This window comes from Onychostoma macrolepis, chromosome 22, assembly GCF_012432095.1.
Source record: "Onychostoma macrolepis isolate SWU-2019 chromosome 22, ASM1243209v1, whole genome shotgun sequence".
NCBI classification, from domain to species: Eukaryota; Metazoa; Chordata; class Actinopteri; order Cypriniformes; family Cyprinidae; genus Onychostoma; species Onychostoma macrolepis.
In genome coordinates this window covers 9,023,168-9,144,089 of record NC_081176.1, presented here as the reverse complement: position 1 = coordinate 9,144,089, position 120,922 = coordinate 9,023,168, and the positions used below count along the sequence as shown (strand labels likewise).

At 37.1% G+C, this 120,922-nt stretch overlaps 11 protein-coding genes, 1 long non-coding RNA gene and 1 pseudogene across 22 annotated transcripts in view; 12 read left to right on the top strand and 1 right to left on the bottom strand.

The window, feature by feature from the left end:
* The first annotated feature begins 1,132 nt into the window (after nucleotides 1-1,132).
* On the top strand, nucleotides 1,133-9,156 carry LOC131530172 (uncharacterized). 3 transcript variants are annotated; one of them, XM_058760334.1, is made up of 5 exons: nucleotides 1,133-1,218; nucleotides 1,571-1,900; nucleotides 5,973-6,305; nucleotides 7,429-7,487; nucleotides 8,804-9,156. In XM_058760334.1, exons 1-5 carry the CDS (start codon nucleotides 1,173-1,175, stop codon nucleotides 8,825-8,827), a joined length of 792 nt encoding a protein of 263 aa, XP_058616317.1. In that variant the 5' UTR covers nucleotides 1,133-1,172; the 3' UTR covers nucleotides 8,828-9,156. The 3 variants fall into 3 exon arrangements, with proteins under 3 accessions (XP_058616317.1, XP_058616318.1, XP_058616316.1); XM_058760335.1 differs by lacking the exon at nucleotides 7,429-7,487; XM_058760333.1 differs by having other exon boundaries at nucleotides 7,429-9,156.
* A 2,855-nt stretch (nucleotides 9,157-12,011) lies between these two features.
* On the top strand, nucleotides 12,012-18,007 carry LOC131530974 (uncharacterized). The gene is made up of 4 exons (XM_058761527.1): nucleotides 12,012-12,095; nucleotides 12,246-12,578; nucleotides 15,730-16,059; nucleotides 17,406-18,007. The coding sequence occupies exons 1-4, from the start codon at nucleotides 12,050-12,052 to the stop codon at nucleotides 18,005-18,007; spliced, it is 1,311 nt and encodes a 436-aa protein (XP_058617510.1). The 5' UTR covers nucleotides 12,012-12,049.
* Nucleotides 18,008-25,497: 7,490 nt separating this feature from the next.
* LOC131530973 (uncharacterized) lies at nucleotides 25,498-30,838 on the top strand. Its single transcript, XM_058761526.1, has 7 exons — nucleotides 25,498-25,785; nucleotides 25,917-26,033; nucleotides 26,816-26,995; nucleotides 28,903-29,813; nucleotides 29,999-30,095; nucleotides 30,250-30,351; nucleotides 30,468-30,838. The coding sequence occupies exons 1-7, from the start codon at nucleotides 25,498-25,500 to the stop codon at nucleotides 30,645-30,647; spliced, it is 1,875 nt and encodes a 624-aa protein (XP_058617509.1). The 3' UTR covers nucleotides 30,648-30,838.
* A 2,914-nt stretch (nucleotides 30,839-33,752) lies between these two features.
* Nucleotides 33,753-41,191, top strand: LOC131530171 (uncharacterized). The gene is made up of 4 exons (XM_058760332.1): nucleotides 33,753-34,034; nucleotides 34,388-34,720; nucleotides 39,289-39,621; nucleotides 40,458-41,191. Exons 1-4 carry the CDS (start codon nucleotides 33,989-33,991, stop codon nucleotides 40,592-40,594), a joined length of 849 nt encoding a protein of 282 aa, XP_058616315.1. The 5' UTR covers nucleotides 33,753-33,988; the 3' UTR covers nucleotides 40,595-41,191.
* Nucleotides 41,192-42,942: 1,751 nt separating this feature from the next.
* LOC131530165 (SLAM family member 5-like) lies at nucleotides 42,943-45,481 on the top strand. Its single transcript, XM_058760316.1, has 6 exons — nucleotides 42,943-43,580; nucleotides 43,674-44,003; nucleotides 44,146-44,439; nucleotides 44,566-44,865; nucleotides 44,945-45,088; nucleotides 45,189-45,481. Exons 1-6 carry the CDS (start codon nucleotides 43,523-43,525, stop codon nucleotides 45,206-45,208), a joined length of 1,146 nt encoding a protein of 381 aa, XP_058616299.1. The 5' UTR covers nucleotides 42,943-43,522; the 3' UTR covers nucleotides 45,209-45,481.
* A 3,850-nt stretch (nucleotides 45,482-49,331) lies between these two features.
* LOC131530199 (uncharacterized) lies at nucleotides 49,332-50,825 on the top strand. The gene is made up of 3 exons (XR_009268337.1): nucleotides 49,332-50,036; nucleotides 50,135-50,190; nucleotides 50,383-50,825. It is a non-coding gene; the product is annotated as an uncharacterized LOC131530199 (long non-coding RNA).
* Nucleotides 50,826-60,067: 9,242 nt separating this feature from the next.
* LOC131530972 (uncharacterized) lies at nucleotides 60,068-62,637 on the bottom strand (annotated as a pseudogene).
* An 8,178-nt stretch (nucleotides 62,638-70,815) lies between these two features.
* On the top strand, nucleotides 70,816-73,899 carry LOC131530168 (gastrula zinc finger protein XlCGF8.2DB-like). 4 transcript variants are annotated; one of them, XM_058760325.1, is made up of 3 exons: nucleotides 71,247-71,351; nucleotides 71,987-72,158; nucleotides 72,808-73,899. In XM_058760325.1, exon 3 carries the CDS (start codon nucleotides 72,813-72,815, stop codon nucleotides 73,797-73,799), a length of 987 nt encoding a protein of 328 aa, XP_058616308.1. In that variant the 5' UTR covers nucleotides 71,247-71,351; nucleotides 71,987-72,158; nucleotides 72,808-72,812; the 3' UTR covers nucleotides 73,800-73,899. The 4 variants fall into 4 exon arrangements, with proteins under 4 accessions (XP_058616310.1, XP_058616309.1, XP_058616308.1 ...); XM_058760327.1 differs by lacking the exons at nucleotides 71,247-71,351; nucleotides 71,987-72,158 and adding an exon at nucleotides 70,816-70,913; XM_058760326.1 differs by lacking the exon at nucleotides 71,987-72,158 and having other exon boundaries at nucleotides 71,219-71,351.
* LOC131530166 (gastrula zinc finger protein XlCGF8.2DB-like) lies at nucleotides 70,817-78,630 on the top strand. 6 transcript variants are annotated; one of them, XM_058760320.1, is made up of 4 exons: nucleotides 70,817-70,913; nucleotides 71,219-71,351; nucleotides 75,182-75,379; nucleotides 75,625-78,630. In XM_058760320.1, the coding sequence occupies exons 3-4, from the start codon at nucleotides 75,331-75,333 to the stop codon at nucleotides 76,689-76,691; spliced, it is 1,116 nt and encodes a 371-aa protein (XP_058616303.1). In that variant the 5' UTR covers nucleotides 70,817-70,913; nucleotides 71,219-71,351; nucleotides 75,182-75,330; the 3' UTR covers nucleotides 76,692-78,630. The 6 variants fall into 6 exon arrangements, with proteins under 6 accessions (XP_058616303.1, XP_058616302.1, XP_058616300.1 ...); XM_058760319.1 differs by lacking the exon at nucleotides 71,219-71,351 and having other exon boundaries at nucleotides 70,864-70,913; XM_058760317.1 differs by lacking the exons at nucleotides 70,817-70,913; nucleotides 71,219-71,351 and adding an exon at nucleotides 74,032-74,427.
* A 137-nt stretch (nucleotides 78,631-78,767) lies between these two features.
* On the top strand, nucleotides 78,768-83,739 carry si:dkeyp-53d3.6 (uncharacterized protein LOC100006266 homolog). The gene is made up of 2 exons (XM_058760331.1): nucleotides 78,768-78,891; nucleotides 80,908-83,739. The coding sequence occupies exon 2, from the start codon at nucleotides 80,913-80,915 to the stop codon at nucleotides 81,786-81,788; it is 876 nt and encodes a 291-aa protein (XP_058616314.1). The 5' UTR covers nucleotides 78,768-78,891; nucleotides 80,908-80,912; the 3' UTR covers nucleotides 81,789-83,739.
* A 3,947-nt stretch (nucleotides 83,740-87,686) lies between these two features.
* LOC131530184 (gastrula zinc finger protein XlCGF49.1-like) lies at nucleotides 87,687-88,962 on the top strand. Its single transcript, XM_058760349.1, has 2 exons — nucleotides 87,687-87,925; nucleotides 88,097-88,962. The coding sequence occupies exons 1-2, from the start codon at nucleotides 87,877-87,879 to the stop codon at nucleotides 88,714-88,716; spliced, it is 669 nt and encodes a 222-aa protein (XP_058616332.1). The 5' UTR covers nucleotides 87,687-87,876; the 3' UTR covers nucleotides 88,717-88,962.
* An 18,130-nt stretch (nucleotides 88,963-107,092) lies between these two features.
* LOC131530179 (zinc finger protein 239-like) lies at nucleotides 107,093-109,743 on the top strand. The gene is made up of 3 exons (XM_058760345.1): nucleotides 107,093-107,273; nucleotides 107,866-108,546; nucleotides 109,047-109,743. The coding sequence occupies exons 1-3, from the start codon at nucleotides 107,225-107,227 to the stop codon at nucleotides 109,052-109,054; spliced, it is 738 nt and encodes a 245-aa protein (XP_058616328.1). The 5' UTR covers nucleotides 107,093-107,224; the 3' UTR covers nucleotides 109,055-109,743.
* A 9,602-nt stretch (nucleotides 109,744-119,345) lies between these two features.
* LOC131530178 (gastrula zinc finger protein XlCGF8.2DB-like) overlaps nucleotides 119,346-120,922 on the top strand; it is a 3,222-nt gene continuing 1,645 nt past the window's right edge. The window contains exons 1-2 of the mRNA XM_058760344.1: nucleotides 119,346-119,927; nucleotides 120,635-120,922. The exon at nucleotides 120,635-120,922 is cut by the window's right edge and continues 39 nt beyond it. Of these exons, the coding sequence (XP_058616327.1) occupies nucleotides 120,913-120,922 (10 nt within the window). The 5' untranslated portion in view covers nucleotides 119,346-119,927; nucleotides 120,635-120,912. The remainder of the gene's footprint in view (nucleotides 119,928-120,634) is intronic.

The following is a 120,922-nucleotide window of genomic DNA, read 5'->3' as shown; positions in this document are numbered from 1 at the left end:
ATCATAAATTATGTTGGAAATCATACATTAACCATGTAAAAACAAAGATGTCCAAATCCATTGCAATATTAAATAGAATAAAATATATTTTGAATGAAAAAACTTTATTGTATTGTGCGCTCATAGTTCCATACATTACTTATTGTGTGGAGGTGTGGGGTCACACATATAAATTCAATATATATGTTGCAAAAGAAAGCTATTAGGATTGATTATTACGAATCAACAAATAAATTGTTTATTAATTTACATGCATTAAAATTTGTAGATTTAGTTGAATTATATACTTTACAGTTAATGTACAAAGTTTATAATAATTTACTTCCAAATTGTATTCAGAGGCTGTTCAAAATAAGAGAAAGTCAGTGTAATTTAAGAGAATTGTATATGTTTAAAAAAGTAAGGGCAAGAACTAATGCAAAAAGTAGGTGCTTATCTGTTATAGGGGTAAATCTATGGAATAAATATGATAAGGAACTAAACGTATGTAATTCACTTTGCCAATTAAGAACATGTATAAAAATAAGGTGATAAATAATTCTATGACTCAGTATTAACAAATTGTGGTTGTATTGTTAAAGAATTGAAGTAATAGTTGGAGTGTGTATTTTTGTTATGTTTGTTTTGAATTATGTTTGTACATTTTGGAAAATGTTTTTGTAATATTGTTTATTTTGTATTATTTAACTTAGTAAAAATTGTTGCCCATTCAGTTAACTATGTATAAAGGGTAGGCATAATAAGGCTTCTGCCTACACCTTTTTCGGTAACTATGTATTTTTATTTACTTTGTGAAAAGCTGTCTGTGAGGACTGGAATAAAATTATTATTGATATATTGTTGATATGTGCTTCAAAGAGTTATTTTGCTCAGTCTGAAAGTTACAGGAGAAACCAAACACTTTCAGCATTTCATCCAAATAGCTGCTTTAAGACACTTTTAACATGTTATGGTCTGTTTATTTCTGTTGAAAATGATGCCATTGATCTACAGGAAGCTATGGCCTACACTAGCTCAAAAGAGACAGTCATACTGAATAAATAGATGGGGTTTTTTAGCTGACGGTAGAGTTTCACATCACTTTACTACAGATCGGCCTCACATTACTTCATCTGTCATTTCATCACTCAACCAGTTTGTCTTTTCATATTTGTGGACTGAAACCGCTGAAGATGTTTGAGAGATTTTGGTTCTGTTTGTGTTTGTGGCGTCTGATTGGTGAGTTTGAAATGTGTATTTTTTTCAAATATGTTTGTTTGTTTTTCTAAAAGTCTTTTATAAAAGCACTGAAGCTCAAACAGCAGCAGCTTTAGTTTCAGTCGTGACGTGATTCTCGTCTGAAGTAAAAGTGTTTTCTGTGTATGATGTTGTTGGAGGTCAAATCATGATCAGTTCCTGCATCAGCAAATGAGTTTTATTCAAAATCACCACACAGATGAAGTTATTAATCCGTTTTGTTTTTTGGATATTATTGGTCTCAGATTTAAATTTCAAACTGTTTACTTCAGTAAACCATCATGAAATTTAAAGTCTTAATCTGTGACAAACCCTGTTTGTGTTTGTTGTTCAGGTGTGTTTGCTGATTCAGATGCAGTGAAGTCAGTGTCAGTGATGGAGGGAGATTCAGTCTCTCTACAGACTCACACTGAACTACAGACAGAGGATGAGATAATGTGGACATTTGGAGATCCAGGGACTCTTATAGCTGAACTCAGTAAATGTTTTGAAAGATTCTCCACATATGATGCTCTTGATGGGAGATTCAGAGACAGACTGAAGCTGGATCATCAGACTGGATCTCTGACCATCACAAACACCAGAACCACAGACTCTGGACTTTATGAAGTGGTGATCATCAGGAACAGGACAGAGACATACAGATTCAATGTTACTGTCTCTGGTGAGTCACAATTACAGTGTCATTTGTGTTGCCAGTTTTCATAAAAATAATATTTAAAATCTTTTCATGAACCAACATATTTTAAGTCATTTATAAAAACATTTATTCAGAGACCATAACAATGTCAAGAGTGCTCAATGAAGGGACAAAATGATTTTGATATTGAATCCGAATGCTGGGTTAATTGTGTAAATGTAAGTTTTCTGATAACAGTAACAAATTACATTAATAAACATATTCAGGGCTGTCCTTAGGGGGGTGCAACTGGTGCGGTCGCACCGGGCCCCAAGGGGGTGTATTAATAACCATAGACTGTAAAAAAAAAACATGGACATAGTGTTCGTGACGTCACTCGTAGGTTTCTGAAGATCTTTTTTGAAGCCTAAAGTAAGCGTAGCCGACCGCCGCCATCTTGGCAGTGCGTCACTCCCGGATAATCGAAAATGGGCAAAAAGGCAGGACGTGGGTGAAGCTGAGGTGCCAGCAGTGCTGCCGTGCAAAGACAAAACGCCATAACTTCGTTTTTGGTTGATGAGTTAAATGAGTTATTGATAATTTTGGGACATTAATGACCTCCTGTATCATGGAGAAAAGCCCCGGAGAAAGCAAGGCAGAATAAAGTATAACATCAGTTACCGCTCTTTGACTTTGTTGTAGAAAGCTCAAATTCATTTACGGTACTCTGCATTTGTTTAGCCGTTCGTCAGTATTACTGTGCCAGCCTGGAGTTATACGGTAATCTGCCTTTATTTTACTGTCCATTAAAGTCTTCCACGTTTGTGTACTTTCATACATCTCTCGGCACTTCATTAGACACATAAATTATAGATCGTGATCTAACAAACTGCTCCATATAACAAAGCACTGTAAACAAGCAACGACTAGATAACTTGGCAACAATAATAAATCATAAATAATCTTTAAAGTTTTATTTTTTTTTTTTTTATAATGCAGATTATTCACTCAGTGCCAGCTGTCAGTCTGGGGCTGCCCACTTCTGCACGTGCGTGGACTCAAATGCCGAGACAGCGTATCACACACAAAATCAGTAACTGTTCTCAATTAAATCCTTTTCCTTCCTTTTCTTGTAACTCGATAAAATCCATTGCAATGAATGCCATCGGAGATGTTTACTTCACAATCATTCGGAGCATTATTCCTGCTGGCGTTCACATCAATCCACAAGTCGTTCTTATAGGTGTAAGGATCCACCCGCTAGTCCAAACAACGGGATCCAGCGGCCTGGTCGAAGGTTTAATGCGCATTCAGTCTTTTACTTGCGCTTCTGAATTTATCAGGATTTAGTTTCAATTTTGGTCTAGCTCTGTGCTCAGTCTGACTCCAATTCCAAGTGATCATTAAATTTAGACTGTACTTCTAATTAAAAACTGATCACAAATATCGATTATATATTAATTTAGATATTTGATTATCCTAGACATCCCATACTTTCAATTACCCGTTCACTGGGGACCTAATGTCGCATTGAGTCTCTCGCCCCGGGCTTTGTGTAGATCTCACGGACACAAACTCAGTCTGATGTTAGTCAGAGGATGCAGGTAGACTAATACCTAATTGTCTGCCGCCAACTGCTTGCTTATGACAAAAAGTGTAGTTTATTTAGTCGTTTCCCGTACAACTTGCTAGCACCAGTGATAGACAGAAATCTGAGGTCTCCGATAACGTGCCTACTGCTCCGTTCATTCATGAGCCTTCAGTTTGATCTATCCTGGACGCAGATTTGCGGTAACAAAAGCCTTCTCACAGTCAAATAGTCATAATGATTTCAGGACAGTTCAGAATAAATCAAATATAACAATTTATTATTAGTCAGGTAAAGTTGTATAATGGTCGTCGACCATTCGCCGCCTCGGGACTCCACTCCTCTGGCTTTGCCTCGTCACTCCATCCCTCCGGCTCTGTCAGGCCCCTCCTTCCCTCCATGCTCCACCTTCATCCTCAGTCGCACCGGCTCCACCGCGGTCTTCCAGATCCCCGCCTCCGCCTCAGTCACCTGAGCCTTCAGCTCTGCCTTGGCCCTCCGGATCCTCAGTTTCACCCCGGCTCTCTGTCTGCTCAGTTCCACCTGGGTCTCCATCTCCAGCAGCTCAGTCTCCGTCAGTCGGTCCCCTGGTGTCGTCAGTCCCTTCTCCACCATGGCTCCTCCCGCCGTCAACTCCACCGTGGGCCGCCATCCTGGCTGGATGAATTTGTTTTTAGCGCCTGTCCCAATAGCCACATTTGCATTGACCTCTTGTCTACTTTGTTACGCTCCACTGTTATTTACATGGTTAAATGCCCCATGTTTGTTTTTGCTCTCTCTTTCTCTCTCTCTGCTCCTTCTCAGGGCAAATCTGTAGCTCGTTTGTGAGAGCGTGCCTGAGGAGACACACTCCAGACTGAACTTTGTGCTTGTTTCTCATGTAGAGACAATGGCTGTGTGTTAGCAGTGGCTAACTGACTTTCAGCAGGAACTGTAAATGAATAGTTTTCCAGGTTGAGACTGAGCGAAAAACTGGTGTCATCTTCACTCTGGCACAGAGGATTGAAGTGTGTTCTTGCCTTTCATTTACTTGTTACTTTTTTTTTCTCATTGTTACTACAGTGTTACTATATTAGGGGAATATAACAACTTGCATTACATATTTCCTGTATTTGGCCCAAGTGTTCAAGCAGGCGTGAAGACCGTAAGAGTGTGAAGAACCTTTTTTTTTTTTTTATTAATCAATGGGACACACTTGCAACATAGTGCTGTAAAATGCAAATAACTGTTTTACAGAGCATTATTTTCAGGTTTTGGTGCATTTAATACTTTTGCATTTTAAAATAAGCCTGTACATTTCTGTATCTATGTTTCTAATTAAGTGATAAAAGCAGATGCAAATGTTTTAAAAACGCACATGCTGGTCTCTGTACCATTAAAATGTGCAACACAAATTATATGTGATATAATTAAAGTAACTTGCAGCAGTTTTCAGTGCACACGAGGGGATACGCTTATGCTTTGTCCAAATCCCCACACTTGCGGTCTTTGACCACTTGACCACTTATATGATGTATTTCCTGTATTTGGCCCAAGTGTTCAACTGAGGATGAAGACCACAAGTGTGTCAACTTTTCACACACATAGTGTTGTAAAAATGCAAGTGTTTATATAGCTTATGTTACGAATCCTGGGTCTGCTCTTCTGTCCGACTGCCATCATATTGACTTTCACACCATACACACACTGGACTGCATTTCCCATCAGCCATCTCACTAATCACACGCTCACCTGATCACACGCACACAGCTGTATCCAATCAGACACGCTTTATAAGCCTTGGACTTTCTCTCCCTCTCGGCCGAGTATTGTATGCATTATCGCTGCCCTACAGAGCCCTGTTAGTTTCCCTAGTCTTGCCTGTTTCGGATTGTGTTTTCCCCTGCCTGGAGTCTTGCTTACGTTTTGGATTACCTCTCTTGTAAAGCCCCTTTTGATACTGTTCGCTGTCGTATGACCCACGCCCGTTTTAGATAACTCTGTGCATCGCCTATGATATACCTGTCTGGCATTGTTGACCCTGCCTGTTATGACCACGTCTCTTGTCAAATAAAGCTTGCATATGGATCCGCACGTCTCACGTCTCGTCAGCCCCGTAACAGCTTTATTTTTATTTTTAAATACTTTGCATTTTAAAATCAACTTCTAAATGTCTGTTCAGTAGTCTCTATAACATGACACAATTTAATATTTGGAGCAACTGAAAAGCAGTTGCAAATATTGTACAAAATAAATATCACCACTGCTCATCTTTGCACCAATAAAATGTGCTATTATTTTTTTTTTTTACCAAATCATATATCTAATTAGCCTATTATATTAACATTTAACGTACATTGGAAAGGTTGCAAAACATGATGCATGATGGGATAAGTCAGAAGTTAAAGTGTTTTCTGCGCATGATTTCAGTTCTGTTTTGAAAACATCTGAATTTTCATTTGATCCTGTTTGTGAATGATATTTCAGCATATAACTATTTACTTCAAAAAAAAAAAGTCTGTGACAAACCTGTTTGTGTTTGTTGTTCAGGTGTGTTTGCTGATTCAGATGCAGTGAAGTCAGTGTCAGTGATGGAGGGAGATTCAGTCTCTCTACAGACTCACACTGAACTACAGACAGAGGATGAGATAATGTGGACATTTGGAGATCCACAGACTCGTATAGCTGACATCGATACAAAGCATAGAATTTTCTCCACATTTGATGTTCTTGATGGGAGATTCAGAGACAGACTGAAGCTGGATCATCAGACTGGATCTCTGACCATCACAAACACCAGAACCACAGACTCTGGACTTTATCGTGTAACCATCATCAGGAACAGGACAGAGATCTCATACAGATTCAATGTTTCTGTCTCTGGTGAGTCACAATTACTGTCATTTGTGCTGCTGGTCTTCATAATTTTTAAAAAATGTATTTTAGTGCTGTCAAACGATTAATCGTGATTAATCGCATCCAAAATAAAAGTTGTTGTTTACATATTATAATAGTATATGTGTTTGTACTGTGTATATTTATTATGTATATGTAAATACACACAGGTACAGTATATATTTTGAAAATATTTACGTGTGTGTGTGTATATATGTTGATATAATTTATACTATATATAAATTATATTTAATATATAAACTATTTAATATATAAACATATATTTTCTTAAACACATACATGCATGTGTGTTTATTTATTATATGTGTGTGTATATATATATATATATATATATATATATATTAGTACATAATGAATATACACAGTACACACACATATTATGTAAACAAAAACTTTTATTTTGGATGCGATTAATCACATTTAATCGTTTGACAGCACTAATTTATTTTTGATATGTTTGCCTTTATTATGATGGTACAGTGTAGAGCTGTCAGGAACTGAAGTGGGAGAGAGAGGGGGTGTAATCAGGAACGGTCCTCAAGCCGGGATTCAAACTCGGGCCCACAAGGCTAACGGCGCCGACTTTTCATACCAATTTTACACAAATAATTAATATCCATAAAACAAACCACTTAGTCATTCAAGATCACTTACACATTCTTTGATGCACTTTATTTCTTGCCTTTTTACTTAATTCGATCTACTGGGGTCGTGGGGTCGAATCCCGCCGCTGCCAGCAGTGTAATATATGTTTATGGGTGCTTTAATACTGAGAAAGTTAAAAGATTATTAAAATAAAACCTTTGGACACAGATGAGCTCTTCTTAACGTACTCCTCTACTTTATTCTGTCTTCTCTCACTCCTTTCCCCCGTCATAATAAAAGTCCTCACAACAATATCCAACACAGAATGGACACTGCTGAATTAACATTGAATCTTCAACTATAACTCCAGCATTAATTTATTCAACATAAATTCTGTAATTAAACAACTCTGTTAAACTCCTACACTACTTTAAACCTATTAGGAATAAAACAGCTGTAACGTAACTGACTGAGCTGATCTCAGTTTGATGTGTTTATTCCTCAGACTCTGTCTGCGGTTGTGATTCTGCTGAAGCTGTGATCCGATTGGTCGTCACTGCTCTGGTGGGCGTGGCCGCTGCCGCTGCTGTTGTTGTTCTGGTTTATGACATCAGATCCAGACGAGCTGAACAGGATGTTTGATTGCTGATTTTTAAATCTTCCTGTATTCCTCTTCCCTTAAATACTGAAATCTGAACTTTGTTTGTTATAGTTTATCTTAGTTTGAATCTCAGCATTAAAGGGATAGTTCACCCAAAATATGAAAATTCTGTCATTAATTATTCACCCTCATGTCATTCCAAAGCCGTAAGACCTTTGTTCATCTTCGGGACACAAATGAAGATATTTTTGATGAAATCTGAGATTTCTCTGTCCCTCCATAGACACCATAATCAAGGCACTTTTTGTGTGCAAAAAAACCCAAAAAGAACGACTTTATTCAAAAATGTGTCTCCTCCGCGGCACCCTATCGTGCCATTATGGAGAGTATCACGACGCATTCGTGTGCTTTGATCTGAACATAAACAACGCATGCTGCTGATGTAGAACACGCGTGTGCTGTGCCTTGTTTACATTCAGAGCAAAGCACGTGTATGTGTCGTGATAAGATGGATTTTGTTGCTGCTGAATCTATTTGATTAATAACAGTCCTGTAGAGTTGTGTTATTCTAATATAATTTATTGATTGAATGTGGGAAATTGACACTAAAGATGATGAATATATCATGGATATCTAATCCAACACTCATGCAACATTTCAGGTTTCTTCTATTAGTTTTTGTACAGTACCGGAATTCATTTGAAACTGTAAGGTCAGCAAAATCTTGTTTATTTGCATGACTTCCTCTGATAAATCAAACTGTGATGCAGGTCGAATCCTGTTGAGAGAGGATTCAACAAGACAAATATCTCAGTTCAGTCGTGTTTCAGAGTGTTTTCAGACATTTTAAGCATCACTATCATGAACCGATGAAGAAAATGCTTCTCAAATTACCCGTAGTTTTTTTTTTTGTTTTTTTTTTCTGTTTGGGTTTGTGGCGTCTGGATGGTAGTTTTACTTCACATTTAAATGATTAAAAGTATTTTAGTGAAGCTTCATCAAACCAACATCAAGTGACTTTGTGATCTGTGTTCTTCAGGAGTGTTTGGTAGTACAGGACTGGTGTCGATACCAGTGACGGAGGGAGTGTCACGGTTCATGAATTCACTGTTTCCTTCGGGTCTCGTGGCTCTGTTGTTTACATGTCTGTGAGTGTGTGTGTAGGGCGTGACCGAGGTATCATCACTAATTAGCGCTCAGCTGATCACACTCACTGACACCAGCTGCAGCTCATTCTCACTCCCATAAATACTCACTGGTTTGTCCTTTCCTTTGTCAGAGCGTTGTTTGGTGTTTGTTGTGAGTATCTCCGGTTCCCTGTGATGTCCCATACAAGTTTGTTCCTGTCTTCGAGTTCCTGATCGTCTTGTCTTCACTTTGTATGGATTACGTCACCTCACTGGATCTCACCGAGCACTTCACCGAGCCCTTCACGACCATCGAAGTCCCTGTGTCACCCGTGTCGTGTCATCATCTTCATCATCATCAGCATCATCTTCGTCTACCGGCTTTATGACTGTTTCTGACTACATATATATATTAAATTCTGAGTTTCACTTGCATCTCTGCTTCCTCCTAATTATTGCCATGACAGGGAGAGTTTGTCTCTCTAAACACTGGTCTAACTGAAATAAAGCAGGCTGATTGGATTCAGTGGCGGTTTGGGAAATATTTGATAGCTGAAATAAATGTAACGGCCAGCAGCATGACTGTATAGGATCATGTTCTTGATGGGAGATTCAGAAAGAGACTGAAGCTGGACAAACAAACTGGATCTCTGACCATTAAAAACACCAGAATAAAACATGGTGGAGATTATGAATTACAGAACAACAGACCAATGAGAATGTTTCATTCTAACTGTCTATAGTGAGTTAAATATTTGTTTCACCGGTTTACATTTTAAAATGACTTTTAAACATCAAGCTAATTATTTTAATTAACCATCTTAAAGTTATTTAAAAGTCAAACCCTGTTTCTGTGTGTGTTTGTGATGCAGAAAATATAGCAGTGACGGAGGGAGACTCTATTACTCTAAACATTAATCTTACTGAAATAAGTGAAAATTACATTCTGTGGGAGTGTGAAACAGAAAAGTCTTTAATAGCTCACCTCAACAGAGCTGCTGTAATCTTCTCCACAAGAAAGGGGTAAAGAATTTAGTAGATAAAAAAAAAAAAAAACACTGGGTGGATTTTTATCATTATAGAGTGATTATACACACTGCCAACACACATTTCAGTTCAAACAACTTGTTTATATACTTGAATGTTTCTCCTCTCGTTCTTTCAGCAGGGAGCGCTCAGCGTTATATAGCATACCGTTACATATAGTGAACCGTTAAAACATAATAATCAGAATTTCCATTAAATCTCACCATGCCACTCTTCTCTGCTGCTGCTCTGCTGCTCATCGACGCGCTACTCTGATTGGACGCGTTTATAGCAGAGCTCCGCTCTCATTATAACTTATCAGAAAACACTGATCTAGGCTTCTACACTTCTCAGTTTCTTCAGAAGAAAAGACCAAGGTACTTCAAACAGTTGTTTTGCTCATGAATCACCAAAATACCAAAGTCTGCAATCAAAAGCCAGAGATCTCATTATGAACTCAAACATTTCTCATCATAACCAAATCTCACAGGCAGCCGAATGCAAATTCCAATTCTTATTACGTTCAAATTAATAAATGAGATTTACGGCTACTCATTGACATTCACTGTTTAACTTAGTAGCCTAGCAACACAGATAAATACAATAGCCTACATGTCATTCACTGAATGTAGTGCGATCAAAGGTAAACGTGTTGTGGTCTGATATATTTATATCTAATGTGGTTTGATCTGTTGGCTTGACAAGCAGCTTCGACATCAGCATGTTTATTTTTAGATGAATATGGCGTATCTTTCAGTAGTTTGTCGGCTTATTTTTCTCTCCTGTTTATATGAACTAAACATTCTGACTTCCACTCCATACAAAGCATCATATGAAAAGATGAGAGAACACTTTTATACACACAGTTATAACAGGTGATCTGTTCCTACTGATCCATAAAGCCATTAGAGAAACTCTGAAATCTGCCTGAGAGGAGAAACAATTGAGACATTTGAAAATGAACAAATGAGCTGAAGACAGTTACAGGAGAGAGCAGAGCCAAACATTCTCAGGATCTCATGATCAAACGGCTGCTTTAAAGGAACACTCCACTTTTTTTGGAAATAGGCTCATTCTCCAACTCCCCCAGAGTTAATAAGTTGAATTTTACCGTTTTTGAATCCATTCAGCCGATCTCCGGGTCTGGCGATAGCACTTTTAGCATAGCTTAGCATAGATCATTGAATCCGATTAGACCAGTAGCATCGCGTTCAAAAATGACCAAAGAGCCTCGATATTTTTCCTATTTAAAACTTGACACTTCTGTAGTTATATTGTGTACTAAGACCGGCGGAAAATGAAAAGTTGCGGTTTTCTAGACCGATATGATTAGGAACTACTCTCATTCCGGCGTAATAATTAAGGAAGTTTGCTGCCGTAACATGGCCGCAGCAGGCGCAGTGATATTACCCAGCGCCTGAAAGTAGTCCCAGCGCTGCGTAATATCACTGCGCCTGCTGCGGCCATGTTACGGCGGCAAACTTTCTTGATTATTACGCCGGAATGGGCGTATAGTTCCTAATCATATCGACCTAGAAAACTGCAACTTTTCATTTTCCGCCGGTCTTAGTACACGATATAACTACAGAAGAGTCAAGTTTTAAATAGGAAAAATATCGAAACTCTTTGGTCATTTTTGAACGCGATGCTACTGGTCCCTCGCCACAATTTTTACCTCCCTTGCCCGTAAGGACCTTCCCCTCCTGGAGTATGCGGTTGAGTTCAGCCAGCTTGCCGTTCTAATGGCATTCGACGACACTGCGCTGAACTCACTGTTCTGGATCTGGAACTATAATAAACCTTTGATATGATTGCAACATTGTTTCCTGTTCCTGGCACAAGATTATTTTTTATATGAATATGAATCATATTTTCATATCTAAAGATGACTTTTCTATGCACAGTTATAGCAGGTGATCTGTTCCTGCTCCATACAGCCATTAGAGAAACTCTGAAATCAGTCTGAGAGGAGAAACAATTGAGAAATGATCAGTAAACGAGCTGAAGACAATTACAGGAGAAACCAGAGCCAAACACTCTCAGGATCTCATGATCAAACAGCTGCTTTAAGACACTTTTAACATGTTATGGGTCAGTTTATTTCTGTTGAAAATGACAACACTGAACAGATCTGCAGAAGTTGGAGAGCAAAGCAGGTAAAGTTTGCATGTTGTGAAATATCAAATAAAATAGGTAGACGGTCACACTCATCAACACAGAATAAATAGACTGTCAGAAATCAGTTTAGCTGAGAGCAGAGTTTCACATCACTTTACTACAGAGCAGCCTCACATCAGCTCATCTGTCCTTTCATTACTGAACCACTTCTGAAGAGTTTGTCTTTTCATATTTGTGGACTGAAACCATTGAACATGTTTGACAGATTTTGGTTTTGGTTGTGTTTGTGGCGTCTGGTTGGTGAGTATGAAATGTGATTTTATGATTTCAGTTGTTTCAGATGCAGTTATTAATGAGTTGTGTTGCTTGGAAAATATTTTTCATTTCGTTTACTTAAGTAAATCATCATAAAGTTATTTAAAAGTCTTTATCTTCCTGTTTGTTCTGGAGGTGTGTTTGCTGATTCAGATGCAGTGAAGTCAGTGTCAGTGATGGAGGGAGATTCAGTCTCTCTACAGACTCACACTGAACTACAGACAAATGATCGGATAATATGGACATTTGGACTTTCAGAGGCTCGTATAGCTCAAATCAATAAACAGGCTGGAAGATTCTCCACTTATGATGGTCCTGATAGGAGATTCAGAGACAGACTGAAGCTGGATCATCAGACTGGATCTCTGACCATCACAAACACCAGAACCACAGACTCTGGACTTTATCAAGTAACCATCTTTGGGGGCAGGACAGACACCTCATACAGATTCAATGTTACTGTCTCTGGTGAGTCACAATTACTGTGTCAATTCTGCTGCCAGTTCATAACATAATGATATTTAAAATATTTTCCTTCAGAGGCCATAAAACTGTCAAAAGTGCTCAGCGCAGAGACAAAATGATTTTGATATTGCATTATCTTCAGTGTCATTTGAAATATTTTCACACGTTGTTTCATGGAGTCGTGGTAAGTGGCATGCAAACAGCGTGAGCATGTGACACTAGTGGGTAAAAAAAAAAAGATCCTGGGTTAATTGCATTAAAGTGTGTAGCTTTTTCTGATAGCAATAACAAAATGATAACAATAAACATATTAATAACACATGAATTTGTTCTTAGTGTCTGTCCCAGTACCCACTTATGCAGTCTACTTACATGACATATTTGAAAATAAAGTCTTCAAGTGTTCGTGAAGACCACAAGAGTGTAAAACTTTTTTATTAACCAATGTGACACACTTACAACATAGTGTTGTAAAATGTAAGTAAAGGTTTTACAGAGCTTTATTTACACGTTTATGTTCATGTAATAATTTGCACTTTAAAGGGATAGTTCACCCAAAAATGCAAATTACCCCATGATTAACTACCCCTCAAGCCATCCTAGGTGTTTATGACTTTCTTCTTTCAGACGAATACAATCAGAGTTATATTAATAAAATATGTCCTGCTCTTCCAAGCTTTATAATGGCAGTGAATGGGGGTCCAGATTTTGAAGCCCGAAAAGTGCATTCATCCATCATAAAAAGTGATCCGCACAGCTCTGGGGCGTTAATAAAGGTCTTCTGAGGTGAATCAATGCGTTTGTGTAAGGAAACTATCTATATTTACAACTTTATAAACCGTAATCTCTAGCTTCCACTAACTGAGTAAAGCCAACTACTATCAATTCAAATCAGATAGTAGTAATAAATGTGCCTACAACTGCCATTATGTAGAGAACTGAGGAAAAATTCCTTTAAGGATTGACCAAAATTACGTCACTATGACCTTCTACATTATGTTTTGATCATATCTTACAGCTTGATGATTAAAAACCACCCATTAATTGGCCTTTTTTAAATTCCATATGACAATTATATGACTTAAAAAAATGCTTATATGTTAAAAACCAAAGCAAAAATTTTAAACAGTTTGTTTCTTTCCAGTCATGGATATAAAATGCATTAACAATATAGCTTGTCTTATGACAACAATATAAAATGTCTGATATCTCTTTCGTAGCTCAGAATGTCTCTGTTCTTGAAATGTCTCAATAGTCTGTTCTTGAAATGTCTCAGTAGTCTGTTCTTGAAATGTCTCAGTAGCCTGTTCTTCCAGATTAACCTCCTTAAGGTTGCGGTTCCTTGTCTCTGTCTGAAGTTCCTGTTATTGTTTTTGCCAGTGTTTGTCGACACAGAGTGTTCTCTCTATGACCAGTGTTGGGGAAAGTTACTTAAAAAATAATGCATTACAATATTGTTTTACTCCATAAAAAGAAACTAATTACATTATGTAAAGTAATGCTTTAAACCATATAACTTTTGTGTTACTTTTTCTCACCTGGGCTGGCCTTGCCTGTATGTTTTTAACATAAAAGTTATATTTTTGGCAAATGTACAAGCCCTTTCACATCAAAAGTGAAATGAATAAGCCTCAAGCCGAAGGAAATATAAATTCACATCTGTACAGTAGAGGGCGCAGCTCAAACAAACTTTTCAGCTGTGCTGCCATTCTGGATTGCATGAAGAATAAGTTAGTTAGATAATGTTAGTGATGTCCCCATCACACATAAACATCCTCAAGCCTTTGTTCAAACTTTTCCCAATAAAGTGAAAAATCAATTCAGAACGTCCAACTGTCACTGGTTCATGGACCTGTTGTGTGTGTGTTTGTTTTTGTTCCACATGTTCCCCCTGACGTAGTTTCCAATATGTCATGCCCATATTTGGCCTTCCAGTTCCCATTATGTTCATTTGATTCCAGGTGTGTCTTTGATTATTCCCTCGTTAAATTGAGTATTTATAGTGTGTTCTGCCCCTTGATTCCTGTCCGGTATTATACGTCTTCAAGTTGTGCGACGTGTATTCCTGCCTGTCCTGTTTTCCCAGAAGTTTGGATAAATAAAGACTGTGATTATTGTGTTCTCCTACGATCTCCTTGTTTCTCTGCAGTAGGCAACTGTGACACCAAGAAAAGTGAATTCAGGTAAATTGGGATACTTTTTGCCATTGGGATGACTGGAGAAAAAAGGTCTTAATTAACCTGAAATCACCCTTTTCCTATTATCATCCCATACGTACTTTGACCATCATAAACCAAATGTTTCAAACTTAGAGGTCTTTCCATCAATTCTTAAATCAACAAACTTGTCTTTCTTTGCCCACATTCTCTTTATGTTCACAGGACTTATTAACTAGAGCCCGACCGATATGGGTTTTGGGGGCCAACGCCGATACAGATATCAGGAAGTAAAAAAAAGTCCGCTATCGGCCGATATTCTTTGTGTACATTATAGTACAGTACCAGTCAAAAGTTTGAACACACTTCCCATTCGTGTGTCCAAACTTTTGAATGTATATATTGATATATATATATTCAATTCAAGTTTATTTGTATAGCGCTTTTTACGATACAATCGTTGCAAAGCAGCTTTACAGGAAATTAAGTTTCTACTATACACATACATACATATATATATATATATATATATATATATATATATATACATGCATACACATATGCACACATGCACACATATAGTTTCTACTATACACATACACACATATATATATGAAAATACACATAAATATGTATTTGCATACCTCTGTGCACCCTGTTTGTGCAGACATGATACGTCATCAGTGCATTCCAGAGAGAATGAAAGGCGCTATTATTGTACTATTTTGCGCTTTGTACTGTAATATTTTATCACCGGAGAATGAGAGGTAGTCTGACAGCGTTGCATTCAATACTCCACCAACGCTGTCTCTCATTGTGTCGCAGGTTAGTCTCTCCGCCTGAGCACGTTCATGTGTTTTGAAAGAGGTGTGGCTTTGCAAAGTGATTATCCAAGGAGGGTGGGTATCTTGCTTAAGATCCCTACCTTTAAGGAAAAAGTCATGAACATATTAAAAAGCCTTAATCTGTGACAAACCCTGTTTGTGTTTGTTGTTCAGGTGTGTTTGCTGATTCAGATGCAGTGAAGTCAGTGTCAGTGATGGAGGGAGATTCAGTCACTCTACAGACTCACACTGAACTACAGACAGAGGATCTGATAACGTGGACATTTGGACTTTCAGAGACTCGTATAGCTCAAATCAATAAAGACACTGGAAGATTCTCCACATATGATGCTCTTGATGGGAGATTCAGAGACAGACTGAAGCTGGATCATCAGACTGGATCTCTGACCATCACAAACACCAGAACCACAGACTCTGGACTTTATCATGTAACCATCAGCAGCAGGACAGACACCACATACAGATTCAGTGTTACTGTCTCTGGTGAGTCACAATTACAGTGTCATTTCTGCTGCCAGTCTTCATAATCATTTTACACAAATAATTATTTACATTTACATTTATGCATTTAGCAGACGCTTTTATCCAAAGCGACTTACATTGCATTCAAGTTACAGTTTTTACATTTTATCAGCTCTTGCTTTCCCTGGGAATCAAACCCATGATCTTGGCGTTGCTAGCGCCATGCTCTACTATTTGAGCTACAGGAAACATTTATAAACATTTATAAAACAAACCACTTAATTAATTAAAGAACATATACACATTCATTGATGCACGTTATTTGTCTTTTTTATATAGTCTCTCTGCATTTTATTTTTCAACAACATCAGTTTTCCACAGTATTTCTAGAAAAGTATTTTGTGAAAAGCACCTCTGAAAACATTAATTTAATTAGCAGAATGTGTTATCTTTGGAAATGACAGGAAGAAAAACTTTGAAGGATGTTTTATATTGCAATTTCAATTAATGAGATTCAGAGCTGTTAGGCTTCAAAACAAATTTAAAAAAAAAAATGTACCTTTAAAGCAGCCCAAACAACTTGCACAGTTTTCCAAGTAATACTACAGGTAAGGAATAATTGATGACGGGCCGTTGAATTATTTGAAAAATAATGCTCACTCGATGTGGTGATGTGTAGAAAAAAACAAAAAAGAACAGCAAAACAACAAGAATAAGAATGTTTGTAAAGTAATCAATCTGAACTGCAAATAATATTTTTATTTTAAAATATGCACCCATTCAATTTTAGTTGTATTCCTAATATGTTGAAAATGCGAAACAGAAAAATGCTATTGTCGTCACCATCAATTATGAATTACATGAATCACGTAAATGACAGGCCTGCTTTCAGGGGTAAGCTTTCAACTGAACTTTATAGCCTACATGCATTTTAAATGCTTATATTATGTCCATGCAATAAATGCACATTACTGAATGAGTGGGTTTTTTTAGAAAATTAATACAACTGCTCAGGTAATTTCAGTGGTAGGTTATGATTGTCATGACTGAATGAGGGAAGAACGCGGAAAGCGTAGATCAGAGTAACAGTCTTTAAAATAATCCAAACACAGTGTAAATCCACACAAGGAATGGCTGGTGACACACGAACATGACGTAATGAGACCTGACAAACACAGACTGCACAGACTGGGTCTTAAATACATGGAATAACGAGGACAATAGACATGACACACCTGAACCAAATTACATGATTAACGAGAGACAGAAACTAGGTCACGCAGAGCACATGGGGAGAAAACACATACAAACGGTCCAGGAGTGTGACAGTTTGACCCCCTCCCAGAAGGCATGTCCTTGTACCACAGGAACAACAAAGGGAGGGACGGAGGGGAACTCAGGTGGAGGACGGACACCCGGTAGGAGGACGGCCAACAGAGTTCAGGGTGGAGTCGATGGAGAGAGGAGCCAGGGAGGAGACAGGAGGAGCCAGGGTGGACCAGACGGAGGGAGGAGACAGGAGGGACTTGGAGCAGGAAGAGCCAGGTGGGACCCAGGCCACAGCCATGAAGGCGACCCACGGTGGAGCCGATGGAGGGAGGAGCCATGGTGGAGGAAGGGGGGGCCGACCGATGGCGGCGGAGCAAGTGGAGGAGGAGCCCGAGGCGGAGACGGAGAGCCGATGAACCAGGGTGACGGGGAGGATCTGGAGGACCAAGGCGGAGCAGATGGCTCAGGCGACCGAGGTGGAGACGGGGATCCGGAAGGCCGCGGTGGAGCAGGAGCAACAGAGGACCGAGTTGGAGCCGAAGGGAAGGAGGAGCCTGACAGAGCCGGAGGCACGGAGGGACGAGGTGCAGCTGGAAGAGTGGAATCCCGAGGCGATGGATGGTTGACGATTGACCAAGGCGGAGCCGAAGGGATGAGGGAGCCCGGCGGAGCTGGTGGACTGACGGGCCACAGCGGATAGGAGGGAGCTAGGAGCCATGGTGGAGCTGCTGGGTCTATGGGCCGAGGCGGAGTCCGGGACTCAGAGGCTGGAAGCAGAGACGAGGCATCCTCCAGCCACGATGCCGATGGAGACTGACAGACCCGTGGCGAACCCACTGCACAGATGGTGGGCTGAGGGTGAGCAGAGGGGCTGCCAGGTGACAGTAGTGGAGGAGGCAGGAGCTGGAGGGTGGGCATTTGTGAGCCTCCGGGCTCTCAGGGCTGGTCTGCGCTGCCCACACACACACCAAATTGCGACTCCCAGCACCGGGAGCGCGTCAGACAAGAAGGTGGGAGGAGAATGGGCATGTCCACATATATATCTGCCTCCCATTCTATTAGGTCCCATAGGCTCTCTGTCTGCGGTGGGCTCAGGCTTAGGCATCGCGCAGCGGGGTGATGGTGGGCTGGGCTCTGGGTCCCGAGTGAAACTGGCGAGATCATCCTCGGGAAAGACGGTGAACGGAGATCCATTTCTCGCCAGTATCCACTCTACAAAGGCGGCGAAATTCTCCCGAGGGCCATCTTCGGGCGACGGCTCTCTGCACGCAGTGTTCAGACTTGCATTGTAGAATGCGTAGGGTAGCTGGTGTGATAAGCGATGTCCAGGAACAGTCTGGTATGGCCCTCAGGAGATCTTTCCCCCTGCTCCAGCAGGAGGAGGTATTCTGGGCGAGTTATGGTGGCCAAGGGATCCATGGGGAAAACAAAACACTGTACAAAACACGGAAAACAAACGGAGGGTAACGCAGTAAAACTTTTTTGTCGGTCGGGTCTGCTGTCAGGACTGTGCCAGAGGGAAGAACGTGGAAACATAGATCAGAATAATAGTCTTTAATATAATCCAAACACAGGGTAAATCCACACAAGGAATGGCTGGTGACACTTGAACATGACGTAATGAGACCCAACTGCGCAGACTGGGGTTTAGATACATGGGATAACGAGGACAATAGACACGACACATCTGAACCAAATTACATAATTAACAAGAGACAGAAACTAGGTCACGCAGAGAATATGGGGAGAAAACACACACAAACGGTCCAAGGGTGTGACAATGATATATATTCATGTATTAAACTCCCGGTGATAGCGTGCAAATATTTCTTCCCGTTTTGGCTCGTTGCCTCTGCTTTTCTGCAACAGACTGAAGCCTGTGCGTGAATGTAGCGGACTTTGCTTTCAGCTAATAAAAGAAAAATGCTGCAATTTTTTTTTTTTTTATTGTGTTATTTTATGATTGTTGGGGCGGTCTCCAGCTATTATTAAACTTCTCAGAATACAGTCCACTTTAGATTGGCTTTAATCACTGCACAAAATAATTAACACAATCTTTACCTAATTCTGATTGGGTAGGCTCAGCCCACCCCTGCCCATGCCTGGAGCCGCCCCTCCTAGAATGTTAGTTTTTGGTTACAAGAATGTTATTTTTAAGGGTTGTTTTTGGTTAGCCAGGAAAGTGTTTTTAACGGAAATAAAACATTTTTGGTTTGTAGAACGTGATTCCAACTAACATTCCCCAAACATTATTCTAATGTTCCCCTACCCTAGGTCATGTTTATTCTTATATATTCATACATTCGTACACATCTTTAGTCATAAATAAATCAGTATTCATATCCACATATTGGTCAATAGCCCGGTAAAAACGGAATATATCAACCGGTCATTAATGCAAAAAAAAAAAAAAAAAAAAAAAAAAAATTGCGCTCCGCAATTCTGGTCTGATCAGAGCATTAGAGTATTGTAAAATATGATATAGAAAGAAGTAGAAAGATATAGCTAGAAAGTTAGAGAATAACATAATATAGAATAAAATGACATCTAATTGATACAATGCTTAATTTGAGCTACATTATATGACAAATAAAACAGCTGTAACAGATATTTAACATTATCGATTGAGCTGATTGATGTTTTTATTCCTCAGACTCTGTCTGCGTGTGTGATTCTGCTGAAGCTGTGATCCGATTGGTCGTCTCTGCTCTGATGGGCGTGGCTGCTGCCGCTGCTGTTGTTGTTCTGGTTTATGACATCAGATCCAGGAGAGCGGAACAGGGGCCGGTTGCATAAAAGGTTAAGACTAGTCAGCTAATTTTTTCTTTAAGACGTACTAGTCATATACAGTGCCCTCCACTAATATTGGCACCCTTGATAAATATGAGCAAAGGCAGATGTGAAAATAAATCTGCATTGTTTATCCTTTTGGTTCCAATCAACTAAAGATGTTAAAAAATCTGCCTGGAAGAGGACGTGTCTATATCGTCCTAAAGCACGGTGAGGAGGAGAGTTTGAGTGGCCAAAGACTCTCCAAGGATCACAGCTGGAGAATTGTAGAGATTAGTTGAGTCGTGGGGTCAGAAACCAAATATATATATATATATATATATATATATATATATATATATATATATATATCAAACATCCCCTACATCACCACATGTTGTTCGGGAGCGTTTTAAGGAAAATTGTCCTAGCTCATCCAAAAACAAACTCCAGCATATTCAGTTATCAGACACGACTGGAACTTCAAATGGGACTGGCTTCTATGGTCAGATGAAACTGCCTTTTTGGCAGCAAACCCACCAGATGAGTTTAGTACAAACAGTTATAAAAAAGTACCCCATGTCCAGGGTTAAATATACTGCTGAATCTTTAATGTTGTGGGCCTGTTTTTCTGCCAGAGGTCCTGAACATCTTGTTCAGATGCATGGCATCATGGATTCTATCAAATACCAACAGATAAAAAATCAAAACCTGACTGCCTCTGTTAGAAATATAATGGGCCAGGTTTGGATCTTCCACCAGGACAACAATCCAAAACAAAAATAAAAATAAACACAAAAATGGGTCTCTGAGCACAAAATGAATCTTTTACCATGGTTGTCCCTGTCCTCTGGCTTGAACCCAACAGAAAAGGAGCGGGGTGAACTGAAGAGAAGAAGTACTAACATGGAGCTGGGAATCTGAAGGATCTGGAGAGATTCTGGATGAAGGAATGGTCTCTGATCTCTTATCAGGTGTTCTCCAAACTCTTCCGGCATTATAGGAGAAACTCTGTTATCTAGGGAAAAGGACGTTGCAATAATTGGGTGCCAATAATTGTGGCCAACAAATCTGAACTTACTTTGTTAGTTTGAATCTTGAATCTTAGTTTGAATCTCTACATTAAGGTGTTTAATGTTCAACGAGGGAGAGAATGTCCACTCTAGATGTTCCAATCTATCTTATTTTATTCTATTCTATAATAAACATTTGGTATGATTACAGCAGTATTTCTTGTGTCTGGCACAGATATTCAATATCGATCAATATGTTTGTATTTATTGATTGTCTTTAGGCTATATGAATATTAATCATATGAAAATATCAGAGAACACTTTTATGAACACAGTCAGATGATCTGTTCCTGCAACAAAGGTTTTAGAGAAACTCTGAAATCATTCTGAGATGAGAAACAATTTAGACATTCGATAAATGAACAACAAGCGAGCAGAAGACAGTTACATGCGAAACCAGACCCAGTCAGCAAATTTCCTTCGGCGCAGATCTGGCCCATATCAACAGCTAAAGTGTGGCCCAGATTAGTTCATGTTCGCCGGCCCAAAACTGGTCCACATCTTTTTAGCCAGAACTGAACCAAAGCAGTGCCATAACCCAACCAAGAGTGAGCCAAATAATAAAAACAGACGTGGCTGATATATGGACCTCATATAGTATTCTTATATGACTGATTTCTGTAAAGGGCTGACGGCCCTTATATGGCCCACATGTGGCTGATACACCAAAAGCCATTATTTAACAATATTAACACCACACCTAATTTATTTATTTATTTATTTTTTATTTAAAATACCCATTGGATTCACACTCATTTTTATAGTTATAATGTTTATAGTAGAATTTTAATAACAGAATTACAATACAGAGCTAACATAATAGAAGTGTGCTATTTTGTAAATGTCAGATGAGTGAATAAATGTGCAAAAATGGATACTTTTAGTAAGTCTCACCAGTCTTTCTCACTCACAGTCTGTCAGGAAAAAGAAGAGAAAAAAGAACATTAGTATATCATAATTAGTATCATACATTTGATATTATTTGAAGACAAGCACATAAATGACTGTAAATCAGCACTGCACCCATTCTTTTCTACCACCCAAGACATGAGAGCTACTGTAGCCCTTTTTAAATTAGGAAAATTTTAGCTACTTTAATAACAAGCTATTTGTAGACATAATACTTAATAATATACATGATAATTAATGAAAACATTAGGAGTGTAATTGTACCTCAGTTTTGATGTCATGGTTAAATAAAAAATTTTTTCTTTTTGTACAGCAGGGGGAGAAAACATACAATTGCTTTTTTTATCCTTCCTTTTTTTTTTTAATAAACAGTGGTTTACTGAACAATTTGTGGCTCTTCCTTTAAATAAACTTAATTATAATTAAAATTTTCTTAAGCATAATAAAATCTATTTCAGCGAATGCTATACAATAGAGAGCCCTATTAGAGCATATTAGCTGTAGGGTTTGATACATAAATATAATTTAATTTAGCTCAAAGGGAATCATTTATGATTTTACAGGGAATTTGAACAGAATCACTGTTTTGCGGCTGATCACTGAGTCGGCAGCGATTCACTGAACGAGCCGTATAACATTAATTCTGCACTGGATATTAAAATCCAAAATATAGTGAAAACACTATTAATAAGCACAGTAACCAGATCGGCAGATTAAGACATTAACTTGTAAGCACAAAACACAAGATACTTCTCTTTTCAATATAAATAAGACTTTATTTATATAAACCTAAGACATAAACTAATCTAACATGAACACACGCATTCACACATTCACACGTTGCAGAAAGAGAGAAAGGATGAGTTTAAGATAATGAGAATGTGAAATCCCAAGTTTATAGCAATATGTGCTATTGCATATACCTGAACAACCATCAATCACTTAATTAACCCTCGCATTGAGTACGTTGAGTACTTGCGTTGCCTTTGGTTACAGGAATTCCCTTCTGTCGTCGTCGTTGCAGGAAAGGGGCTTTCCCGAGTTGGTGATTGGCTGGAAGTTCAGTAGTCTTTGAAGTGATGTCTTGGGAAGCCAATGGTTGGGCATTAGCTGAGGATGGTCCTGGAGTCAGTTGCTGGTTGAAGTTTGAAGCGGGTGCAGTCGGAGCTGGACTTTGCGGCAAACTTAACTTTTGAACACGAGAATCAACAGAAAGAAAAGAAACTAAAGTAAAAGAATAAAATGAGTAACGAGACTAGGTGGTTTTTCTTCTCATCGTGGTGTTAGGTAGCAACTAGCCTGTAGGCCAGAGCACGCTCAAAGAGCGCTAAAACAGCGTCAAAACGCGGTGGCGAGAAGAAGAAGGGGACGAAAGAGAAAGATTTGATGGTGTCCTGAGGTTTTAAACTCGGCTTCTGGACACATCCCATCTGGTGTCTTGACCAATTAAGATAGGCTATTATCTTAGCTAGGGTTGTTCCTTCCATCATAAATCAGTTTGTTATCTGGTCACATGGTCTGAATTTTACACACTCTTGCAAAGTATACTTTGGATGTGATTTCTATAACCAGAGTATGATAAATTTGACAAAGAATCAATTGGAAGAAACGTTTCAAGCTAGAATTGTCAAGCTCATACATACCAAACACGAATAAACCTTAAAGTCATTCAATAGTTATTAAAAAGACATACATAATATGTGCTTAAAACATGATAATCTAATGTGTGGGTTACATACATAATATAGTGTTATGCCTAGAAATGTCCTTCTAGGATGATTTTATATGCATGTGAAAAAGAAAGTCTCTGTATAGTTCTGTGGAGACCAAAAGACATGTTCTTTGGACAGAGGAATTTCAGTCTGGTTCTTTGTCTTGTATGTGTGGGGGAAAAGTCAATCTAAAGAGATTTCTCTTGTGGAACACATGTGATGGCCATCTCTTTGACCATTAATCTTGACTATTTACCCCAAATTTGACGATCTCCTTCCTGCGTTGGACTTATCAAAGTGTTCTTTTGTCTTAATGTTGCAAGCTGTTCTGTGAAAGAGGCTTGTTGGTAAGGCTTGCTCCAGACTCATGGCGCTTAGGAATGTGATTTATAATGTCCTGTTTTCTTGGGCCTCTTCTGGAATTTCGGCTCCTCATGTTTCGATGTTCTGATTGAATCTTAGTTTTGTCTGACTCGTTCTGATGCTACATAGCCTACTAAAATATTAAAGGCTACATTTAACGGAGCCCAATCTATTAAATTAAATTTCTATTTATTTTTAGATACAATAAACAACACCCAAGTAAAGAAAAAAACTGCACATTTGCACTTTTCTAGCAACAAGCTGTGGACACTGAATGACTTGCCTGAGGTAAAGGTATTGCTGTTTTATTGGTTGCAAAACTGATTGAGATTACGTGACATGAGCGTGTTTATTTTGTGTTATAATCGGTTGTAATGAGTAGAAAAAAGACTAACAACAACAACAATAATCTTTACAAATAAATCTCTTGGTTAGTGAGGCACATCAATGCGTTCCTATTGGTCAGTGTTAGAGGAGCTCAGTTAGCCTGCCCCGGACCAGGTTAGTTTCCCAGCATAAGTCGCCACAGTGACTGAGCTTGATGGTAAACTTGCTTTCGGAAACCAAATCAAGTGACAATAAGTCAGACTAACTGAAATAAGCCTAGCTTATTTGGTAAACTTGTTTTATGGAACAGCCCCCAGGTTTATACTATGTGTGTTTGTCTTCAAGAAAAATCAGATGACCAGATGACAACTCATTTTTTTTCTCTAACCCTGCTGTTTTTAACTGTGGAATAACAGTGTTATGCCATTTTCTGTTAAAGCATTTCTTGATTTTGAATAATGTCTTATGAAAATTTGATGAATTACTTTTTTTTGTTATTACTACTGAATTATGGATACACATCTGCATCTCTTATAATCTTGCCACTGAATTTCTTGCAAAAAGTTGGTGAGAATGGAGGAGAATCTTAGCTATTCCCAAATGTAAACCAAAGCCTTTAAACTGGCTTCACGTGCATTTTATTTCAAATCAAAACACAATACATTTCAGATACACTTTTCTGGCACCGGAGAATGCATTCTTTGTCAAGTTCCCCGCATCTCCTGTATTTTGGAAGCCAGTAGGTGGCGGAAACTTACCATGGACTGTTTTGTGTCCCACCATGAAGCGTAGAAGATGATGCTGGAGAAGCTGTGAGGAACAAGTAGGTTTTTTGGACACGATGAAACTGCAATACATCTGACGTACTATTGAAATACAACTGCAGTAGAGCTGTAGTATTACTAGAATACAACTTCAATAGAACCGCAGTATTACTGCAATACAGCTGAAGTAGTACTACAGTTACTGGTTACCGTAGGGGCGATGAGTGGAAGACCGCCTTTGTCACCCCGTCTGGGCACTATGAGTACCGGGTGATGCCGTATGGCCTGTCTAACTCACCTTCTGTATTCCAAAACTTTATGAATGAAATCTTCAGAGACATGCTCCATCGGTTCGTAGTGGTCTACATAGACGATATTCTAATCTACTCACCCAATCTCGAAACACATCGTCACCACGTCACTCAGGTACTCCAACGCCTCCGACAACATAACTTGTTTCTGAAACTAGAAAAGTGCGAATTCCACCAATCCACGATCCAGTTCCTCGGCTATGTCATTACCCCAGAGGGAGTACAAATGGACCAGAAGAAGGTGGAAGCGGTACGAAGTTGGCCACAACCCTCCACCATAAAGGAACTGCAGAGGTTCCTCGGATTTGCCAATTTCTATCGTAGATTTATATTCATTTCAGTCATTATTCTGCCCCTCTCACCTCTCTCCTCCGTAATAAGCTAAAATCTTTAGCCTTGACGTCGGAAGCCACTAGTGCCTTTCAGCGACTGAAATCCGCCTTCTGCAACGCACCTATCCTCCGTCACCCTGATCCCAACCACCGCTTCGTGGTCGAGGTAGACGCATCCACCCTGGGAGTGGGAGCGGTGTTATCACAATGGAAGGGCGAACCGCCTGTACTCCATCCGTGTGCGTACTTTTCCAGAAAGATGTCCCCGGCAGAGCAAAATTATGACATTGGTAGAAAACGTTGGTAGATGTATGATGTTAATGTCTGTGGAAGTGGATGTTTCTGCTCTCGGTTCTTCCAGCAGGAGGCGCTCTGCGTTATATATGTAGTGAACAAAAACATGAGAATTATAGTGTAATAGTGTAAGCTCATTATAACGTAACTGAAATATCAGAAGAAAAAAAACTGATTTAGGCCTTTACACTTCACCAAAGTACCAAAGTCTGGTTAGAGTATAGCAACACTGATGAATGCATTTATTCACTCAATGCAGTGTGATCAAAGCTGAACATGTTGTGTTCTGCTATTTATATCTAATGTGGTTTGATCTGTTTGATCTGAAACAGCTCTGGCTGGCATCAGCATGTTTATTATCAGATGAATGCGGTCAGTGTATCTTTCAGTAGTTTGTAGGCTTATTTTTCTCTCCTGTTTATATGAACTAAACATTCTGACTTCCACTCCATACAAAGCATCATCTGAAAATATAAGAGAACACTTTTATACACACAGTTATAACAGGTGATCTGTTCCTGCTTTATAAAGCCATTAAAGAAACTCTGAAATCAGTCTGAAAGTTACAGGAGAAACCAGAGCCAAACACTTTCAGGATCGCATCCAAACAGCTGCTTTAAGACACTTTTAACATATGGTCTGTTTATTTCGCAGATTAGACTTTTAGTTATTGAAATATGTTCTCAGGGCAGCATTGCATCTTATTGGTTCTCTCAGTCGTCCAATCAGCGACAGCAGGAGGCGGGACATGGATTATTTGAATTGTTTTTCTCAGGACGTGGGAGACATCCTGGAGAGTGGAGACATCACGCTAAGGATATCGTTGCAGTTAAGGTAATGTTATGTTTTATGTTGAACTATATTAGATTATTACATTAAAATGTCAAGATAATGAAGTATATATAACAAGTAAAGCTTGTTTTTCTATCAAGCTGTTATTTAACTAGCTAGCTAACTGATGTAAGTAAGCTAACTCGCAACATTAGCTAGCTAGCTCTAAGAAAGGATAATATGCTTATATTCTATTATAACTTTTACTGGCTATAATAGCAAGTTACGCTGCTGTCATTGCACACTTTTGCTGTGGTAGTGTTGCTGCTCCCAGGGCATTTTGTCATAGCTACATACAACAAAATGCTTAGCTGCTCTTTAGTGCATTTTTGATGCATATATTCTAATACTGGTCTTAGAGCACTGTGTCGTATTTTAGCGCAACATTCATTTGCTGCTCTAAGGACAATTTTGCAGCATAAATTCTAACACTGCCCTCAGGGCACCTTACCGTATCTCCATGCAACATTCTAATACTGCCCTCAGGGCACCTTACTGTATCTCCATGCAACATTCATTTGCTGCTCTTAGAGCATTTTGTTGCAGATATTCTAATGCTGCTCTGAGGGTACCTTATGACATTAGATCTACAATTGGCTGCTCTAAGGGTATTTTTGCACCATAAAATCTAATACTGCCTTCAGGGCACCTTGCCGTATCTCCATGCAACATTCTAATACTGCCCTCAGGGCACCTTGCCGTATCTCCATGCAACATTCTAATACTGCTCTCAGGGAACCTTACCGTATCTCCATGCAACATTCTAATACTGCTCTTAGGGCACCTTACCATATCTCCATGCAACATTCTAATACTGCTCTTAGGGCACCTTACCATATCTCCATGCAACATTCTAATACTGCCCTCAGGGCACCTTACCGTATCTCCATGCAACATTCTAATACTGCTCTCAGGGCACCTTTCCGTATCTTCATGCAACATTCTAATACTGCCCTCAGGGCACCTTACCGTATCTCCATGCAACATTCTAATACTGCCCTCAGGGCACCTTACCGTATCTCCATGCAACATTCTAATACTGCCCTCAGGGCACCTTACCGTATCTCCATGCAACATTCATTTGCTGCTCTTAGCGCATTTTGTTGCAGATATTCTAATGCTGCTCTGAGGGTACCTTATGACATTAGATCTACAATTGGCTGCTCTAAGGGTATTTTTGCACCATAAATTCTAATACTGCCCTCAGGGCACCTTACTGTATCGCCATGCAACATTCATTTGCTGCTCTTAGCGCATTTTTGTTGCAGATATTCTAATGCTGCTATGACATTAGATCTACAATTGGCTGCTCTAAGGACATTTTTCTGCGTCCTTACTCACTCACATTCTAATACTGTTCTCAGGACACCTTGTAGTATCTGCATGTAGTATCTGCATGAAACATGAATTAGCTGCTCTAAGGACATTTTCGCTGCAAGTATTCTAGTACTGCTCTCAGGGCACCTTATATTATCTACATACAACATTAATTGGCTGCTCTATGGGCATTAGTGGCACACTTTCTTATACTACTGCATCCCTACTCATACACATGCTAATACTGCTCTTAGAGCACCTTATAGTATGTAAATGGAACAACACAAATCTCAGGGCACTTCAATTCAATTCAATTCAAATTTATTTGTATAGCGCTTTTCACAATACACATTGTTTCAAAGCAGCTTTACAGAAAGTGCATTTCAGAAATGTACATGGAAAAATAAAATTAGTTTTATTTTTTAGTAAAATTTGTTTTACTTCATATGCTACTTTCTGTGTAGTACTGAAATTTGCAAACATACAACTAGTTTTCTTCTAATCCGGTAACATTCAGGTATGCTGTGTCTATTTCTGAAATGTTTCATAAAATTATTGTTTTCTTAAAGCTGTATTGTTTATATCAACTGCAGATTATGGAGCAGCTATGGATCGAGAGCATCCGAAGGAAACTGAGAATAGAAAAAGATTCCCGTGTTTCCACGGATATCAAAATTGTTCATGGGGACAAGAAAACAGAGTTTATGGAGAACTATGTAGAAGAACTACAGAAGAAAACAAAGACCTTTTTCTTGGCGGCAAAACAGAACAGCAAAAATTATTATTTCCATGCCTGTGAAAGAGGCAACAAACCAACAGGAAAAAGCATGGGCAAGGCATGTGAAACGAGGGCCAATTCCTGTGAAGCCTATGTGTCGTTTAAATTTATAGAGGAGACAGGTTTCACAGCAGTAGTAGTTCGGCAGCAATTAACACACACGGGACATGATTTGTCAAACCCTGAAGAGAGGAAGAAAAATGCAATTAATCCAGAATTGTTAGGATTTGTCGAGATATGGCTCACGCAAGGTCTATCCATATCACAGATTGTCATAAAAAGTTGTGATTGGGCATGTAGTCGGGGTTATACCGATAAGCATGACAGGCGTTTTTTCCTAACTCCAGAAGATGCAAGGTTGGTAAAACGCCACCTCCGTATCTTCACTTTGCCGGACATCGATGATGCTGTGAGTGTGGAAAAGCTGGTGACAGGTGAACTGAAAGAAAATATTTGCTTTTTACAACCTTTGACAAAAGACCAGCCACTGGTTATTGTTGTCCAGACACCACAACAGAAGGCTCTACTCCAAGAGAACCCCCACCCCATGGTTTTTATGGGCGCCTCCTACAAAGGTTTGACATCATATGGGTATGCCCTTGTACTTGTCAATCAAACTGGAAGAGAAGTCCCATTTGCATACCTAATAATGAGCCAGGAATCCTCAGCAATAGTTGAGCTTTGCTTGAACATGCTTTGTTCAAGCAATCCAAACTTTTACCCAAGGTGAGAACAGTTCTTTTCAAAAGCCCAATACCCATACAAGCACAAAGGAGTTGTAATACTGAGAGATAATTGAATACCTTTTGTAACTTAAACAATAGTAAATTTACTACATTTGCCAAGATGAAATTGTGATACTCCAGTATTCTACAATATTATTAGCTGGAATCTGGTCATATTTTTCCTAGGTCAGTTATGATCGACAGAGACTTGAAAGAGCTCAATGCCATAAGAGAAGTTTTCCCCAAAACCAAAGTTCTCCTCTGTTGGTTTCATGTTCTCCAGGTACTGATTGCATTTAAGAAATGCACAAGTAGGTACTTTGAACATTCTGTTTGGTTGTAAATAAATTGATTTACAATTTTGATATCATATGCCTGCTGTAGCTTCTAAAAAACAATGTAACCTCATTTACAGTGCCATATATTGTGTATTAAAGGCTGTACATCGCTGGGTTACATCAAGAGATGGTGGGAACCTGTCACCTGACAAAAGACACGTCGTCATTCATGCCATGACCAGAATGAAAGCTTGCATAACGGTAACTACGATAGATATATAAAATTGTATGTGTCTCGATATCTGCTATTACCCTTGTTTCGTCTGTGTTGGGTACTCTAAACTGGCAACCATAATATATGTATGGTATGATTTCAGGAGGAAGATTTTGTGACAGTGTCCACTAGCGTGTGCAATGACCTTGATGCCCAGCTTGGCAGCAATCGAGTGACAACATACCTGAGGGTGCACTGGCTTCCACATGCAGCACTATGGGCCAGTTTTGGACGACTGTTTGAGCACAACAGCAGTGACACCAACAATAAGGCAGAGAGGTAGTCAAAGATTAATAATCATGTTTTTTCAAACATTACAATGCATGATATAAAACAAAAAAGTAACTCATGATCGGGAACATTTGGTTCCCTAGACGGCACATTTCTCTTCTAATCTGCCACTGAACACAATTTTTCTGGTCACATTTGGAACCGCTTTTTTGTATTTTCAAATTAAGTTATCATTTCCAAAGTTTACAATATCACAATCCTATCTCCCCAACACTGAGTGAGTATTGTTTTCTCAATCTATGATTTACTCATAACAGTATATTACTGTTTTCCCCTTTTAGGTTTTTTTCTGGCGCTTAAATACCAGTTCCTAAGAGGAGAGGCAAACAGAAGAGTTGATCAACTTCTTCACTTGCTATGTGGTGATATTCAAAAATATTATTGGTAAGGCCAGTATAACGTAGTGGTGTTTATTACATTAATTTTGGTCACAACGCCTATTAGGATATTAATTCTGTAATGCCATTTGAGTAAGTGTTAAGTAAGTTTGGTAATGTTATCTTTCAGATACTTGAAACGACTAATTCTATGCTCACAATACTGTCCTCTGTTACATGTCCTGCATGAAGGGAATTAAATGAGAATTGAATTAATTAAAAATGATCAATTTCTGTGATTAAAAAGGTCAATACTATATTTCATTTTATACACAATAATGCCCGTTATCCTCAGACTAAATGCTCTTTTGTTAATGTAGCTACCTGGACGACTTGGCAGATGCAGGAAGACTGAGGGTCTCCTCGTCAGCATCAACATCTACAGCAGCCAAGAGCACAGTGGGACAGCAGATCCTGATACATGAGCAAGGAAAGTGCTCTGTGCAAACAGGGGCAGGCCCCAACTCAGATTCAACTTTGAACACTGTGGATCTAGTCAAGATGCAGTGTGACTGTGGATTGTATGATAAGGGAAATGTATGCACACATATTGTATCAGCATACACTGAAGCACAGAAATGTATTGATATTGCACAGCTACGTGCTGACATGGCTAGAGATATTGTTGCCAAAAAACAGTACCACGTTGATGGTGATTTCATCAATGTTCACCCCACTGATGTAAGTGCCACATTTGTATTTACTGGTGACCCTGCCTTTTGTACCTGTGCTGTCAACAGTTACGGTCAAAAGTGTGTGTGCTTACATGTTGCTGACTGCCTGCAAACCACCAACAATTCACATTCGACATGTCCCACTACATGTCCCACTGCTGGAAGCGAAAATCTGTTTGTGCCAACAAATGTCAATGCACAAGTTCAACTTCAGTCTATGTTGACAGATTTACTGGAGTGGAGCAAATCAGAAATTTACATGTATAGTAGTGACCTGTACACTACAGTGAAGAGGGCACACACAGTGGCCTTCAATTGTTTTGGCATTGTGTCAAGAAAACGAAAAATACATGCACTTCATGCCCTAAGAGCAGTATTAGAATGCTGCATGGAGATACGGCAAGGTGCCCTGAGAGCAGTATTAGAATGTTGCATGGAGATACGGTAAGGTTCCCTGAGGGCAGTATTAGAATGTTGCATGGAGATACGGCAAGGTGCCCTGAGAGCAGTATTAGAATGTTGCATGGAGATACGGTAAGGTTCCCTGAGAGCAGTATTAGAATGTTGCATGGAGATACGGCAAGGTGCCCTGAGAGCAGTATTAGAATGTTGCATGGAGATACGGTAAGGTTCCCTGAGGGCAGTATTAGAATGTTGCATGGAGATACGGCAAGGTGCCCTGAGAGCAGTATTAGAATGTTGCATGGAGATACGGCAAGGTGCCCTGAGAGCAGTATTAGAATGTTGCATGGAGATACGGCAAGGTGCCCTGAGAGCAGTATTAGAATGCTGCATGGAGATACGGCAAGGTGCCCTGAGAGCAGTATTAGAATGTTGCATGGAGATACGGTAAGGTTCCCTGAGAGCAGTATTAGAATGTTGCATGGAGATACGGTAAGGTGCCCTGAGGGCAGTGTTAGAATTTATGCTGCAAAAATGTCTTTAGAGCAGCAAATGAATGTTGCGCTTAAATACGACACGGTGCTCTAAGACCAGTATTAGAATATATGCATAAAAAATGCACTAAAGAGCAGCTAAGCTTTTTGTTGTATGTAGCTATGACAAAATGCCCTGGGAGCAGCAACACTACCACAGCAAAAGTGTGCAATGACAGCAGTGTAACTTGCTATTATAGCCAGTAAATTTATAATAGAATATAAGCTAACATTAGCTATTATCCTTTCTTAGAGCTAGCTAGCCAATGTTGCGAGTTAGCTTACTTACATTAGTTAGCTAAAGTTAGCTAATTAAATAACAGCTCAATAGAAAAACAAGCTTTACTTAAAATCCAAATACTTCATTATCTTGACATTTTAATGTAATAATCTAATATAGTTCAACATAAAACACAACATTACCTTAACTTAAAATCCAAATACTTCATTATCTTGACATTTTTATGTAATAATCAACCTGATCTCACAGAATTCCGTGTAATGTTCACGGACTTAATTAACCCCGAATCTGTGGTGGCATCACGGAATCGCCGAAAATTCCATGATGGGCTCACAGAAGGCATCAGCCGTGGTCCATGCACGGATTCACTGGTTCAACACCAGCGCTGCATCGGACCACGTAAGAGTGACTCCGATGCAGTTATACTTTCACTGGAGTACCTGACCCACCCCTACTCTAAACCTACCCAGTTCTGAACAATAATGATGACGATAAATTTCCCAGTATCGCGTCGGCATATTGATGCTAAGGGTTTCCGTGCGTGGAGCACGGCTGATGCCTGTCACTGACTTACATTGCTATCACTTCTGTGAGCCCATCACGGAATTTTTCGTGATGCCACCAAAGATTCGGAGGTTAATTAAGTCCGTGAACATTACACGGAATTCTGTGAGATCATGTTGGTAATAATGTAATATAGTTCAACATAAAACACAACATTAGCTTAACTGCAACGATCTCCTTAGCGTGATGTCTCCTGCGTCCTGAGAAAAAAAAAATCAAATAATCCATGTCCCGCCTCCTGCTGTCGCTGATTGGATGACTGAGAGAACCAATAAGATGCAATGCTGCCCTAAGAACATATTTCAATAACTAAAAGTCTAATCTGCGTTTATTTCTGTAGAAAATTACGCCATTGATCTACAGGAAGCTATGGCCTACACTAGCTCAAAAGAGACAGTCATACTGAATAAATAGATGGGGTTTTTTAGCTGACGGTAGAGTTTCACATCACTTTACTACAGATCGGCCTCACATTACTTCATCTGTCATTTCATCACTCAACCAGTTTGTCTTTTCATATTTGTGGACTGAAACCGCTGAAGATGTTTGAGAGATTTTGGTTCTGTTTGTGTTTGTGGCGTCTGGTTGGTGAGTTTGAAATGTGTATTTTTTTCAAATATGTTTGTTTGTTTTTCTAAAAGTCTTTTATAAAAAGCACTGAAGCTCAAACAGCAGCAGCTTTAGTTTCAGTCGTGACGTGATTCTCGTCTGAAGTAAAAGTGTTTTCTGTGTATGATGTTGTTGGAGGTCAAATCATGATCAGTTCCTGCATCAGCAAATGAGTTTTATTCAAAATCACCACACAGATGAAGTTATTAATCCGTTTTGTTTTTTGGATATTATTGGTCTCAGATTTAAATTTCAAACTGTTTACTTCAGTAAACCATCATGAAATTTAAAGTCTTAATCTGTGACAAACCCTGTTTGTGTTTGTTGTTCAGGTGTGTTTGCTGATTCAGATGCAGTGAAGTCAGTGTCAGTGATGGAGGGAGATTCAGTCTCTCTACAGACTCACACTGAACTACAGACAGAGGATGAGATAATGTGGACATTTGGACTTTCAGAGACTCGTATAGCTGAAATCAATAAAGACACTGGAAGATTCTCCACATATGATGCTCTTGATGGGAGATTCAGAGACAGACTGAAGCTGGATCATCAGACTGGATCTCTGACCATCACAAACACCAGAACCACAGACTCTGGACTTTATGAAGTGGTGATCATCAGGAACAGGACAGTGATCACATACAGATTCAATGTTACTGTCTCTGGTGAGTCACAATTACAGTGTCACGTGTGTTGCGTTTTCATAAAAAAAAATATATATATATTTAAAATCTTTTCATGAACCAATATATTTTATATCATGAAGTCAAATAAGCAGAAAAGCCTGCGCACAATGTACTTTGTTTAAAATATCTTTAAAAACATTTATTCAGAGACCATACAAATGTCAAGAGCGCTCAATGAAGAGACAAAATGATTCTGATATTGCATCCGAGTCAGTATTTTTGAGAGGCGTGTGAGCATGTGACACTAGATGTCAAATAAATTTAAATAAAAACAGATGCTGGGTTAACCTTTTAGGCGAGGTTTTAGGTTTTTTTTTTTTGGCAAAATGCTGGATTTTGACATCAAGATTTCAAAAGCTTATAGCTTGAAAGGGCTTAAAGATAGAGATCTACTGTAAACCAGAAAAATGTTGGGCATGACCTAAAGTTTATGTGGGGTGTAGATGTACTCATCTAATTTGCATATTATGATGTCATCAGGGGGGCGGCTCTCTTGAATTTCATAATATTCAGGAAATAGTAGATATTGAATTGATATTTGAACTTATTTGCATGTTTTTTTTTGTTGTTGTTTTTTTGTCTTTTTATCCTCATTCTAAATTATCAGAAAAGAGGAAACCAACAATAAAACAGGAGAAAGTACTAAATTATTACTGTACTATATAGTAGTAAAACGCATGTGAGCAGTAGCCTACTTTCAGCCTACTACTAATCAGTTCATCAGTAATATTCAGGAAATAATAGATATTGAATGGATGTTTGAACTTATTTGCATGTTGTTGTTGTTGTTTTTTTTGTTTTGTTTTGTTGGGGGTTTTTTTCTTCTTTTTTTTTGTCTTTTTAACCTCAATCCAAATGATCAGGAAAAGAGGAAATCAACAGTAAAACAGGAGAAAGTAATAAATTATTACTATATTACTGTGCCATAGTAAAACACATGTGCCTATTTTTTTATCAGGTATCTAGGTGACAGTTTATAGTTCTTGAGAGTATGTACCTCTCATTGCATGGCACAGCACACAGACCTACCCCACACCGACTGCACCTGTACTGTCTGCCGGCGGCCCTTTGAGCGCACGCGATCAGAACCAACGACACAATCTGGCCGATCATCAGCAACGCGATGCCTCTCCTATGGACACTAAGATCACGTCCACCCCTGCCACCCCCATCCCTGTTGGGCAAAGGCTCGAAATGATCACTTGATGGTGCTTCGTGAACACCCTTGCCTTTTACGGTGGTGCCATTGCGCATGCAAATATGTACCGGGAGATGTGCGGCCGATAGTCATTTCCAAAAGGCAAATATTCCCCTTCAGAGTCAGAATCGGCGAATAACATTTGCAACTCATCCTCACGGTACAACTTTTTATTAGCCTTTTGGCGATTTTCTCTCACAAATCTCATAATTTACTCAGATGCTATGAACTGAACTGCTTCCGCATCAATGACACGATAGCTCACTTTCTCTGCTATTTCCTCGAACAGTTTTGGTCTAGAATTGAAGTACTACATGTCTGCCATCTAGTGGTAGGGAATACAAATGAGATATTACACCATATTAGGAACTACAGTTTATTTAATGAAGTATGACGTCTTGTCACAATTTTGCGACTTTGGCACTTAGAGGGTTAATTGTGTAAATTTAAGTTTTCTGATAACAGTAACAAATTACATTAATAAACATATTCAGGGCCGTCCTTAGGGGTGTGCAACTGGTGCGGTCGCACCGGGCCCCACGGGGGTCTATTAATAACCATAGACTGTAAAAAATAAATGGACATAGTGTCCGTGACGTCACCCGTAGGTTTCTGAAGAGTATTTCTGAAGCCTAAAGTAAGCGTAGCCAACTGCCGCCATCTTGGCGTCACCACGTGTCACTCCCAGACAGTGTTGGGCTTGTTACTCAAAGAACGTAATATATTACTCATTACTAGTTACTCCTTTCAAAACTAATATTGTTTTTTTACTTATTACTTTCTGACAACGGTAATTAGTTATACTACTAGTTACATTACTTTTTCTTCACGCCCCACAGAAGTTGTAACTGTGTATCTTCCACATAAAATTTTTCTAGAATGTTACTAACAACATATTTCTGCCTCATCATTTGACCAAAATCCACATTGGATCGCAGTCAGAAGTTATTACAAACACTCAATAGTGATTGATAGTGGCATTCAAGTACAAGTGTTGTATTCATCTCATTAATTGTCATGTGTAGCTTGAAGCTAATTGTAATTTTTCCATTACCCATATACAATATGTATTTTATCAAATCACATAAGACTGTAAGAAACTGTTTAATTTTCCAAAAATATTTTTTTATTATAGAAATATAATGTACCACATGCTGATTAGATGGATGTGGGTGGGATGTAATGCCAGAGTAAAGTGATGAGAGAGATGATGCGTTGAGCAGCTGCAACAACTTGTTGAATTGTTAATTGTGTTTCTAGCTTTAGTAATAGCATTCATTCTCGCTACATAAGATACCTGTCTGTGATGCAATGCCTTGTTATGCTGCATTTGTGTGTAATAGCCTATTTATGGTTTCTATAGCTGTGGCATCATTATGATGGTATTAAGAGGTGGATTCATTCATTGACTCCCTTTTGGAGCCAGTCTCTAGTGGCCAGTCGATGAATTGTAGTTATATATCAAATCTCAGCAAAAAATATATTTTTTGTGTATGTTAATTTAGATTTGTTCATAAAATAATATAAATTTAAATGCATTGAACTTAAACAATTACAAAAATTTTTGAACAATTACAATTTAAGCTTTTTTTTTTGTTAGCTAGTAAACAAGTAAAACTACACATTCTGAACAATTATAGTTTCCATCTGTGTATTAGTAGTTAGTATGCTACATTCAAAGAAAAGTCTGTAAAATAGGGCACAGTATACTATATTTATAGGAAGGAATTTTCCATATTTAGTTTTTACCTGCATTTTTAATTACGCATTATATTTTGTGTTTTCGGGTTACATCAGATAATGGATAATGTCCTGGAAAATTACTAGTATTCTAGATATTTAGATATATGGATATATTCTAGATGTTTTTCTTACAGTGTACTAACAATTGCAGGTACAAGCTACTAACAAAGGGTATAATAAATGAACAATTATTAAATTATTATTAAATTAAACAATTGCAAATAGCAGCTAACTTAATTCACGTGATGTGTGTACTACTAGGCATCTTTGGTTTTCTCTGTGTGCCTTTTTATTGTTTGAGGGATTTCAAAAGTTGCCAAATAAGCTTTAAACGTAGCTAAATTTGTTGCTAGGTGCTTTCTGAAAAGTTGCTAAATTTAGTAACAAAATTTCTAAGTTGGCAACATTGCTTTCATTTCCTCGTAAATTCTTTTTTTTTCCTCATTGTTACTTCCCCTCCCGACCCCTGGGGAAAATAGCAACTTGCATGACGTATTTTCTGTATTTGGCCCAAGTGTTCAAGTGGGCATGAAGACCATAAGAGAAGTGAAGAACGTGAAGAGAAAGTGAAGAACTTTTTTTATTTATCAATGGGACACACCTACAAGTTGTAAAAAAAAAAAAAATGACTTGCATTTTACAACACTATGTTGTAAGTTACAACATAGTGTTGTAAAATGTAAGTCAATTTTTTTTTACAGAACATTACTTTCACGTTTTGGTGCATTTAACACTTTGACACAATTTAATTGTGGTGTTTCTAATTAAGTGATAAAAAGCAGATGCAAATGTTTTAAAAATGCACATGCTCATCTCTGTACCATTAAAATGTGCAACACAAATTATATGTGATATATTTAAAGTAACTTACACTGCAGCGGTTTTCGGTGCACACGAATTCCTGAACATGATGCATGATGGGATACACTAGGCCTCAAATAGCACTCTGTGTGGTATTCTAGATAGTGTGGATTTAGTGTGTATTAAGAGCACTGTTTTAAGACCTGGGACAGTCTTGTGCACTTGCTTCCTGTCGTGTGCACGCGATCTCTCTTATGTGGGACAGACCCTGACCTCGTTCTAATGTTAGTGAATTCAGAATATTCTGAACTAGCGTCTGTGTGCTCAAGGCATAAAACACACCCAAACCATCTCCATATAAGAGCTTTATGAACAAACCATTTGTTAACATTCGTACACAGATTTAATGCACAGATTTGTGTGTGTTCATGCTTAGTGAACGAGATCCCAATCTTTTTCTGCAAGATACTGTACATGTATGTTTACTTATAGTTGATAGAGGACCAAAAGTTACATTATGTAGCTTCAATCACTTTTAACTCATTAAACAACAATATTAAATCGCAGAAATTAACACATTATTTTCCCCAGTCTTTATAAAAACACTGAAGCGCAAACAACAGCAGCTTTAGTTTCAGTTGTGTCGTGATTCTCTTCTGAAGTTAAAGTGTTTTCTGTGTATGATTTCAGTTCTGTTTTGAAAACATCTCAATTTTCAGTTGTTTGTGAAAGACATTTGCGCATATAACTATTTACTTCAATAAAAAAAAGTCTGTGACAAGCCCTGTTTGTGTTTGTTGTTCAGGTGTGTTTGCTGATTCAGATGCAGTGAAGTCAGTGTCAGTGATGGAGGGAGATTCAGTCTCTCTACAGACTCACACTGAACTACAGACAGAGGATGAGATAATGTGGACATTTGGAGATCCAGAGACTCTTATAGCTGACATCGATACAAAGCATAGAATTTTCTCCACATTTGATGCTCTTGATGGGAGATTCAGAGACAGACTGAAGCTGGATCATCAGACTGGATCTCTGACCATCACAAACACCAGAACCACAGACTCTGGACTTTATGAAGTGGTGATCATCAGGAACAGGACAGAGATCTCATACAGATTCAATGTTTCTGTCTCTGGTGAGTCACAATTACTGTCATTTGTGCTGCTGGTCTTCATCATTTTTTTTAAAAGATTTATTTTAGTGCTGTCAAACGATTAATCGTGATTCCAAGGACCAATCGGAAAAATAAAAGTTGTTGTTTACATAATATAATAATATTATGTAAACAACAATGGGGTCGAATCCCGCCGCTGCCAGCAGTGTAATATATGTTTATGGGTGCTTTCGGGGCTTTAATATTGAGAAAGTTATTATTAAAATAAATATTATTTTATTGATTATTAAAATAAAACCCTCGGACACAGATGAGCTCTTCTTAACATACTCCTCCCCTTTATTCTGTCTTCTCTCACTCCTCTCCAATGGAATGCCAAAGCTGCCGTAATTAGAAATAAATAAATGTACAAAGAAATGTAAAAAAGCAAATATAATTAAATAAATATGAAAATAAATAAAAGTGGAAATAAATGTATAAATGCATAAAAGAAAAAAAAAACGTTGGGAAAAAAACATAAGGAAATAAAATTAGAAATAATTATTTGTTTTTTTACTTTTCTTTGTACATTTATTTATTTCTAATTATGGCAGCTTTGGCATTCCATACTCTCCCCCGTCATAATAAAGGTCCTCACAACAATATCCAACAACACAGAATGGACACTGCTGAATTAACATTGAATCTTCAACTATAACTCCAGCATTAATTTATTCGACATCAATTCTGTAATTACACAACTCTGTTAAACTCTAGTTAAACTCTTACACTACTTTAAACCTATTACAAATAAAACAGCTGTAACCGATATTTAATTTTGACTGAGCTGATCTCAGTTTGATGTTTTTATTCCTCAGACTTTGTCCATGGTTGTGATTCTGCTGAAGCTGTGATCCGATTGGTCGTCACTGCTCTGGTGGGCGTGGCTGCTGCCGCTGCTGTTGTTGTTCTGGTTTATGACATCAGATCCAGACGAGCTGAACAGGATGTTTGATTGCTGATTTTTAAATCTTCCTGTATTCCTCTTCCCTTAAATACTGAAATCTGAACTTTGTTTGTTAGTTTGAATCTCAATTTGAATCTTAGTTTGAATTTCAGCATTAAAGGGATAGTTCACCCAAAAAATTCAAATGGATTTTGTTTTTGCTGAATTTGTTTTATTAATAACAGTCCTGTAGAGTTGTGTTATTCTAATATAATTTATTGATTAAATGTGGGAAATTGACACTAAAGATGACGAATATATTAGATTAGATTAGATTCAACTTTATTGTCATTACACAAGTACAGGTACAGGGCAACGAAATGCAGTTTAGGTCTAACCAGAAGTGCAATAGCAGCAAGTGCATGATATACAGTGGTTGAATAAGTGCAGGACAAGGATATGTACTGAATATATGTATAAATATATATAGAAGATGGTTATTACTATAAACAGAATTTACAGGTGAGTATGTATAGTGAATAAATATACAGATGGCTATTACTATAAACAGAATATACAGGTGATATGTACTATCAATATAATATATATACAGATGGTTATTACTATAGACAAGGTGTAAAGTGCAGTGGAAATGATTGCATATTACAATTAGGCGTGACGGTGCAAAATGCTAATGTAAACATTGATAATGTAAACAACAGTCGGCAGTGCAAATGAGTATAGTCCAATTTAGGTATGGTAGTGCAAGATACAAAAGTAAACAGTTGTTACTGTAATAAAATTTACATTCAGTCAGTAGTGCAAATAAGGCCGATGTGAGGTAGGGGAGAAGAGTTAACAATATATGAGGAAGTGGATCAACGGGGGTTAGAGTTCAGTAAAGAGACAGCTCTGGGGAAGAAACTGTTCTTTAATCTGCTGGTCCTGGTCCGGAGGCACCTGAAACGCCTGCCGGAGGGCAGGAGAGAAAACAGTCTGTGGGCTGGGTGAGAGGAGTCCTTAAGGATGCTGCGAGCTCGATGCAGACAGCGTTTCTTCTGGATGTGTTCGATGGCAGGTAGTGGAGTCCCTGTGATGCGCTGGGCAGTTTTCACCACCGCTGCAGTGCCTTGCGCTCCGCAACAGAGCAGCTCCCATACCATACTGTGACACAGTTGGTCAGGATGCTTTCTATTGCGCAGCGATAGAAGTTCACCAGGATAGCCGAGGAGAGCTGATTCTTCCTCAGTGTCCTCAGAAAGAAGAGGCGCTGGTGAGCCTTCTTGACCAGGCTGGAGGTGTTGGTTTTCCACAACATGTCCGCCGAGATGTGGATCCCCAGGAACTTGAAACTGGAGACACGCTCAACAGCCATTCCATTGATGTGGATGGTGTCGTGTGTGCCTCTTGACTCCTTCCTGAAGTCCACGATGAGCTCCTTCGTTTTGGTGGTGTTGAGGAGCAGGTTATTTTCAGTGCACCATGTGGCCAGGTGCTGGATCTCCTCCTGTAGGCAGTCTCATCGTTGTTACTGATGAGGCCAATCACCGTGGTGTCGTCTGCAAACTTGACGATGGAATTAGATCCATACACAGGCTTGCAGTCGGAGGTGAAGAGGGAGTAGAGAAACGGGCTTAGCACACAGCCCTGTGGTACACCAGTGTTAAGTGTGATGGATGTGGAGCAGGTGAATCCAGATCGAACATTCTGAGGTCTGTTGGTCAGGAAGTCCAAAATCCAGTTGCACATTGAGGTATTGATGCCCAGGTCTCCAAGTTTGGCTATTAACTTGGTTGGGATGACAGTGTTGAATGCTGAGCTGAAGTCAACAAACAGCATACGTGCATAAGTGTTCTTATTGTCCAGGTGAGTGAGCACAGAGTGCAGTGCCATGGAAACTGCATCCTCTGTGCTCCTATTGCTACGGTAGGCAAACTGGTGTGAGTCCAATGTGGATGGTATAGAGTCTTTTAGGTGTTCCAGGACCAGCCGCTCAAAGCACTTCATGACGATGGGTGTGAGTGCTACAGGGCGGTAGTCATTAGGGCACTTCGGACTAGAGTGTTTTGGCACTGGCACAATGGAAGTGCATTTAAAGCATGTTGGTACGGCTGCTTGGGCAAGAGACAGATTGAAGATGTCTGTAAAACCCCAGCAAGCTGCTCCGCACATGCCCTGAGAACACGACCAGGGATGTTGTCTGGTCCAGCAGCCTTGTGCACGCTGATCCGGCTCAGTGTCTTGCAGACATCTGTGGAGGAGAGTGTGATTGGTGGGTGATCAGCTGAGGATTGAGCTTGGTGGCAGTTTCTCTGTTGTCTCTTTCAAAGCGAGCATAAAAGTGATTTAGCTCGTTCAGGAAGTTGACATCAGTGGCTGCGGGGGTGGAGTGGGTGGGTTTGTAGTCACTGATGGCCTGAATGCCCTGCCACATGTGTCGAGGGTCAGAGTTGGAAAAGTGTCCCTCTATCTTTAGCTTGTAGCAGTGCTTGGCCTTTTTGATGCCCCTCTTCAGGTTTGCTCTGGATGTGCTGTAGGCTTGTGCATCTCCTGATCTGAAGGCAGTGTTGCGTGACTTCAACAGGAGTCGCACTTCCTTGTTCATCCAAGGCTTCTGATTTGGATATGTGGTGATCTGTTTCTGGGTTGTAACACTGTCAATGGTGGTATTGATATGATCCAATACAGAGGAGGTGTAAGAGTCAATGTCTGTGTGAGCACCACTGGTGGCTTGAGAAGCAAACATACTCCAGTCTGTGTGTAGAAACATTGGTATCATGGATATCTAATCCAACACACATGCAGCATTTCACTGTTTTGCTATTAGTTTTTGTACATTACCGGAATTTGTTATGAAATATAAGATGACTTCCTCTGATAAACCAAACTGTGATGTAAGTTGAATCCTGTTGAGGGAGGATTCAACCAGATAAATATCTCAGTTCAGTCGAGTGTCAGAGTGTTTTCAGACATTTTAAGCATCACTATCATGAACCGATGAAGAAAATGCTTCTCAAATTAGTTTTCTTCTGTTTGTTTTTGTGGCGTCTGGATGGTGAGTTTTACTTCACATTTAAATGATTCAAAGTATTTTAGTGAAGCTTCATCAAACTGACCTCAAGTGATTTTGACAAACTCTGTTCTTCAGGAGTGTTTGGTTTTACAGCATGGGGAACAGAGTCAGTGATGGAAGGAGAGTCTGTCACTCTGAGTGCAAGCACTGGTTTTGGTCTAATACAGCAGGATGATTTGATTCGGTGGTCGTTTGGGAAATATGTGATAGTTGATACCAATGTAACGACCGGCAGCATGACTGTATATGATGATATTCTTGATGGGAGATTCAGAAACAGACTGAAGCTGGACAATCAAACTGGATCTCTGACCATCACAAACACCACAACTGAACATACTGGAGATTATGAATTCCGGACCATCAACAGACCGATGGTTATTGATTACATTCTCACTGTCTACAGTGAGTTAAATATTTGTTTCACTGGCTTGTATTTTAAAGTCAAATTTAAACATGAAGCTAATTACTTTAGTAAGCCATCATAAAGTTATTCAAAAGTCTCAATCTGTGACAAACCCTGTTTCTGTGTGTGTTTGTGATGCAGAAAATATAGCAGTGACGGAGGGAGACTCTGTTACTCTAAACATTAATCTTACTGAAATAAGTCAAAATGACATTCTGTGGGAGAGTGAAACAGAAAAGTCTTTAATAGCTCACCTCAACAGAACTGCTGGAAGATTCTTCACATATGATGTTCTTGATGGGAGATTCAGAGACAGACTGAAGCTGGACAATCAAACCGGATCTCTGACCATCACAAACATCACAACTAAACACGCTGGAGATTATAAACTAATAAATGCAGGAAATCTAAAAGCATTCAGAGTTTCTGTCTATGGTGAGTAGAGATTTGTCCCGTCCTTTAAATATAGTAATTTTACAGTTTGAAATTACAGACTGTTGAACACATTGAACTGTAAATAAGATTGTTAATTACATTCACACATATTTCTTACGTTTTCAGCTCGTCTGCCGGTTCTCGTCATCAGCAGAAACTCTTCAAACTGTTCTTCATCATCATCTTCATCATCATCAAACTGTTCATTGTTGTGTTCAGTGGTGAATGTGAGTCATGTGACTCTCTCCTGGTACAAAGGAAACAGTTTATTGTCCAGCATCAGTGTGTCTGATCTCAGCATCAGTCTCTCTCTACCTCTGGAGGTGGAATATCAGGATAAAAACACCTACAGCTGTGTGCTCAACAATCCCATCAGCAACCAGACTCAACATCTGGACATCAGTCGACTCTGTCACACATGTTCAGGTACAGCAGCGCTGATATTAGAGCTGATATTAGTGTTTATTGACTGAGCTGATCTCAGTTTGGTGTTTTTATTCCTCAGACTCTGTCCACTGTTGTGGTTCTACTGAAGCTGTGATCCGATTGGTCCTCTCTGCTCTGGTGGGCGTGGCTACTGTCGTCATTCTGGTTTATGACATCAGATCCAGAAGAGCTGAACAGGATCGAGCACATATTCACACATCAGGTACTTGATGGTCATTTTTCATACAACTTTCTTTTTAATTATTTAATCTTCATTTATTTCTAATGGCTATATATATGCTGGTGTTTATGTTTATTTATAGGTGGCTCATTTCCTCCCTAGAAGATGATTTGAGGACAAACTGTAACATTCTCACATTAATGCTTAAAATGCGAGTGTTTGTAATAATACATATTGAAGATTTATAAACATTGCTTTTGCTCATGCTAGATTATTTGAAATAGCATGCTTTAATTTCTAATGATATTTTATGATCTAATCTTCTCCTCCAGTTTGAAAGGTTTTATTGTTTATATTTTCTTCAGATAAGACACACAGATCTCACTTGACTGCTGTGTATTTGCCATCTGCATTTAATTGCATTTATCAATAAAGTTTTCTCACTCTGAGCTTCAAGAGTCTCTCCATATTATATTTATGTCGAGCGCCCCCTGGAGGAAAACAACCGAAGTATAATTTAATTAGTTTTGCAGAGCGCCACATATAAATAATGTTTAAAATAATGTAAAACTTTATAAGTTTACATTATTATTAATGTACCGTTATACGCATTGAACCGTTAAAACATGAGAATTATATTGTAAGCTGATTTTAAACATAACTTAAATATCAGAAAACATTGATCTAGGCATCTACACTTCTTCAGAAGAAAGGACCAAGGTAAACTCACAAGTGCTTCAAAGAGTCATTGTGCTCAGATTCGCCAAAATACCAAAGTCTGCATTCAAAAGCCAGAGATCTCATAAACTCAAACATTTCTCACCAAGACAAAAGCTCACAGGTAGCCGAATGCAAATTTCAAGTCTTATTATGTTTCAAATTAATAAATGAGATTCACAGGCTACTCTTCTCATTAATATTCACCGTTTGACTTTTTAGTAGCAACACTGATAAATGCAATTCATTCACTGAATGTAGTGTGATCAAAGTTAAACCTGTTGTGATCTGATATATTTATATCTAATGTGGTTTGATATGTTGGCTTTTTTTTTCAGCAACACGTTAAAAATATTTAACGCAATTACTGCAGGGGTGGAGCTGGCCACCCCACTCACAACTGCTGCTCTGTCTCTTTTTGCTTTATGTTTATTTAGACGCAGAACGTCTTTACGAGCACATCAAACGGGAAACTTTTCAGACCCACAGTTCAACCTCCAACCTAGGCTCATTGGAAATACGTGCCTCTACCTACATTTCTGTGAAACTCCAAAAACTTACTTATGCATACGAATCGCTGCAGTTTCCAGTTGAAATGAACACTAGAGGCAGTAAAACACCCACAACTTTTATTCCTTTTCACACTAAGTATGAATTGCAGGTCCACAGTTTTGATTAATAAAGCCTAATGTGTAAGGCTGGGCAAGGCTTAGCCTTCCCCTGGTCATGGGTCTGAAATTAACAGGGGCTTGGGGCAAAAATATCACCAAATTGGACAAATATGCCCATTTACAGTTAAACTAAATCTATTAAGGATGTCACAAATAAAGTGAAAATGAAATGAAAAGTGTCAATTGTGGCATTAAATCTAGATCTGCTAATGGTGCATCAAATGATACGTTTTTACAGCGTTCCACATATCCAATCACACACGATTCCTTTGAGCTTGTTAATGCAATGGCCAATCAGAGGCGTTCAGATGAGTCAGTTGTGATGAACGTGCGCATGCTGACTGAATTCTAAACTGAATTCTCTCATCGTAAACAACAGTGGAAACGCACATACGATATAAAAAATTCATTTGACATCGAGGCAGCTTTATTGATCATAACGGGTACTGAACTCACGCTAGACTGAAGTCAGTCATGTTCTCTGATAATGTAAATGTTCTTTGCTTGCTTTTTGTATATAATGTATGTGCTGTTTGAATAGCCATGGACATGAAAGTGTTATAATTAGTAACTTAAAATGTTTTTATTAAATTATGATCACGTTATATACAAGTTCAGTCTTTTAAAAAATATTTTGTGACATGACACACATTTCTGCAAGCCTTTTTTTACCGCCATTGAATAAAAATAAAAAAATTGGACTTTACTCTGACTTTTTTTTTTTTGCAATTGCAAGTTTACATCTCGCAGTTCTGACTTTCTCAGAATTTTGTGATGTAAACTCTAAATTCTGACTTTTTCTTGTAATTGTGAGTTATAAACTTGCTTACTATGCACACAGTGATTGGCTGATCTCTCTGTCAGAGATTTATTCATAGAAATATTGTAGAGCACAGTATTGTTGCCATATTTAAATAAAGGTTTATATTATATAACACATGCATGTGAAACATTTCACATGCATGTGTTATATATATATATATATATATATATATATATATATATATATATATATATACATAATAAATATACACAGTAAACACACATATATTATGTAAACTAAAACTTTTATTTTGGATGCAATTAATCGCATTTAATCGTTTGACAGCACTATTTTATTTTTGATGTGTTTGCCTTTATTATGATAGTACTGTCACGCCTAAGGACTATTCTGTGTGTTTTGTTTTGTTTCCCTCATGTCCTATGTACATTTTGATCTAATTTTCCTTCATGTCTGTCCATATTTGATTATGTTCCTGTTCCTGTCCTCATTGTATCTTTATTAGTTCATTAGTCTCCACCTGTGTTTGATTAATTACCTCGTTTAGTTTCTGTTACTTAAGCCCTGTGTTTTCCACTGTTCAGCGTCTGGTCCCAGGTGAAAAAGACGCAGTATTAAATGTATTAAAAATATACTTGAAATTCAAGTAGTATGTTTACAATACATTTGTATTCCCAACATGCTTATTTGAAGTGCATTAAAAATATACTGAATTGCATTTTAATATATTTCTAAAAAGTATACTAGAAGTACTTTTGTATTAAATACATGCTTAGTTATACTTCTAAAAATATGCTAAACAGAAGCATACTTTTAATGTGTTTATAAAAGTATACTAGAAATACTTTGGTAATAAATATATGCTTAATTACACTTTTAAGGAATATGCTAAACACAAGCACACTATTACTATATTTCTAAAAAGTATAGTAGAAATACTATGTTAATAAATATATTATTAGTTACACTTTTAAGGAATATACTAAACACAAGCATACTTTTAGTGACGTTTTAGTGTATTTACAAAAACACACTTATGTTACTCTTACTTAAAATATATTTTATGTGTACTTTGTGTAAGAACATAACAAAATGATTACTCGTTTAGTAGGTTTTTAATGTACTTTATATTGCAGTAGGCCTGCACATGGTTATATTTTAAATATTTATTTATTTATAATTTTAATATTTGGAAAAGTATGATATTTTGAAAAACGATATTTACAATGTACAAACCTTTGTCAAATATTAACCATTGCAGTATTTAAAATATGTTGTTTAATATGGGTTATGCTACTTTGGTTGATTAGGCTGTTGTTCATTACATGATACATTAATTGTAATAAGCTAGTTGTTTATAAACTTGTTCAAGCTTGACACCTTTATTTTCTAATATACATTTCTGAAATTCCCACAAAGATTTCAACATCATATCTGAAATGAGAAAAAAAAAAAAAAAAACACGTTTAATTGTGTTTAAATTCAAACAACACAGACTAAACCTGATTGGTTCCAGAGCCATTGAACGGCTCTGATTGGTTCGTATGATAATGAGCTCGCAGCAGAGAGCTTTGTAAATCAAATATGATATGCGAGCAAATGTCCCTTGAATGTGAATATAAGTCTAAATTTAAACAGTGTTATATTATATCCAGTGATCGTGTCTCTTTAGGGTGCTTGGAGGAAACCACGCAATTCATATGGATTACTTTGGCGATGTTTTTTTGCGATTAACTTTTTGAAACGTGAACATCTTTGATGAATCTTTTCATCGGAGGGACATCTCAGATTTCATTAAAATATCTCCGCTTTTCTTTCGAAGATGAACGGAAGTCTTAGATGGCTTGGAGCATCTTAAGGGTGAGTGATGGCAGAATTCAAATTGTTTTGGGGAATTATGAAATTAATTAGAAAATATGTAAGGGATAATCAACGGCTAGCTGTGCATTTGAATGCACGACGTGGAGGCGAAGAACGACCCGACGCGCAGCGGAGTGCATTCAAATCGTTTAATGCACAGCTAGCCGTTGATTATCCCGTTTATGCCATGGTCATTTGCCAGCATTCACATATTAAAGATGTTTTAATATTATTTGTGCTGCAATATTTGACCGGAACGATAAAAATGACGGTTATTTTCGTCTGTATTACTATTCAACTGTAACTGTATGTTACTATGGTTACCGATGTTTATAGGAAGCACATTAATATAGAACGTGATTAAACTGACCTGGAACTACCTGCAGTTCAACGAATTTAATCAACACCTGCCAGCCAATCAGAATCCAGTATTCAGACAGACCATGGCATAAAGCGGTATGTTCTTATTTTTACCAGCTTCTGCGAGCGTGTATGGCGTCTGGCTTCAGAATCTCACTGTGACTTCAGGTAAGATTTGTATTTAATTAACGTTATTTGTCTGTACCAGTCATGTTTTTGACGCATGCATTGGCAGAAAAAAATAAAATAAAATTAGTTAACATTAACATTCTTTTATTTGCAACATGAAGTGTATTTATTTCTGATTTCCTGAACAATTTGGCTTCATTGTAATGAGGTTAATGATCTTTGAAAAACCATGATTATGAACATACAATTACCGTACTTTGTCTTGAGCTGATCAGCAAACTGTGGTAGTGTTGGTTGATTGGTGTCTATATTTGTTCAAGCTTGACAACCTTATGACTTTATTTTCTAATATATATATTTCTCATTACAGATAAGAACAAAGATTAAATTGTAAGAAGGGTTGCTTATAAAAGCATACAGTACATCTGAAACTGCTGAGGCTGGGAAGGTTTTTGACTATATTTCCAACCAGGTACATTGTTCTGTCATTCTTAAATAGAAAACAAATCACCAATCATCATTTGCCTTTTTTTGTGCGTGTAAGAAATATTAACATTTGTTGTTTTTCAGATCAGCTGCTATAGAAGAAAAAATGAAATCTGAGTGCAGAGACAAGCAAAGGAATAGTAAGTATATTTTAATGTCGTATCACCTCTGTTATAGAGATTTTTGAATCAGGCCTAATAGACGGGGATTCGAATCTTGGAAGAAAAACGTTAGCAATGTGTCCATTCCAGGTAGCTAATTTGTGCTTCTTTTCAGTCATTCATGTAAAAATCTGTTATCTAATTTTGTTTGTGTTTTTTTTTTTTCTAAAGCTGCAAGACACTACTGACTAGGCTGTGCCCAGGTCTCTGGAACCTGCGACAACGCTCAGCTCCATTGGCCCTTAGTCTGCGGCTTCGGATCCACCAGCTCTGTCTCCATCGGTCGGCAGCCACACCATCTACATCTTGGCTCCCCGCTCCCTCGACTCCGCCGTGTGTTGTCAGCATTGGGATGCTCTGGGTCTGTGCCATGTGCCAAACACCATCTAAGCCGCCAGGGCATCATCGTCATCCTCTCATCACCATCCCTACACCACATCCTGCCATCATCCTGCACCTTTGCCTCTCACCATCCCTTCACCATCTCCTTGTCCACCTCCAAAACCCCTCCATCCCTCACTATTCTGTTGCTTGAACTTTATCATCTTCAGTCTTTGCACACACATCTATTCACTTTACATGTTTTTTTTTCTTCAGAAAATTGCATTGTAATTTATTTATTCATTGATGTAAAATTCTTTACTTTTCAGTAATACAGCTATAACTGAAATGTTCTACAAATGGATAAGATGGCTCTTCCATAGCATTTCAGTCTTTTTTTCATTTATGTTTTTTGTATAATGTTTTAAAATGTACTTGAGTATGTTTGTAGTAATACAAAATGCTATAAACATACTTGTATTTCAAATGCATTTTAATACATTTAATAGTATGGTTTTTTTTTTCACCAAAGTATATATGCTGCTGTACTTTTTTAATGTACTTCATGAATATTTGTAATGTACACAATATATAATACATTAAAGTTTTCTAAATATCAAAGTGTACGTGTGTGTATATTGAAAAATATAATACTAATAAATATAATATACTAGTAGTGTAATGCTAATGCATTTCCAATAAGCTGAAATACAATTGAAATGTACTTAAAGCACATTAAAACGATGCTTCAAATATACCTTACCTGTAGTTCATGAAGTATTAAAAGTACATTTTAAATGTATTTTTAAAAATACACTTAAATTGCACTAAATATACTTAAAGTGGTTCCAATTTAACACAATTTCAATATATTAAATATATTACAAATAGATTAAAATTGAACTTAAGCATAACTTGAAATACACTTAATATACTTAAAGTTGTTCCAAAATAATACATTTAATGTGCAATTAGTACAGTATAATATAAATATATTAAGTGTGTCTGAAAAAGCACAACTTAAATATATTTCTTTTTCACCTGGGGTATTACACGTCGATGTTGTGTTTCCTGTGTGTCTCTGCCTGCCTTGTGTTACCCCGTTTTGGATCATTAAAGACTGTTTACTTTGAGTTCAGCCCATGTCTCCTTGTTCTTCGTTTCGCTACAGTTGGCAACCGTGACAGGTACAGTGTAGAGCTGTCAGGATCTGAAGTGGGAGAGAGACGGGGTGTAATTAGGAAAAGTCCTCAAGCCGGGATTCAGTTAAAATAGCATGGATGCATAGGCGGAGCATGTGTAATGCTGGGCAAGGCTTAGCCTTCCCCTGGCCATGGGTCTGAAATTAACGGGGGCTTGGGGCAAAAATATCACCAAATTGGACAAATATGCACAATCTATTAAGGATGTCACAAATAAATTGAAAATGAAATGAAAAGTGTCAATTGTGGCATTAAATCTAGATCTGCTAATGGTGCATCAAATTATGCGGTTTTACAGCATTCCGCATTGTATCCAATCACACACGATTCTGTTGAGCTTATCAATGCAATGGCCAATCAGAGGCGTTCAGATGAGTCATCGCTGAAACGCCGGAGTTGTGATGAGCGTGCGTATGTAACTCACATTTGTAAGAAAATAGACTCCCCCTCCTCAGAATTGGACTTTATAACTCGCAATTTGAGTTCATAATATCTCACAATCCTGAAGAAAAAAAATCTGAATTGTGAGAAGTCAGAATTAGCTATGAGATATCCAGTAAACTCGTAAATGTGAGAAAGAGTAAGAATTGTGAGATAAGTCACAATTACCTTGTTTTATTGTTATTCAGTGGGTACCATATGGGCTTTAAAACATTAGGCATATTTTAGCCTTACCATGGAGTTGGTTCACCCTCCGCCTATGCATGGATGCATCAACCAATGTGTTTTTATATCACTTTTGCATTTATTAACACTAGCGGGTAGGTTTAGGGCTAGGTTTGGTTTAGGGGATATTTCCAACACGATAGAGCATTCAATTTTAGAGAAACACACATCATTAGTGAAGCACATCATGGTCACACACATCATCAGTGAAAAATTATTAAAGCAATAAGCCCCAAGAAGATGTGGTTTACAGTGAATTCGTAACAGCTAAGGGGTGTTGTTAGGCATGACATGGACGTCTTAGCTGTTATTAATTCACTGTAAACCATGGTTTCACGGGGCTTATTGCTTTCATAAAACTGTTATTCCATGTACCGGGGTTTACCTTGTTGCTATGGGTGATGTCAGCACGCTTACTAACTATGCACAATTGGCTGATCTCTCTGTCAGAGATTTATTCATAGAAATATTGTAGAGCACAGTATTGTTGCCATATTTAAATAAAGGTTTAAAAATAAAAATAAAAAAGTTAATTGCCACATTCAAATAAAGATTTTAAAATACAGGATAACTGTCACTAATTTAACATGTAGCCTATGTTCAGCTTATTGTCAGCCTCTTACATGTATGCTTCTCAAAAACAATTGGCGCATATGCATATAAACAGCCTTTTAATTAACAGAGTAGAATAATCATCGCTGATAATAATACATGCAAATGTTAAAAAAAAAAAAAAACTGGACGCAAGAACAACTGTTACGTCTTGCCCAACTGGTTAATGAAAACAAGGATATAATCAAAGGAACATTTGGAGTTGGGGGTAACCACCAAAGTCAAAGGTGATACCTTTTTAAAAGGTCATCATCATCAAATGTTTCTAAAATGATTACGTTCAGAGGCAGATTGCTGGCAACAGCCATTTTAGGATAGTTTGTGGCTTGGTCTTAGTGACTTAGGACTCCTCTTCACTACTCCTAACCTTTCACAGATTAAGGAGCTAGTTTTAGTGCTGAAACGCCCATTATTTTTAAGATTTTCTCCTAAAACGGCGAGTTATGAGTGACTTTTAGCCTTAAGATGTTTTGTGAATACGGGCCCAGGAATGTAACGATTATTTAATCGCTTTTAACAATATATTGCCATGATTGAAACTGTAGAACAATTTAAAGTGAAATGATACTATAACCTACTTAATTCGATCTACTTTAATCATATGACAAATAAAACAGCTGTAACTGATTTTTAACTTTATTGACTGAGCTGATCTCAGTTTGATGTGTTTATTCCTCAGACTCTGTCCGCGGTTGTGATTCTACTGAAGCTGTGATCCGATTGGTCGTCACTGCTCTGGTGGGCGTGGCTGCTGCCGCTGCTGTTGTTGTTCTGGTTTATGACATCAGATCCAGGAGATCTGAACAGGGCGTTTGATTACTGGTTTTTAAAGTATTTCTAAATTCCTCTTCCTCAAATAATTAACTCTTAACTTTGTTTGTTAGTTTGAATCTTAATTTGAATCTTTAGTTTTTTAGTTGCAACATGTTTGATTTTCATCTGCCATATTCATTCTAGATGATTCTATTTTATGTTATTCTATTCTATAACAAACATTTGATATGATTACAGCAGTGTTTCCTGTTCTTGCACAGATATTGGTATGTTTGTATTCACTGACTGTGTTTATCAGACAATGCTTTTCTACACACGGTTATAGCAGGTGATCTGTTCCTGCAACATAAAGCCATTAGAGAAACTTTTAAATCAGTCTGAGAGGAGAAACAAAAAGTGACGGAACGTGTAGCCAAGTATATCCATACTTGGAATTTGTGCTCTGCATCTCACTCATCCAAGTGCACACACACAGCAGTGAGTAGTGAACAAACACACACACACACACACACACACCGTGAACACACGGGGGCAGCCATTTTTGCTGCGGCTGCCCGGGGAGCAGTTGGGGGTTCGGTGCCTTGCTCAAGGGTCTCATGGTATTGAAGGTGGAGAGAGTGCTTCATTCCCCCCACCGATATGTCCTGCCGGTACCGAGACTCGAACCCGCGGCCTCTGGGCATAGTAACTGTCATCAAAAGACATCAGGCTGACCCCAATGAAAAAAAGATTTATATACATTTTCAGGTATTGTCAAATTAACAAATTCAAATTTGTTAAAAATGTGTTATCTGTTTGGCAGTATGCACTTTATATGGCACTTAACTGGGAGTTTGACTTCACTCAGGTAAGCATATTTAAGGATATTTAAACATCCATTTCCAAATTTATATTTTGCTTTTCAGCATGCTATGGCCCATGAGGAGTGAATCTGCTCTTATCCAAAATGACACATGGAAGGTAATCCATTTTCCAAATCCAAAATCCATTTTACACAAGTAATGTTTGGTAGGCTATTAAAGTTACATTAGAGTGTTTTTGTTTTTTGTTTGTTTTTTTAGACAGAAGCAGATCACACATCAGATCCTTGTCGGAAGCATTCAAGGAGGAGACAATGGCAGGAAGTTTTACCGGACGCTTTTGATACTATATGCGAATTTAGAAGCTACTTTATTAAACAAAAACACAGCAATGTTGTTTCTTGAAATACTGCAATTGTAAAACTGAACTTTAATAACACTGCAAAATATGATTTTAAATAAAGGTCATTAATGAGCTGAAGTTCTTTTGTAATTTAGGCAGGTCTTTCATTATAAAAGTTTACTGAATGTTTGAGTATTTATATATATATATATAATACAAATAAAACACTATGAATAGGCCTATATAAGCATATATATCAATTCATTTGTTTTGGCTTGTTTAGCAACTTGTATTTTTCATTCTTGTTTTGTTCTGAATACCATTAAATTTAAAGGATTTGTTGTGGAGTGAGGAGAACTAAAATAGCCTATAGGCTAGCTATTGTGTTTATTGTTTGTACATCAGGGCCTATAACATTCTGCTGTATTTACCGATATTATTTCTGAAGGGAACTGCAGTTTGTGCTTGAAAGTGAAAGTAACTCAAAAGTAACTCAAACGTAGTGTAACACATTACAATTCAGAGACGGTAATATTGTAATGTAACTAATTCTTTTCAAAAGACTAGTAATATATAATGTATTTCATTTTGGATGTAACTTACCAACACTGTCAGTGCACACTGCCTACTATTTTTTTTAAAGAATAATGTGTGAAACAGTATACAATACGCAACAGATGTTTCAGAGTATTATGCTAAAGTGTTGTCACATTACAAACACTGAACATTAATTCAGCACAGCTGTTGAGGCTGTTACCTTACCTGGATTTAGCTTGCACGTCGGGATTCTAGAACATTAGAGATAATTATTTAAATTGTAATACGTTCAACCTCCACAAAATGCCACATCTGTCCGTTTTTTTTTTTTTTATTAATATTACCAGTTATTATTAACAATGAATTATTCCCAGTTGTTAGCTGCTTTTTATTTGTTGCATATCATTACAGTTTCATTTTCTTTCATTTTTTTGTGCTTGTGCTGTCCTACTACAGTTGTTGTTAATTTGACATGCCTTGTGTAAACAATAATACTGTGGCAAGAACACCATTTTTACTAAAGCAAAATAGCCCTGCTAAAAAAAAAAAACACAGAACACACAATTCCACACAGAACCCAAAAAATGCACTGGACAAAATTATTGGCACTCTTAACTTAATATTTGGTAGCATCCCCTTTGGAAAACATAACTGAACTCAATCGCTTCCTGTAACCATGAATGAGTTTCTTACACCTCTCTACTGGAATTTTGGACCACTCTTCTTTTGCAAACTGCTCCAGGCAGGAGCGTAAATTTCATCTAACAGTAGGGGGGGGGGACAATAAACATAAAATTTCTCAAGATAAATTTTTGAAGGGGACACAAATAATACAGCCAAAATTGTACTTGTAAGGATCAGGGGCAAGGCCAGAAATGTTTAAGTGGGTGGGCCGACATAAAACTGGGTGGGTAAGGTGCGTGTAAGAAAACTGCATAATTGCCAACAGAAAATACAGCGCAAATGTTAATTAACACTTCTAAAGCATTAATTAACATTAATTTCAAGATTTTCTAATAATTAAAATTAAAATTTATCTGTTAACATTCGTACCTGAGCTAACAAAAAGTTGTAGCCTATTTTTATTAACTAACCTTAAAAATTTATTTATACTGTAACAAATGTATTTCTCATTGTTAATGTTAGTTAATGCATTACCTAACCTAAGTTTATTGTAAAGCATTACCTTAGTCTGAGACGACGGAGCTTCGCAGATGAGCTTACAATCAGTCTCTGTCAGTGTAACGGGGCTGACGAGACGCGAGACGTGCGGATCCAAGTGCAAGCTTTTATTTACAGGCATGGTCATAAATACAGGCAGGGTCGAGCAATGGCAAACAGGTATGGCAGGGACAAGACAAAGAGTAATCCTAGCGCAAGCAAAGGTCGGTCGACAGCGAACAGTATCCGAAGGGGCTTGACGAGAGAGGTATCTGAAAATGAAGCAATAGTCCAGGCAGGGGAAAACACGATCCAAAACAAGCAGGGGAAAACACGATCCAAAACAGGCAGGGAAAACACGATCCAAAACAGGCAGGGGAAAACACGATCCAAAACAGGCAGGGGAAAACACGATCCAAAACAGGCAGGGAAAACACGATCCAAAACAAGCAGGGAAAACACGATCCAAAACAGGCAGGGGAAAACACGATCCAAAACAGGCAGGGGAAAACACGATCCAAAACAGGCAGGGGAAAACACGATCCAAAACAGGCAGGGGAAAACACGATCCAAAACAGGCAGGGGAAAACACGATCCAAAACAGGCAGGGGAAAACTATCAGGGGCTCTGTAGAGTTGCTACAGCTAGGGGAGCGGTAAACACATACAATACTCGGCAGTGAGGGAAACAAAGTCCAGGGTTTAAATAGAGTGTGTGATTAGTGAGAGCGGTGTGATCAGTGCCTTCAGCTGTGTGTGCAATCAGTGCAATGGATGATGGGAAATTGAGTCCAGTGTGATGTGTGCTGTGAGAGACAATGTGGTGAGCGAGTGACCTCTGGTGGTGAATGAACGGAAGTGCAGGGACAGGATTCGTGACAGTCAGTTCATGTTCAAAGGAGAGTAAACGAATACCGCAGAAATGTGCACAGCTGCAAATATGCAGTTTGTTGTGGAGAAGAGTATGTAGCACAACGTTTATGTGTTTCTTTCTACAAAGGACGCATCTATTTAGCGGTTTAAACACGTTGCTAATATGATGCTTTAAACACACTCATAAGTTTCCAATCTAAATCCATCACCCGGTGATCTGGTTTCATTTGTAGGCGGTCTGGATTCAGTGCTAAGACTTAATTTTCATTTGGGATATCCAATATATTTAAAGACTGATTGAGGTTTGTTTCACTATTTTCAAGTTCAACGTGCGCATTTTACTATGTTCTTATGTCGTAAACATAAATGTGGGTGCGCATTTTACTATGTTCTTATGTCGTAAACATAAATGTGGGTGAGACTAACTGAATCGTCACTGACAAATCATCATTTTTGACAAGGGTATGCTATGCACCTATAGGAAGAAAACTCACGTTAAATATATTTTAAAGTAAATATATGAAGTTATAGGGAAACTATACGTTTATTATTATTATAGTTTAATAAATATCATTCATTTGGAAAAGTACCAATTTCTCATTGGGTGGACCACGGCTGAAAGTGGGTAGGCCTTGGCCCACCCGGGTCCACCCATAGCTTCACCACTGGTAAGGATAGATATGTGTACTCAGCATGTGTACATAGCATGGGCCGTGTTTAAATATGAGTTCGGTTCATATGGCTCACCATGCCGCGGTCATATTATTATTATTTTGCGTCCTCCATAGTATTTTAGGTTTCGTCTGGAACCGAGTACGTCTCTTTAGATATTCAACCGCATTAAGCCCACTGATCTGCCACTTAACACCATATTGAGCAAAACCCAACACGTAGGTAGGTCTACAATATTAGCCTAATATCAGTTCACAACACAGGCTTCGCCGTGTTAGTTGTAGTGGGTGACAAGCTACGGTATTAAGCTTGTTAACCTTATAATCGCTCATAGAAAATACACCGGATATCATAATTTTTTTATCATGACAAATTTATTAATGATCCAGCATCATCTGTATTAAAGAGAAATAATCATTTCACCCGATGTTTAAAGAGAATAAAATAGCGCTTACACATAATTAACTGTTACTGAGGAACTTTGCTGTCTCCCACCGGACTCATGTGTATGTGTGTGTGTGTGTGTGTGTGTGTGTGTGTGTGTGTATCTGTACCAAACCACTGTGAGGCAAGGGAGGGGGGAATCAAAACATTTCTGAACTTAAGACGCTTTTTTGTGTTTATTTTGTTTTACTACTCACACAATTATTTTAAGTACACTGTAAAAAATTTCCTGTAGAATTTACAGGAATTTACTGGCAAAAAAGTTGCCAATAAAGTCCTGTAAAAATGTTGGTAATTGCTGTAAAATTAATTACAGTATAATACTGTAAAGCAATTTACAGTTAATTGTTGTTTATGAAATACAGTAATTAGTAGGGTTTTTTACAGTAACATTGAATTAAACTTGTATTTTATTTTACAGCAATATTTTGTAATTTCACCTAAGTACAGTATTTACCTGGCAATAAAGTTGCCAATAAAATCCTGTAAATATATTTTACAGCAATTTTTTGTAATTTCACTAAAGTACAGTATTTACCTGGCTATAAAATTGCCAATAAAATCCTGTAAATACACCCAAAATTCAAGATGCTGCTGTAAATATTTTAACATTTAAAAAGCTGAAAAGAATAATTTTAACAGTACACTACTCTATTATTTACCATTATATTGATGTAAATGCAATAAAATAAACATTTAAAAAAACAAACACAAAGTCAAAGCTGTTGTAGAAAAATATTTATTAAAATAAGCAAATTACTGCAAGACTGGTAATTTTAACAGCAATAACAGCAATTTTACTTTTTCAAGTACAGAAAATCTTTTCAAAATCAGTCACAAAATAACTACAAATATCTTGTAAGACTTAAAAGCAAGATTCTGGGTTCAATAAAAGTTAAAGGACAGTTCATCCAAAATGAAAATTCTGTCATCATTCTGTTTACTCACCCTCAATTTGTTCCAAACCTGTATGAGTTTCTTTCTTCTGTTGAACACAAAAAATTATATTTTAAAGAATTTTGGTAACCAGACAATTGAAAGTAAATGGCTACCATCAACTGTTTGATTACGTTATCTTCTTTTGTGTTCTACAGAAGAACGAATCTCATACAGGTTTGGAACAAAATGGGGTGAGTAAATGATGACGGAATTTCCATTTTGGGTGAACTTTCCTTTAAGCACAATCAACCGAATGACATTATGGTTATCTCACATCTCCTGTTAAAACTCACATTTCTGCTTTGTTATTATTATTTTTTTTGTACAACAAAACATTAAACTTTCCCTCTAAAAACATTTTAACTGTTTTAATGTAAAATACTTTTTACATTTTGTGTAAGTTGAACACTTTGGCAGGAGAACAAGACCTTACTGAACAAGATTATAGAATTATGTGTCATTTTATAGACATCTCCTCCTGTAGTTTTTTTTTATATATATACATTTGACAACTTACATGCTTAACCACTCAAAGTCCATTAGCCTTCTGAGAAGAGTAGACACATGAGGATTGACTGTGTTGTTCCTCTTCTCTGACTGTTTTGGTACCAGTGGATGGGTTGATTCCAACAAAACATCTACACAAAAATCAGTCAGAAAAACACAAGCAGAAGCTTTAGGATCATGTGTAGACTAATGAAAATATACCACTTTACAATACGCATTTGCTGCACTACTAATGTATTATAAAGGGTTAGTTCAACCCAAAATGACATTTCTGTAATTAATTACTCATTAATCTGTCATTAATTAACTACTGACCTTCATTAATTTTCAGGAACACACATTAAGATGTTTTGATGAAATCAGAGAGGTTTCTGAGCCACACATAGACCACAACGTCATTACAACTTTCAAGGCCCAGAAAGGTAGTAAAGACATAATTAAAATAGTCCATGTAACTCCAGTGGATCAACCTTAATGTTATGAAGTGATGAGAATACTTGTTAACGAGAGCCTGGAAGCACTGCACTGTGCTTGCTTAATTAACAGCGTGAGAGACTGACACAGAAGAGAAGAGATTGTTGAATAAAGTCGTTATTTTGGGGGTTTTGCGCACAAAAGTATTATCGTGGCTTCATAACATTAAGGTTGACCCACTGTAGTCACATGGTCTATTTTAACAATGTCTTAACTGCCTTTCTGGACCTTGAAAGTTGCAATGATTTTGCTGCCTATGTGTGATTCAGAAACCTCTAGGATTTCATCAAAAATATCTTAATTTGTGTTCCGAAAGTGAACGAAGGTCAGTAGTTAATTAATGACAGAAATTAAATTTTTGGGTGAACTAATCCTTTAACATATACACATTTATATTTAAGTAAACTGTTACCTTTGAACAAATTCAAGTGTGCAGGATGCCTCGTGCTGGTACACCAGATTAAAGTTGTAGTAAGTCGCAAACAAAGCAGCAAATCCAGCCATAAAATTGGGGTGTGGATTCATAACCACTTGGCCCTCAACACTCAGCATCCACTGGGTTGCAGTGAGAATTTCACCTAAAAATAATAAATATAAGAAACACTTTATAAAAATGTATGCTAAAATACAACAGGCAAAATGTATTAAGTAATTTAAAAATTTTGGAATGTACATTACCTAAGACAATCAGTCTCGGAGAGTCTGGAAGTGTAGAACTTTTTTCCACATCAGCTGCTGTTGCTGACATCTACAAGAAAAAAAGGAAATAAAAGGAAAACATTGTAAATGTAATTAAATGCAGTATATGAGAGCAAAATATAACCCCACAACAAAATGTTATAATAGAAAAGCACTGTATATGACTTACATCGGTCTGAAGAAAGAGTGCTTCATGTTTTTCTTTGAAGTGTGACAGAAGCAGAAGGACCACACATGGGATTAAACAGGATGCTCCACTGTCATCATACTTCATAAGTATGCGTTGCATCTCATCTGTATTAGTCCCTGCTGGCAATTGTCTGAAGAACTGAAGTATCATCTTTCCCTTTTCTTCCATAGACTTCTCAAGTTTCTCTAGAATGGTTATGTTTGTAAGAGATTTAAAGTGGTTGTACAATTCTTTGGGTGTGAAAAGATAAGGCCAGTCATTTTTCAAGTCAGCAATCGATGGTGATGGGCAGGCATTGATGGATTTCCGTTGTAGGTAGTATGTTGCCTTCATTAACTGACTGAGATGTCCTCTCTCTACCCCAGCTGGCCCCTCAGTACTGTAGAGGTCTTTCATTTCTTTTTGTTTTTCTTGGAGACTCTCCTCAGATTCTTCTTGCGGACACTCAGGCTGCCATCTCACACAACCATACTGGTCTGCAGGTCCTGGGGCAATGTCTTCTCCTGATGAATTTGAGGTCTTTTTCTGTGTCATGCGTCTTGACAACAAGCAGCCACGATTAACATGCTCCACTCTTGTTTTTAGTTGAGTCAAAAGAGATCCATAGCCAGTCCCTATTCTTGTGCCATCTACCAGGACATCAGCAAAGCTTTGCGAATACTGTTTAACAATCTTTTTCGCGACAATCAAGCACTGGGATTTTGATGGATTTAACTCTGTCAGTCTCATCTCATCCACGACGATTCTTATCATTTCTCTGCGATCTTTAGCTGTGGGCCGTTTTCCCAGCGCAATGGCTGTTTTAATACCAGAAGGCATCCTATTCCAGGGAACTTCAAAGTTTTCAGGCCATACACTTAAGTCCACAGTTGCACTTGAACTGTCTGTGCTGGAGACACTTGGTGTGCATGAGGAACTAGAATTTGATGATGGAAAGTCCCTCATTGTGGTATCAAAGACTATTTCTGTGGAGTCTAGAGGTGTTACTTTGACACATCTTGTTTGGTCTAAAAAAAAAAAAAAAATACCTTGATACAGCTCAGCATCCACACATAATTAACAGTGAAGTAGTTACCAAAAATAAAAATTACTCAAAAATGATTATCTCATTCTTTACCCTTATGTTGTCTCAAATGCCACTTAATGTCTTCCGCAGAATTTTTTTTTTTTTGTAATTGTGATGTTTACATTCATACAATGCAAGTCAGTAGGGTCATTGCTTAAAGGGACAGTTCACAAAACAAAGAAAATTCTGACATCATTAACTCACCCTCATGTTGTTCCAAACCTGTATGAGTTTCTCTCTTCTGTTGAACACAAAAGATGATATTTTGAATAATGTTGGTAACCAGACAGTTGACAGTAGCCATTGACTTCCATAATAGGAAAAAAATAATACTATGCAAGTAAATGGCTACCACCAACTGTCTGGTTACCAACATTATTCAAAATATCTTCTTTTGTGTTCAGCAGAAGAAAGAAACTCATACAGGAGGTTTGGAACAACATGAGTGTGAGTAAATGATGTCAGAATTTTCATTATTGGGTAAACGATCCCTTTAAGGTCCTAAACTCTCAGGCTCCAAGAAGGACGTAATGGCAGCATAAAGATAATTCATAATCCAACATAATCAAGGAAGTGTAATCAAACTTCAAATCATAATCATGCCAATGAGACCAGTTAAGTCAAGATTTATACTGAATAAAGTAGCATTTTACTCAAATTATAATATTACATTAGAAAACAATAATTATACCCCCCTCATATCTTTATGATGCCTTTACGTCCTTTATGGAACTTGGAAGTGTTGGACGACATTGACATACATTGTATGAACAAACCACACATCTCCATCAATTTATTTGTTAATGCTTCACAAAAAAGCAAAAGTTGAGTTTGAGTCAGCATACAGGTGAGAAAATTATAAATTTTCAGTGAGGTCTTCTTTTTAATCTTTCATGTCAAGTACTTTTGCAGTAATGATGAGGAAGATGACCATGACATACCTTCTACATTCCAAGCATTGAGGAGGCGGCGACACTGTATTGGCGTGATGTGATCAGGCAAATCCTCCTCTTTAACTAACTGCAGGTCAGATTTGGACTCAACTCCTATGCTTGCCAACTTGTCCAGGAGAGACAGTAGTTTCTCCTCTTGCAGCCCAGGTAGGACTGCCAACACAGCATCTCGTACATCCTCCCCTAATGCGGACATGTTTCTAAAAATCTGGGAAAGAGTGATGAAAAATAATCACTGGTATGTCATTCATCTTGTACTGCGCTAAAGGATAATAATCAAGGAGATTCTCTTGCTTTACACACATGTAGTTTGAATCTTGAACGGTCTCTGTTAGAAAATGGATGAAATTAATTGCATCTGACATGCCTATGTTATGAATTCTGTCAAAATATGAATCGCTTAAACAGCATTAAGTAGCCTACATTAGATTGTAGTATGGACGTAACCAAAAATTGCTTTGCGTTAAATTTAATTATGACGCAGGCCTTTGTTAAACACTGGTTTTACATGCTCTAGATAAGAAATCAAAACTGGTGAAATAAATGAGAAAATAACAGCATCCAACGACGTTAATATCATATAGGCTATAGGCTATATTCTAATGTTTTTCGTCAAGAAAGCTAACTGCACGTGCGTATAGTTTTGTCTCACCAACACTTCAGTGGATTTGTCTTGTCTGCCAAACTGCAAATGCTCTAAAAATACTCTCTTGAGAGCAAATGCGAATAAAACTGTAACAAACTGCAGAATTCGTCCATAACATTTACGATGGTTTTACCTTGTAACAGTTCAGCTTCGTCTCACCACTGTTATGGCGCCCGTCGCAATTCTATGGCTCTGTCAAGAAACGCCTGAAACAAGAAATTTAAAATTAAAGACACGTTCCTTTACTAAATAAGCGTAACGTTTATTTCTAAATATTTCTAAATAAATATTGGAATCAAACACTTTTACAACCAAATGTCCTGAAAACACAGCTGTTAAGTTGATAAAATTAATTGCATCTAACATGCCTATGTTATGAATTCTGTCCAAAATATGAATCGCTTAAACAACATTAAGTAATATATTAGATTGTAATATTTATGGACGTAAATTTAAGTTAACTTACCAAAAATGTTGTAAATAGTGCCTTTTATCTTCAACTCTTCTTGCCCTGCTCCAGTCCACCAGTTTTCAAACTTGTATTCAGCCCGCAATCCCATAATGCCACATCACAGTAAATTGTTGTAAAATGTATGAACTACAGTGAAAACACCTCTTACCTGTAAATCAATTTACAGTTGACAGGGAAATATACTGTTAACAACTGTAATATTGTTTTTGACCCATAATGCATTGCGAATTACAGCAATAACTTGTAAAATGCTAAAACAATAAATTTCTGTAGAATTTTGCTGTAGAATCTACAGCAATTTGTTACAGTGATATGTCCATTATATTATTTTCAGTACACAGAGTCACTTGTAATGATATTTTTAGGGGGGACAACCCTCAGATGGGGGAGGTCCTGTCCCCCCCGTCCCCCCCGGGATTTACGCCTATGGCTCCAGGTCATTCAGATATGAAGGATGCCTTCTCCCAGCTGCTGTTTTGAGATCTCTCCACAGGTGTTCTCTGCGATTCAGATCTGGATTCATTGCTGGCTATTTCAGAACTCTCTGTTTGTAACCATTTCTGAGTGCTTTTTGAAATGTTTTTCGGGTCGTTGTCCTGCTGGAAGACCCATGACCTCTGGTGGAGACGCAGCTTTCTGACACTGGCCACTACGTTGCGCCCCAAAATTCTTTGGTAATCATTAGATTTCATGATCTCAGATTTCATCCAGTGCCAGAAGCAGCAAAGCAACCCCAAAACATCTTTGAACCTCCACCATGTTTGACTGTAGGGACCAATCACGTAGCTACGGGTGGGACTGGGTGGGCTTTCATCTGTGGCCCACCCAATGAGAAGTTTGTAATTTTCCAAATGGATGTAATTTATTAAACGATACTAATAAACATCTTATTTCACTGTAACTTTATTTATTATCAGTATTAAACGCTTGTTTTCATGGCCAATTACAGGTCGTTTCTTAGTTTCCACTCTTCCTATAGGTGCATATCATCATATGCTTGTCAAAATGATGATTCGTCCGTTTCTGTTAGTCCCACCCATGTTATGTTTACGACGTACAGTAAGGATATAATTGTAAAATGTGCGCGTTTGTGAAGTTAAATTTGAAAATAGCCTAGTGAAGCAAACATAAATCAGATCAATTCTTTAAAAAGTAAAAGTCTTGGCAATAAATCTGGACTGTCTATAAATGAAACCTGACAGACCACCTGAGGGTGCTGGATTTATAGATCGGAAACTTCTGAACCAAGCGTGTTTGAAACATCATATTAGCATAGGTACAGTGTTTGATTCACTAAACAGATGCATCCTTTGTGGAAAGAAAAACATAAACATTGTGCTAGATCCTGGTCGCCACAACAAACTGCATAATTTGCAGCTGCACATTTCTGCGGTCCTCGATGTGCGTGAACTGACAGAGACGTTTGATTATGAAATCATCAGCGAAGCCCCGTTGTTTCACACTGAGGTAATTCTTTTTAATAAACTTCCTTTAGTTAACGTTAGTTAATGCATTAACTAACATTAGCAATATATTTGTTACCGTGTTTATTCATCTTTGTTAACCAGGAAATGTTAACAGATACAACTTTTAAATTTTAATAATGTCCTATTAGTAAATTTTGAAATGAACATTAGCATAACAAATTACTAATGTTAATGCATGCTTTAGAAGTGCTGTATAATGAACCTTGGTGCTGTATTTTTTTGTAGGCAATTTAACATGCAGTTTTCATATACACACCTGGCCCACCCAGTTTTATGTAGGCCCACCCACTTAAACATTTCTGGCTACGCTAGTGGTAGGGACTGTGTTCTTTTCTTTGAAGGCCTCATGTCTTTTTCTGTAAGCAGTGCCATGATGTCCTTTACTAAAAAGCTCTACTTTTGTCTCATCTATCCACATTATGTTCTCCCAGAAGGATTGTGGTTTTGTCTCATAAGTTTTGGCAAACTCCAGTCTTGCTTTTTTATGCCTTTGTGTCAGCAGTGGTGTCCTCCTGGGTCTTCTACCATAGCGTCCCTTTTCATTCAGATGGCGACGGATAGTGCGAGCTGACACTGTTGTACCCTATGTCTGCAGATCAGCTTAAATTTGTTTGGAAGTTAATCAGGGTTCTTTATCCACCGTTCGAACAATCTTGGTTGTAATTTTTCATTCATTTTGCTCTTCCGTCCACGTCCAGGGAGGTTAGCTACAGTGCCATGGGCTGTAAACCTCTTGATGATATTGCGCACAGTGGACACAGGAACATTAAGATCTCTGGAGATAGACTTGTAGCCTTGAGATCGTCCATGTTTTTCCACAATTTTTTTCTCTCTCAAATCAAAAGACAACTCTTTACACTTCTTTCTTTTCTCCATGCTCAGTGTGGCACACAACACAAAGGTTGAGTCAACTTTTCTTCATTTTAACTGGTTGCAAGTGTGATTACTATATTGCCCGCACCTGTTACTTGCCACAAGTGTGTCTAAATACAAATTACAGGAGCATCACATGCTTGAAAAGCAAATATTTCTTACAATTTTGACAAGGTGCCAATAATTTTGTCCAGTCCATTTTTGAGTTCTGTGTGAAATTTTTATCAAGTTTGACTTTTTTTCTGTGTTTTTTTTTGTGTGTTGTTGCAGTGCAAACAAAAACAATAACGTAAATACCAAAACATTTGCAATTGGAACAATTTTCTGAGAGAAGTGATGCATTTTCTGACAGAATTCCAAGGGTGCCGATTTTTTGGCCATGACTGTATCTGTTGATTTCTTGAATGCAACGACCAGAAGTGTTTGTTAGAATCCACTTGCCACTCAAAATGCTGAGTTTTTGTCCACTGCTGAGGTCTGCAAGCTTGTAAATCCTCTCATTATAACAAAGTGTAGATAGGACGTAAATAAGAGATTCATTGTGCAGCGCAGACAGCTTCATTGATTAACAGAATGCTGTGAGATCGCAATGAACTGAAGTGAGTGACAGCATTTACTGATTATAGAGGGTGCTCTCTTTGCGCACTTTCTAGTTTGCATAACCCTGTCTCACTATCTCAGAACCGAGATATTCACCTCAGAGAACTATTGTGTTTCATGTCATGATTTTATTTGTCTTGATGTTTCATAATCGCATGAATGCGATGACTGGAGATTTTCGTTTAATAATAATTAAATTTTCAATTTGTTTCTCGGCAAACCCTACCATGCCTTCAGAACACTCAGAATATGCAACGAGTTGCATGCAATTAATTTTTATGACATTTAAATCATTTTTACTAAAAGATTGAAGAATTACTCAGCTATTACTTCAGTATTAATATTCTTCTTATTGCTAAGCCATTTGTTTTGACATTGCAATGTTTGCAGAATACAGGTATAAAATAATTTAAAGTCAAATTTCCTGTCCACGTATTTACTTATTTGGTCAAGAGTCCTGTAAAAAGTGAAAACAAATTAGCTGCTTAGTATTGCAAAATAATATCCGCATTCGAGTTTCGATCGGCTGAAGGGCTTTATGCATTCCTCTTTTTCAAAACTATTGAAATGTAAAAGAAATCTCAACAGGAAGCATAACTGGTCAAATTTACAGCATTTTATAAACAATCTGAACAATTTTACAAAGTTAAAAATAAATCTGGAATGTGATGGTGATTTCATCGTTTTAAAAATAAATTGCCATATTGAAATGATAAATTGAAATTGAAATGTTACTACAGCATATTTAATTCGATCTACTTTAAACCTATGATAAATAAAACAGCTGTAACTGATATTTAATATTACTGATTGAGCTGAACTCACGTTTCATGTTTTTATTCCTCAGACTCTGTCTACTGTTGTGATTCTACTGAAGCCGATTGGTCGTCACTGCTCTGGTGGGCGTGGCTGCCGCTGCTGTTGTTGTGCTTGTCAGTGGTGCAAAAACGGGTTATGCAGTATAAGCAGTACATAAGGGTGCCGCACATAGGGGGGCACCACTTTATTGAAATCATTCTGTGAAAATTTCTTCTTTAATAAAGTGTTAGAAATAATCAAAAACTTAGTTGTTAAAAATAATGTAATTAAATATTTTTATTTAAAGGTTTTTAATGAGTTCAAAAAAGTATTTATTATAAACTAAGTACAACCTTCGACACATTACCGTCACAGACACGTGACCAAAATGAATAGAGGAGAGAAACGTTTGGGGGCGCATAACATTAAAGACAAGGGGGAAAAGAAAAACAATGCATTAAAATGAGGACAGCAATGTCTAAGTGAACAAACAGAAATAGGTAAGTTTACCCTATTATTATTTTTTTCATTGTAAGAGGTCAAAATGATGAACGTTAGCCTATATCCCTTCATTTATGTGTACTCAAAAAATAAAAAAGTCACAATATGTTTGTGAACGGGTTAGGGTTTGATTTACATTTGAGAGGAACTGAGAAGATTGTTAACAAATAACCTTTCGCCAAAAATTGCCTTTTTCAAAACTCTTGCTACTTCAGTACAAAACAATGCTGAACTTTAACAAAAATAAATTAATTAAAAAATAATAAATATATATATATATATATATATATATATATATATGTGTGTGTAAATGTTATAATAATAGTGATTTTATAATGTCTTAAAATACATGCAAAACAGGCAAAATAAACTTGAAAATAAAGTCCAACAGTTCACTTTTTCCTTTCAAGCATGGTCAATGACTGTTTCCGCTGGCTCCCCACAATCTGATTGGTCTGCACTCCTTCATTAATCTTATAGTGCACCTGCTGTGAATCGGTACCATTTACCTACAGAGGGAGTACAAACTCAAACACAAATAAATGTTAAATAAAAACATATTTAAATAAAGAAATATATTTTAAGGTAAATTAAATACAATACTTAAATTCAATAAAATAAGCACAATAAACAAATATAAGGCTCCTACAATAAATCTAAAAGCAAAAAGTGCTATATTACGGAATGGAAATGGTAAATGAGACAATGAATGATCCTCTGCTGCCATCTACTTGTCATAGTGGGAATATCATGACATTTATTTTAATAGTATTTGTTTTTCTACCAGGTGTCAGACATTTTCCACTTAAGCATGGCAAATTTTCCATGAATTGTCTCTATAAGTAAAAATGAATGCAAATGTTCTTTAAAGCGAATTTTACATAAAGTGTTCTTATTTAATAATAAAAAATAATAAATAAATACAAATATATGGATAACTTTGAGGTAAATGAATAATTAATTGCTTGCAGAGAGTTTTCTGCAGGGATTAGGGGCTAGAATACAGGGGGCGCCAGCACTGATCTTGCATACCCCTCAGCAAATGTGCAGTTGTGACCCTGGTTCTGGTTCATGACATCAGATCCAGGAGAGCTGAAAAATATGTTTGATTGCTGATTTTTAAAGTCTTTCTATATTCCTCATCCTCAAATACTTAATCTGAACTTTGTTTGTTAGTTTGAATCTTAATTCAAGAATTAGCTAAAAACACATCTCTTCCATCTTTATTTGACCTTCTAGCCTAACTCTAGCACTCTCTATTCTAATTCTATTTTAACTATTTTTCTTTTTTTGGTTTTAATAAAATAAAATAAAAACACTTAAGCCTCTAACGCTTGCACTCTCTATTTGTTTTCTAACTGCTTGTTCTCTTAAAAAAGGCCTTTAACACTAGCTTTCTCTTTTCTTTTTCTGTTCTATCTACTTATTTTCTTTTTATTAAATGTATATGTGTGTGTGTGTGTGTGTGTGTGTGTATATATATATATGCATATATGTGTACACCTTGTTACGTGTAGCTTACTGCATTAGGCTAACCGAGACTTGTCATAGCACTTGCATATTGGTGCTCTTTTGTTGGTTTTGATTGCTTCTATTGTCTTCATTTGTAAATGGCTTTGGATAAAAGCCTCTGCTAAATGACTAAATGTAAATGTAATTCTGTACAAATTTGATTCTGTACATTAAGGTGTTTGATGTTCAAATCCACTCTAGATATCCACTCTATTCTATTGTACAATAAACTTTTGATATGATTATAGCAGTGTTTCCTGTTCCTGGCACAGATGTTCAATATCGATCAATATGTTTGTATTTATTGATTGTGTATGAATATTAATTAGGCTATATGAAAACATCAGAGAACACTTTTATGCACACACTCATATATGAGCAGATCTGTTCCTTAAACATAAAGCTTTTAGAGAAACTCTGAAATAATTCTGAGACGAGAAACAATTTAGATATTTGATAAATGAGCTGAAGACCAGATGAGCGAATGGAACGTAGCCATTGTACGTAAGAATGGGCGTGGCCATCTGGAACGCTTGTTCTTCCGGACCGGTCAGCCGCTGCTGTTAGTCGTACAGAAATAGGTAACTATGTTTGTTTGATGCTAGTGTTTGTTATAGTCACGATACGCATTCGGAACGCGTAATATTTTACGTTCTATTTTGGCGTGAACCGGAACGGATATATCGCTGAAACTGACAGTTCGCAAAACGTAAACACCTCGATATTCGCAAACGAGCTATTCGTTAAATCACTCCGTTCGGGAAAACGGTTTAGATGTAACGGTGAGAACAATATTGTTAACTATATTAGCGGTCATTAATTTGATACTTGACAAGAACATATTGTCCGCGACAACTTATAGCGATGTTGTTATCAATGTTCTAAGAACAAAAAGCAGCAGCGATCTATACGGCCTGTCCATGGGCTTGGGACTGAAATATGCAACAATAAGAGTTTATTGAAGAGAACATGATCCAGAGTCCTGCAGTATGAAACCTAAGATACTGAACGACAAAGAGGTTGGTGTTTATTCTTGATTCTTTATTGAAAAAGGTCGCAAAATAGTTACTCCATCAAATAATATATGGACAGATAAATGACCTTGTAGAGCAGTTATTTAGAAGATTTGAAGATACTGACATGATGCATGTATTAACCCCTGATAGCACACGTACATCACGGAGACGTCTGTTTGATGTCTGCATTTACATCTGCAAGACACATTTTTTTGAGTGTTTGCTCATCTGCAAGACGTCTATAGGCCGTTTCCTATCAGATGTCAAATAGATGTTTATTAGATGTCTGTAAGATGTTTATGATTTAGAATGTAGATAAAACTGACGTCTTAAAGATGTATGTCAGATGGTTGTGCACAGCAGATGCTTTCCAGATCGAGCGATCTTTAACAGACATGTTGCAGAAGTACGTGTGCTATCTGGGAAGATGCTTATTCTTCAACTTATAATTAAGTAGGTGAGACTAAATTGCATTTGGCATTCATTTGGCAATTAGTGAAAGCAGTTAGTAAAAGAACATAAACTGATCTTCACTGGTGTTCCATAGAATGATGGGTTCGGTTTCATAAGTAACAGTATTTTTAACTACATTAGCTGGCATTAATTTGATACTTAACATGAATATTGTCTGCGACAAGCGATGTTAAAGGTGTTTTAAGAACAAAAAGCAGCAGCGATCAATATGGCCTGTCATATATATCCATGGGCTTGGGACTGAAATATGCAAAAATAAGAGTTTATTGAAGAGAACAGTGAGAACATGATCCAGAATCCTGCAGTATGAAACCTAAGATACTGAAAGACAAAGAGGTTGGTGTTTATTCTTGATTCTTCATTGAAAAAAACTAAGGTTATAACATACATTATCAAATAATATATAAACAGATACATGACAAAATGACCTTGTACAGCAGTTATGCTACATGAATTGTTTGGAACAGTAGAGGTGATGTAAAATATGATATTTGTGACCCTGGACCACAAAACCAGTCATTAGTAGCATTGGTATTTTTATAGCCATCACCAACAATACATACATTCAAAATTTTTCTTTTATGCCAAAAATCATTAGGATATTAAGTAAAGATCATGTTCCATGAAGATATTTTGTAAATCTCCTAGCATAAATGTATCAAAACTTACATTTTTGATTAGTAATATGCATTGCTAAGAACTTCATTTGGACAACTTTAAAGATGATTTTCTTTATTTTTTTTTGCACCCTCAGATTCCAGATTTTTAAATGGTTGTATCTCAGCCAGTTGTATCGCTTGTCATATCCTGACAAATCATACATCAATGGAAAGCTTATTTATTCAGTTTTCGGATGATGTATAAATCTCAATTTAAAAAACTGACCCTTATGACTGGTTTTGTGGTCCAAGGTCACATTTGAGTGTGTAGCTTTTTGGTTTTCACATATTTTCCCCTCCCAGTTTAACAACTTCTGTTCATTTAGGTCTGATGGACGTGAAAGAGGAATGTAAAAACCTGAATGAGGTGGAGGAGCAACATCATCACTCCATCACTGACGAAAAACCTTTGACTCTCTCACAAAAAACAGCCAAAATCAAGAAGTCTTACATCTGCCCTCAGTGTGGAAAGTGTTTTGCAGGTAAATCACGACTCGAGCGGCATATTAGAATTCACACCGGAGAAAAACCGTTCGCGTGTTTTGTGTGCGCAAAGAGTTTCGCATGTAAAGAAAGACTCGACAGGCATGTAAAAATCCACACCGGAGAGAAGCCTTTCACTTGTGAATGGTGCGGAAAGCGTTTGGCGTGTAAAACGAGACTCAAGAGGCACATGATAACCCACACTGGAAAAAAGCCTTACGTGTGCTTGCATTGTGAAAGGAGCTTCACAACTAACACAAACCTACAGCGGCACGTTAAACTCCACACTGGAGAAAGGCCTCACACGTGCCAAGAGTGTGGAAAGAGCTTCATACGCAAGGAAAAGCTCAGGTTTCACATGACAATCCACACTGGCGAGCGACCTTACAGTTGCGAACAATGCGGGAAGAGTTTCCGACACATCAACGGCCTCAAAGATCACCAGCTCTCTCACGCCGCAGAGAGGTCTTTTAACTGTGATCAATGCGGTAAGGATTTTATTACTGCGTCTGCACTGAAGAGACACTTGAGAGTTCATTCAGGTGAGAAGCCTTTCTTGTGCTCTCTGTGTGGAAAGAGTTTTGCACGGGTGGACTGCTTTAAAAGGCATCAGGAGGTCCATAGTGGTGTGAAGGATCATGTGTGTTATGAATGCGGGAAGGCTTTTATTACATCCGATCAGCTCAAGCAGCACCAGAGGATTCACACTGGAGAGAAACCGTACAAGTGCTCCCTTTGTGGGAAAAGTTTCGCTCAGTCGCCGCACCTAAAAGCACACGAGAAAAGCCACACCACTGAGAGCCATCTGGTAATAAGTGATCAAATCATCTACTGATTCACATGGAAAATGCATGAGGGAATCTGAATCCCAAAAGGAATGAAAGTGACCAACATTGCATATGAATACTGTAAATAAACCGTTCTATGACCAGGTCTATACTGTGTTTGTCTTCATTATAAATCACATGACCAGATGTCAACTCACTTTAATTCACTAACCCTGCTGTTCAACATTTTCTATCAAAGCATTTATTGATTTTGAAGAATGTCTTCTGAAATTTTGATGAATTTTTCTGTGATGGTTTCTATTATTTGTTTTTTTTTTTTCAGCAGGGTTATGACTGTTTGGGCTATTACTAAATTATGGTATAATACACGTGCATCTCTTATAATCTTGCAACTGATCTTGCAACAATCTTCTTGTGTTAGCTGCAGTTTCTTTCCTCTTTATTCTGCTTTCTGACAAAAAAATAAAAAGTCACCCAGTATTTTTGTTTATGTTGTGCTGACACCTAGCGGCTAACATGAAGCATTATTCAAAAGCAAAAAGTTGGTGAGAGTGGAGGAGAATCTTAGCTGTTCCCAAAAGTAATCCAGTAGGTGGCGGAAACGTACCTTCGACTGTTTTGTGTCCCGCAATGAAACGTAGAAGAAGATGATGCTGGAGGAGCTGTGAAGAAGATGTAGGTTTCATTTTGATATTCTTATTTTAAGTGGTGTCAGATTGCAGTGTAAACAAAGATGCTGTCAGCGACATGTTTATATTATTTATATCATTATAAAAAGTCTAGGATACCAAGATTTTATTTTTCTATATGGAAATCATGGAGCATATTTATTTTAATGTTTCATACTCACAATCAATTTCATATGTCGGCGGCAATATACTGAATAAAACGGTACATGTTTGAATTGAAAAGTGATGAATGGAAATAAATAATATTTACAATGATTCCAAGAGTCTTATAGTGAGAGCTAGCAAATGATTATCAAAAGAGATTTTGTTGAGGTAATTTTCAGCGTTTCCCGCTCTTTGTTTGAAAACGGCAGTAACGGTCGATCGGTTAACGCAACGGTCAGTATTACGCTATCAATTTCCCGAAGTACGTATATGAAACTTGTTTTGTTTTGAGTAGGACATAGCTGAAAGTAAAGATAACACACAGTTCATTTAATGATTTCACTGATTTCATCACTTTTATAGATGAGTTAATTCAGTAAAGGGATTGATTCCAAACAATAATTCACGAGTTTGTAATGTTGTTTGAACAATACATTCGTTCTATATTCCCTAATACATTTATTAATTAAGGTGCAGATAAATCTAAGAATGTGTAAGAATTTATGATAGATATTTAGATCATATACAAATTAAATAAATAATGTGAGAATTAGGGGAAAAATTAATGTATTGTAATTGGTTTATTTTTTTGGCAGATTTACTGTGCAGTGGTAACAATCACATCTTCAGTGACGTTTCTCTAACAATTCACCAATAAATGCTGGAACATTGAAGATGAGCATCCAGTCCACCAGGAAAAAAATGAAATCTGCAAAGACAGAGTTTATTGAAGGACCATGAGAACATGAGAGATCCAGAACCCTGCAGAATGAAACACGCTGAAGAACAAACAGGTTGGTGATTATTCTTGATCCTTCATCAGTGAGGCTGAAGAACATTCAAGCTGCATGCAGTTCATTGGACTTCAGTAGGTGTAGTTTGAACAATCAAAAGAGCTTTGCAATAACATAATTAAACCAGCAAATAATACCAGATTTGGAAGTTAGAAAACCATAGTGGCTGTGCGAATTTACTAAATCTAGAGCAAAGCGTTTGTTTTGTGACTCTTTTAATGATTTAATATCCTATGTTCATGTAGACCTGATGGAAGTGAAAGAGGAAAGTCAAGAACTGCTTGAGGAGAAACATAATTTCATACCCGGAGAAAAATCATTGAGTTGTTCACTGACTGATAATAATAATAAATCCCAAAAACGAGAAAGAGCCAAAAAAGTTTTCATCTGCCCTCAATGTGCAAAGAGTTTCACGCAAAAAATCGGCCTTGAGCGCCACATGCTAATTCACACCGGCGAGAAACCCTTCACTTGCTCTCAGTGTGGGAAGTGTTTCAGGTGTAAAAGGAACCTCGTGGATCACATAAGAGTTCATACCGGAGAGAAACCGTTCACGTGCGACCAATGCGGCAAGAGTTTCGCATACAAAACAGGCCTGAACAGGCACATAAGGATTCATACCGGAGAGAAGCCGTTCATGTGTCCTCAATGCGGAAGAGGTTTTGCACTCTCAGGAGCCATTAGGAGGCACATCAAAATCCACAGCGGAGAAAAGCCGCACACATGCGATCACTGCGGAAAGAGTTTCACCTATAAAGAAAACCTTAAGGAGCACATGAGGATCCACACCGGAGAGAGACCGTACAATTGTGTCCAATGTGGAAAGAGCTTCACGCATATTAGCAGTCTTAAAGAACATCTTCACACTCACTCTGCTGTCAGGCCGTTTAACTGCGACCAATGCGGTAAAACGTTTCTTTCATCATCCATACTAAAGAGACACTTGCAAGTTCACATGCAGGAGAAGCCATACTTGTGTTCTCTGTGTGGAAAGAGTTTTGCACGACTGGATGGTTTTAAAGAGCATCAGAAGATACACACCGGTGTGAGAACTCATGTGTGTTTTGAGTGCGGGAATGGGTTTATATCAGTCACGCACTTGAAACTGCACCAGAGGATTCACACTGGAGAGAAACCGTACAAGTGTTCGCACTGCCACAAGAGGTTCTCTCGCTCAGGAACCCTGAAAGCGCATGAGAGGATTCACACCGGAGAGAAACCATATCACTGCACTGCGTGTGGGAAGAGTTTCAACCAATCAAATCAGCTGCTGAGTCATAAGAAGAAACATCACTCTGTGTTGTCACAATAAGCTTTTTATCTTCAGAAACCAGGACTTTCTAAGAGATGTGTGTGTGTAGAAAACAAAAGTTTGGGGTCAGCAATTTTTTTCTTGAAAGAAAGCGATATTGAGCAGCAAAATCAGAATGATTTCTGAAGGATCATGTGACCCTGAAGACTGGAGTAATGATGCTGAAAATTCAGCTTTGATCAGTAATAAATCACAGTTTACAATATATTCAACAGCTATTTTAAATAGTAATAAAATTTCAAAATATAGTTTTTACTGTAATTTTCTCAAATAAATGCTACCTTTGTGAGCAGAAGAAACTTAATTTAAAACCATTAAACAATCTTAATTATTCCAGACTTTGAAATGGTAGTGTTAGTATTTTAAATACCTTACAAACAGGTACATACATGCCTCATTAAAAATGTTTTGCACATGAACAAATAAAAAGTAACTACTTTTTAAAAAATCTGTTGTTTTACTCTACATGAAACAGAAATGATAAGATCATACAAACAGCGGAATACTGCTCACTTTACAGAATTGCTTTTCCTGTCATTTTTGCAAATTTCAATATCTGGCAAATATGTGTTTTTTCAATATGTAATAAAAGTAAACATGTTAACGAAGCGTTGGCTAATGCTAACGGAAAGGAGACCAGAGGTGGTTTTTGTTTGTTTGTTTGTTTATTCTTTAATGGATGTCAATGGAGGAGAGGCTTCAATATGCTGAATAAAAAGCTTTTTAGAGGAAACAGCTTATCATTTAATGAATCGACAGCCTATTGGCTAATCTTCAATGTTTTACTGTTTTATAAGACAAATCGCTGACTTTTTATAGGACTCCGCTTACAGCTCTTCCCATTCATTCCTATGGTATCCGTAAACGGTGATTGAGTGTCGCACAACTCTGACTGAAATTCAGTGACGTCAAGGTTGTAATGTGATTTATTTTTAAGGCACACGTGATTCAAGTTAGCCGTTACACTTTCTCCAATAGTAATAATACAGACCCTCTCATCTCCCTGTAGTAAGACAATCTCTGGCATCAATTTTTATGTTATGAGAGATCAGAGATCAAAGTCAAGTCTCGAGTAACTCCACATAATGATTATATTGCATCGTTACACCAGTAGGTGGCAACGAGGGACTTAAAAAATTTATTTGTCATAGAAGCATTCATTCATTCAAGATATTTGTACAAAAATGGGAGATTCATCCAGTAATGAAACTAGCTGTATGTACCAGAAATCACACAAAGGTTTTGCATGTTTTACTCCTATATAACAACCACAATTTTTTCTTTTGATTTTCAAGGAACTAATTATTTCATAAAGGAGATTAAAAATAATGACATACTTGCATATTTCACAAGGAACTGTCTTTTTTTCTTTTCTTTTTTTTTTTTGTATTACTGAAATTAATGAAGCAATATAATGCATTATCTCTGTAATTGAATAGGGTACCTTAAACTGTATTTTACTTGTTTATTTTGTGATGTTCTTTTGTTTCATTTTCTTTGTCTTGTTTTATTGTGCTTGATCTATTGTCTATTAAAATCAGGTTCATTTCCGTGTGCGTATATACTATTGTTAAAAAGTTTGTGGTCAGTACTTATCTTGAAAGAAAGTGATATTAAAATAGTTTCTTGAGCAGCAAATCGGCATTAGAATGATTTCTGAAGGATCAAGTGACACTGAAGACTGCGATAGATAGATAGATAGATAGATAGATAGATAGATAGATAGATAGATAGGATAACAGTATGTTTTCTGCACACTCTACAAACAAAACACAATTCACAATAGACATAGACACAGTAAATACAATAGAGAGAAAAAAATACACTTTACGTGTACTTTATTCAGCTCTAGGACAGCCTGATGTACTAAAGATTGTTTTAGTTTTAGTTTCACTCGATTAAATTACTGGAGTAATGATGCTGAAAATTCAGCTTTGATCACAGCAATCAAATGCATTTTACAATATATTCGCATAGAAATCTGTAATAGCATTACTGTTTTTGATAGTATTTTGGATCAGGTGAACAGAAGAATACCGAGTATCAGTCAAATCGCAATATTCTTCACGCTCCAGTCCAGTAGGAGGCGCAAATGCACCACAAATTGGTTTGTCACTCACCATAAAAATGAAAGAAGAACGATGCGATGAACGCAACTTGTATCTAGGTTATGATTGACTGGATTGGTGTATCATTCAGGGTAAGTGAAAATCATTATTTCTGATGCCTCGCGATCTCCATTTGAACGATCTCGATTCTTAAATCCCAAGATCGATCTGTGTGTTTTTCGTTTATGTGTGAATTAAACATAACTACCCATTATCTGCACAGCCCCTGCTGTCAAACACTTGCATTGAGTTACGTGCTATTAAGTAATATTAATACTTGTATTTTTTTATGCTCTTATATGTGGCGTGACACATTGCAAATTTTCTCTCGGTTCAAGTGTCATCTCTGTCGTTTTATTTTATACACCTTTTTTTCTAACTAGTTTACTGCACTTCCGGTTTGTGGACGATCTGTTCATAAATACCGAGAAAAAAAAAATCATTTAAAATCGTAATTTTGCGCTACAAATAATACTCACTCGTCAGTTTGAGTTAATGAGATGTAAATTTGACTTCATGTATTTTAAGAAGTCATGAGAATAACGGTAACGCTTGATATTTAAATGCGACATATAACAAGAATCCTCCTTTCAGTCTGCTGCATCCTTTCCTCCTGATTATTTTCTCTTTCCTTTGTATTTCGCTGTAATAACACGAAAAAAGACAACATATACTGTGTATTTCTGGTCTGTTCGTTCTATTTAATATATATCCCATGAATAATGCACTGCGTGCATAAAGAAAAAATACAAAGAATAAATCTTGATTATGAAAATGCTATTGCCTTCATGATGTGAACCTTTCCTTGATTGTTTAGTTTAATGAAAGCTACTCCTATAATAGGCGCATAGTGTCACAGGGTTTAAGAAAATTAACCATGGTTTTATTAATTGAAATTTATTTTATTTTTTGATGGATTTATTACTAGGGCTGGGTAAAAAAAAATATATATATATATTTTATTTTTAAATTCTAATTGATTCTCATTTTTACGAAACAATATCGATTCTTAAATCCTCGATTAGCCTGTTTTCAGTTAATAAACTGAACATTGTGCACCTCCCATAAATCGCAATAGGCTTTGTTACTTTTGATATGAAGGTCTCAGATTTCAAATTATGTCTATTTTATTGAAGTATTCAAACAATAAATACCGTTTTGGCGCTGTTGAGTGACAGATCACCGTGGCACCTCGGTTCAAGAGAAGCAGCAGCACAAACTGATCATCTCCGCCACTTTAATACCAGTTTCAGCACAAAATAAACATGAATAATCATCCAAGGTATGTTAAAAGGAGGAGTAGGCTATAACTTACCAAAAACCCGATTCCTGTCTCGTGTGATCGCTCAGTGTTTCAACCGCGCAAAGACATCAGTATAACAGATGGTAAACATGTAACCTTACATTTACCTCAGAAAAAAACATGGTGACCTCGTTAATCAGTTATAAAAATGAACTCTAGAGAGGAGCATTTAGCTAAATACATGCATCATATGACATTTTCATTATTATTTTTTACTGTTCTTCATTTAATTTCTGTCAAAATAAAAAGCCAACATTTAATGTTTATATATATATATTAAAAAAAAAAATAACTGGAGTAGAAATATAATTATGCAGTTGTAAATTAATTGAGTGTCATTTAAGCGATTATTCACAAATCAGTTCATTTTAACTTTAGATGTTATAGTAGTGTAGTACCACCTGACTCTCAAGTATATTTTACAGAGATATTTTTCTCCTTGAGAAAATTTGGCATGTATTCTACCTGATATATATCCAAAATAATCAATATCGAATCGGGAATTGAATCGAATTGCAAGCTTGTGAATCAGAAGCGAATGTAATTTTGTGTCAAAACCTAGCTCTATTGATTACTATTTGTAAAACTACAGTGTTACTACAAAATCATGGTTATACTATTTAATGTTGCAAAACCATGGTTAATTTGTGGTTACCATGGTTTAACTTCAATAACCGTTGCGACAACTAGTTGAACTTTATTTTGATCACATTAGTGGTTTTTTTTTTTATATATATCTTTACATTTTTTATTTGATTTGTTTGTTTTTACTGAGATTTTTTTTTTTTTTGTACTTGAATTTCAGTCCTGATGGATGAGAACAATGAGGATGAAGAACTGAATGAAGCGGAGGAGAAACACCATCATGTCGAAACTGGAGAACAACCAGAGCCAAGGCCAAAAAAATCTTTCGCCTGCCCTCAGTGTGGAAAGACTTTCAACTACAAACACAATCTTCAAGTTCACATGAGAGTTCACACTGGAGAAAAGCCATTCATGTGCGATTATTGTGGAAAGAGTATCAAATATGAAAGAAACTTTCAAGAACATCGGCGAACTCATACTGGAGAGAGACCCTATTCATGTATTCACTGCGGAAAGAGTTTTGCGAATAAAAAAACCTTTAAGATCCACACCAGGATCCACACTGGAGAGAAGCCGTTCACATGTGATCTGTGTGAAAAGAGATTTACACAAGCAAGAGCTCTCAAATCGCATCTGCGTTCTCACTCTGGAGAAAGACCGTTTCACTGCGATCAGTGTGATAAAACATTTTTTACAGCATTATCCCTGAGAAAGCACTTGAAAATCCACACGCAGGAGAAACCTCATGTGTGTCTGTTGTGTGGAAAAGCTTTTACAGAGCTTGGTTCTTTAATAGTTCACCAGAAAAGACATGACGGTCTGAAGAATCACATATGCGGTGAGTGTGGGAAGTCGTTTATTACGAATAGTGAACTGAAAGTGCACCAGAAAGTTCACACTGGAGAAAAACCTTTCCAGTGTTCGTACTGCGACAAGAGATTTAATCAAACCGGACATCTGAAAACACATGAGAGGATCCACACCGGAGAGAAGCCGTATCACTGCACTCCATGCGGGAAGAGCTTCAGTCAGTTCGCTTCTCTTCTCAGGCATAAAAACACTAATATCTGTAATAAGTTGCAAGGTTTTGACAAAACCTGATTATACATGTTACCAGACATGATTTGAACGTCATTAGACTGATTGCAGTGGTGTTGGAAGCTATGTATATAACTTATATCAACCTATGATTAAAGTGACATGAAATCAAAATTGGTTTATTTTCTGAATGTATGCTACTGAACAATTCATGCATGCATGTTTTTAATCAAAATGTCATAACTTGCTGCAGTTTAGCACAGTTCATTGTTTGCAAGTACGTCTTCAAGTGTTCTCATGCTTTTACATGATTGATTCTCTGGAGTTATAATATTGTTTAAGTTGTCATGTTGGGTTTGGCATTAAAATTTGTTTTATTTAAGAGTAACCAACAGTATACTATAGTTACAGTTTGTAGTGCACATTCATGATACATCTAAAATTATACCAGTTTTAATGTTAATTCACTTTATTATAATGCATGTTTTATAATTTTATAAGTACGTTGTATTTAAAATATCGTGCTTTTTTTTCCATTCTTATTAACATTTCTCCATTTATATCTCTCAGAACTTTGTTTTTCTTGCATACTGAACCGTATTATCTCTACGCCCCAGTCCAACAGGTGGCGCAAATGCATCATCGTTTATTTCTCAAAATTAAAAGAAGAATGAGGTGCTGAAAGCATCTGGTACCTACGGAGCCCCTTAAGGGACATGGTGGTGGAAGAAATTAGGGGTGAGAGGAAAAAATATTTTTTCAAATGATTTGTGTTCTCTTGCAAAGATATTTGCGTTCTCTTGTAAAACCAGTTGAGTTCGGACAAACTCTTCCTGTTTACGTTACAGCTTGCAGTAGTTCATACAGTATGTTCACAATGGAGCGGTTCATAGAGTTTTATTTTGAACTTGGACTCAAATAAAAAAATACGTCAGGGATTAGTTCAAGGCACGGTTTTGGGACATTCTAAAATGCTTTATGTGACTTAATGTTTTAAAACAGTGACATTGGAGAGCCAAATTCCATAATGATAAATTCTGCTAAAATTATTAGGCTAATATTAATATCCTTATTAATAACGTTAGCCTGCTATTAATGAAGCAGGATAGCCTAGAATATCAACGCAACGCCCTGGTCATTAAGCTTCTGAAGCACATCAGAATCCATGCTGGAGGCCAAACAGACTCGTGTCCACAGTGCGGAAAGCATTTGGGTCATACAAAATACAGCAAAGATCATATGAGGATCCACACAGGAGGAAAAACCACACACGTGTGATCAATGCAATGTGATTCATGCAAAAAACCCACTTTACGGAGCACACGAGGATCCACACAGGAGAGTGGCTTTACACATGTGATGAGTGTGGGAAGGGTTTCACAAAAAAAGCGCACCTCATGGGACGTTAAAATCCACACTGGATGAGAAATTGCACACGTGCGATCAGTGCGGGAAGCGTTTCGCACACGCAAGATCTCTGAAAGCACATCAGAGTACTCATTCGGGAGAAAGACTGCGTAACTGTGATCAGTGCGGTAAGAAGTTTAACTGGCTGTCAGTCCTGAGGAACCAGCAGAAATTTCACGCTAATGAGAAGCTTCACATGTGTTCTTTGTGTGCAAAGGGTTTTTCACAATTGCCGTCTTTAAGACGACACCAGAAATGACACAAAATGACACAAATGTGTGAATGTAAATGACAGTATGTCTGTGTAAATCATTTTTGCTACTCTATTAATAATCCATAAGTTAAATCAACACTGACACTGTTCATATTCTTAACACATCTTACTGTGGACTGATTCTAAACGATTCACCTGTTTTTTGTTTGTTTATTTTTGACCATTTTTTTGTCATTTACTTTCCCTGTAATGTGATTGACGTATGTGATGCCGTGCTACTGTTCAGCCAATCACATTCAGGTGTGCAACATTAACAATCACCTGATCAGCTGAATTATGCTCACTTTATCTTAGTTACCCCTGTTACAAATGCTTAATTGCTGCCCCTGATTAGCTAACTCAAAAATTAAAGATATTAAAAAATGAATATACTCTACTCTTAAGTATTTATTTTTTTTTTTTACAGCATATCTTTTCTACTCTCTGTAACACTTGATCTCCAGTCCAGTAGGTGGTGAAATTGAACCAAAAATTGGTTCATCACCTCCCACAAAAGTTAAAGGGGTCATCGGCTGCGACATGCACTTTTACGAGTTGTTTGAACTGAAATGTGTGTTGGCAGTGTCTGTACACAACCACCCTATAATGCTAAAGATCCTATAATGATGGAAGAGAGGGGTGGGGTCAGCAGAGCTCATTAGCATTTAACGGAACATGCACAAAAACGGTTTGCTGAAAACAGAGCTGTTTTTGACAGGGTAAAAAGGGTGTTGTTTTACACTAACAATGAGAAATTTTAACCAAAGTATGCTATATACTTTTCATTAAGACCCTAAATAATCATATCAGCTTGTGGAAAATGGGCATCTGATGACCCCTATAAAGAAAAAGGGAGATTCTGAGCACAGCTTGCCTGAACTGTTTTCGCTAGAGAAATGAAGGATTGCATTGTAATTTATGGTGGGTTAAAATAACTATTTTCTGATTTGTCGCAATCTTCGTTTAACGATCTATTGATATCGATTGATTTTTAAAGTGTTTGTTTTTCAGTTGATATGTTATATCAGATAAATCAAATTTAATCAAATTTAAAATATTAAGCCACAGTTAAGTACTATTTTCCTTTATTGTGGGTCTCTGGCCTCTGTGTTCAAAAGGCTGGGACACTAAAAGCCACGCCCTCGCATAATTAAAAAATAATAATAATTAATTAATGGTCCTTTCATTTTACTGGCTTACTTAAATTTCAGGGAGATTTTAGACGTTTAATTGAAGAAAACATGATTTTAACAAATAATTTGGTTTATACTGACCGAAAGAGTGTTAAGAAATTGTACTATTTGTTATCCTATTAAAATTAAATGATTGTTTATTGTTTCTTAAGTATGTGAGTAAATGTAATATTTAAGAAACCTTATATTGTGTTTTAGTTTGTTATTTGGTGCTGACGAAACGTTAAATCTGGGTTGCTGTGGTACAGTGAAAATCTGACAATGGAGAAATTCAGTCTGTCTTTTATCTATTATTTTATATAAAGAGTGCAACAAGAATTAACCCAACGTGCACCCTTGAAAATTAATTGGTTTACTAAAAAAAAAAAAAATAACATAGTTACTATAGTTAAACCATGACAACCACAAATCAACCATGGTTTTGCTACACTAACCATTGTAGTAAAACTGGTTATATAACTAATCAATACCCAAGAAACAATGGTTACTACTTTGACTTTAGTAATGGTTAATTTTCGTAAGGGAAATGCTTCATGTTTTTGCTGTTGTTGTTTTGTTGTTTTCTTAGAAAAATTTGAAAAAAATTTGAAATGTGACAAATGCTGTTTAAAACAGCTAAAAAACTTTTCTAGCTGTTTTGAACAGTATTCGTCGCGTTTCAAATTTCGCTTAGAGGTGATGACGTCATCAGGCGCGCGGATTCGCTTCTCGAGGTAAGCAGCTCTACACGGCTTTGTTTACACAAACGTAAAATACTGTTCACACAAATTATTTAAGCTGCAATTTACAGTGTCCTTTCTGTATTTGATTATTTGTAACGCAATTTGTGTGTCTTTTCTGGTGCTTGGTGACCAGTGTTGGGAGTAACGCGTTACAAAAGTAATGTGTTACAGTAACGGATTACTTTTTGCTGTAACGCATTAGTGTAAGGCATTACTATTAAATTTTCAGTAATATTTTACTCTGTACATGTACTCTGTACAACACACTTTTAGCCCAAAATTTAATTGTTCAAAGAAAAAAGATTTTTAAAAAACTGGCAAGACCGCGAAACATTAACGAATCAAAAATGCCGCAAGTAAGTTATATTTCCTGTTCGTGGTCAGTCAATAGCCACGTGTTGTGTCCAAGTTTGTAAATAAAGACTAAACGACTTTCATTCATCCCCCTTTCACTGGTGGAACTTTGTGTTGTGTGACGTGAAGGTATGTTTAGGGCTGGTTTTACAGGAGTGCCGCGAGGCTACTGGTCCGACAGTGGAAACACGGCATGATTTTGGCCTCTGTGCTTGAGGTCCGAGGCTATTAGCCCCGCCCAGCTCGCACTGGCCAGTAGAAAAGTGGCTAATGGGTGAAGATGGCAGAATACTGTACATTCGCGAGATGCCTGCATAGCCCACAGTCATGCTACACCATATTGCCCTCTACTGGATGTAAAATGCTCTGCTAAAATGTCTTTTTAGAATGTTAAGTTCTACTTCTGTAGTTATTTTGTTGAAAGTAACTCTTAATTAATACAGGGGTCATGTAAGGCATTACAATTCCGAGACAGTAATATTGTAAGGTAAGGAATTACTTTTAAATAATCTATAATGTATTACAGTTTGAAAGTAACTTGCACAACACTGTTGGTGACTGAAATATTTAGCAAGGCAATTAACCAGCACGTTAAGATACATGCAACTTTTTTGTTCAAAAATTACAAAATGTATATAATGAGCGAGTACATCATCATCTTCCAAAACACGCTTTCGTGATCGTTAATCACTACAGTACGTCTGGCGAGATGATTTTTTTTTTTTCATAAACCGCTAAAACGTAGTAATAAATAATTTTTTAAAAATACTTTTTTTTAAATTATTTATTTACATTCATTGTCGGTTTTTTTTCATGTTCTTCTAATTTTTGTTTTCTGTACATTCGTGTGTATGATTGTTTCAATGTTTGGAGCCAAAAACTAAAGCATAATCTGTGAAAGAAATTAATTAGACATGCTGGAGCGATTTTAATGTTATTTAGCTTTCTTTCATTTTTGACATTTATGTTTGTCAATAAAAAATTGTTTTAGTTACTTTACGTTTTTAAATTTTAGCCTATATTTTAAAAGGACTGCAAACAGAAACTGTAAAGATAAGTGTGTCAGTCATGTCAGTGTGAGAAGTGTTTTTTTTTTTAACAAAGTTTTTGTGTTTTGCTAATGGCAAGTACACAGAATAATATACATAAAATAAAGTGAGATGATCTGATCCTGAATGGCTTGTTTAATGAGTGTTTATAGTCTGAGGCTCATCAATATTATCAGCTGCTGAAAATCCTCTTTATTTCATGTCAATAGATCCTGTTTTCACCTCATTTATTATGCTGATGACTTCAGATCTGTTAATTGCCACATTAAGCTCATTTTATTGGTGTAAAAAGCAAATGACACGACCAGCTATTGTGACATTATAAGATGTAACTATCATAACTGCATTTATTTCATTAGTCTATGATAAACCATGTTTCATATAACACACAAAACTAAAACAATAAACAAAAATAGTTAGTTAATTGGCAATTTATTTGTACCTTGCACATTTGTAAAATTTAATTTTCTGTTTATTCTTTTTAATCTTAAATTGTTTATATTCAGTATCTTTTAAATGTGTGTTTATTTTATATATTAATTTTAGTGCTGGCCAAATAATTAATTGCGCTTAATCACATCCTCAGTATATGTATACATAATATATGTTTGTACTGTGTATTTATTATGTATATATTTAAGAAAGATATGTTATGTTTATATATTAAATATATTTATATATAATATAAATTATATGAATATAAATATATTAGTAAATATTTTCAAAGTATATACTGTATGTATTTGTCTTTGGATGTGATTAATCATGATAAATCATTGCCCAGCACTAATTAATTTGCCTATATATTAATGAATTATAGATAGAGATATAATTTGTGAGTTACTAAAAACTATTTAATTTACTTTAATAGATAGATAGATAGATAAGCATAAATCATTAAAGTGTGTGAATTAGTGCAGAATCAAACTCAGTAACTGATTTATCTTTCATTTTTGCAGATCTGCTCCTCCTTCAATGAAGCTCCTCCCACAACACTCACACCTTCAGCGAAGCTCCTCCCACAACAATCACACCTTCAGTGAAGCTCCTCCCACTGCAGTTCAGCAATAAATGCTGGAATATTCCCATCAGTCTACAAGTGAAGACGAGCATCAGAGCATCAGGAAGAAGTGAAATCTGCAGAGACAGAGTTTATTGAAGGACAGAGAGAACATGAGAGATCCAGAACCCTGCAGAATGAAACACACTGAAGAACAAACAGGTTGGTGTTTATTCTTGATCCTTCATCAGTGAGGCTGAAGAACAATAATGTTATAAAGCTTCAAGCAGTTTATCAGATAAAAAAAGTTTGGTAGAAAAAAAAAACTTTGAAGTTGTGAAAAAACTGTTAAACCAATAAATAATATTTTGTGACTTTTTACTTTAATTTCAGACCTGATGGAGGAGAACGAGGAGAGTGAACAGCAGAAATATCATTGTGGAAAACCTAGAGATAAAACTCACTCTCAGACTGAAAGAGTTTCTTTACTGAAAAGAAGAGACGAGAAAAGTTTCACCTGCACTCAGTGTGGAAAGAGTTTCACATACAAACAGAATCTCAAGAGACACATGAGGATCCACACTGGAGAGAAACCATTCACATGTGATCAGTGCGGGAAGAGATTCACACGATCATCAACCCTTAAGGACCACATGAACATCCACACTGGAGAGAAACTGCATGAATGTGATCAATGTGGAAAAACATTTTTGTGGGCTTCAGTCCTGAAGGATCACCTGAAAGTTCATACGAAGGAGAAACCACATTCATGTTCTTTATGTGGAAAGAGTTTTTCACGTCTGCAGGGTTTAAAAGTTCATCAGAAGATACACACTGGTGTGAGAGAATATATGTGCTTTGAGTGTGAGAAGACCTTTATTACAGCTGAAGAATTGAAACGGCACCAGATGATTCACACTGGAGAGAAACCTTATCACTGCACTGCATGCGGGAAGAGTTTCACTCAATCATCTAATCTACGGAGACATAAAATAAACAATCACAATAAGTAGTTTATCTTCAGGTCCACTGCTTTCAAGTGATACACCACATCTCTTCCATATTAATCTAAACATCATCTAAATATAACAGTGAATAAAGTTCATCTTCAAGACCAGCAGCTTCTGTGAGATTCAGATCAACTCAAAGATGGTGTTCCTCCCCTAAGAACAATATCTAAAGTTTTATTCTTGTATACAACTTTGCTTTATGATATAAATGATATTATTATGCTTTATTACGAGTTTCATTTTATGTTCAAAATGTTCTTCTAATGCATATTTCAGAATCAGAATGAGCTTTTATTGCCAGGTATGTTTACAATTATGAGGAATTTGTTTTCGTGACAGAAGCTTCAGATAATAAAAAGAAGAATTAAAAAAATAGAACAAGTAAATAAGGAATAACAATATACAAATTGACAATTGTATGTACAGGTATATAACAATAGACAGGCTTGTATAAACAGGACACATTTGTAGAAGCTTTTTACAGGTTCAAAATTTTTTGTCCACTAAGCTGAAAAAGAGGCTGATTTATTTTTCATTTCATATTCACAGGTTTTTTTTAAACAACTAGTTATTCTTCTGCTTAGGGTGTATTTTACAAAATGCAGGTGTAAGATACTCTGCCATGTAGGTTTGCATCTGATCCATCTTCAATTTTATTCACTTTTATTCATTTATTTTCAATTGTGAAATACACATTAAATAGTTTGTTTAATCAACATTTTTCCGGGGTCATTTCTGAATAGTTTTTATCGGGCACAGTGCTATTTGTGTGCCTGCTAACAATTTTTAAAGAAGGCTTTGTCATTTCTCTTCACATACAAAATGATAACAGGGAACTATTTTGTTGTTATGAATGTAATTATTTGAAAATCTAAGTATATTTAGATTAATATGGACAAACCATAATGTCCGAGAAAGATCGTCATCAGTGTCTTTATATTAGTGGGATTTTTTTGTGCATCATTTCAGAAATAAATGTAATACTTTTCAATAGAGCACTTTAATAGGCTTTCGGTAAATACTGTGACTCAAACGATCAGTTTCTATCAGCAAACACTCAGAATAAAGTGAGATGATCTGCTGCTGATCCTGAATGGCTTGTTTAATGAGTGTTTATAATCTGAGGCTCATCAATATTATCAGCTGCTGAAAATCCTCTTTATTTCATGTCAATAGATCCTGTTTTCACCTCGTTTATTATGCTGATGACTTCAGATCTGTTAATTGCCACATTAAGCTCATTTTATTGGTGTTAACAGACTTGAGCAAACAACACTGTAAGGGAGCCACTGGTGTGTCAACTGCAGAAAAAAGGTCCCCAAAGATGTTCTGAAGAGCATAAGCACCACTGTTCCAAATGTACCGGCTGATGGAGGCGTAAAAATAAGGTGACATGACAATGAGTGTTTATTCCCAGGAGTGCAAAAATGAAGGTTTCCCTCTAGGCACTAGAGTCTAGTGCATCAAATATATTTACAATGAAAATTCAAAACATAAAACAAACTGTTCAAACAACCATTTGGATATGTCAAACGAATTGACCCAAAAGACAGCAACTTGCGACTCCAAAATCAACTCACAACTCACTCTACGAGTTTTTCAACTAATCTGAGAAGCCATCTTAAAAAGACAAAGCCCCTCCTACTTGGACTAAACCATTTGGTAATTAAAGCTAATAAAGAAACTTAAGAAAAAATAAATAAATGTACTCTAACAGCAACAAAGCGCTAAACTGTTATAATAACACAAAACACAGAAATTTGGAACAAAACAAACTCAATTAATTATTAATGCTTAACAATGCAGAATTAAGCATATCCCCAACACCCCCCTTCCTACATGAGTAAAATGAACCATGCCATCTATTGGCGGGAATGGGATCTTCAAAATGGTGAGCTTTTGCTGTGACTGGGTTTTTGTCTGTTTGGCATGGGAAACTGTTCCAGTACGTATGACTATTTATAATATGTAATTTGTTATACAGAACCAATAGACATTTAACCTGATCACCGGTCTCGCTTTACTTCTTAACACAACACAACACAATACATAAATCAACATAAAATGTATGAATCATTAAATGTCAAACTTGGAAAGAAATGTCATAAGGACAGGAACAACATTACATAACACATGATCAATAACCAACATCTCTGTGTTAACTGGTGTTCAATTTGTGCAAAACAGATAGGGAAATGTATACATGTATGTTCACAGTCCTGTGTCAGAGTCCTTTTCATAATAAAAGTCTGTAGTCACAGAGCCTCACTGTGACAAACACAATCAGTTATTGTGGCATTACAAGATAAAGATAAGAATCACAAAAAGATATCCCCCACCCATTATCTTTTTATGCCTTTAAATTAATAAGAGGTCATATAAAAGTAAGAATTTAAATATATAGATTGTTCCTGTGGCTCAGTGGTAGAGCATTGCAGTGCAAAAGGTCATGGGTTTAATTCCCAGGGAACACACATACTGATTAAAAAAAAAAAAAATGTATAGCCTGAATGCACTGTAAGTCGCTTTAGTCTACTAAATGCATAAATGTAAATATAGATGAAGTTCTTAGAAAATAAAAAGAGATATAAGTTGTGAATTAGTATAAAACACTTTGTGGTTAATTAACTTAAAAGTTACTTCACTAGATGGGTGAACATTAATATTTAAAATGTGTAAATATTACACAAACAATGTGCAATAACTGTTTTATCTTTAATTTTGGCAGATTTGCTCCTCCTTCAGTGAAGCTCCTCCCACAACAATATATTTTCATGAGATGCTTTGCTATCTTGTTAGTCAATAAAGTGAGAGATCTGTCTCATTCATTTCAGCTTTTTAGACTTGCTTAATCTTTTATTGTCTGCTGATTAATAATTTCATAATTTTAGTTACATCCAAAAACTTATGAAGTATTATTATCGCTTTGTGTGCTTCTGTAACTGGGCCTATTCACCCCTCTCCGAGCGGGATTTGAACCATAGCGTCCAGTGTGGGAGGCGGGCGCTCTGACAAGGAGGCTAAAGACCACAGCCTCTAGCATCAATCGTTAGAGCGCCTCTTCAGAACAGGGGAGTGAGGTTTACATGCACAGCACTTACTGGACGAGGACTGTTACACTCACCCCTAAACCTCACTCCATCCGGGTCACGGCACCACGTGTAACCTGTGTAGTCTGCGTTGTGTTTTTTTTTTTTTTTTGGAATAATTAGACGGACATCAGATGACGGATGACAGATGACAGATGACTCTTCTTTAATCTGATAAGACACAATAGTATTTTTAGACCGTGTGGATTCGGCCTTTTTTGTTTCTCTCCCATGCAGAGACAGTACAGAAAGGGCAGAGAGAAAGAAAATGAGAGCCGAAATGGGAGTCGGGCTTGTAACCTGAAGGTTGCCGGTTCGATTCTCGCACCGGCAGGAATTGAAGGTGGGGATTGTGAATGAACAGCACTCTCTCCACCTTTGATACCATGACTAAGGTGCCCTTGAGCAAGGCACCGAACCCCTAATTGCTCCCCGGGCTGCTGGAGCAATGGCTGCTCCGGGTGTGTGTTCACTGTGTGTGTGTGTGTGTGTGTGTGTGCATTTGTTCACTACTCACTGCTGTGTGTGTGCACTTGGATGGGTTAAATGCAGAGCACCAATTTCGAGTATGGGTCAACATACTTGACAATACGTCACGACTTAACTTTTATACCGTGTGGATTCGCCCTGTTGTCATTTCTGTAAAATGAATGTAAAGTGCAATGCAATTAGCACATGCTTCGAGTTCACATCGTACAGAAAAGTGATCAAACTGTTGAAAATTTTTTGTTGAAAATACAAATATAATCAAATATACATGAAAAAATTATGTCTAATTTGATTTAGATGACAGATTTAAGTACAAAAGTAATTTAAAAGAAAAATATGTAATTGCAGGCATGTGCAGAGGGGTGTGTGGTGGGTGCTTGAGCACCGGCCCCTTTTCCCCTTGATGCCCAAAGTGCCCTTTTGTCAAGGCAATTTTTTTTTTTTTGTAATTAAATGCCCTTTTTTGAAGGCCTGCCCAATCTAACTATTAGTAAAGTTACTTAATAATTTAGCCGTAAATAAAATTATCCACATGATGACCTTTGTTGTGAACTTTTATCTTCTACGAAGCAGAGACCAGGAGACGTTGGGATATCTTTCATACAGAAGTTACTCTTTATTGAGAACTCGCTGCGCGTCGCTGTAGTCATCCAAGTCTAAACTAAAGCAGTGATACATTGTAGTTTTAAATACATTTAGGGGGCAGTGCTTAGGAGTGAAAACAAAGCACCTCGGTGACGACCTTTAAGCATGCAAATGAGGTATTCAGGTATAGAATCCTGCCCCATTTAACCACTCCTAATCTAATCAGCCTAACTGCCCAAAGATTGGGGCAGGGGCATCAAGAGCAATTACAAACAAAAGGCAAGAGTCTCCGTCGTCTGGCTCATTAGACTTACAATAAGAGAACAGGAACTGGCAGGGACCTCTTGAATCGTTCATCTGATGTCATCATCTTCACCATAAATGCTAAATACAATGTATATAACTTCTTCAGTTTGTACACTATTACATTGGAATCTAAATTAAACATTTAAATAAATTTGTAATCCCACAATTCCCCCTTTGAGAGTTCTAATAACTCTCACAAAATACAAATTTAGACACTTAAAAGTTCATTCTTGTAACATGTGATCGTTACAGGCACATAGCACTTGTTCTGTGTTGATTGTCTGTAGGGACGAACTGCATGCTGACACAGAAACAAACATGCAGCTCCGTGAAGTTCTTAATAGTCTTTTCTGGTTGGAACTGTCATTTCTCGTGATGGGCGTGAGTCATTTGTTGCATGAAACACTTGATACTAACAGGTTTCCGAACCATGAAGAATTATCTTCAGCCATCAGGTGTAATTTTGCTGAAAGATCAAGAATGTCTTGATCATGTTGCTGGATGACTGAAGTTCTCGTATGTGATTCTCTGCGTTGTGTATTTTTTTCTTTGTTCTGTCTTCCGTGACAGTTGGCTCGGCAGTGGGTCTCGTTGTCTTTTAGAGGTTGTGGCTTCATACGCAGGTAAGGAGTTCGGCGCGTATGGGTCTCAGGACAGCCATCATGTGGTATCTGCACAGAGGAAGAAAGAAAACAAAAGACAGCAGTATTTGTTCTAAAGACTACAAACATTAGGGTTGTATCCTCTGTTCAATCTGTGTCTGCTATTGTTGTTCCTTCTTTCTCTATTTCTTAATTCCTGTGACACCTAAAGAACAGTGAGGTGAGGGTGGACTAGTGGATGGGGAAGGCCTATGAGGGTGTGTTCACCACAGGGTTGGCCCCCGAAGCCTGTTGCATCCGGTTCTTCCCTGCGGCTCCTCACTGGTCCATGTGTCCTAACCTATCCCTGTAGGTGGAGGAACAACTTTACAGTGTGACACATGAGTCCAAGTTTTCCTTCCCTGACACAATACTGCAGCTGCTGTAATCAACATCACTTGATGTGGTCCGTACCACTTAGGCTCTAATGGCTTGTTTCTGAACGACTTTATCATGACCCATTGACCTGGGATGATAGTGTGTCCACCTTCTAGTGGAGTCTGCCAACACGACTCAACTCTCTCTCTGGCACTCTGTACTGCCTTTGTGAGGTTTTCACAGTAAGCGATCAGGGCATCTGAAGCAATGTGAACATCAGCATTTCTAAGATCAATCACACCTGGCATCTGCATAGGACGCCCAGTAATAATCTCATGAGGGCTCAGTCCTACTGATCTGTTAGGTGACGCCTCATACTACACAGTACTGCGGGCAGTGCTTCAACCCATGGTACTCCTTCCTGATGCATTTTGCTTAGCCTGGTTTTGATTGTTCTGTTTGATCGTTCAACCTGTCCTGATGCTTGTGGCCTATAGGGACAGTGAAGGTTCCACTTAATCTTCAACATTCTAGACACTTCCTTGACTACCTGTCCTGTGAAGTGGGTACCTTGATCTGAGTCAATGCAATCTGGTAATCCCCATCTGGGAATGAAATCAGTAACAAGACATTTAGCAGTATGTGCAGCTGTAGCACGCCCTGTTGGATAAGCTTCTACCCATCTTGAGAATTTGTCTATTACTACCAAAACGTCAGTTTTTCCTTTACAAGGGGGCAATGATATGTAATCAACTTGCAGGTGACGAAATGGCCCTGGTGGAGCTGGGGTATGTGCTGCTGGTGTGGTGGCTGCTGGTACCTCATTATTTTTCTGACATGTTACACATCTCTTGACTGTTTCAGTGGCTATGTTTCTGAATTTTGGATTCCACCATTGATTTGAGAACCTGTGATTCATCGTTGCTGGACCACTGTGACCCAAATTGTGTATTTGTTGAGCCAAATATGGCAACAGTGATTCGGGAGCAACATATTTTCCCCCTTTGGTCCAGCAGCCGGATGAATCCACAGTGGCTCCTTTTTCTAACCATGTCCATGCTTCATATAGAGGAACGTCTTTATACAGATCAATGATTGATTCCGGAGGTAGAATTGTCTTCTGTGCTGTACTACCTGAACACACTTGTACAGTTGCATAGAAACAAGCCTGTTTAGCCGCTACATCAGCAAGAGCATTACCTTTAGCTTCCGTAGTATTAGTTGTGAGGTGTGCTTTCACTTTGATCACCGCTAATTTCTTTGGGAGTTTCATGGCAAACATTAAATCTTTCACTAATCCAGCATGCTTAATGGGGGATCCAGCAGAAGTTAGAAATTGTCTGGTTTGCCAAATAACACCAAAATCATGAATTACCCCAAAAGCATACCTGGAATCTGTGTAGATATTTGCAACTGATCCTGAAGCTAGCGTGCATGCTCTTGTTAAGGCTACTAGTTCTGCAGCTTGAGCTGAAAAATGATCTGAAGTCGACCTGAAGCAACTACTTCAGTGGTGGAAGTTACTGCATATCCTGCTCGTCTGTTACCTTCAACAACTTGAGCTGAACCATCAACAAACAACTCCAATTCTGCGTTCTCTATGGGAGTTTCTGCTATTTCACTTGTCGCTGCATATGTAAGCGTAACACAATCATGAGTCATTTCACCTTCACCCTCTAACACAACTTCAGTCATTGCAGACATCATACATGAGGATGGGTTCGTGACTGGTGCACGCTGTATAACAATGTTCGGGGCTGTGAGAGTTGCTAACCAATTTCCCCAACGGGAGGAGGTGACAGAAGTGACTTTTGCTTGATTCATTAGTGCAGACACTGCGTGAGGGCATTTTACATTTACATTCTGACCTAACACCATTCCTGATGAAGCCTGAAGCGCTAGATGAACTGCCTGTACTGCTCTGAGGCATGGGCCCATACCTTGAGCGACTATGTCAAGTTTACCAGAATAGTAATGAATTGGGCGTAAGCTGCCCCCATGATCTTGCATTAGACATGCAGTCATAAAGCCTAAGTGTTCATGGACATAAAGCACAAAGGGTCTATCAGATTGGGCAATTCCTAATGCTGGTGCTTGACATAGTGCTCTCTTCAAATCATTAAAAGCTTTGATATGAAGTTCTTCCATACAAACAGTATCTGAATCTTTACCATGGCCTTTCAACAAATCATAGAGAGGCTGTGCAATCGAGGCATAGTCTTCAATCCAAGGTCTACAGTAACCTGCTGTTCCTAAAAATGAGCGGAGTGTTTTAATGGTAGTAGGCGGAGGTATGGCTTTGACTGAAGCCGCTCGATCCTGTGTAATGGATCTATTTCCTGCACCAATTGTTTGACCCAGAAATGTGACTTGCTTTTTAGCAATTTGAGCTTTGTGAAAGCTGCATTTGTGTCCTTTTTTATGCAAATAGTCCAACAATGCTGTCAATTCAATTTGATGTACCTCGTGGTCTGTTGAGGCAAGCAAAATATCATCGACACATTGAATCATAGTGGACTGTTTGACTGGACATTCTGGGTCACATAAATCACGTCTGACAGCCTGATGGTATATGGTCGGGGAGTTTTGAAATCCCTGTGGCAATCGTGTCCACTGGTATTGTTCATAGTCAACTGTGAAAGCTAACCATGACTGGCTGTCAGAGTGCAACGGTACAGAAAAGAATCCATTAGACATATCAATTACTGAAAAAATCTTACATTCTAATGGTAAGCCATTACAAATTGTAGATGGATCTGCCACTAGGGGGGTGATTTTATCAATATGTTTATTGGCTACTCTGTAGTCTATTGTAAGTCTCCATGTCCCATTTGATTTCTTGATGGGCCATATGGGTGAATTACATGGACTGTTGGTTTTAACTAGCACTCCTTGCTTCAGCAACTTTTCTACAATAGGTTTGATTCCTGTATAGCTTCCTTATTAATCGGATATTGTTTGGTGACCGGAGGTGGATTTCCGTCAATTTAACTGGTTCTACACCTGTTAACAAACCACAATCATCCTTGTCTTTAGCCCAAATTAGATGATTCTGTAAGAAAGCATACTCAGTAGGGATTGCATTATTGGTAGAAACTTGTGCTGAGGAAATTTTATGCTAGCGGATTCTGAGGACACGTCTAACGTTAGATGTACTTGTCTCAGAAGATCCATGCCTAAAATTGCACCTGTATTTAATGGAGCACATAGCAATTTTGTAGCCAGAGTTTTGGGCCAAATTGTACCTCTATGGGCGGGGTTTCATACAAAACAGAATCTTCACCTATTACGCCAGTTAAACAAAGTTTGGTTTTCTTGTATGGGATGTTTAAAACTTGTGCCAATTTTGTAGGAATTACTGTACACTCTGCACCTGTATCAAGCAAAAATCAATCTCTTTCTCTTTACGCTACCTTTCACAAAAATTATTTTGTCATTGTGATGGATTACAGGGGAAAGGTAGCTACTCACAGCCCCAACAATTAGTTTTTTTCCTGGTCTTGTTGTGCTCTTAGAAGAGCCTGTACGAGCTGTCCTAAAGTTTCAGTGGTCACTGGCGGAACTACTTCAGGGTTGTAGGCAGGCTGAGGAGGAGCAGAATTATGCATAGCATTTCTTTTACTATCTTGCAACTTCTTCCTACACTCTTTCTCCCAATGTCCTAATTTTTCACAGTAGTTGCATTTGCCTTCTCTTTTAGACCATCTCTTGTCTTGTTTTGTTGTGTTAAACGTAGCTGCTGCTACTCTCACTTTTGCCTTGACATCAGCATCTCTTTCCCATGTAGCTAACCTGTCTAGGTTACTTCTGAGAGTTCTGTTAGACCAAGTTAGATCTAAGAATGGTAAAGCTTTTCTGTATTCGGCTACAAGGCCATCTGACCAGATACGAACTAGGGGTCCCTTGTCATCTAGCACACTTTCAGGGTCATCAACAATTCCACTGTAAATTACAGCTGACTGACAAAATCTCTCAGTATATTCACTCACAGTTTCTTCTTTCTTTTGCACACAGGTAGTAATTCTAGACCAATCTATTTTGGGTCCCATGATATTCTTTAGAATTTTCAAAACACCTTCTCTCAAATCGCCTTTACTGGCATGTTGTAGTTCAGAAGTAACAGCAGACTCAAAACTGTTGAATTCAGATTCAGTTAGAATTTGTGACATCAGCTGTGTGACTTCTGTTAACGACATGTCGTAAAGGCGCATTTTACTGGTCAATACTCTTCTAAATTCAGAAAAATGTGTGCGCGCTGAGGGTAAGCTCTGAGACAGTCTCTCTATCTCTTTAGGCCCTAGTGTTTTGGCAACAGTTTGTATTTGCACAACAGAAGAGTTGAGGGGAACACTTTCAGTTTCCTCAATTCTGAGAGATCTTCTCCGAGCACCACAAATATTGACCGAATTTACAGGCACATCAATTACTGATTGGAGAGCTACATCTCTTTCAAAGAATGCTTGTAAATCAGGGTAAATTTTATCCGGCTGACTAACTTCCACATCAGTTTTTGCTGCAGCTTTGTTGCGGTTCAATTTCTTAGTCAAAGAGGACACTCTAGCTTGAAGCTCATTGTTCTGTTTCTCTAGCTCTGAGTTACGCTGAGATTGTTGTGTAGCTAGTGCTAAACCAAATTCTCTGTGGCAGCAGATAATGCCTTTCACATTGTTCTTGCGAACATATGCTCCTAATACCTTTTTACACTCATCTACAGACCAAGTCTTATCTGGATGGATCTCATATTTCTGAATTAGTTCTTGTCTAACTTTTTCAGTGACTATTAGGTTCATTTGCACTCCTAACAGTGATTTGAATTCGCTATCTGACCACAAAGGAGTCGCAAGACCACCCTTTTCTGTTGTTGGAATCAGCCTAGCATTCCTTCTAACCATTTTGTACGTTTCTTCTGTACCACACAAACAAAAACACTAAAACTTCTCTGATCAACAGAGGGTACACTTGTTAACACAGCTTAACTATTGTTAACTTTCTTACCACACAATCAAAACACTAAAACTTCTCTGATCAACAGAGGATAAACCAAAATTATTAGCATGAAATGCTAAACTTCTCTGTGAAAAGAGGATAAACCAAAATAACTAGCACGTAAATGCCAATCTTCCCTGCCTACACAGAACAGAGGATAAAACAATATTAGCACTTGATGCTAAACTTCCCTGCCTGGACAGAGGGTAACTTCATCTCTAAAAGTTCATTTTTAGAGGAAAACTTAGTTAACCAAACCCTACAGCTGTCTGTTAACTCTTCTCTGACGGCGCAGAGGATAAACAAATTTGTACTGGTCTTAAAGGTTCTTTTGGATTAGAGACAGCACTCACCACAACCTTGGTTGAGAGAAAAATTCAGTCTGGAAATCTTTGTTCAGCTTGAAGTTTTCGCTGGATTCCAAAAGATGCAGTCTGGAAGCAGATCTTTGTTTGAGCTTGAAGTTTTCAAACTGGATTCAGGTGAGGAAGCTGGAACTCTATCCGGGTCACGGCACCATCTGTTGTAAACCTATATCTTCTAAAGTTTAGGCAACTCAGAAGTGAAGACCAGGAGACTTCGGGTTGTATCTTCAGCAGGATTCTTTTATTGAGAACACAAGCTGTCGGTAGCTGTAGTCATCGAAAATCTAACTAAAAGCAGTGATACATTGTAGTTTTAAATACATTTAGGGGGCAGTGCTTAGGAGTGAAAACAAAGCACCTGGGTGACGACCTTTAAGCATGCAAATGAGGTATTCAGGTATAGAATCCTGCCCCATTTAACCACTCCTAATCTAATCAGCCTAACTGCCCAAAGATTGGGGCAGGGGCATCAAGAGCAATTACAAACAAAAGGCAAGAGTCTCCGTCGTCTGGCTCATTAGACTTACAATAAGAGAACAGGAACTGGCAGGGACCTCTTGAATCGTTCATCTGATGTCATCATCTTCACCATAAATGCTAAATACAATGTATATAACTTCTTCAGTTTGTACACTATTACATTGGAATCTAAATTAAACATTTAAATAAATTTGTAATCCCACACCTTTCACCTGATGATCTCATCTGGGACGATCCCTCACGTTCAGACACCTTTAGTAATTTAGGGAACCAGGATGCCTTCAATAATGTCCGCGGCTGCCGGTAAGTGGAGTTCTCAGTGGAGCGGTGTGCTGGTAAACTTATATTATTGAATTAATATTATTTTACGAGAATGGCGTGAAGAGATCATGCACAGCTGTTGTTTATATATTGCTGTGTGTAGCCTGTGGAAGCAAGGTTAGCTGCAGCAAGTCAAGTCACCTTTATTTATATAGCGCTTTTAACAATACAGATTGTGTAACAGTATCAAATTGGAGGATAGAGTGTCAGTAATGTATAATGATAAGATTAAACACTCAATTTTCAGTTAAAGGCATTTCATTATTGAATTCAGAGATGTCATTGCACATATACTATTTAAACTAAACTGAGCTAGACAATCAAATCGACAATAATCGCTAGAAATAAGTGTCCCCAAATGAGCAAGCCAGAGACGACAGCGGCAAGGAACCAAAACTCCCTCTGAGACGGAATGGAGAAAAAAATATAATATGTGTGTGTGTATGTATATATGTGTATGTATATGTATGTATATATATATGTATATATTTTATTTTTATTTTTTATTTTTGTTATACTATTTATTATTTTAGAATGTATTTATTCATTTTTCATATTTGTATATTATGTTATAATTTATTTTAAATGTATAAATGTATTATTTCTATTTTTATACTGTTGCAATTTCTAACAATAAAAGTATTATGTAGTTAGGTATTTTATTATACTTTTAGTTATTTTGTTATATTTTAAGTTTTATTGTATTTTAGTCGAGGTCTTCACTGGGGATATGTCTCTGGGGCTCGTCTAGGTGTCCTGGTCTCCGCTGACGATCAGGGCTGTAGACATCATCTCTTGGTGCTGATCCACCATCTGATCGAATATGGACTGAGAAACAGAATAGGAAAGAAACAGACAAATATTAGCGTAGATGCCATTCTTCTTACGATGTAGTGAGTACATTGTGCGTTATGGGGAGTGTTCCCGGTTCCGGTTGATCAATCCTTTAACGGATTTGAATAATTAAGTACTCCATACTTCACTTGTGATCGATATGATACCTCTTCATTCATTGCTACGAACTGATGGCGGTCAGATAAGTACGATTTGAACCATGCTAAGGCACTTCCACTTCCAGGCTTAACAACAGCCAATTTGAAGGTTTTGGGGACATATCCTAATGACAATGATGAATTAATAATAGCCAAAAGAGGATCTATGACTTCTGGAAGCAGCTCTTTTAGTAGTTTAGATGGAATCGGGTCTAACATACATGTTGTTGGTTTAGATGATTTAACAAGTTTATACAATTCTTCCTCTCCAACAGTAGAGAATGAATGAAATTGTTCCTCAGGGGATCTATAGTGCGCTATCTGATGCGATACTGTAGCTGACGGCTGCAAGGATACAATTTTATCTCTGATAGTATCGATCTTGGAAGTAAAGTAGTTCATAAAGTCATTACAGCTGTGCTCTTGGGAAATGCCAACACCTGTTGATGCTTTTTTTTTTTTTTTGTTAATTTACTCACTGTATTCAATACATACTGGGGGTTATGTTTGTTTTCTTCTAGAAGAGACGAAAAGTAATCAGATCTAGCAGTTTTTAATGCTTTTCTGTAGGATAGGGCACTTTCCCGCCAAGCTATACAAAATACCTCTAGTTTTGTTTTCCTCCAGCTACGCTCCATTTTCCGGGCTGCTCTCTTTAGGGCGCGAGTGTGCTCATTATACCACGGTGTTGGACTCTTATCCTTAACCTTCCTTAAGCGTAAAGGAGCAACTGTATCTAAAGTGCTAGAAAAGAGAGAGTCCGTAGTTTCTGTTACATCATCAAGTTGTTCTGAGCTATTGGATATGCTGAGGAACTGAGATAAGTCAGGAAGATTATTTATAAAGCAGTCTGTTGTGGTAGAAGTGATGGTTCTACCATATTTGTAACAAGGAGTTGGCTTTACAGCTTTAGCTATATGGAATATACAGGAGACTAGATAATGATCTGAGATATCATCGCTCTGCTGCAAAATTTCAACGCCACTGACATCAATTCCATGTGACAGTATTAAATCTAGAGTATGATTTCGACAATGAGTAGGTCCTGACACGTGTTGTTTAACACCAATTGAGTTTAGAATGTCTATAAATGCTGATCCCAACAAATCTTTTTCATTATCAACATGGATATTAAAATCACCAACGATTAGGACTTTATGTGCAGCCAGCACTAACTCTGATAGAAAATCTGCAAATTCTTTAATAAAGTCTGTATGGTGCCCTGGTGGCCTGTATACAGTAGCCAGTACAAAACTTGTTTCTTTGGATAACGTTATATGAAGCACCATTACTTCGAACGAGTTATACTTGAAACCCGACCTCTGAGAAATACTGAAAATATTGCTATAAATTGTAGCAACACCTCCCCCTTTACCTTTTGGACGCGGTTCATGTTTCTACGGTTGGTTTTGCCTCGCGGCGATGACATCATCAATCATGAGCTTCAGTGTGAGGTTTCTGAGGGGAGTAGTTCACGCTGTTTCACGTAATTGAAAAATACACTTTACACCATCTTTAAACTAAACAAAAATAGTTCAAGTTAATTGGAAATTTATTTGTACCTTGCACATTTGTAAAATTACATTTTCTGTTTATTCTTTTTGATCTTACATTGTTTATATTCAGTATCTTTTAAATGTGTGTGTTTGATGCGATTAATCATGATAAATCGTTGCCCAGCACTAATTAATTTGCCTATATATTAATGAATTATAGACATAGAATTTGTGAGTTACTAAAAACACTTTAATTTACTTTAATAGGTCGATAGATAGATAGATAGATATGTTTATGTAGATTATTAAAGATTCTTAGAACGCTAATATGTTGCATAGGTATCAACATATAATATACACTCTCAATAAGATCATCTGGATACGAATTGATAGAGACCAAACATGGTACAAGTGAGGTGATCTTAACTAGTGATCTATCATAAGCATAAAACAGTATACAATACACAAGAACATATACAAGAACAGTAATAATATACACAGTGACCTGAAGATATGTGTTCATTCAAAGAAAGGTTTTTCTATGAATTAATTAGTGAAGAGTCCATTTTTATGGCATAATGTCTCTTTCCTAAGGGAAAATGAGGTGAGTGTTGCTCTGCCCGCATTCCTTTGAGCAATAAAACTAGTGTTATCAGGTTGGTTGCCATGGAACAGGGGACCTGGAGTCATCCACAGACATACTGGCACCCAATATGTGTATTGGGTGAGGGGTCTGTGATTATTGGTTAACCTAATAACTAATTTGATTTTGATTTGTTAAGTCAATTAAAAAATTGTGCCTGATTGGTCCAAATGCTACAGCTCTCTTGATTGATAAAAACATGACTGCCACCATCTTGTGTCTCAGTTATCACCTCAGAGCACTTCAGTGTTAATATAGAGAATGTGATGCTACATCACGGCGTGTTGCATGCTGGGGCGCCGCCGCCATTTTGAGAGGATCATCATCTGCTACAAATGCTGAAATTAATACGGATACCTGCTTATCTTTTGTTTTGTTTTTGCCAAGTTAAATATTCACATTCTTCATTGGATCGTTTGCAGGGAAGAGAAGCTATTTTATCATTTCACATGATAATTAGATTTTTTCTCTTAAGTTTTGTAGAATTTCGTTTACTTTGATCTGATTACCGTGAAAACAGTGTCGCCCGCTGCTGCTTCAGCCGTCGTATGGTAGATTATCCAAATAAAGTGTTTCAGAAGTCGATCCATTTCTTTGTTGGAAACGTTTTAATGACGAAGTATAATTGTTGTCATTGTAAATATTCCTTTTTCCGTGGCCATGGAGGAGAATCAGAGGTTGTGGGTCACATCAGCAGACAGACACAAGCACACTGTATGTTTATATTCATTTCAACAAATGACAACTAAATTTAAATCCCTGGAAGCTTGTGAACAGTTTTGTAGCATTTTAAAATGCTGGTTTAATGTAGTAAGACAGTGATGCTAAGACATGCAGACGTGCCCAGAATATTAACGCAACTTGTTTAAATACACACACAAGCGTTTTTCTCCCTTTAGAAGAATGAAGAAAGCACTAATGCAATAAGACAGACAGTATTTAAAGTTAATATTTTGGGTTCATCAGCTTTTCTGCTCGTCGTATGCTTTATTAGTTAGGTGTGTACAGAATGTGGTCTTTTAATATCACTGTCTCGTGCATAAGCGTTCAGTGTGTAAATAAACGCATTGCGTTCACATTTTGTGCTTATGTGTATATCTGCACATAGTATGCTTTACATTTTTTTGTCTTTATCACTGTTTTGGTACCTTAAGCAATATTAAGTGTTATTTCTGTTGAGCGTTTTAAAGTCCCTGTTCAAGTTCTGCTAATTCACAAGCCGAGTGAGAGTCATACTCGCAAAGTTTGTTAATTATTAAGCCAAACAAAATCAAAACTTTCATAAACATGCAGCAATATGATTATTTTATTGAGTGATAGGCAGTGGGCTAATCAGTGACATTATTAATAGATTTACTATCTGGCGTCATCTCCACGACCTGCTTCCCTTGGTGTTTTGTGATGTAGAAAAGGTGAAAAAATTCACTGCATTGTCCAGTTTTCTCTCAGAACGATGATCGGAGTTACTTTTGCAATTCTCGATGCAGCATGAATGACATAAAATGGTGACATTTTTCACAATCATGACAGAAAATTAAAAAAATGACCTGAACTCAATAGCAGAATGGCAGTGCAATCCTCTCAGTATGGCGGATGAACAAAGCAGTTTCCCAGAACTCAATGCGGCGTGACGTCAGCTTCACATTCTCTATTGTATAAGTTTTGTGAAAAGTAGATCATCGTTTTCAGGTCTTATGATGCCTCACCAAATGTGAGACAATAATGTGTCGAGCAATAAAATCTGTCCTAACCAGCCACAATTAGCAACATGACATCATGTAAAGTTTCACAGTGTAAAGAAAAAAAAATCATGTTTGAAAATGGCCTTCTTCAATTCTCTTGAGATTTTCCCTTTCCTATCTTCAATAACTTTATTTCACTTTTACTTACTTTTTTGTATTTGCTTCACCAATTAATTATCAAACAATACTCATTTATTAAAAACTTTTATCTATTTTTATTTTCAACTGATTCATCTTACATCAAGAACAACTAATTTAATAATTTTAGATGCATCTAAAAAACATGATATTATGATATATTTTGGGGTTTTATGTTTACATTTTTTAAATAAAGAATTAAATGAATTAAATGAAATGCTTAATAAAAATGTAGGCTATTTCACCCCACACATGACTGCGATTCAGTGAGATGGCTGTGTTCATCATTTACATACATTTACATTTAGTCATTTACGTTTAGTCATTTACATTTAGTTTAGCAGAAGCTTTTATCCAAAGTGACTTACAAGTAGAAGCAGTCAAAACCAACAAAAGGGCAATAGCATGTAAGTACAAGTCGCAGTTAGCCTAATACAGTACACGCACTGTACATCAGTAACTGTTTTACCTTTATTTTTGATTGATATGTTGCTATAGAGATGTTTTGCAATTTTAAACAGCATTTGGCATGTTTTTGATCATCTACCCTTGATTTCGCCACACTGTGGAGGCGTCACTGTTAGCGCACGCTCCCTTCATTCAGTGTCGAATCCTTTGAAGCAGTTAACGCTATTTCGCTTAATTGTAAAAGACACTTTACACAGTTTAAGCAGCATTTTTATGAGGTCATTTCTGAATGGTTTTTATTATGCCCCGCGCTAGTTGTGTGTCTGCTAACTAAAATACTTATTTTTAAAGAGGAATTTATATTTTCTGTAGCCTATATCTTCACATAAAGTTGTTAGCAAAAAAATTACTTTATTGTTATGAATGTAGTTATTAGGAATTCAAGCTATTTATATGGACAAATTACAATGTTTGATAAAGATGGGTGCCCGTCTTTCTTCATATTACTGGTATTTTCTGTATCATTTGATAAATAATAGTAATATTAGAGTGCTTTTATTGGCTCAAACAATCAGTTTCTATCAGCAAACACTCAGAATAAAGTGAGCTGATCTGCTGCTGATCCTGAATGGCTTGTTTAATGAGTGTTTATAGTCTGAGGCTCATCAATATTATCAGCTGCTGAAAATCCTCCATTTCATGATAATAGCTCCTGGTTTCACCTCATTCATTATGCTGATCTCCTGTAAATTGCCAGTTAAAGTTCATTTCATTCTTATTGTCAGAATTAACTATGCAGTCACTATTATGATATCTACAAGACACAAATGTCCTAACAGCATTTATTTCATTAGTCTGTGTTAAACTATGTTTAATATAAAACACAAAACTAAAAACCAATGAACAGCAATTCAAACTCAAATGGAAGGAACTATGGAATCAATGATTTTTGTTGGTTACATAAATGTAAATTTATTTCTTTATTATTTTGGATTTGTTCTTAACATTTTATATATATATATATATATATATATATATATATATAATGTTTTTTTTAAATCATGGTATTTGATCATGGATTTGTCTATATTTCTTTGCCTATATGTTAATTAGGGGGCGGATAAATGTAGAACTGAAATAGAAAGAGACAAAACAGAAACGCATGTGTAAATTAATAGAACAATTCGGATAATTTAATATAGATAGCAGATAAACAAAAATGCTTGAAATGTGAATTAGTATAAAAGGAAACTTTTACATTTCACTGAATGCTCCTCATTCAGTGAAGCTCCTCCCACAACAATCACACCTTCAGTGAAGCTTCTCCCACAACAATCACACCTTCAGTGAAGCTCCTCCCACAACAATCACAGCTTCAGTGAAGCTCCTCCCACTGCAGTTCAGCAATAAATGCTGGAATATTCCCATCAGTCTACAAGTGAAGACGAGCATCAGAGCATCAGGAAGAAGTGAAATCTGCAGAGACAGAGTTTATTGAAGGACAGAGAGAACATGAGAGATCCAGAACCCTGCAGAATGAAACACACTGAAGAACAAACAGGTTGGTGTTTATTCTTGACTTCATCAGTGAGGCTGGAGAACAATTAAAGTTATCAGCAGTTCATCAGATTTAGTGTTTATAGTAGAAAAATGCTTTGCGTTTTAAAAAAGGAAGAAAAAAAGTCAAATAAATAATATAGGAGAGACTTTCTAGCTCAGGGTACAAAATATGGACTAAAACTCAAATGTTCAAATGATGTCACTTCCTGGATGTTGCCATTAAAAAAAAATGCTTTCATTTTAAAAAGGAAGAAATTGAATGACAATTGTGCTATAACAGTGTTGAGTGAAAAAAAAAATATTGGTCAGTTAATTAGATTAAAATAGTTATTAATTACATAAGTTATTACAGTATATTAATGATAATATTATGTTTATAATATACTATTATAATTGTGGAGTTGATCAAGCATCGAATAGTTCTCGCTACAGAAACGTTGTATTAGTTTCTGATTCTTTTTAATATAGATTATTGTATCTTATTTTGTAAAAATGTGTCAAAATGATCATAATTTGGTGTAGCTGTTGTCTGCTTTCACTTCACATTTCTCAGATTTTTTAATGATTTATTTATATTGTAACTTTAATTTCAGATCTAATGGAGGAGAAAAAACAGTCAAAAAATGTCAAAACTGGAGAAAAAACTCACTCACAGTCTGAAAGTATTTCTTTACTGAAAAGAAGAAACAAAAAAAGGTTCACCTGCACTCAGTGTGGAAAGAGTTTCACAAACAAACACAGTCTCAAAGTTCACATGAGGATCCACACTGGAGAGAAACCATTCACATGTGATCAGTGCGGGAAGAGATTCGGACAACGAGGACACCTTAAGGACCACATGAACATCCACACTGGAGAGAAACTGCATGCATGTGATCAATGTGGAAAAACATTTTTGTGGGCTTCAGGCCTGAAGGATCACCTGAGAGTTCATACGAAGGAAAAACCACATTCATGTTCTTTATGTGGAAAGAGTTTTTCACATCTGCAGAATTTAAAAGTTCATCAGAAAAGACATGCTGGTGTGAGAGATCATATGTGCTTTGAGTGTGAGAAGACTTTTATTACAGCTAAAGATTTGAAACAGCACCAGATGATCCACACTGGAGAGAAACCTTACAAGTGTTCACACTGCGACAAGAGATTCAATCAGTCAGGAACCCTGAAATCACACGAGAGGATCCACACTGGAGAGAAACCGTATCACTGCACTGCATGCGGGAAGAGTTTCGCTAAATCATCTTCTCTTCACTCGCATACAAAAAACAATCACCGTAAGTAGATCATAGATCCAGCACTTTCAAGTCAAAAAAACATAAGCCAGTAAACAGAGCTGGGTAGTAACTGATTACAACACTGGATTACTTAATCAGTTTCTAAAAATTAAATACCTGTAATTAGATTAAATTACATATTAAAATACCACGTTACTTTTAATTGATCATAATTTATCATAATTTATTGATTCTCCTTAATTGCTCTTTTTCATCTTTTATAATTGACTTTCTAAAATAGACTGCTTACATACATTCAGAAAGTCTTGCAGTTTTTGTTGACATTCATACAGAGATCAGTCATTAGTCAGGTACCAACACAGCATTAGACCAGTAGATTTACAGATGAACATATTAATTTTGATTTGAATTATTGACTAGGTTATTTATCCATGTATTTCTATGTCTTTAGAAGGCTTTTGTCTTTCAAACATTAAAATTCACAAATTCACTTTTTTTTTTTCTCATCTGATCCTTTTTCATTCCAACTTTCATTTCAGGAGAATGAGGAGAGTGAAGATCAGAAACATCATCAAAGAAGAAACCAGAAAAGGTTCACCTGCACTCAGTGTGGAAAGAGTTTCACAAACAAACAGAGTCTCAAGAGACACATGAACATCCACACTGGAGAGAAACCGTACACATGTGATCAGTGCGGGAAGAGTTTCACACGATCAGAAAACCTTAAGGACCACATGAACATCCACACTGGAGAGAAACTGCATGAATGTGATCCTGAGAAAACATGAGAGGATCCACACTGGAGAGAAACCGTATCACTGCACTGCATGCGGGAAGAGTTTCAGTCAATCATCTTCTCTACACAGTCATAAAATAAACAATCACATTAAGTAGTTCATCTTCTTTCAAGTGCGACATTGCATCTCTGTCTGCCTTAAGCAGCGACATTAAAAAAATAAAAATAAATGCATTTGTAACAGTGAAGACCAGCAGTTTTATTTTTGATTATGCTTTATTATGAGTTTAATTTTATGCTCTCATGAGTCATATTTATCACTTGTAGTTTGTTTATACTTTTATGAAGGTTTAAACTGTTCTTGTTCACGAAGCTGAAAAGAAGTTGATTTATTTTTATTTAATCTTCAATGCTGTTTTTACAACAACTGGTTATTCTTCCACTTGGGGTGTATTTTAGAAAATGTAGATGTAAGATATACTGTAATTTAGCTTTGCATCTGACTGCTTCTTCACTTATATTTTCATGAGATTCTTTGCTATATTGTTAGTCAATAAAGCGAGAGACCTGTCTCATTCATATCAGCTTTTGCTTTTTACAGTTGCTTAAACTTTTATTGTCCATTTTTATTGTCTACTGATTCTTCTTGCATCATGAATGAATAATTTCATATTTTTAGTTACATCCAAAAACTTTTTGCTTTTTGTGCTTCTGTAACCGGTCCTACTCACTAGAGGTGGGAATCGCAGGGTACCTCACGATATGATATGATACGATACGATACGATATGAATCACGAATACAGCAATTCTGCGATAATCTATATATTGCTAGACAATCCTATAACAATACATCACGATATCTGTTTAACTATGAAAACAAAATGCCTGTGAAAAGGTTAAGTACAAGTTTTCTCTCTTTATTCAAGTGCAAACTGATATAAAACAGCATAAAATGTTCTGTAAATCAAATTGCTTATAAACTTTATATAGGCTATATATATATATATATACACTTTTTTTGCTCTTATTCACAACTAAACTAGCAATGTGTAAACTACAATACAAATGTACTATACCATTGTGTACGTACGCTATTGAGTAATGGCCTGCTAGTAAAAAGGACAACATTTTCTTCTTGGTTTTTAATATATATTTGTAACCTTTGAAATAGTGACTTGAAATGTAACACAAGTAAAGCAGCTTTAAAGTGTTGATTCAAAACTTGTTTTGCTTTATAAAAAAAAAACAAAAACAAAAAAACTACTTTCTTAGAAAAAACATTAAAGACAATAATTGAAATTTAAGAGGAAGAAGTGGTCATAACAGAAATAAACTCAACATTTTCCCCAAATGAGATTCTGACTTACAGCTATTACAACTACCTTACTAACTATTAATAAGCAGCAAATTAGGAATTTATTGAGGGAAAAGTCGTAGTTAATGGTGAATAAGTGTTCCCTATTCTAAAGTGTTACCAAAAAGGGTACTCGCGGATAACATATACATATTAAAAGTATATAAAATTCTATTCTTGCATCAAGAACACTTCACTTCACTTTGTCAGGAAAGGAAAGCTTTAAGAAGCTCCAACACTCAGATCTTTTGGACTGAATGATGTGTTTCAGTCTAGATTAAAGATATCTCCTTGTTCAAGAAGTGACATAACACATCTTATACCCTACTATTTTAGCCATGTGTCACGACCTCCCCGTCTAGGGTTAGGAATGTCGATGACAAATAAAACAATTAATTTTATGCATATCCCTTCTCCTGTCCCAGCTCACAAACAAATACTGCCAAAAACGAAATTAGTGTCAAAAGTAAGCTTTTTATTGACACAAATATGAATAGCAGGAAGCGTGAATCTTCAGAAGGGGTTCAGGCCAAAATAACAAACAAAAATGGTTCTAACTAAAAGAGAAATAAATGTAACTTGCCTAACAAAATAAAAATCCCAAAGAAAGTACAAAAGTCTTTCCTTACTCCCTATCTGACCATAAACAAGAGAAAACTACTCAGGAAAAATAAATGGCAACCTCCTCCCTACGGCTTCCAAAAATAATGAATTAAGCATTAACAAATGTCATAATCAGCAGCGGTCTAAATAAACAGAAACATATAAATAGAATATAATACAAAGATAAACTCATACCAAAGTAACAAGACAAATGTCCTCATAACTCAACAGTGAAAACTGGCCACACAGGCTTAACTCACTCAAAAGAACACACTAACATTTAGAACTCCAACAAAAATCTAAATGTCTGGGGCAGGAGATGAGGGACAAATGACAACGGAGCTCTACGACATGTGCACCAGAAGCTCTCTTGCATTGCCGTCTTTCCCAGTATTTCAACACTCCCGCTCTCATCAACGTAATCTGCCGCAGCTGAACCCAATCAAGCCTACTCAGAAGGAGAGGGAGAGATAGAGCAAAAGAGAGACAACGAACTGCACAACAACAATTCACAACATTAAAAATAAATATAAATAAATAATAAAGAAATAACACATTACGTCCAGAGACGTAACACCCCCACCCTTAGTTACAAAACCTGATTTGTAATACAACACTTCATGACGCTTTTAACGGTCGATTAAGCATCACCAGTATAAGCCCTTGATAATGTGTCAGCTACGACATTATCTACACCTTTTTTTATAACGAATGTCCAAGTTGAACTCCTGTAAGATGAGTGCCCATCTCATTAATCGCTGATTAGAATTAGACATACGAGCCAGAAACACTAGAGGGTTGCGATCCGTATATGCCACAATACGGTCACCAGAACTTAAATACACCTCAAAGCGTTGGACGGCCAACAGTAACGCCAGGGCTTCTTTCTCTATGGTGCTATAATTTTTCTGACACCTGGTGAATTTTTTTGAGAAATAGCTCACTGGATGTTCGATACCAGCGTTATCTGCTTGCATCAGCACCGCACCGGCGCCATGAGCACTCGTGTCCACCTGTAGGCTAAAAGATTCAGTGAAATTTGGGGCGGAGAGCACAGGAGCGTTACACAATAAATCTTTAGCAGAACAAAAAGCAGATTCACATACTTCGTTCCACACAAATTTTCGCTCAGTGCTTAAAAGGTCAGTAAGGGGTGCAACCACAGTGGAAAAATTCCTACAGAATCCCCTATAGTATCCAGCCATTCCTAAGAAACGCCTCAACTCGCGTTTATTAGTGGGTGAAGGAAAAGTAACAACAGCTTCAACCTTAGCCTTAACGGGCTTAACCTGCCCCTGCCCAACAATTTTACCGAGATAAGTCACCACTGCTCTGGCAAACTCACACTTGCTGAGGTTGAGGGTTAAGGACGCTTCAGCCAAGCGTTTCATGACTAAACTCAGGGTGCATAAGTGATCTTCCCATGTCATAGAATAGATCACTACGTCATCTAGATACACTTCGCAGTTTTGTACATCTGATAACACAATCTGCATTAATCGTTGGAATGTGGCAGGTGCATTGCGCATCCCGAAAGCCATCACCGTATATTGCATGAATGCATCAGGCGTGACAAAGGCGGAGATTTCAGAGGCACGGGATGTCAATGACACCTGCCAGTATACCTTCAAAAGATCGAGTTTGGTTACATAGCGTGACGTACCCACACGATCAACACAATCCTCCATTCTGGGGAGAGGAAATGAGTCAGCTTTGGTAAGGTTATTAACTCTGCGAAAATCAGTACAGAATCGAAAAAGAGTGGTCAGACTTAGGCACAAGTATACACGGCGAACTCCATGGATCACCAGGCTTATACAGTACGTCCAGCAAGATGCATTTTTTTTCCATCAACCGCTAAAATGGGGGGTGGCCACTCTGGAGGCCTCCAGGGTCCCCTGGTCTGACTCTGGAGGCCATGGCGGGTCTGGGGACTGGGGACTGGGGACTCTGCGGGTCTGGGGACTCTGGACTCTTCGAGACCTCGGCCCTCGCCTCGGCCTCTCTGGCAGGAGCCCTACTACCCCCCCAAAAAAAAATTTATTGGGGAAATTAACGGTGTTGCTGGGCAGGCGATCAGGGTAGTGGGCTCTCGCAGCGCGGACTCTTGGCAGCGCGGAGATAGGGAAGCGCCTTCGAAGCGCAGACTCTTGGGGGCGCTCTGGAAGCGCAGAGCTGGACGGGACCAGCGGAGACGCAGGAGGGCTGGACGGGACCAGCGGAGACTGGACGGGACCAGCGGAGATGCAGGAGGGCTGGACGGGACCAGCGGAGATGCAGGAGGGCTGGACGGGACCAGCGGAGACTGGACGGGACCAGCGGAGATGCAGGAGGGCTGGACGGGACCAGCGGAGATGCAGGAGGGCTGGACGGGACCAGCGGAGACTGGCGGGCACTTGCGAGGGGCAGGCACTGGCGGGCATTTCATATTCTCTGCCGGCGGGCTTGCCATACTCTCTGTCGGCGGCGGGCTTGCCATACACTCGGCGGATTAGGGCGGGCCGCGGATGGCAGCGTGGGAGGAAAAGCCGCAGGCGTCGGGCTGGTTCCGACTCGGGATCGGACGCTGGTAGACCCCTTCCCGCCAGCACAATCCTGTGGTGTCTGGGATGTCCATGGTGCGGTGGAACGAGACCCTGAGCCGGAACAGGTGGAGGATGGCCGCGTCGTCCAGCGGCATCCTCCCGGCAAGCCGAACGAACTCCGCCGCATACTCGAAGAAGGGGAGATCTCGTCGGGCAAGGGCGAGGACGGCTGCGGCGAATTCCATCCCTTTTTGTTTTTGGTTCGGTCTTCTGTTATGAGTGTTGTTGGAGCAGGGAGCGAGGGAACGCGGGGACGAGGAATAGACAAATAACAGGATCTTTAATGATAAACACTGGAATTACAAGACTTACAATCACATAGACATTAACAAGACCGAACACTGAGGAGAGGGAACACAGGATTTAAGAATACTGGGAGACTAGGAAATTAACTACACAGGGCTGGGGACTAGTTAACTCATAAACACTTAACGAGGACAGGAACTTCCAAATATGGTCACAAGAGGAGAGGAAAAACACAGGACGCGGAGACACAGTCTGACAATTTTAATGTTATTTAGCTTTCTTTCTTTTTTTGACATTTATGTTTGTCAATAAAATAATAGTTTTAGTTACTTTACAGTTTTGAATTACAGCCTATGTTTGAAAAGGACTGCAAACAGAAACTGTAAAGATGAGTGTGTCAGTCATGTCAGTGTGAAAAGTATATATATATATTTTTTTTTTTTCAGTAGAGTTCTATATTGCTAATGCAAAGCACTCAGAATAATATACTTAGAATAAAGTGAGATGATCTGCTGCTGATCCTGAATGAGTGTTTATAGTCTGAGACTCATCAATATTATCAGCTGCTGAAAATCCTCTACACTGAAAAAACTAACATGTACAATTTACTTAATAAAATCCTCGTAACAATTTGCACTAACAATTTTTAAGTAAAATTTACTGCTTTCATTTTAAGTAAAACACACTTTCCAGAATCAAGTAAAATCTATGTATTAATTGACTTAACATTTGTTAAAATATTAAGTAAATATTACTAAATTCTATTTAAGGTAGGATTTATATTTATTCTAAGCATTTAGATAAAGTCTATATATTTTTTTAAATACTAACACACAGCTGTCCTTAAAATATTAAGTACATTTTATTTACTGTTATAAGGTAGGTTTAATTTAATATTTCAATTAATTTATTAAATATATGTAATTAAATATTACTAAAAATATAATAATTTTGTCTGCATTTTAATAAACCACACAGCGTAGATACAATCAACGTTTATTTTGTTCCAACATTAATCAATGACTCAGTCACACAAATTTATTGTTTTTAAAGTTACATAAAGCAAAACCTAAGTTTTTTAAATGACAACTGTTTCCCTAGGGATTGGAGTCCTGAAAACAACTAAATTTGTCAAGCCCTGAAAGTGTTTTAACCCCAAGAGGAATATAAAAACATGGGATGAGGTTTAAACATCATGGATATAATGCATGGATACAATTTTTTTACTGTTTCAATAAAAGTAGCAATCCTCTCAAATAGTGCAGTTTCAACATAGCACTCTGGACTTGTGCTCTAAACATTACATTAAATGCATAAAATATAAAGCATTAATGCATAAAATGCATAAAAATATTTAGGTTAACAGTTAAAGATGTCAATATTTCTATATAAAGCAATGTTGCTAAATTAATGTCAAAACTAATTTCTTAAAAGAGACAGCTTCTGCATCCAACAGATAGTGCTTTTACGAATTCAGTTAAATTTAAAATAGTCTAAAACAATGCAGTTTCAACAATTAACATGGCACTCTAGACTAGTGCTCTAAACATGACAATAAAGAAAAAAAAGACCAGATGCCTTAGTTGGCACAAAGCTGAAAACAGTTCTAACAGGCAAGTGTCTTCTCACCACTGTTCACAATGGTGAAACTAAATTCAAAAGCAAAACTGCTAATTATGTACACAAGTGATCTGAAAAACATTATGTCTATGGAAATAGTCCAATAGAACCTGGAAGATTTCAAACTTAGTTGGGGAGTGCTGGCATCCAAAAATGTGCAGTACTTGCAATGGCAAAAGCATTTAATAAAACAACTTCGACTTTAAAGCTTGTACTTTTGGAGACAGCTTAATCACATCCAATTCTAGAAAAAAATTCTGAAACACCTCGAAAGTGTGAAGCAGTGCTCTGGGGTATGCGAGGTTAAGGGCATGAATGAGTCCCATAAGCAGGACAAGGCCACTACAGCCAAATAATGTTACCCTTAGCCATAAATTTACTACTTGACTGTGGCTCTTTTGGTCCTAAAGGGCAACACTTCTGAAGAGTCTGTCTCCAACCCAAATCAAACACACCTGATTCTGCTCATTAATATTCTACTAGACGGACTAGAAACTTTTAGGCAGGTGCGTTGAGGCCAGTTGGAGCTAAACTCTGCATGACAGTGGCCCTCCAGAACAGAATTTGGACACCCCTGCTTTAAGGTTAACCTGTACATAAGGGGTGGGAACCCTGGTCCTGGAGTCAGTGTCCTGCAGAGTTTAGCCCCAACCAGCTCCAACAAACATGCTTTGAAGTTTCTAGTAGACCTTGATTTCCTGGATCAGGTGTATTTGATTAAAGGAACACTCCACTTTTTTTTTGGAAATAGGCTCATTCTCCAACTCCCCCAGAGTTAAAAAGTCGAGTTTTACCGTTTTTGAATCTATTACTACTGGTCTAATTGGATTCAATGATCTATGCTAAGCTATGCTAAAAGTGCTATCGACAGACCCGGAGATCAACTGAATGGATTCAGCAATGGTAAAACTCAACTTTTTAACTCTGGGGGAGTTGGAGAATGAGCAGGCCCTCCAGGAGCATTGGTTCCCCACCCTTGGTGTACGTTACGGTAATACAATTTTAACATTTATGACATTGAATAAAAAACGCTTTACCTGGCAATCTTCAAACAGTTCCTCTTCTTGGGAGATTTCCTAAATGCAGTCAACCTGTAAATGAACAAACACAATTAGTTATATTAAAACAACAAAATTAATAAAAAAATACATTACATTTAAGGTAGAAAATTACATGAGAACTAATTAATAAACAGAAGCTGAAATACAAGCAGGAGTTGTATTCTGATGTGATGCTTATTAACAATCATAATGTCTAGGTATCAATGAAATAAGTTCATTTAAACACGTCAGAGCTTTTCAGACACTTTCTGGACTGAACAAATTTATCAACCTATTTCAATAGTTTATGATCAAGTACAAAAAAAGTTAAATCTCCAGTTATGTAGATTCTTAAATCTTAGATGGCTTATTATGATTAAAATGATGCTGCTTAATTTCGAAGTATTTGTTCTACACTATTACTATTTGTAATGATAATATGTTTTAACATTGTTTAACCAAATCTTTTTTTTTTTTTTTATTCTCAGTTTTGTAATATATCTGAGAAAAAATGCTTGTGTAATCCACAAAGATTAATGTAAACTGTATAAGGTATAAAGGTTATTGTGCTTTTTATCCAGAAAGCTCCTTGTAACATTATGCGTTTAGGGCAATTTTGGTTGGTCCAATAATCTCAAGGCAAATCGTGCTATAGACACGAAATGTATAGTTTATTGATTCATTTTCACCCTTTTTTTTTTTCCGTGTCACTCAGCACAATTTATTTCATGTAATGTTTTGAAAGTCATGGTAAGTGTAACCTGATCACACTTAAATGACGGGGGTGGCAAATTATGTCCTTTTATGTACTTTTCCTAATGCAAATTTCGAATCAGCGTGTTTTAACATAATTCACTGACTAACACAAATTTATTTGGTTTTAAACTGACTTCTGTATGAGACTAGTGATTCATGGACTGCAGTGGAAAATGCAGGCCTAGGTTAATGTAACCTCGAGTTAACATTGCTAGAGTTACACAACAAAGTCAATCGGACTTTTAAAATTCTCATGGACCTATACATTGTCATAAATTGCTACAAAAAAAGGCAATAACTTGTGGATGTGAACGTGCTAAGATTTTAGATTAAAATTTACTCAGTATTTTTTAGGTTTATGTGCAATGACTTTAAAACAGTTAAATTATATCAGAAAATGTATAATACAATTTTTCTATTCCCACACAGTTCATTTTATACATTAATTAATTGTGTATTTATTTAAAATTTTACTTAGAAATTCTAGTTCTCTATGAATTGTAATATTACAATGTAAAAAATATGACATAAATCTAGTATATTTTACTATACCTCAAAGTTTGTTTTTTCAGTGTAGGCTATATTTCATGTTAATTGCTCCTGGTTTCACCTCATTCATTATGCTGATCACCTGTAAACTACCAGTTAAAGTTCATTTCATTCTTCTCACCAGACTTAAATTATGCAGTTACTATTATGATATCTACAAGACACAAATGTCCTACAGCATTTATTTCATCATTAGTCTGTGTTAGACTATGTTTAATAGAAACCAATGAACAACAATTCAAACTCAACTGGAAGGAATTATGGAAACACTGATTTTTATTGGTTACATAACTGTACTTCTATTTATTCTTTTGACTTTTTTCTTAACATTTTAATATGTGTAAATATTAAATGTGAAAATCTTAGAGACAAAACAGAAATGCATGTGTAAATTTGTATAAAAATTCAGATAATTTACTATAAATACCAGATAAACATAAATGCTTAATATGTCAATTAGTAGAAAAACAAACTCACAAACTTTGGCAGATCTGCTCCTCCTTCAGTGAAGCTCCTCCCACAACAGTCACACCTTCAGTGAAGCTCCTCCCACAACAATCACAGCTTCAGTGAAGCTCCTCCCACAACACCTTCAGTGAAGCTCCTCCCACTGCAGTTCAGCAATAAATGCTGGAATATTCCCATCAGTCTACAAGTGAAGACGAGCATCAGAGCATCAGCAAGAAGTGAAATCTGCAGAGACAGAGTTTATTGAAGGACAGAGAGAACATGAGAGATCCAGAACACTGTAAAAAATGGAATGGGCTATTTACTTAAAAAAATTATGGTAACAATATTACACTTAATATTTTTGAGTAGTTTTTACGACTTGATTTTTTAATGGAATCTACCTGAAAAAATCATGTAAAATCTCCTAAATCAATTAATCTATGACACAATGAATTTAATATAATTAGTGAAGTGTGCTCATTTATTTTAAGTTGATTCTCAAAAGTCTGTGATTTTGAGTGAGGCCTGTTTGTATCTGACTTGGAGTTATTTTGTACATTTAAAAGATTGTATACAGCCAAACAGCTCAAGTAGGAAAATACTTGAACAATACTGGAAAATACTGCTCATTGAACAAGGCTTAATGCCTTAGAGGAGTAGTATCCATAACCATAAGCTCTACTCTTCTGCACAATGGTAACTATTGCACTGTGGAATGGAAACTTCAACGTAACAGAAACTCTTTCAAATGTCAAACATAACTGAACATTAAACATTAATAGATGTTGACTCAAAAACACATAAATAGCATTTAATTTCAATGCTGGGAACTAACAATCACCTCTAAAGTAAAACCGCAAAATTCAGCTAATTCTCTTAAAATAAATACTTAGCCTTCTTTCCTTAACCTTTTTTTAGTTTAATCAGTTCCTCAATTCAAGCCGATATGATGGCGTATTCCACACAAACTGAGGCCGTGTTTGTCACGTGATTTCTACATTAATAACACACAGCCATTTATTCTCGACACAAGCTCAGACACCTCGGTTCAAATATCACATCACTAGTTATTAGAAAAACAAGGTATATTTAGATTCATATGGACAAATGATAATGTCTGATAAAGATAGTTTTCACTGTCTTTATATTAGTGGTATTTTTTCTGTATCGTTTAAGATATAATTGTAGGCTTTCAGCATAATCTGACTCAAACTATCAGTTTCTATCAGCAAACTCTCAGAATAAAGTGAGCTGATCTGCTGCTGATCCTGAATGGCTTGTTTAATGAGTGTTTATAGTCTGAGGCTCATCAATATTATCAGCTGCTGAAAATCCTCTTTATTTCATGTCAATAGATCCTGTTTTCACCTCATTCATTATGCTGATGACTTCTGATGATCTGTAAATTGCCACATTAAGCTCATTTTATTGGTGTCAGCAGACTTAATCACGATCACAATCAGCAATTGTGACATTATAGGTAAGTATCATAACAATATGTTTTAAATAATCTGTAATAAACCATCCTTTATTCACAAAACACCAACACAATAAATAAATAAAAGTTGTTAAGTTAAACTCCGCTGGTGGGTTATTTCTTTCTTACAAATTTGTAAATTTATTTTCCTAAGTTTGTTTATTTAAATTTTCCCTTACATTGTTTATATTTGGTATATTTTAAATGCTGTAGTCCTTAGGTTTTACTATATTTTGTTGACTATGTAAATGAGAGGTAAGATAAATTGTAGGAATAAAATATGTGGATGAAATATTTTAGAAATAAAGAGAATTTGTGGATTTATTCTAAAACACTTTGCAAATAATTTACTTAAAAGATATTGAATTTGAATTTAATTTTGAATTTATTGCCATTTGCACAGGTACATTGTAGTACAGGTACATTGGAATTCGTGTGCGTTTCGCAGAGTCAGCTTTATAGGCAAAATAATAATAATAATAATAACGAATATATAAATATAATAATATAATAATAATAATATTATAATATAATAATAATAATAATAAACATATTAATAATAATAAAATAATATAATTATATAAAAATAATAATCAAATAATAATCAAATATATATAATTATAACAAAACGATATTTGAACAAATACTTAAATTGTGTGAACTGATGTAAAAAATAAACCCAGTAACCGATTTATCTTTAATTTTGGCAGATCTGCTCCTCCTTCAGTGAAGCTCCTCCCACAACAATCACACCTTCAGTGAAGCTCCTCCCACAACAATCACACCTTCAGTGAAGCTCCTCCCACAACAATCACACCTTCAGTGAAGCTCCTCCCACAACAATCACAGCTTCAGTGAAGCTCCTCCCACTGCAGTTCAGCAATAAATGCTGGAATATTCCCATCAGTCTACAAGTGAAGACGAGCATCAGAGCATCAGGAAGAAGTGAAATCTGCAGAGACAGAGTTTATTGAAGGACAGAGAGAACATGAGAGATC

Excerpts from the sequence above, each read along its gene's own strand:
- LOC131530973 (XM_058761526.1), top strand. The coding sequence starts at position 25,498 with ATGCCGTATGGCCTGTCTAACTCACCTTCTGTATTCCAAAACTTTATG. Across the intron at positions 26,034-26,815 it reads ACCACCGCTTCGTGGTCGAG|ATTAGACTTTTAGTTATTGA; the intron begins GTAGACGCATCC and ends TTTATTTCGCAG. Across the intron at positions 30,096-30,249 it reads GTTGGTTTCATGTTCTCCAG|GCTGTACATCGCTGGGTTAC; the intron begins GTACTGATTGCA and ends TGTGTATTAAAG.
- LOC131530165 (XM_058760316.1), top strand. The coding sequence starts at position 43,523 with ATGAAGAAAATGCTTCTCAAATTAGTTTTCTTCTGTTTGTTTTTGTGG. Across the intron at positions 44,004-44,145 it reads TTACATTCTCACTGTCTACA|AAAATATAGCAGTGACGGAG; the intron begins GTGAGTTAAATA and ends TTTGTGATGCAG. Across the intron at positions 45,089-45,188 it reads AGCACATATTCACACATCAG|GTGGCTCATTTCCTCCCTAG; the intron begins GTACTTGATGGT and ends GTTTATTTATAG.
- LOC131530172 (XM_058760333.1), top strand. The coding sequence starts at position 1,173 with ATGTTTGAGAGATTTTGGTTCTGTTTGTGTTTGTGGCGTCTGATTG. Across the intron at positions 1,901-5,972 it reads ATTCAATGTTACTGTCTCTG|GTGTGTTTGCTGATTCAGAT; the intron begins GTGAGTCACAAT and ends TTTGTTGTTCAG. Across the intron at positions 6,306-7,428 it reads ATTCAATGTTTCTGTCTCTG|ACTCTGTCTGCGGTTGTGAT; the intron begins GTGAGTCACAAT and ends TTTATTCCTCAG.
- LOC131530168 (XM_058760327.1), top strand. The coding sequence starts at position 72,813 with ATGGACGTGAAAGAGGAATGTAAAAACCTGAATGAGGTGGAGGAGCAA.
- LOC131530184 (XM_058760349.1), top strand. The coding sequence starts at position 87,877 with ATGAGAGATCCAGAACCCTGCAGAATGAAACACACTGAAGAACAAACA. Across the intron at positions 87,926-88,096 it reads ACACACTGAAGAACAAACAG|ACCTGATGGAGGAGAACGAG; the intron begins GTTGGTGTTTAT and ends CTTTAATTTCAG.
- LOC131530171 (XM_058760332.1), top strand. The coding sequence starts at position 33,989 with ATGTTTGAGAGATTTTGGTTCTGTTTGTGTTTGTGGCGTCTGGTTG. Across the intron at positions 34,721-39,288 it reads ATTCAATGTTACTGTCTCTG|GTGTGTTTGCTGATTCAGAT; the intron begins GTGAGTCACAAT and ends TTTGTTGTTCAG. Across the intron at positions 39,622-40,457 it reads ATTCAATGTTTCTGTCTCTG|ACTTTGTCCATGGTTGTGAT; the intron begins GTGAGTCACAAT and ends TTTATTCCTCAG.
- LOC131530974 (XM_058761527.1), top strand. The coding sequence starts at position 12,050 with ATGTTTGACAGATTTTGGTTTTGGTTGTGTTTGTGGCGTCTGGTTG. Across the intron at positions 12,096-12,245 it reads GTGTTTGTGGCGTCTGGTTG|GTGTGTTTGCTGATTCAGAT; the intron begins GTGAGTATGAAA and ends TTTGTTCTGGAG. Across the intron at positions 16,060-17,405 it reads ATTCAGTGTTACTGTCTCTG|GAACAACAAAGGGAGGGACG; the intron begins GTGAGTCACAAT and ends CTTGTACCACAG.
- LOC131530179 (XM_058760345.1), top strand. The coding sequence starts at position 107,225 with ATGAGAGATCCAGAACCCTGCAGAATGAAACACACTGAAGAACAAACA. Across the intron at positions 107,274-107,865 it reads ACACACTGAAGAACAAACAG|ATCTAATGGAGGAGAAAAAA; the intron begins GTTGGTGTTTAT and ends CTTTAATTTCAG.
- LOC131530166 (XM_058760320.1), top strand. The coding sequence starts at position 75,331 with ATGAGAGATCCAGAACCCTGCAGAATGAAACACGCTGAAGAACAAACA. Across the intron at positions 75,380-75,624 it reads ACACGCTGAAGAACAAACAG|ACCTGATGGAAGTGAAAGAG; the intron begins GTTGGTGATTAT and ends ATGTTCATGTAG.
- si:dkeyp-53d3.6 (XM_058760331.1), top strand. The coding sequence starts at position 80,913 with ATGGATGAGAACAATGAGGATGAAGAACTGAATGAAGCGGAGGAGAAA.